We start from the raw sequence: 125,808 nt of genomic DNA, 5'->3' as shown, positions 1-125,808 counted from the left end.
GATCATTCATTAAAGGGAATATATTCTATGGATTGCACTGTGCCTGGGAAATGTTCTCTATAGTCTCAACTGATATTATCAGTGCTAGCTCAGAATATACATTGTAGTAGTAATTATCTAGCCAACCTTTTCAACTTCCAGGCTCCAGAGCATGTTGGACTATATATACAGTATATGAGACTTTTTATATCCTACAGACAAAGTAGCTGTTGTCTCTGGCAGACATTTCTTGGGAACTTTCAGAGATAAACAGTATGAATTGGTTTCAATAATAAAAAAAAGGCAAAGCCAAACATAAAAAGCAGGAAAGAACCATATTACATAATTATATTTATATAGACTTTTCTAAATCTGCATGCTGGAGAGACTGTCTGCACTACTGGAGATTATAAGGGATGTCATGTATATTCTTTCACCCACTTCAGGGCTGCTTTGATGCCTTGGGGTAGAGATCAAATTGCCCCCCACAGTGTGCCAACAGGCATACATGGGCTATTGATTGCCGCCAGTGGGCAGCGGGTCAGACTTGAGCAGAGCAGGGGGAACGAGGAGTTGTGGGAGTTGGTGACATGGAAGTAATGCAGCCACAGTATTGGACCCCAGAAATGGTGGGCCCTGAGCAAAAGCCTCTTTTGTCCTTTTATAAGGCAGCTCTGACCCATTGCCCTATATATCAATTACAGGCCTATATCTCTCCCAAACTGCTACCAACTGCACTGCATACTGCCCCATTAGCAACTTGTAGCAGGAGCAGCCGAAAAAAAGATATAACTACTATGAAGTAGGAATGTTTAGTGCTGAGATTAAGCAAAGGGAACAATTTATTCTAAATATTTAGGCATCTGACATGGGTGGGGGTTGATGTGAGTTGAATCTCTATGGTTAAATAAAGAAGCTAAACTTTCTGCTTGCTTTAGTATATACAGTACACCCTACACAAGCTACACACTCTCAAACTCTGATTGTAGGATACAACAGAAAAAAAAACAAACTGAAACACTTCAAGCTGACAGCTTGTAGCGGTGTACTACCTTTAACATACTTTGTACAATTCACCAGCATAGGAAAGTTAATGATTGCATCCAAATGGGAGGTTTTGGGCCACCCATTCTAAATTGTGTTTATCCAACAGATGGCAGCACACTATAACTCTACCTGCATCTGTCTGGGTATGTTAAATGCTACTTTCTGATTGGTGTCTATGGGTGAAAACTTGTGACTTTGATTATATCTATATTACATATAGTTCCATGGTTTTTAACATCCATGCACTCAAGGGCATGACTCTGATCAGAGTAGGCTGAATGGGCATATTGTCGTATCACTTTCCCACTTTGTCACTCTGTGCAGAGAGCACAATGCAGTCCCTTACAGGGGGGTGTATGCTGGGCTGCCTGCATTCAGTAGCACTGTATTCATAAGAACAAAGGTGCTCCCTAACATGCACTTTATTCAGATACTGTGCTGGCAGTAATTTTAAATAGGATAAGGGTTTGCACATAAGAAAGACAAGCACAGTGGTAGTATTAAAAAATAAAGTCCTTTATATAGTATACAAAAGACTTAACAGCAGTCAATTTTAATTGCAAAGTTACAAAACATACATAGATTAATAAGATAATACATACCACAAAATGAGCATAGGCAAAAGAAGACACACAAGTTAGCGGATATGATGAATTACCCCAACGTTTCGGCAAAGAGACTTTCTCAAGGGGAATCCTAACCACCACCAATCCTAACACCTATATTGTTGTTCTTTTGTATGCGAAGTGAGTGCCCTCCATTTATGTATAGTTACTAGGAAGTGCTGGCAGTCACAGAGGAGCCCTGTGTATACTGTCCCATGGCAGGAGCAGTGGCGTAACTACCTCTACAGCAAACTCTGGGGGGGGCCTAACCGCGGGGTCTGCTGTATAGTAGTTTGCTGCCCCAGCCACTGCTTAAGTTTATATTTTGCTGTCTCGCTCATTTGCACCGAGCTATGAGTGAAGTAGTGGGTGGGTGGGGGGGGCAGTGGCATACCCAGTGGCCGTGGGTCACCTGTGTTTTTGCCCAGCTGGGGTGCGGGGTGGGGGTTAGCCCCCATAGTTACACTACTGGGGGGGGTTAGGCTTGAGCGTGCATGCTGGGCCCTAACTGATCAAGGTACACTACTGGGCAGGAGGTAAGGGCAAGGTCCCCTTATGCTCACTGGCACTGGGCTCTGCACCTTGCTCTGGATTCCCAGCCTGGCGCCCACACAGACACCGGGCACAAGTGCTTTTTGAATGAGCACTAAGGGACAGGCTTTGCTTCTCTCAGAGCTCTGGCACTTCTATCCCAATTCATAGTAAATGACCCCTCTGACTTGCGGCTATGGGCAACTGCGCTGGTGCAATTTAGCACTTGAATGAATGAACTCTATCACTTTAACAAACACTGTCCTTTACAGCAAAGAAAACCCATTGCCACTTTCTGCTGAAGAACTTTCCAGAGAACTTGTATTACAGCACGGTGGCACCATTAATCTACGTTAAATAAGAATGTCCCTAAATAAAGTATGTTAATTAAAGGAGAAATCCAGCTGCTATGCCGGAGTTAGTAAAGCAATTTGTGATGTATTAAAGGAAAATTAGATGGAACTTTAGTCTTTTTTTTGTCTCGCTCAGCTGTACATGGAACCGTTGTTGGATAGCTATGGTATGGTGGGTGTCTAGTTATTATAACATGTTTCAAACATATACAAATCTATATATAAAACACAGGCCTTTTTGTGTGGCGTCCCATACTGGCTGGGATAATTTGTACATATTCTGTATACTAATCTAGGGCTGAATATACACCATGCAGCAGCATCCGGCCTTTTCATTTGTGAGTTTAACCCTGCGGTGCGCCCAGTACCGAGACACGTTCAGCCTCCAAATGAAGGAAACCCAGTTGCCTTTTCTTCCTGGGAGCGGCGGCGGCTCTTTCATTAGCCGGGAGTGAGGCAGAGCGAGAGGCCAGTATCCGACAATGAATGACAAATTGCCTCTTTGCTGGATTGCCTTTGTTATATTTATATGAAAAGGTAATTCGGCGACATCTCTGGTTTTTGCAGTTCAAGCCCCCAAAGAAAAATCATGACTTCCATCTCTCGGATCAAATTTAATCTAATCAGTTGTCGGAAGTTTACAACTAACAAAGGAATGGCTGCGGCGACGCAGGGCTGTGCTTTATCGCTAAACTTCTCCCAGACAATAGGAACTGTATTTACTCTCAAGTTTTAACCCCTTTCCCGCCGCAACCGGAGAGCTCTGGTGGCCCAAGCCTTCTCTATGGGTTTGTGGAAGATAAAAACCTGGGGAGTGACAGTTGCAGAATAGCACAATATGATATTTACAAATGAAAAGAGAAATAAAACCAGAACCCGCCCTTATCAGCCAGATGGGAGCGATAGCATGGAAGAACCATCATATTGGCCTTCAGAATTTCTCTCTTTCTGTCGAGTCTCGGAGGAAGACGCTTTAGCGGGATCTGACATTTCTTCTCAAATGTAGGAATCAATAAATCTTTGTTTCCCGGTGTCAGACTCTTTGACCTTATTGTGTAGCATTGTTAAAGGGAGAAAAAAAGGGAAAGCGAAAGCTCGAGATAGTAAAATACCAACAAGAAGAGGAGCCGCAGATGAAAAGCGAACAGTTTTGTTTGTTTGTTGGCACGGGAGCTCACCGGATCAGATTCCGGGCCCTGTGTAATAAGTCTTTGTACAGCAGCCATCATTCAATTCCCAACAAGCCGTGTCACATGATCCTGATTGACGCTCTGTATTCGGGAAGTCAGGAACGCGACTAAAACAACAATTTATTTTATTCCACTAACGTCTCAGTGTCTGTTTATTTATAATAAGTGATAGCTACAGGTATTGGAACTGTTATCCGGAAACATGTTTTCTTAGAAAGTTTTGAATTACAGGAAGGCCATCTCCATTTTAAACAAGTAATTCATATTTTTTAATATGATTTTCTTTTTCTCTGTAATAATAAAACAGTGCCTTGATCCCAACTAAGATATAATTAACCCTTACTGGAGGCAAAACAAATTAAGGAAAGACCCCTTATCCAGAAAACCCCGAACAGGAGCCTCAAACTATGACCCACGGGACAGATACTGCCCCCCAAGGTCATTTACCCGTCCCCACGTCATTAGTGTCGGCCGGCTGGGACGCAGTGGCGTGAAGCGCTGGGGCCGAGGACCACGATGAGGCAGACAGGAAGAAGCCAGGGGGTGAGGATGCAGTGGGGGGGGGCAGTGTTTGAGGACTAACTATAGTCCAGCCCCCCAGCAGTCTGAGAGACTGTGAACTGGCCCCCTGCTTAAAAAGTTTGAGAACCTATGTTCTAAATAGCAGGTCCCATACCTGTATATGGTGGTGACTTTAATAGCTCTCTATTTAACTAGCTATTTACCAGTCTGCTGCCTATTGACCTGTGCGCCAACCGTAACGGCGCGAGCAGAAAGCGAGTTCATGACCCGGTTTAAGGTACTTGCTAGAGGTCAGGAGATTCATGACTATGAGCAAACAGACACAACGGGGGAAAGCAAACAGGAATTGTCGGCTATGCAACATTTCAGGATGTTTAATTAAGTTCTCAATCGGAACCCCCTTGGCTCTTTACTTATTCATGAGCGGCTCCATGTTCAGCAGGTTTGTGCTGGGTATTTGGGGCAGGGAAGATTCATGTTATGCATATATAGGTACAGTATGCCAGATCCTGATATGTTATATACAATCCCCCCCCCCCTGCAGCTTTGTAGCAGTCTGAGGGAAAAGCCTTTCTTGTCTTGTTTGGTTCAGGCTTTACTAGGAACAAACTAGAGCAGAGATGTAAAAAAAAAATCCTCTCTACGTAAAGGGGAACTAAAGCTCCAAGAGACCTGTACTTAGTTTAATTATTTTACTTTAGAACTCCTGTGCACTTTTACATGGCCAGGCAGGGTCAGACTGGGGGGTGCAGGGCCCACTGGGGCTATCGCAGGGGAGGACTTTGGGCAGAGGCCCCTGCAGGGGCCCCCACCGCACACCCCTAACCCCCCCCCCCGGAGGGGCCTCCGCCCAAAGTCCTCCCCTGAATGCGCGTATGTGAAACGCATCAGGGGAAGAGATCGGCGGGCAGGGGAAGCGGCAACAGGGTCGGGTCTGGGCCCCCCAGGTATTTTCCTGGTCTCCTGGCGGCCCAGTCTGACCCTGTGGCCAGGAGCAGGCGCAATATACAGGGTTAAATAGAGCAACAAGTGCTGAGTGCCAAGTGCAATTTGTATCTATAATGCTGTGTTTTTTCCCATAATTACAGTTTAATTACAATAATGTTTAAGTGCACACTACGCATATGCTTCTAGTTAACCCTTTCGTAGCCTGAGTTGCATGTGCAAATTAGGATTCCGATTCTGCTCAGTTTTCGGCCAAATCTTTAACTAAGGATTCAGGGTTCGGCCAAACCCAAAAATAGTGGATTCAGTGCAACCCCAAAAACTATTGCTGAGCCAAACTGGCCTGTTTCACTTTTCTGAAAATTTTCACCAAAATGCATTGGAGCCAATGGGAAGACCTGTTTTTGTCAGAGCCAGAAAAGATGGTGCCCGGGGTTTTGCACAGGCTTCCGGCCCCTCCAATTAACACTCGCCAGATATGATGTCATTTTTCTGATTCGCCAGTTTTGATGCAAGAGATGTCAGATGTGTAGATCTTGATGCGGGGATGTTAGGGGGCTGACACGCAGGTATATTACATGTACCCTAGATGTATATTAGATGTCTTGACGTAGGGACATCTAAAGTATTGATTTTGAAACAATAACAAAAAGGCTGTTTTTTTTTCAGTAAAACAGACTTGCACATATTGCACATGATTGCACAATTTGGTGGAACTGTAGAGAAGATCTATGGAAAAAAACGGCGCTGGTGAAACATGAATTTTGACACAAAACTACTGGGTGAAAAAGTTCACTCATAGCTAATCAGAACAAACAAAGTTGCAGGGTCTCTTCTTCACCCCTTTAATACATTAGCAATTAATTTAGATGCATGCTGCCACTAAACTCTACAGTCATGGCCGGACTGGGACCCACCAGCACATTAGAACCTACCGGCCGGCAGTATTAGGACCCTGTGGAAGTGTCAGTTGCAGATTCTTGGCAGCAAAAGCAACAAGGTCAAAATAGAGAGAGAGTTCGTTTGCTAAACAACATATCTCCATCAAGTAGAACCTATTGCTCAGCTAATTCCTATCTAGCTTCCAGCTGATTTTTGGCAACTTTTCAGTTGATCTTTATTTTGTTATGTTTCTCTTCTGCTTCTTTCCAGCTAGCAGTTTAAACATGTTGTGAGGGTCACTGACCCCAGCAACCAAATAGAGCTGTTTCTTTGTAAGGCTGCAGCTTTATTGTTACTGTTACTTTGTCATACTTTCTATTCAGTCCCTCTCCTATTCATCTTCCGGTCTCTCATTCAAATAAATTGGACACCCAGATAGCTGCTGAAATTCCAAAGTGGAATTCTACAAAAAAATCAAGACAAATTGCAACTATCACCCCTATATTGCTTCCTGCAGCAGAGGTGCGGCCTGCACACCACCTGCCAGTGCTGGGCTACCTGCATTGAGAAGGAGCTCCCGATGCGGGCGGCCATGTTGGTTGGCGCACATGTGTAGAATAAGCAGATTTCCCCACTCGCTTACTATACACATGCACCTGATGTAGGAAAAATGGATGTAAATCATGGATGTAAATCACCCCAGGGGTCTTTCCCGATGCTAGTAGCCCAGTGCTGGCAGGGAGAGTTTAAAAAAAAAACAAAAAACTATTGTTTCCCCTATCCAGTGTCGGACTGGCCCATAGGGATACCAGGAAAACTCCCGGTGGTCCCAGGTGTCAGTGGGCTCTCTTGCTGCTAAAAATTTGCTGGAGTTGGACTGGTCCATCGGGATACAAAGAAAACTCCAGGTGGCCTGCTTCATGGGCATTCCCTATTCCTGTATGAGAACAGAATAATAAAGAGATTAAATGAGCAAAGGAGGAATAATAGTTTAGAGAGTGGGCCCATGGCCCAAGGTTTTCTGGTGGGCCCCTGGCATTTCAGTCCGACACTGCCCCTATCTGGAAACAATATAGGGGTGATAGGTGCCTTTTAAGAGATTGCTGTCTACCAATCATACATCCTAAAGGGTATCTAAACCTTATGGTCCTCTGAGTCTAATGTTTTCAAATTATATTAATTTTCTAATTTTTTAGGATTTTAAGCTCAGCAACTTTCCGTTAGTAACCCCCAGTCCTAACTATGAGGCTATGAGTCAAGGTCAGCGCATGTTTCTGCCAATTAGAATAAAGTAACATGAGTGGTAGAAACACAAATGGTAGAATATCAGTCAAGAACATATATATAAATACTGATTTATCAGCCAGCCAATGGGAGGGAGGTTCTGTATAAAGCTCACTATATCAGCCCCAGCCTCAAAGGTATACTGTCATTTTTATGGGGTACTTTTTATTTCTGAATTACACTGTTTACATAGAAAATAATCCACTCTAACTGGAGGAGTCCCAAGCCGGACTTGGATTTCTTACTATTGAGTGCTATTCTGATATCTACTGGGAGCTGCTATCTTGCTCCCTTTATATGGTTTGGAATTATTGAAAAGCTAATGTGTGCTGTGTGGAGTCATGTTACTTTCCCTTTAAGCATGATACAGAACACAATTCTCTCCCAACTAGTGCAGGAAAACCCCCGAAACACCTCGTTCTGGTCTGGATTTTGTGATGAGATAACTCCAAGCTTATATCATGTACAGGAGCACTAGGGGAATTGGGATCATCACAAGTGAAGCTTTGAGATGATTTCACAGAGAAAAATTTATAGAGGATCACTGAAGACCCTTCACTTTAGCTAGACTAATATTAGCTGTATAACGGTATCTCTGCAGTTCATACAGCAGGAGAGAAAGCCAGAGTACTAATGGAAAAAGTATTGCTAAACAAACCCACAGCGTAGGATCCCTGGGAAATAAATATCTGGTGACCAGTCAGAGGGAATGGAAACATGTAGAGTTCTTAGTTACGGCACCCCACCCATTTGCCTTGGTTGTTACCCAACATCTAGCCCTGTGCTGTGCAGCCAGCGCAACTGTATTCATTTAATTAAACTGCACAGTTGTGTCAGATTGTCCGGTGCAGGGCACACCAGGGGAGGGAGATCAGACAGTTGGGGGCACCATGAGGATCAGGTCTGGGTCGCCGGGGGCCTACGAGGGCCAGTTTTTTTCCTGGTGCCCCACTGGCCCAGTCCGACACTCCCACTCCTGCTCTCTACCCATTCCCTTACTTGCATGTCATTCCAACGCACACGTTAGGGTGTAGCAGAGAATGCAGGTTGCTACGGGGCATTGCCCTTACTGCCTGCCCTAAGGACGGAGTAGTTATGCCACTAAATTAGGCTTTTCTTTTATAAATCATTTTGCTGCCAACATTTCTCTCATCACATTTCATAAATGTTATTAAATACAGCACCTATAGTATTTTAATGGGATGGAGTCACAGACTCAGACAGTCAAAAATCTGAGACACCCTGTAAACAGAGAATCGCTTTTGCATTGAAGCCCCCCCACCCCTGTGTGCCATCTCTCCTTTCTTCCATTCTCTCTCTGTCTCTTTGCGCTGCATTTAGACTGAGTAATACTAATAACTCTGCCAGGGTCAGGCTGTATTTCTGCATCATTACTACTAATGTATTCTCTGCTGAGGGTCCCATAGGCCCATCATGCGTTTGTATATTACTGTGTATTAGTCAGAAATGTAACTGTACTGGAAGGAATCCAGTATCCAATATCTAGATCCAAACCAACCTTTGGTTGGCGCAGGCTAGTAGAATGCACACAGGCGTGTTCATAAATTGTTGGAGCTTATTGAGGGGAAGTATAATAATGACGGCTAAAGAAAAAACAAAACTTCCCAATCTTCTTGGCAAGGTTAAGGTACCTGCAGAGCCGTGATGATAGGGTGCACAAAATGCAACTATTCTTGTTTCTGGGCTGAAGTGACAGAGTATCAGCGGCTGAGATATTGAACGATAATGTGCTTATTCTCTCGCCTGTATAAACAATAATAAATAACAATAAATAGCTGCTACATGATGATTTTCTTGACGCCATAATGATGTAATGATATGTCCATGTCTTCTATAATCAATTCCGATACAAACAGAAAACAACACCTATGGACAGATTTATGAAAACTCATATTTGTGTAGTTTAGATGTAGTAAAGTTTTTTCAACCAAGACTAAACTCACATTTTTTTAAAAAAAGCACAAATGTTTCTTTTTTTATTAAAAAAAATCAGATCAAAAAAGTGTGGGCGCTGGAGCTACCGCCACCTCCTTCCTCCATTTTGCAATGACACGTGCTCATCATTGCATTAATTTAGACAAATCAGACATGTTGCAGTCACAGTGCAGTTGTACCAGGCACATCACCCTCTTGCGACTGCAATGACACTAGAATTCTGGGAAAGAATAATGGCAATTGCACTTTGCCCACTACACTTGCAGACATAAATGAGCCCTAATCAATTTCTCAGGAGCACCGGTTCCCATGTTATTGGGTCAGTGTCAGGGTGGCTGAGCTAATCTCTAGATGATCTCTGACTGGGGGAACTGCTCCTTTACTTCCCAGCCTGGCACAGTCAGTAGCAGGAAACAAGTTGAATGGGGATCCAATGAAAAAAATCCCCACCCACTCTCCTGCAAGCCCCACCCACTTTGCCATTTGCCAGGTCAAGCAAGATGACATCTCCCACACTGAAATGCTGCATGTTGTTTCCCTCTGGTGTCATTTCAGGGCTTCTTTAGTAAAGGAGACGAGGGGTGCTTTAGGCCTATAGACAGACAGTAGGAAAGGTTTATGCCCACAATGTCCCTGGATTCAGCTGGTCCTGCTCTGAGTGCTTCCCACGTAGCCCTGCCTGAGCGGCCCCCATTCTGTCACACAGGAATGCTGCCTTGGCTGTGCCGGAGCGGTTCCAGCTAAATGCCATATGTCACACTACAACCTGTCAGCTTTCTTTCTTTTCTACTTCCAGCTCCTGTTCTGACTAAGCAAATCGCTGCTTATTTTGGGGACAGAGATGTGTATTAAGCTCTAATAATTAGATGCCGTTGGAGTGCACTTGTCCTCAAAGTGCTTTTCTTATCAAATATTTGCTTTGTATTCATTTTGATTGTACAGAATCTGAAAAGCTACTGAGACTTGCTATTTTTGCCGTACTAATCATGACTTAGAGAAAGATTTTAGATAAAGGGGGATGTAGTGATATATGCAAGATTTTGTATGGTATAGTAACCCTAAGCAACCAAACACCAGCACTCGTCCAGCTCTCTGCTTGTCTGTCACTCAGTGTAACAGGAGCTATAGAACTGAGCAGAGGAGCATCAGGAGAGGCTTCCTGCATCAACAACTTAAAGGAGAAGGAAATAACTAGATTTTAGGATAGCTAGACCACTCTTTTTATTTTGCAGAAAAGTTTACCATACCTGAATAAACAGCCCTAGAAGCTCCCTCTGTTTGTTTAAAGGACATGTAAAGCCTACATTTGCCTACAATGTATATCAGTTGGACACATCACCCCCACCCAAATGGCATCATTTATACTGCAAATATCCTCTCTGCTTGCCAGCACCATCACATTTTCCTAAAGCAAATAGCAGCTTTCAAGAATACAGGCTCACACAGGCACAACTGTCTCTGATAAAAGTTCTGCTGTGTTTGAGCTGAGCTCAGGAGAGGAGGTTAGGAGAAAAAAATTGAAGCAGACAGCTAGAGCTGAGTTTCTATGGTAACCAGGAATGCCATCTGTTTACTGGCTGCTAGACTGGGGGGTGTGTTTAGTAATCTGATCTTAGAACAAATGAGCATGCCCACAAGCCAACAGCCAAAGCAAATTCCCCGGGGGGGGGGGCGAGTGGGTTACAGGAGGAGTAGCAAATCTAAGTGATTAAGGAGATGTTGCAGCCTTACTATTTACCTCTGGACAACCAGTGTGGCAGGTACTGAAAGATTTCAAAGAGGCTGTTCACTGATTACATTTTTGTGTGTGGGGTTTACATGTCCTTTAAGATTGCAGCTGCCATTTTAGCTCAGCCTCAGTAGCTTCTGTGCTGCAGATCTGGCTGCTGGTAGCTCAGATTATAACACAGTTGGGACGGGGAGAATGAGTAGACTTGTGCCGTGCCCTGAAGGATTTTTCTGAGAGAGGAAGTCAGATACCCTAAGAACATGTTTACACCAAAGAAGACAAGAAATCCTGTGTTTCTTTTGATAGAGGAGTCAGTGCAGCGTTTCTGTGAGTGCTTATGGCTGTATTTACATAGACCTTTCTGATAAAGCTTACTTAGTTTTTACTTTTTTAGGGTGAAGACACACAGAGCTACTAGCAGCAGCTACTTTTTCCATGGATACTAACCGCCAGACAATTATCAGTAAATGATCAGCATTGTCTATTTTAGTAGCCACAACAAGTGGCAGCTACTAGTAGCTCCGTGTGTCTTCACCCTTACTCCTTTAGGGCTCTGGCACACGAGGGAGATTAGTTGCCCGCGACAAATCTCCCATGTTGCGGCGACTAATCTCCCCGATATGACACCCCACCGGTGAAAATGTAAATTGCCGGTGGGATTGCATACGCGGCCAGACGTGTGCCAGAGCCCTAAAGCGTTTGCCATTCAGTCAAGTGATTGGCTTTTTTCAGCCAGCTGCAGGTAGAACCATGAATGCAGCAATTTGATTGGTTGCTATGGGTTTCCCTTTGAATTCATTGTGTTGCACTCTTGCGACTCACTAGTGTAACAGAAGCAGTAGAACTTTCCGGGTGGTGGTAGCTCCAGTGTCAATAGGGCCACAATTAACAGAACAGATGCAATGGAACCAGCTGAAGTGCAAGCAGCATATTTAGATGAAAGAGCCTGTAATAAATGGAGCCAACATTTGCGTCCATTTTAGTGTGCCCACCCTTACAGTTGCAAGTATATTGAGGTACATGTATCACGTTAAGGTCAGGAGACATCATATCCAGGGAGAGGGGGGAGAAACCTGCTCTTTTCCTGGTGACAGCTCATAAATTATCATGAATCTTCATTTCTAGCAATATATGGCAATGGTGTTTAAATATCTGCAAATAAGTCGCCACGTACTTTATCACACAACAGTGGCACGTGGCTTAGCATTCATATCAACCCATCATTAATCATGCGCAAAAAAGCCCAGAAATACATCTTAAGTGTGAGAGGGCACCGGTATTACAGGGAAATGGCCTCCTACGAAACAGAGAGTTTGGCTGAATGGCAGTGTTGCACCGTCCCTTTAAGTAGAATTTTTTTATCAAAAAGCCCTCAATATTGCAAACTATATAAGTTCACTATGCAACCATATAGGTGTTAGAGTAGACTGCTAAGGGCACATTTACTGGGGAATCCAAAAGAAGACACAGCAGCTCAATATTTTTCCTGTGGCAACTGTTATGAGCAGTCGTATGTAATTGTTTTTTATGTCTTCACTAGTGATGAGCGAATTTCATTGCCAGGCATAGATTCGCAGGAAAAAAACGTAGCAAAATGTTGCGCTTAATGTATTTAGGGCAAGGAAAAAAGATATTGGCTTCAATGTATTTTGTGTGAAAATAAAACAAAACGCCCATTGGCTTTAATGTGTTCCACAAATGTTTTTCTCTTTCATTAATTTTTCCACCATTTTGCAAATTTTTGGCAAAGCTAAACAGGACGGATTCGCTCATCACTACTTAGAACAGTTCAAACATCTAGCGATGAGCGAATCTGTCCCGTTTTGCTTCCCAAAAGCATTTCTGAAATGAGAAAAATTTGTGAAACACAACTTTTTTTTGCGGCCGTGGAGTCTATGGGCATTTTTTGCAGTGAAACCTGGTAAAGAATTTGGCTGATTACTATTCAACAGCAGCCCTCAGCACTAACACCAGATCCCACTGTTAACCCCCATGTGTGATTTGCTTTGGGGAATTTCACTTTGGACCATGACTTATTATAGTGCTAATAGGAAAAGCGCTGGTATGACTGGTAAAATAAAATAAAATATGAATAATGGCAAATCTTCACTTAATCTGTGAAATACCTGCCCAACGGGGTTTACTCGTTTATCTTTACACAAAGGCTTATTATTATACGTATATTATTATTACAATATGTCCTGCAGCCAGTCAGGTTCAAACTGCAGGTTCTGCCAGATATCCGCACAGCCTCACGGTACTAAAGGGAACGATGGATCCCATGCCTTTCTAACAAGAATTTCATGCATAATGGTTAGAAATTATCCACTTTCCAGGAAAGTAATCCAGCTGCCCAATATGGCGTCAGGAAGGGAATTGTATCTCATCATTTACAGTCACCCCGGGGCGCAAGTGCCAAAAGCTCGACCCAAAATACGTATCTCTCTCTGCTCATCCTCATGAATAGAGCGCTGCTGAATGCTAAATTAAAACCTTAGTGCACATACCATAAAAATGTACAAAGTGCCAAGGAAAAAGAGATTTGGAAGTTTATGTACAATTCTAATGTGCAACCCTACAGGGTCAGACTGGGGGGTGCAGGACTGCCCCACAGGACCTGCCCTCCCCTGAGTGTGCATAATTTAAACTTACCTTAAGCGCTTTTGGGGAGGGAAGCCAGTGGCTCGGGGGAGCACCCGACTGGGATTGGGTCAGGGCCGGGTCCCAGTGCCCCAGCAGCCCAGTCCGACTAACGTTTTATTTCACATTCCATGGATATAACAATTTGAAATTACTATCTTATTCCATGCAGAGAGAAACAGATAATGTCTTGATTCACTTAATGGTATTTTACCATCCATTTTGCTTTACTGCTACTAATTGTAGATTGTATTTTCATTTTCTTGTTCTGGTTATTACTATTCTGTGACACATCTAAATGTTTATGTTTAAAATTTAAATAAAAGCAATTGAAAAAGAAAGCTACATTAAAAGCAGTATTGGTTTTAATGTCGCTCGAGTCCCTTCTCCCCCAGCTCTGTTTATCTGTCTCAGGAGTCAGAGCCGGGACTGCAGAAAATATATAGCGGCCAGACAGATACTATTTCAATAGCAATTACATTTACTAACAACTTTAGGAACCACTTCAAATTTCTAATTGACGGATAATGAAAACTCTTTTTTGGATGGAGATCCCCTTTAGGATCAGAGCAGTAGAACAAGGATACGGACACTGTGTCCAATCCACTGACATAATGAGCATTTGTGCTTTAATTCTGTGATGCAGACATGATACTTCTTTGCTCCATTCATTAAAATCAAGACTCGGTATGGACGAAGAGATAAAGGATGATGGCTCTGAACTGCTGAACTGACCTACATGTCATTGCAAGGCTAATCAGTACTCACTGCCAGTGGTTTTATTATTTTTTTTTAACCCTTGCAGACAATGACAAATTCATGTTCCAAGATTTATTTTACAAAGACCACTAGACTGGTTTTCCTAGTGTCCCATGAAGCCTCAGCAGGCTGCCTCCAACCTATGCCACTCACGGGCCAAAAAAGATATTAGGAAACCTTTTAAAGGATAACTATACCCCCAGAATGAATACTGTATATACTCGAGTATAAGCCGATCTGAATATAAGCCGAGGTACCTAATTTTACCTAAGGAAATGGGAAAAACTTATTGACTCGAGTATAAGCCTAGGGTGGGAAATGCAGCCGCTACTGCTAAGTTTCAATAATCAAAATAAATACCAATAAAATTACATTAAATGAGGCATCAGTGGGGTATATGTTTTTCAATATTTATTTCAAAGAAAAACAGTAAACTAGCTCTGTAAGTGGAAAACAATATGGTATCAACAATGACACCTTAAGAGTACTACCCCCTTAGCTCAATTAGTGACCAAGCTAAAACACAAAGAGTTAAAATCCTTCAAAACTATAGTTTATATAGAATATAAAGTTCAATGTCTAGTGCAGAATGGGACAGGTAAGGATGGTAGATGGAGATGAATCTGGGTGCGGGCCAGGGCACTGGAGGGTCTGGTTGCAGGTGGCCTAATTTGCACACAAAGGACAGAGGGTGCTAGTCTGGAGGGACCCATGGCACCCGACTCGAGTATAAGCCGAGGGTGACTTTTTCAGCACATTTTGGGTGCTGAAAAACTAGGCTTATACTCGAGTATATACAGTACTTAACCAAAGGAGTAGAAGACAGAACTCTGTCCATTAATTGGCTGATATGATCTAACATGTATGTGTGCTCTTGGTTTGTTTGTTTGCACCATGAACCATATGATCCCAGGGGGGCGGCCCTTAGTACTTAAAATGGCAACTTTATATTTAGCATTTCCCAATGGCACATACTACTAAAATTGTATATTTTTATGGAAATGGTTTATTTGTATGAAGCAGGGTTTTACATATGAGCTGTTTTACACAATATATTTTTGCAGAGTATTTTTGCAAGTTGTTTGGGGGTATAGTTTTCCTTTAAAGGAGATGGAAAGGTAAAAACTAAGTAAGCTTTATCAGAAAGGTCTATGTAAATACAGCCATAAGCACTCACAGAAACGCTGCACTGTCAAAAGATACAGGATTTCTTGGCTCTTTGTTTTCCTGTGCCAGAGACATGCAGCTCTCTCCTCTCTCCTGCTCCCCCCTCCCTCAAGAATGCTAAGAACTCACTCCCCCCCTTAGGAATGTGGATCTGAGCCAATCAGCAGGAAGCTGACTCATAGTCTAACTAACTGAGCATGTACACTGGCCTTGGTCTCGGTGCAGGAGTGAGGCATTATGGGAACTTTCTTTACACAGGAGAAATATGGGGAGACTTAAGGGCACTATTGAGACAACTGAAGGTATGCCTACAGCTTGAGATTAACTCTCCTTTAACCATATGTTAATACAAAAAAAGAATATTCTAAAGCTCCATAATGTTTATATATCTTCTTACAAGATGTCAAGCAGGGGGTTATTTTTCCTGGAGGGTAAAGTAGCGCATTGCACCGAGTAATAGAGATACCAGTGGGTACCGCTAGGCCTTCTATTGTGTGATTGACATGCTGGTTCATCCCTGTGGTAGGCAGACTAGCAGCAGCCACTACATAACTAGGTAAGGAATAGGCTTTACTGCCATTTACTGGGAATATTATCTTATTTTGAAGTGAAATTTCGAATGTCTGCGCTGCTACCATGTGCTGTTCTGTAGCTGTATAAAGCAGGGCTGCCCGGCGCCACACTGCTGGGCCTGATGCTGCCCTCCTACTGACTGTTATGGCCCCCAGACTACACAAGAGTCCTATACACAGTACTGTATGATGTTAGCATTGAAACACAATTCTGCCTTTGGACATTTGATCAAATGATCAAAGAGGGAAAAATCTGAAGAATTCCTCGTTTGATCAACCCACACACAGAATTAAAGGGGTTGTTCACTTTTGAATTAACGTTTTAGTCAAGAGAATGATATCCTGACAACTTTTGCAAATGGTCTTCATTTTTTATTATCTGTAGTGTTTGAATGATTTTGATTTTTGTTTAGCAGCTTTATAGTTTGGAAAATGAGCAGCTATCTGGTTGCTAGGGTCTAATTTACCTAGTAACCAGGCACTGATTTGAATGACAGACTGGAATATGAATAGGAGAGCACCGCAATAGAAAGATAAGTAATAAAAATGACAATAACAATAACATTGTAGCCTCACAGAGCAATAGATTTTTGGCTGCCAGGGTCAGTGACCCCCATTTAAAAGCTGGAAAGAGTCAGAAGAAGAAGGTAAATAGTTTAATAGTTCAACAAGTAAAAAATGAAGACCATTTGAAAGTTGCCAGCTGACACATAAAATGTTTTCATAACCTCAAGATTCCAGTTTAAACATTCCAGGCAAATTCTAAGAGGAATCCCATGTAAGGTATCCATATAGGAAGAATCATTTACACATCACCTTGTTCTGGAGAGGAACAGTCATACTTGCCTGGGCCTGATACTGTTAACTTTGGGTCCCTAGTGATTAATAGTTATAATTTAGAGTTCAGTTTATTATTTTGGTTGTCCTTTTTTCTTTTTTGCTATCTGGGCCTGATCACAGACTCAGTACGAGGCTGATTCCCAAGTGTTTCCATTTGGGAGATACAATCCCTCCAGTATCAGGATCCCTGTTTTGCTTAGAGGGGAGGGCAATTCTTAGTAGCTTAATGCACAGAATGTCTCAATGTCCTATATATATTGGTAATGGGTGAGTGCTGAGGATCTCTTGTTGCTGTCTGTATGTATTTTGTGGTCACAACCTCATTGCACCCCCGCCTAAAGGTATAAAATTTAGTGGTTGAGCACAACTTTCCCTTTGTTGCTATAGTTTATACAGGAGCAGTGGCCAGCTCCATATTGTAGCTCCCTACCTTCCCAGCCACAGTCAGGTGATCCCAGTGGAGCCAATAAAAGGGCAATCATATGGGGGTTTTAACCATGAAAGCAAGTAATTTGCAGGTAAAACTCAGTCCCTTTGCTAAATGTATATTGAAGCAGTAGAATTCTTATTGAATAGCATAAGTCAGTGTAGGACTGGCCAGGAGGGATGACTTTGGCATAATTGGGCAGCTTATATTGCAATTCCTCCAGTACGTTCAGGGCTTCCACTCAGTAGGACCTGCCTGGAACCAATAGCTTTCCTTGAGGCGCCCAAATCAATGCAGCTGGGAGCTCTCAAGTGAAGGAGCATCAGCTCAACTACGAGGCACCCAATCACTGGCCTCTTCCCCCCGTCACAGAGAGTGAGACCCCTGACCTACAGAGGGGCCATTTTCTGCTGCATGGATCTAAGAACATGTACTTTTAACCAGAGATGAGGATACAGGGTGTAAATTCACAGGTAAATATGAAGCCTGAATAAAAAACACATCTGTGTCTTCTTGTGCCTGCCGTGCACACTGCCACAATCTATATACAGTATATATATATACAGTGGAGGAAATAATTATTTGACCCCTCACTGATTTTGTAAGTTTGTCCAATGACAAAGAAATGAAAAGTCTCAGAACAGTATCATTTCAATGGTAGGTTTATTTTAACAGTGGCAGATAGCACATCAAAAGGAAAATCGAAAAAATAACTTTAAATAAAAGATAGCAACTGATTTGCATTTCATTGAGTGAAATACGTTTTTGAACCCTCTAACAAAAAAAGACTTAATACTTAGTGGAAAAACCCTTGTTTGCAAGCACAGAGGTCAAACGTTTCTTGTAATTGATGACCAAGTTTGCGCACATTTTAGGAGGAATGTTGGTCCACTCCTCTTTGCAGATCATCTCTAAATCCCTAAGGTTTCGAGGCTGTCTCTGTGCAACTCTGAGCTTGAGCTCCCTCCATAGGTTTTCTATTGGATTAAGGTCCGGAGACTGACTAGGCCACTCCATGACTTTAATGTGCTTCTTCTTGAGCCACTCCTTTGTTGCCTTTGCTGTATGTTTTGGGTCATTGTCGTGCTGGAACACCCATCCACGACCCATTTTCAGTTTCCTGGCAGAGGGAAGGAGGTTGTCATTCAGGATTTCACGATACATGGCTCCGTCCATTTTCCCGTTAATGCGAATAAGTTGTCCTGTGCCCTTAGCAGAAAAACACCCCCAAAGCAAAATGTTTCCACCCCCATGCTTGACGGTGGGGACGGTGTTTTGGGGGTCATAGGCAGCATTTTTCTTCCTCCAAACACAGCGAGTTGAGTTAATGCCAAAGAGCTCTATTTTGGTCTCATCAGACCACAGCACCTTCTCCCAGTCACTCACAGAATCATTCAGGTGTTCATTGGCAAACTTCAGACGGGCCTGCACATGTGCCTTCTTGAGCAGGGGGACCTTGCGAGCCCTGCAGGATTTTAATCCATTGCGGTGTAATGTGTTTCCAATGGTTTTCTTGGTGACTGTGGTCCCTGCTAATTTGAGGTCATTAACTAACTCCTCCCGTGTAGTTCTAGGATGCTTTTTCACCTTTCTCAGAATCATTGACACCCCACGAGGTGAGATCTTGCGTGGAGCCCCAGAGCGAGGTCGATTGATGGTCATTTTGTGCTCCTTCCATTTTCGAACAATCGCACCAACAGTTGTCACCTTCTCTCCCAGCTTCTTGCTAATGGTTTTGTAGCCCATTCCAGCCTTGTGCAGGTCTACAATTTTGTCTCTGACATCCTTGGACAGCTCTTTGGTCTTTCCCATGTTGGAGAGTTTGGAGTCTGCTTGATTGATTGATTCTGTGGACAGGTGTCTTTTATACAGGTGACTAGTTAAGACAGGTGTCCTTAATGAGGTTGACTAATTGAGTAGAAGTGTCTAACCACTCTGTGGGAGCCAGAACTCTTAATGGTTGGTAGGGGTTCAAAAACTTATTTCACTCAATGAAATGCAAATCAGTTGCTATCTTTTATTTAAAGTTATTTTTTCGATTTTCCTTTTGATGTGCTATCTGCCACTGTTAAAATAAACCTACCATTGAAATGATACTGTTCTGAGACTTTTCATTTCTTTGTCATTGGACAAACTTACAAAATCAGTGAGGGGTCAAATAATTATTTCCTCCACTGTATATATATTGGCTGGTAGCAAAATGGGCCTCACCCCGTATAAAATAATCTCACACACAGATATATATAGGCCTAACATATATATATATAGTAATTTCCTTCTATCTCTGATTTATATTACTTCCTTACTTGATGCACCCTCTTACCTTTATAATAATTTGAGACTTTTTACCTAGCACTCGAGACTTGAGAACACTGAGCATTATTTTAAGAATCTCAATGTGCAAACAACACATAATTTTAATTTAATTAAAATGAAAAAATGAGATCTGCTTATTGATTGGACAAAATGGTAATGACATCATAGTTCAGTTTTAATATTATTATTTACATTTTATGATATCATTGTATCTTCACTTTTTTTTTTATAATTTATGGTTCTCTCTGCCTTCCAGTTTATTATTTTCTGCTCGTTAATTTTATTTGTTTCCCTTTACCTTTGGCAATAGGTTTGTTTCACAACTTCCAACTCCAGTTTCCCTCGTGCCCATTCTCTATCAACATGCTGCTCTTCCATTCTGCCTGACACTTTAATGCCCCATTCCCTTCTGCCTTATTGCCCTAATCCCTTTGCTCATAGCCCTTCTTCTCCCGCTCACACTTGTGCTTCATTCTGGCTACTTTCTCTTTTGCTTTTTTATATTTTGGTTCCCAGAGTTTCTTTAACTTTTACTATGACATTGTGTCTTGACTGTAACCTCTGATGTTAATTATTTAACCCTTTATTTATATAATGTCTGTGTGCTATGTGGGAATTCTACATTATTCCCATCAGCCCCTGCCCCAGTGGAGCTTACAGTCTAAGCCCTGTTCCATTCACACATCCTATGATCAGTTTCATCAGGAGCCAATCAACCTGCCTGTGTGTTTGTTGTATTTTGGGAGGATTCCAAAGTGTTTGTAGAAAACTAAATGTATAAATATGTATATAGTATTAAGGAAGTGCTTTTGTGTGCAAAATTGCTACCATTTAAAGAAATTCCAGAACATTCTCCATACACTTCTTCATCAAAAATATAAAATCAACCAATGTAATTACCTTTTAAACCAAATTAAGAACATTCCCTTCATATTTGCATCTATCAAAGCTGATGTATTACAGGTATGGGACCTGTTATCCAGAATGCTCGGGACCTGGGGTTTTCCGGATAAGGGATCTTTCAGTAATTTGGATCTCCATAACTTAAATCTACTAAGAGTATTTAAACATGAATATCCCCAATAGGGCTGTTCTGCCCCAATAAGGGGTAATTATATCTTAGTTGGGATCAAGTACAGGAAGTGTTTTATTATTACAGAGAAAAGGGAATCATTTAACCATTAAATAAACCTAATAGGGCTGTTCTGTCCCCAATAAGGGGTAATTATATCTTAGTTGGGATCAAGTACAGGAAGTGTTTTATTATTACAGAGAAAAGGGAATCATTTAACCATTAAATAAACCCAATAGGGCTGTTCTGCCCCCAATAAGGGGTAATTATATCTTAGTTGGGATTAAGTACAGGTACTGTTTTATTATTACAGAGAAAAGGGAATCATTTAACCATTAAATAAACCCAATAGGATTGTTCTGCCCCCAATAAGGGGTAATTATATCTTAGTTGGGATCAAGTACAAGGTACTGTTTTATTATTACAGAGAAAAGGAAATCATTTTTAAAAATTAGGATTATTTGCTTATAATGGAGTCTATGGGAGATGGCATGCAACGCCCATATTAAAGAAATAGCTGCATTTTGCAATACTTTGGTTTTCCTGCGCCACCTCAAGCAATTGCATTTCCTCTATTGTATTTAATAGTCACAAGACTCAATTTTGCCTCAAAATCATAATTAACGTATACCTGGGGTTTTTCATACTTCTCTGTAATTTGGATCACCATAACTTAAGGCTAAAAATCATATAAACATGAAATAAACCCAATAGGATAGCTTTACCACCAATAAGGATTCATTCAGCTTAGTTACCATTAAGTACAGGTATGGGATCCCTTATCCGGAAACACGTTATCCAGAAAGCTCCAAATTACGGAAAGCCTGTTTAGACATTTTAATCAAATAATTCAGAATTTTAAAACTGATTCCCTTTTCTCTGTAATAATAAAACAGTACCTGTAATTGATCCCAACTAAGATATAAATAATCCTTATTGGATGCAAAACAATCCTATTGGGTTTAATTAATGTTTTATTGATTTTTTACTAGACTACCAAATTACGGAAAGACCCCTTATCCGGAATACCCTTGGTCCTGAGCATTCTGGATAACGGGCCCTATACCTGTACAAGGTAATGTTTCATTATTACAGAGAGAAAAAAATCATTTACAAAAATTTGAATTATTTGCTGAAAAATGGACTCAATGGGACAAGGCCTTCCTGTAATTTTCAAAGCTATTTTGGCTAACGGGTTTCCAGATAAGGGATCCCATACCTGTATGCTAAAAGTGCCCGGAGACATAGGGTCAAACTAAGGGACACTGACTTCCCGCAGTATTGCATGACGAAGGATGGGATTATTTTCCAATAAAGTGTGGCTTACTCACAAGATCTACGAGTGGAAATGTGATTTATGATTGAATATATGGGAAGAAGAAAATTTGCAATAAATTTTTTTTTTTTAAAGAAAATGGGAGAAAAAAAGCAATACATGAGCAAATGAGTAATAATTCTGAATTCGCAATGTGATCAATCAAAATCTCTGTGCCTAATGACTCTGCGCCAGGGCACGTCGCGCCAGTTTTTCCGGAAGCTCTGTAAAACTTCCCCTTTGCTTCGGGCGGAGATTTGATGCACTTACGGGACACGAGCGCCATTTGTCTTGTGACAATAGTGATACAAGCAGCCCGGCCAGCCTTATTATTATTATTTCCTATTTTCCAAAAAACACTGCAAGATCCACTCAACGGAAGAGAGATTTTCTTTATCTGGAATACAAATTGGCAGCAGCGCAGACGCATGATGTTTCTCTTCCTTCCTTAGCAGAACAGTGCGTTTATACACCCCAGAGATTTACTTATTTACTTATTTTTTTTATTGGATTTACATGCTATAGTCACACAGCTCAATAAATACACGGCGAATTGGGTTTTCTAGAGGTCTCTTTTTATAGGGGGAGTTTTATGGAGCATCTTGAGCCTTATTATAGCATGAGTATTACCTACAAGCTAAATAGGAGCGCGGCAGAAAATATATTTATGGGTAAGAATCTATTAATGGGGGAAGCTCTATCAATGTGCACTCGCCTCCTCATAAAACAGTAATTAAAGTGGAAAAAATATTGTAGTAACATGACATTATTATTACATCCAAACCTGGCAGAAAACAATGTGTAATGTTTAGTAAATTAGAGATATTTTAGATTTAATTATAAGCTTCAGCAGTGTGAGTACATTTACTGTTACTTGTGTGGCTGCATCACAATCCTTTGTCACAAAACAGCAGTCCTGGCTTGCTTTATGGCTGACATTCAAGATTTCTTTCTTGCAGTAGGAATGGATCCTGCCTGAAACCTATTGTTTCCCCGGCTGTACCCGTTAGGCCGGCCAATGGAGCTTCTGTCATTCTGTGTCGGCATACTAAAAATGGATGTTAACTTTGAGAAAAGTGGAGATAAAAAATGTGGCAAAGAAAGAGAAAAGAAAACAATTGTTTATACATACGTAATTATATATAAAAGCATTATCCTTAAGGAGAAGGAAAAGTTAAATCACTGAAGGTGCAAATGTTAGGTACCCCTAGTGATTGTTATCACTTACCTGATACCTTGGGCCAGTGCTCCTGATAGCAGAAATGTGCCCCGGCTGGGGTATTTTCTTCCTTTTCTCTCTCCTTTTCACCTGCCTGAACCGTAACAAAAATAAGACAGAAGAATCTGAAGAAGACGGGGTGAGATTCTCCTACAAAATACCCTGGGCCGGTGCAGATTTAAGAGAACAGGAGCATCGACCCCGGGTATCATCTTTCCTGTACTTCTTTGTCATGTGACTATAGCAGAACTGACCAGTAGATGGCTCTGTTTCAGTTTTATCAGCATGTTTCTTTAAAATCACAAGAAAAAATATATAATATGCAAAAGTGCTCAGAAGAATGGTTTGAACAATTTCACATTCATTTGTTTTGGGGGTTTACAATTAATATAGTGTGCATAAAAGGGTAAGCAAAACATAATGGGATTATGGGATTATATCAGCATCAGCACCCCTGTTATTATGTTGATATTCAATTCTCAAGCTATTGCAGGTTACAAGTCCCAAGTTGTTATAACATTATATAGGTTCATTAATGCAGAGCCAAAACAGATGTAAGTGCTCACAAGGGGCCAGCAAATTCATTGTGCTTCAGTAGGCAGCCTGCTGTCCTATAGTGTGAGGGGCACCAAGCCCACAGTGTCAGATCTCCTGGCCAGAAATAGAATATACAGAAACATTCCTGTTGGGTTTATTTCATGTTTAAATGATCCAATTTACAAAAAAAAAAAACCCTTTCTCCATAAAACCCCCAGTCCCAAGCATTCCAGATAGAATAACCCATTAGGGCTAAAACTAGGGGTAGGCAGAAGAGGCAATGTTGGGGGGGGGGGGGGGACTGGGATCTGGATCTTCTCCCTGCCTGGATCCCATAACTGGGATTTTAACTGCTAAAATTCTTATACAGGTAAGGGATCCCTTATCCGGAAACCCGATATAATATAATTATATAATTATTGGGGGCAGAACAGCCCTATTGGGTTTATTTCATGGTTAAATGATTCCCTTTTCTCTGTAATAATAAAACAGTACCTGTACTTGATCCCAACTAAGATATAATTACCCCTTATTGGGGGCAGAACAGCCCTATTGGGTTTATTTCATGGTTAAATGATTCCCTTTTCTCTGTAATAATAAAACAGTACCTGTACTTGATCCCAACTAAGATATAATTACCCCTTATTGGGGGCAGAACAGCCCTATTGGGTTTATTTAATGGTTAAATGATTCCTTTTTCTCTGTAATAATAAAACAGTACCTGTACTTGATCCCAACTAAGATATAATTACCCCTTATTGGGGCAGAACAGCCCTATTGGGTTTATTTAATGGTTAAATGATTCCCTTTTCTCTGTAATAATAAAACAGTACCTGTACTTGATCCCAACTAAGATATAATTACCCCTTATTGGGGCAGAACAGCCCTATTGGGTTTATTTAATGGTTAAATGATTCCCTTTTCTCTGTAATAATAAAACAGTACCTGTACTTGATCTCAACTAAGATATAAATAATCCTATTGGGTTTATTTTTTATTGATTTTTTTTTAGTAGATTTAAGGTATGAAGATCCAAATTACGGAAAGATCCCTTATCCGGAATACCCCAGGTCCCTAGCATTCTGGATAACAGGTCCCATACCTGTACCGTAGTTACTAATTTAATATGCTGTGAAGTGTTTATCCTCATTACAAATGTATTTAATCTGTTATTTAAGCAATAACAAATGCTGATCAGTTGTTCTATATATTTATATCCTGTTTATTGAACATTATTTGCAAAATGGAATATGATTTATTAATATTACTGCCCCTTTAAGACTTAATATGATAAAAATAACAATTAGATAAAAACTTTCCATTGTTGGCCTTCAAACTGCAAAAATAATAAATAAAAAAAAACTGAAATATATTTTGCCCGTGCCGTACATACATCTCTGAAACATATTTTGTACAGTTCCGCGCTGCCAAGAAATTTCTCTTACAAAAACATATTTTGACCTGTCTACATTAATATTTCCTGGCTTGAGATTCTCTCTCTCTCTTTTATTTTCTTATCTAATACCTTCCCATCTGCTGAGTATACAGAGAGAAATCTGTGAAACATTTGGTCGTCTTTAATATAAGTGAGTGATATGTTTAGTTTGTCTCTTGGTTTGTGTGGGCTGATATTTATCAGAGATATAGAGCGCCGCTCTGCTTTCCAATCAATACATTCAGCTGAATATTACAGAAGCACCGCTCCTTTGTAATTAAATCAAGGTTTTAACTATAAAATGGGAAATAAATATATCAATCATTTCATAATGCCCAATACAGTAATTATAGGGCGTTTGGCTCATTAAGGGGACTCAAAATCTAGCAAGAAATGTAGAAAACTGCTCAAAAGTTCAGGAGAACAGGAGCATTTGCACTTTTTGAGCCAAGAATGATCGATATCAATGTGATGTGGCAGCTGCTTCTCTGGGAAAGGGGGGTTATTTCTACGTCTGTCATTGGGCTGTGTATAGAAATATTACGGCACAAACCAGTGGCCAGTATAGCGGCCAGTCTGAACTGTTTGACTGAGGCACAGAGACAAAGGGGTTGCCCCAAGCAAATGAACCTCGGCCTCTCTGCATTTTTTCTCCGGCAGGAGTTTCAGGAGGAGTCAGGCAGGGAATGGGTCATCTCTAAAAAAGAAATCTCAAAAAAAAAACCTTGAACCTTGAACAAAGTACAATCACAATTTACTCATCATTTTATTCTACCGACTTTCAACAAACGACTTGCTTGAAATTTGCTAGAACAATTCCCATTGACTTCTGCACCAGACTTCGAATCCACCAGTTTTTAGATGCCAAATGTTTACATTTGAGTTCTTTGCGCTTACTAAATATCCAACATTCAAGATTCAGAAATCCAAATTTGAATTTGTGAGGTTTCATGGCAAAAAACTTGAATCATAGTAAAAATCTAAATTCAGGGGTTAATAAATCAGCTGCTAAATGACTTTTCCATGGAGTACCACAAGGAATGGAACCAGGATCAATATCATGAATTCTGCATAAAGCACATTGGCCTTTAATATTCCACGGTTCCTGTTTGATTCCTTGTGGAACTATTTGGACAAGTCACTTAGTTTGATTATTTATCCGTTTAGGCCAGGGATCCCCAACCTTTTTTTACCTGTGAGCCAATTGAAATGTAAAAAGACTTGGGGAGCAACACAAGCATAAAACATGTTCCTGGGGTCAGGGGGGCACAAGGGGTACAATCATCCCGGGCCCGGACGTTTTTAACTTTAAAAGGGGCCTGGCCATGCTAAAGTTTTCTTAGTAGCTCGGACCTCCTTTAATCAGTTCCGGGCCCTGTCATTGGTGGTCAGCGGGTGATCCTATTGGTCGCGCCCCGTGCGTACATGCATGTCAGTACGCACGGGGCGCAACCTTATAAAAGGGCCTGTCTTCTTTCGGCACTCAGAAGTGCAGAGGTGTCGTCCAGGAAGGACCTCGCCGGGGGAGTCCGAAGCCACCGGCGCAGAAGAAGAAGACGCCGCTGCTGAAGAAGAAGACGCCGGAGGAGCCGTGCTGTGCTGGCTACCAATGTACTGGTAGGGGGGTTACAGCTGGCTACTAGGGGGGGCACTGCTGGCTACAAATGCATTAGGGGGGCCCTGCTGGCTACCAATACATTAGGGGGGCCCTGCTGGCTACCAATGCATTAGGGGGGTACAACTGGCTACCAATGTACTGGGGGGGGCACTGCTGGCTATCAATGTACTAGGGGGGGCCCTGCTGGCTACCAATGTCTCATGTCTGTGAGTCCTTTGTACTGGTGGGAGGGGGGCCCAGAAAATTTTGTTGTGAGGGGCCCCATGATTTCTGATGGCGGCCCTGTCTGCGGTGCCAACTAAGTACTGTTAGTGGTTACAGAAGGCTCTGTTTGGCAGTACATCTGGTTTTTATGCAAAAACTTGCCTCCAAGCCGGGAATTCAAAAATAAGCAGCTACTTTGAAGCCACTGGGAGCAACATCCAAGGTGTTGATGGACAACATGTAGCTCAATAGCCACTGGTTGGGGATCACTGCCTTAGGCCATCTGCACATTTGCACTTATGCAATGTTGGTATGTGAATGAAGGATTAAATGTCCTACCTGTATTAGACAGAGGGAGACCAGTTTAATAAAGTACTTGTATAGAACCAGAATCCCAAGCATGTTGATCATATAAGAGCATCACAAACCCAGAGCATACCAATCTATGAGGCAGACTACACGAGTGACCAAATGTCATTATACAAAGTTGTTGCTGCTCGAGCCACTCCAAGGCTCTCCTATACTTCTCTGCTCCCATAGCACAATAATGCCCGGCACTTGTTTGTCCATGTTTATTTTTTTTAGGCATTGGGTCTATCACTCACAAGGCCATAATTGGTCCTACAGAAGCAGCCCTACAGTACATCTGCAATATGCCAGTCATGATTTAGGAGACACGTGAAACCATCAAATTTGCCCTTTCCCATGATCAATATTGGTCTCATTTTGAAACAAAATGTAGATATTATTATGGCCAAATGAAAACGCCGACCCCACCAACCTAAATGCCAGTGAGTGAACTTCTGTAGTAATATCTGAGAAACATTAGAGGCTCACAATATATTGCCTTAGAGGTCCCTCCAGCATTGAAAGGTTAATTGCTTAACTGGAAGGTTAAAAATACGGTATCTGACAGAAAGATTCAGAACGCGGCGTGCAAAGTGATTGATTTCTAAATCTATACAAGATATTGTTCAATGACACATTTACCTTCTTTATTAGGCAATTTTCTCAGCTATGTTCACAACATAAATCATTTATAAAGCAAATCATTTTAAATACAGGTTCCTGCCTCCAGATTTATTAATATGTTGTATTTATTGGGAGATGTCAGACAGGAAATCTATAGAATTAAATAATGGCATATGCAAAATACCCGCTGTTAAACTGCAGCTCAATGCGATCGCTGTGTTCAAATGAAATTCTATTGGCCCCGAGCATCCATTTAGACAGGACAATTTTTTCCAAATGACTTCAACATCCAGAATAAAAAATACTTACGTGAATAACATTTTAAACTATAATTTGGTTATTTTTGTCAATTTTTTAAAAACGTATTAACTCTTGAAGATGTAAATAAGTTTATTTCTTAATTTATCATTAATTGAAAATAAATATACTGTGTTTTATTTTTGAAAGAAATAAAGATCAGAAAAATATACATGAAGTATATATAAGTGACGAATGACGTTGGTAAATGCAGAAAGAGTAAATGCCTGACTGGGAATTGCACCCATTGCCGCGACTGCTTAGGCAAATCTGCCCCTCACTCTCTGCCTTCCTGACTGTTTAACCAGTGTTTGTGTGTTTCTACCACAATTGTGCAATACACAGGTACTTTTCCTTCTTTGTAGAATTTGGCCGGAAGAAGGGGTCAAGCTGGCAGCTAGAATTGGCTGCAAGATATATATTATATATATATATATATATATAGGTATGGGACCTGTTATCCAGAATGCTCGAGACCAAGGGGATCTTTCCATAATTTGGATCTCCATAACTTAAGTCTGCTAAAAATCATTTAAATATTGAATAAACCCAATAGGATTGTTTTGCCTCCAATAAGGGGTAATTATATCTTAGTTGGGATCAAGTACAAGGTACTGTTTTATTATTACAGAGAAAAGGGAATCATTTAACCATTAAATAAACCCAATAGGGCTGTTCTGCCCCAATAAGGGGTAATTATATCTTAGTTGGGATCAAGTACAAGGTTCTGTTTTATTATTACAGAGAAAAAGGAAATCATTTTTAAAAATTAGAATTATTTGCTTATAATGGAGTCTGTGAGAGATGGCCTTTCCGTAATTTGGAACTTTCTGGATAATGGGTTTCCGGATAAGGGATTCCATGCCTGTATAATAAAATATAACAACTTACCACAGAGAGAAAGAGCTTCAGCTAGGGGAATGGATATCACCTCTTTTTGAAGAGCAGCCACTCACTGAGCAAATCTTCAGGCAGATTTCCTGATTGAAAAGTAACTATTGGAATACCACCTTACGCGTTTCATGTTCACAGACAGTGTCGGACTGGGACCCCAGGGGCCCACCAGAAAACCTTGGACCATAGGCCCACTTTCCAAACCATTTTTTCTCCTTTCCTCACCCAACCTCTTTATTCTCCTAGTCTTTTTTAGTTATACGCTAGCATCTATTCTTTCATTTATTTCTCCTCTTATTCACATACAGAAATAGGGAATGGCCATGAAACAGGCCAAATGGTCAGGAGCAGGAGGGTCTACTTACACCTGGGCCCACTGGGAGTTTTCCTGGTATCCTGGTGGGACAGCCCGACACTGTTCATTAACATTTTTCTGGTGGTATAAACTTTTCACTTATTCACTTTTCCTTGAAATGGGCCAAGCAGAAAACAATGAGGGGATTAACTTCTCCTTGAAACTGGGTAAAACAGAATACAATGAAGGGGTTAACTTTTCATTGAAACTGAGTGAAACTGAAAACAATGAGGGGATTAACTTCTCCTTGAAAATGTGTCAAGGACAGGCTGTTACTAACTATTCTAAGCCTCCATAGGACTCAATGGTACTGGACAGATTTTTGACCAATAAAGAAAAACTCACATTTTTAGAGAAACAATATCAGAAAAATCGAGAAGTGGCAAAAACACATTCGTAAATCTTGAAAATATTTAGAAACATGAAACACGTAAGGCGGTACAATAAAGTCACTTTTTAATCAAGAATTCTGCCTGAAGATGTGCTCAGTGAGTGGCTGCTCTTCAGAAACACAGTGAGTATTGGCCTGCTGCCCAGTTTGCCCAAGGTTTGATCCAATGTAATGTGAAGTACATACCAGTCATGTACTGGGAGTTTTCTAAGCCGTCACTGTTGTGTAGTTTTCTTGGTTATAATATCAGAGATGCTTTGAACTAAATATAAACCAAGTATTTTCCAGTTATACAATTTCATTTGACAACTGGGGACTGCTTTATGAGAGATGTTAGCGGATATTTAATTTCAGTTTCACGTAAGAAGCAGTATTCATCCTCTTTTTATATTTACCTTGGGGTTTGTAATTCTGTAAAAAAAAACGATCCATCTAGGCACGATGGTGCAGTTGGCAGCACTGCTGACTTCTACGTTCCTTTACTTCCAGGGCACAGGCTGCATGAGTTTGTATGCTCCTCCCATGCCTGCCTGGGATTGGTCCAGTTTCTCTAAGTCCCTCCCATAACAAAATACAGGTAAGTTAATTGGCTCTTGCTGAAATTGGTCCTAGTGTGTGTATATGTGATAAACTCCACCAGGGCAGGGACTGATGAGATAGGGAGTCTAAGGGGCAGATTTATCGACATTCTGAGTTTTTTGAAACCACAAATAAACTCCACTAAAAACACAAATGTCTCGTTATTTATAAAACGATCCTAATTAAAAAAGCGTTTCATTCTGCTGCACATGTACAAGTGGCGGGAAGACAGAAGGAAGAGGGTCGCTTGTTCCCAGATACCCCAGGATGGTGCAGTTTTCTCCTAACAGGAGCACCGACCTGGGGTATCAGGTAAGTAATTACAATCACTTAGCTAAGAAAACTCCAATTGACTTCTACATGATCTCAACAGCTTTTAGATGGGTTTTTTTTCATGGTTTTGACACATAATAAATGGCAAAACAAATTGGTTTTTTTTTTCATGAAAAATCGCAAAAAAGCACAAATCGTGAAAAAAAATATGAACATAAGTAAATGCCCCCCCTATTTGTAATGAATTTAATAAAGATTTAATGAATGATGTGTAATACAGGTGCAGAATATGCTGGTACTATATAAAAGTGTTTGTGTTAATAAAGGAGGCAGCCGCTACTATGCAGTTTATTGTACCCTTTACTATGACATTACATTACATTATGGCAAATGTGTATGCAGAATTGTTTGCAGCAAGATATATTTATTGACTAGCACTAATAGTAACGCTGATGTATCTATCCATCCTGTACTGAATGCCACTGATCTTGCTGAGATACTAATTCAGATAAATGGGCAGTAATATATACAGGTAATAATAGCACATATAATCAACAATCTTTCCTTTAAAAGAAAAATAATGACATTCTTAGCAAAACTGGCCATTTCAAGTTCTAACAATATAGGCGCTTTTAAGGGTGCCCATTATAGCACTGGGTGTGTTTGGGTCATTGTCCTGCTTGAAGCTGCTCTGGCTTTCTATAGAATTGCCCTGTATTTAGCTCCATCATTTGGCCCACAGTTCTGCTGATGATGAGCAGCATCCCCCATAATATCATGCCACCACCATGCAGATAGGGTTCCCAGGGTGATGAGCAGTGTTGGCTTTCCCCCACACACAGCATATTAGCATTATCCCTGAATCCATTATACAGAGAGCTCTGAATTACAGGAAGTCCATCTCCCATAAAGTCCATTTTAATCAAATAATTCAAAATTTAAAATATATGTCCTTTTTCTCTATAATAATAAGACAGTACCGTGTACTTGATGGTAAATAAGATAAAACTGATCCTTACTAGGTGCAAAACAATCCTTTTGGGTTTATATAATGTATAAATGATATTTTAGCTGACCCCTTTTCCAGAAAACCCCAGGTCTTGAGCATTCATGGGGGGAATTCACAAAATTTGAGAAAAATATTGAAGATAGATTTGTGGGATTTTCCACCTAATTCACAAACCTCTATCTCCACTTTTGTGACTTTGTCTTTTAAGCAGACAGTTTTCAGATTTTGTCATTTTCCCGACGTTTTCTTTATGAATCTGCCTTTAGCTCTTAGTAAATCTGTCGGTGCCATCAAACCCAGCCCCACATCTACATGAGCCTTGGAATAAGGATTTTACCAGCAGGATTTTGCATTTCATATGCCATTTCACTTTGGGGGCATTTCCTGAGGGGTAATTTTAGTTTGCCCAGGGAAACTAAACATCATTTTTTCTATATTTCTGTGTAATTCCACTTCTGTAACAAGATTTAAGGGTCTAAATAACTTATTCTCTAGCCCCTACTCATTACTGGGCAGCAGCAATCCGGCCCGGGGGGAGGGGAGCGAGTAGAGCAGGAACTGACTGCCTGTGACATCGCTAAGCCCCGCCCACCCTATGCACACTCACTGCACTTTAAGTAGCTCTGCTGAAGTCTATCAGGGCCAGGGCCCCAGCCACATACTGAAGAGTGAAGAGTCTAAACCGGAAGCGGCATAAGGTCTGGGTAGGGCACAGTTTTCCAGCAGTTATGGACATAATTGAACCCAAAGGTATTAAAATAAAAGCACTTACTTCTATTTTACATTATTTTACATGGTTTAGTGCATTGTTAAAATTTATGGTATATGTCCCCTTTAAAGGGCATGTCAACCCCAAAAATAATTTTTTTGCATAATGAAAGAAAACATAATTCTAAGCAACTTTCCAATATGAAAGAATTAAAAATTTGTAGCGTTTTAAACGTTATTTGTAAATGTAATTGCTATTGAAAGCGGCATTTGCTGAACTCCTGGTTGTTACATTTTAAACAATGTTGCAAAGGTCAGTCTCCTCCAGCGAGTCAGGTCTGTCAGGCTGCTGCCTTGTGTTACACTGTTTCACCAGTCTGAGCCCCCAGGGCAGGGAATAGAAAGGGACAGGCAAGCACTGCTTGTAATAGCAATTATATATACAAATAACTCACAAACCATTACAAACTTGTAATAAATGTATATTGCAAAGCTGCTTAGAATTTTGGTTTCTTTTATTTGGCAAAAAATTATATTTTGAGTTGCCTTGTCCTTTAAAGAGGGGGCACTGCTGCTAAAACTAAAGTTTTGCCTGGGAGGCTTTAATTTTCCTTTAAATAAAAATGAATATATTCACTCAAAATGTTATTATTGCCCCATTCATTAAGCTAAAACTAGCATAACAATGCAAATGTGAGGTAAAAACTTTTTTATATAAAACATATCAATTCAACTTTTTGTTTAATCAGTGTTTTACTTGTTTATAAAATGTCAATGAGGCTTTTTGCCCTCCCCCCCCCCCGGGGCTCACTTATCAACTTTCTCAGAGAATGTTGATAAATGGAGGATTCATTCTCCCTACTTATTAAACAGTCCCCCTAGTTATATAGGTCTTGAGCAAACAGCAGGCTTCTCAGTTAGGATACACCAACTGCCACTATGTAGCAAATAAAAAACATCCTATAAGTGGGAGGAGGTAGGATAGCCTAGGGGTAGGGAGACCGCCCTGTGACGACGGGGTTGCAGGTTCAATTCCCTCCTCCGGGGTCCGCCTCGTGACTGCCCTGGGCACGGTCACATAACCTTCCAACGTAAGGATATCAGCCTTTAGAAATAGGCTGGTGGAGCGATGTCCAGATTTTTTTTCAGTGGCTGCATTTACATTTTCCACAAATCCTCTCTTTGCATTTTCAAGGGAATTGTGCTGTCTATGGCAGCTGAGAGCAACTGTCACAGGAAAAATCCGTTTCTTATCACTGGCAATAAGAAGCCAATCGATAGGTGAGCTGAGCTGCAGCACAGGGACAATGTGCAAGTGCATTTTAGGGTTATTTTTGGGAATTTGATTAGGATATATGGAAATAATCACAGAACAGAATCTACACTGGGGAGCTGATAGGAGAGTAATGGAGATATTCCCTGAGCCGTATAATAGTGCCCAGCTGGTATGTAATACAGGAGATATCCTGTGAGTGCTATCTGTTATCCCCTGCTGGTATATGGTACAGGAGATTCACCCTACTTCTATGCATTATCAGTAACTCTTCAGCCAGAATATAGTTCAGCAGGGGGTACGCTAACCATTTAGCTGTTTTGTCTAGACAACTGCCCCAGTATTGAGTATGTTGCAGGCTACACTGATTCCCAAGCCGCCACGGCTCATGTATCTAAATGGATTACTAATGAAGTCTGAGCAGCGAATTGCCTTTGCATCTTTATACAAAATGAATAATAAAGGGGTCAGGTTCCATTTGCCAAAACACTGTCCAGTCAGGGGTCGCAACACAAACTGGGCAAATGCTAAATACATTTATTTCCATTCATTCCTAATAGTGCAGGGCAGCCCTGGGTATTGCAGGGTTAAACTGAGAGCAAATTAAACACGTTGATGGGGGAATTCACAAAAGTGGTGATATTCCGACAAAGTAAAAGTGGAGATAGATTTGTGGGATTTTCCACCTAATTCACAAACCTCTATCTCCACTTTTGTGAATTTGTCTTTTAAGCAGACGGTTTTCAGATTTTGTCATTTTCCTGACATTTTTTTTATGAATCTGTCTTTAGCTCTTAGTAAATTAGTCGGTGCCATCAAACCCAGTCCCAAATCTACATGAGCCTTGGAATAAGGATTTTACCAGCAGGATTTTGCATTTCATATGCCATTTCACTTTGGGGGCATTTCCTGAGGGGTAATTTTAGTTTGCCCAGGGAAACTATACATCATTTTTTCAGGACAATCTGGGCTTTCTAATGCTGGGAACAGGTGGGGACCAATGCTGTCAGGCAGCTCTGTAGCTCAGGACATGCTATGGGGGCACAGATAAGTTGCGGAAAGTGTCAGTGAAGTGATTAAAGAGGGGGCACTGCTGCTGCTAAAACTAATAATTTGCCTGGGAGGCTTTACTTTTCCTTTTAATAAAAATGTTTACAATATATTCACTCAAAATGTTATTATTGCCTCAGTGATTAAGCTAAAACTAGCATAGCAATGCAAATGTGAGGTAAAAACTTTTTATATATAAGATATAAATTAAACTTTTTTTAATCAGTGTTTTACTTGTTTATATAATGTTAATGAGGCTTTTTGCACCTATTGTTCTAGGGTTAGACAGAAACTTGTCCCCTAACAATAGGCTGCTAATCCCCATTAATATGTTAACGATCCCCCAATGGGGCCCCTACCTTAGGTGGGAAATGGAGACTGGGTGAAACAAAACAAAACAGAAGAGCTTAGAATTGACAGAGTTACACTGAGCTTTACTCCATTTTGAAAATGTCGGGAAAAAATGTCGTCAAAACGTCGTATAAATGACAAATTCACAAAAGTGTCTGTAAACTGTCTTTTCTTAATAGGTCCCATTCCTGTATATGTTCTCCCCCATGACATTCCTAGATAAAGGGCAGCTTTGTGGAGATACCAGGTCCATAGACAGTTTCTCTCATGTTGCCTGTGGGTCTCTCCAGCTTCCTCAAAACTGGTATTGGCCTTTTGGTTGCACCTCTAATTGCCTTGATCTCTAATGCTCTCCTTACCCAGAGTATTGGTGGGCAGCCTTTTCTAGATAATCATGGTTGGGCCATAATTATTTAATTTTTTAAAATAACAGTGCTCCGGGGGTTGTTCAAAGTTCTTCTTCATTATGTCATGATTTTTTTTATGGAATACTTTTTATTTCTAAATTACACTGTTTACATAGCAAATAATTCACTCTACCATTTAAAATTGTATTCTTGAACCAATAAATGTATTTTTTTAGCTGTAATATGGGTGTGTAGGCGCCATCTCAGTGCATTGTACCTGAGTCTGAGCTTTCAGAAGGAGCCACCCTAAATTACTGGCAGGCAGTACAGAAAGTTTTGCCTTTTTACCGACTTGCTAAAATTCAGGACAGTACCAGCAGTGCTATTAGCCCATGGAGGCAATATCAGTTTGGGAAGCTGAAAACTTTAGTTGAGGTATCAGGGAGCTGCTATCTTGCTCCCTTCCCATTGTTCTGCTGATTGGCTGCTGGGAGGGGAAGGGGGTTGATATCACTCCTACTTGCAGCTCAGCAGTAAAGTGTGACTGAAGTTTATCAGAGCACAGGTCACATGGCTGTGGCATGAAGAATATTGGCTAGCCCCATGTGAAATTCCAAAATTAAATATTAAAAAAAATCTTTCAATTTCAATGCAGGATTGTGCTGGAGAAGCTCTATTAACTGATGGGTTTTGAAAAAAAAATGTTTTCCCATGACAGTATTGCTTTAAGAAACTTGCCTGCCAACCTTACCTTTAGACCCCTGGCTGCCATTCCTCTGCCTAAAAACTGTACCTGCCCGGGGTGTTTTGCAGTGAATGCCACTCGGCTATCTTCACGGAGTTCCCAGGGATGACTTGCTGGTTCCAGACCATTCCATAGGTGCAACAGAGTAACAGGTTCTACCTAGTACTGTGCAGTGTTGTGAGAGACAGGCCAGGCCACTGGGCATATAAATGAAACCATGTACAGAAAAACAAATGAAAGCACAAACAGAAGCAGCAAATGGCTAAACGCCTGTGATAAATAATATTTATTGGATGTGATGCTCCTTTAGTAATATGTATATAACCGACAAAACACTTCCATAAATACAGTTATATTGATTCAGTCAATACTCAACAGGTTCTTAACTGGGAATTATCCGAACATTCCCATTCACCACATAGGCATGAATCAAGGCTGATCTTTACAATCTGCACAAAGCCACTGTATGAGTGATCCTTTCTTTAAAGGGATACTGTCAAGATTTTTATGGGGTACTTTTATTTCTAAATTACACTGTTTACATAGCAAATAATTCACTCTACCATTTAACATGTTTAGCTGTAATATTGGTGTGTAGGCGCCATCTCAGTGCATTGTGCCTGAGTCTGAGCTTTCAGAAGGAGCCAGTGCTACACATTAGAACTGCTTTCAGGTAACCTATTGTATCTCCTACTCCCATGTAACTGGAGGAGTCCCAAGCCAGACTTGAATTTCTTACTATTGAGTGCTATTCTGATACCTACTGGGAGCTGCTATATTTATAAAGTGGGTTGCACCTGTGAAACAAAAAGAATATACAGGTGTATACTCCTTCTATAGGAGAATGCAGAACATTAAGATTAAAGGGATAGAAAACTACACGGCTATTTTGGTATTAAAATGAAGTCATAAAGTAAAATCAGAGGGGTATATTAGTTTCTTCGAGGCCTTGAACACGTTGGCGTTGGCACAACATTGCTGCCTGGTGCAACAGTCTGACTGTATGATAGAAATGCAACTATGCAACTGCCCTAGGAATGCACGCAATACAATGGCTGATGAATAAAACTGGACCCATGTTTAAGTCCTTTCATGTTAGAGTTAAAGACATTACAGAAATTCAATACAAAAAAAACATAAATGTAATTAAAAGTGACAAGCGGAACATGGTTAATGCCAGTGAATGAATATATTTCTTATAATTCCATACAAAAATATGTAATAAGTTTCTTATGAAGGACAAAAAAGGGTTAATTACTGGTGGGGGGTGCAGTAATTATAATCACTAACCGTTGGAGCCCTGGTTGCACCAGGCTGGGGGGTTCTACTGTACTGTGAATGGGCCAGTTACAAAGCATTACCATACCGCATAAAGGCTCCTGGATATGGGAAGACGGCAGCAACCATTCAGTAGAGGTAAGTGATTATAATCACTGGGGGAGACCGAACTAATTGGCACCCTGTAGTGATTAACCCCGTGCTTGCTCTTTAAAGCAGCTACCAACACAGACAAAGCAGGTGTTAATGGCGCATTATATGTGTATTTCAGCCAGCCTTTCACTACAATGGGAAAAGGGTGCAGTTCAGCCATGTTGAACCTAATGTACCATTAAAACCTGCTGTCTGTTAATTGAGTTTCCATATTGCGCCACGCTAAAGGGGCCTTCACACAGCACCCGTATCTCAGGGTGGCAATGTAACCCTGTGTGTTCCCGAACAGCAACCCCTTTAGAGTGGGAACAGGAGCCCTTTCAAAACATTATGATAAACACAAAGCACAGCATTACATAATAATAATAATACAAAATGTAGAACCGTAAGAATTTCCTTTTTGGCCCATGGCAGGAAATAAATAGAAATAATTGGCCACATGCGCGTCCATCACTTTAACCCCTTCTGCCATCTACTTGTTCTTGGCTGCCAGAGGCTTGCGGCTGATCTTTTTGGATTTGTCGTTGTTCTTCTTGGGGGGCTCGGGGTTGGCTTGCATGTGCCTCCCATACAGGCTGAAAGCAGAACAGACACAGAGTTAGAGCAGAACCCCGGGGTCTGGGGGGGGGGGGCCAAGGCAGATATTCATTGATGATACATACATAGGGAAGAAAGATGAATACGTAAAATAGAATTAATCAAATATACAACCTAAAATGCACTGAGTTGATGTTCTTGATACAATTATCTCCTCAGTTTCTGTCACAGTGATACTAAGATTTATACAGCAGCATGCCTTGAAACGCTCCCTTTAAATTAAGTTTTAGTATGATGCAGTCGTGTTCTGCAACTGGTCTTCATTTTTGCTTTTATTTTTTTAAATTACTTAGCTTTCTGTCCAGCAACTCTACAGTTTGGTACTTCAGCAGCCATTTGGTTGCTAGGGTCCAAGTTACCCTGCCAACTAGACAGAGGTGTGAATGAGAGACTGGAATATGAATAGGAAAGGGCCTTAATAGAAAGGGATAACAATAACATTGTAACATCGCAGAGCAATACATTTTTGGCTGCCGGGGTCAGCGACCCCCATTTGAAAGCTGGAAAAGAGGCAGAAGGGGAAGGGCAATAATTCAGAAACTACAAATGAAGACCAAGTGAAAAGTTGCTAATAATTCTCTAACATACTGAAAGTTAACTTAAAGGCAAAGTTAACTCCTTGAAACAATTCATCACCAGGATACCACCTTTTATAATGAAGGAAGGTTCCCCTTACACTGTATCAGTTCTTGAAGAGTGTCCATAATAAAAAAAAAACCCCTATGATACCAATAATTAATTCTATTACAGTTTAGTAAATAATATTGTGTGCAGGGATGGGACCAGAATGCTCAGGAGCTGGGGTTTTTCGGATAAGGGATAAGGGATCTTTCTATAATTTGGATCACCATACGTTGTCTATTACAAAATAATTTAAACATTAATTAAACCCAATAGGATGATTTTTCCTCCAATAAAGATTAATTATATCTTAGTTGGGATCAAATACATGTACTGTTTTATTATTACAGAGAAAAGGGAATCATTTAACCATTAAATAAACCCAATAGGGCTGTTCTGCCCCCAATAAGGGGTAATTATATCTTAGATGGGATCAAATACAGGTACTGTTTTATTATTACAGAGAAAAAGGAAATCATTTTTAAAAATGTAAATTATTTGTTTGAAATGGAGTCTATGGGAGATGGCCTTCCTGTAATTTGGAGCTTTCTGGATAACGGATCCCATACCTGTATTACATACTGCTCATGACAGCTCACATTTAATGAGAATCTCTATGTTTAACAAGTCTAAGTAGAAACCCATTAAATAAATAGAAGGAACCGATGTGATATAAAAGTTGCTGGCAGGAGTGTCAGTTTCAGGAAGAGAATGTTGAGATTAGAAATCTATTTGCTAGAAATGCAATGCTAAAGCCATGCTAAGAGAAATAAAAGCTGTGCAGTGGCTATTGCAGAGAGAGGGCTGCGCAGAAGGGGTGAGTGACAGCCCAGGGCGGTCAGAGACAGGGAGAGGCTGTCACATCCCTCCTCAGTGACTCCTACGAGATGGATTGTGGGGGCATCGGCAGCAACATGTCAGTGCCACAATGATAAGTACTAGTGATTCCATGTGTACCGACTGTTCCGCTGGGCTGGGAATGTCACATCATCCTATGGGCTAATAATATAGGGGAATGTGAGGGAAATACACTCACTCATTGCACTATTAACATATTTATTAGAGCCAAGACTTGGCACAGGGCATGGGAAGCCGCTATGTCCTATGTCTGTCTCTTAACTCTATTGTATTAACTGAAATGTTTGATTTGATATCAAGAAAAGCCAAGCAGAAATAACCTATTCAGGAGGAACAATCTGCACTTAAAGTGGAGCCTTCCAGGGGCAGTAGCCTTCACTCCCACAAGTTCAATGAATAGGAATTGTACCAAATACTTTTTGCCTATTGTTTTAATTAGGAAATATGTATTTTTTGTTATTTCTGGCACTAACAGGGCAAAATATGAAACCGAAAGTCACATTCTACTTCTTGATCCCTGCGAGCACAATCAAAACAAATCTGTGGTCTACTGAGAAGCCCTCTGTATAAAAAATCCCCCCCCAGCTGCAGGTTGATAAGCTTTAAGATAAGGAGCAGTTTATTATATGGAGGTTTCTTTGTGGACTGCTTACTTATTTTGATTGGGCTCATAGGGATCAGGAAGTGGAATCTGACTTTACTATTAGCTTTAGATTTTGCCCTGCTTAGTGTAAGCAATTGACATTCCCTAATGATAACAATAGGCAGTAGTATTTTCAGTACAAGCCTTATTTAATATGAAAATATATGCTGTTTGCCAGTAGGGTATATACTGTATTCTTATGAGATGTAATCAATGAGGGCAATTATTAACAAGTATCTATAAAGCACCAGCATATTGTACATTGTACATGAAACATACGGATTACATACTGTACAAATACTGACTAATACATGAAGAAGAGGACGCTGTTCATTTTGGCATAATTGCAATGATAAATATGAATGCTTGCATGTACCGTGCCCCAGTTCCGTATCAGACTGTTAGATATACAGTACTTGCTTTTCTGTCTGCATGGAAGATATAAATATAAATATTACAGACAAACTGTACTTTGTGCATTGCATTCATAATCTACCCTTACACGCTTTATCCGTTACACAAGTCTAGACCATGTGTTTTGGGGTTCTGTGAAGATCTGTGCCTCTGAAGATCCCCCCTGAAGCTCCCGTCTTTTCTGCTGATTCACTGCTGTTCAATATACACTCAATACACTATACTGTACATACACAAAATAATATCCATGTTGCATTACTGATTAGTAATTAATTCAGATCTACATTAGCAGCAGCACAGAAACCAGTGCAATCTGCATCAGGATTAATTACTTATGAGCCCTGTAGCATCAGTTACTATGCCAGATGTAACCTCATATGTTAAGAATTTCCCAATGACACCTAAGCTGAGCTACTTACCTGTACCCCAGAGCAAACTGAGCATGTGCAGTGCCACTGACACTCAAACAATGTCCACAGCGGCTCCCCATCTTGTTAGGCCAACTTTGAATGCATGAATCATTACTGTTATGGGGCTGCTGAACCTCTGGGTACAGTAAGATCATTATATAAAATACAGAATTTCAATTCTTCATTTTGGAATGCTTTGTTTTTTGTGTAATAAGACTGTACATTGTACTTCCTTTCAATTAAGCTGACAAGAGAGATAATAGTAGCAGAAGAGGAGAAACAGAAGGAAGGTATGCAACCGAAGGGATGACTAGTCACATGACACAATATTAATGCCGGTGCCAAGGAGAGTGGCCCGGCTTTCTGTCTCTGGTAGCCATGTACATTATGTTGATCTTTGCTTTGTGGCATCAGTTGTAATCTACTCTGTGTTATTAACTGGACTAAAGGAAAATAAATACCAACACCAACATTTCATTTCATAATCCTTTCATGTTCATCTACTGCTGCAAATCTGTCTGTGTGCATGGATCTCTATAATTTGCCTTTTATTCCCAATCTTATTAGAACCAAAGCTCTTTGCAAGGTGGCCATTCACTGGCCAAAACTGACCAATTTTAATATAATATCATTAAGCTGGGCAACCACATCAGTCATCCCTGGTCTGGCCAGTCCTACAGTCCAACAGTCATCTGATTCTCACAGGGTTTTACCTGCAACTTGATTTCCAAGGGTAAATTCCCGCATAGTTACCCCTGCATAATAAATCAGAGCTTTACAATAAGAGAAAGTAATTGTAATCTTCTCCATCACCAGTTCGGGGGGGGGGATGGCTGTAGGAGAGAGCACAGGTGGCTGAGCGTGTGCGTCAGGCTCCCTACAATGATTTTTTATTTTTTTTTGGTGGGGGGGGGGGCTGTTGTGGCTAGGTCTAGTAACCAACTAGTCAGTCCAATAAGGTGTTTGGTTCTAAACAGCTAAGCAATAAATGCTACCTGCGGATTGGTTACTGTAGGCAGCTAGACATATAGCAAGCCCATTGTGAGCCTTTATGATGGCTGCCATTGCCGACGCCCTTACAGAGGGCACAAGATGTATTTACAAGGATATAAGGAGTATTTGACAAGAGAGAGAATGAAGAAATAATGCGTGGGGCAACCAATGGTGTACTGTGTAAAAACGTACCCCCGAGGTTAAGGAGAAATCTGCAAGGAGAATATAATTGATTCAGTTACATTAACTCATCCTTTTATTTTTTTCAAAGCAAAATAAGGAAAACAATAAAAGGGGTTAGGTTGCCTTTAATCAGGTCAACATCCTTACTGTAAATAAAGACCCAGCAATGACTGAATGGGCAGCTTTGCTTGCTGGGTGTTTAGTAACTGACAGTATTTGGAATATTCTGCTCTGTTTCATCTGTGCTATTCCCCTGAGCACAAAGAGCCAATGGCACTGAGCTTCAGTACAGGAATGCCAAACCCATCTTACATGTTATGTTTTCAGCCCTAAGCACTGCCCCCCCCAACCCCAACAGCCTGGGTATCATGCAGGTCCATTAGAACTGACTGGAATATTTAGGTCTTCACTTGATGGATGACAGACAATGACTATATTGCCTTAAATGCCAGGGAGATTAAACCCCTTTAGGCTTTCTCAGCCAGTGCATATGGGTACCGTCAGGAAACCAGGATTTCCCCAGACACCTGGGACTTTCATTTGCGGAACAGCTATAGCGGAACTACAGCCTACTGCTTAGCTTTGTTGGAAACTGTTGGGGCCCATTACGCACCAATGCAGAGCTGCGCAGGAACCAAGTTACATGAGAAGAGGAATAGTTCATTTGTGAAGCTGGGAGCTACTGGAGATGTTTCTATTCCATCACAGACAAAGGCATTAATATATATTACAATTTATCATTATAGAAACAGGTGCAAGATGAATAATTTACTCAGTTTAAATAAACACAAATGCAACTCAATGCAAAAGTATCCATCATATTATATAATAATCTACACTACTCATTTGTTATTTATCTTGCAACTCAGATTGTAAAATCTACGGGGCAGGGACCTCCTTCCTACTGTGTCTCATACCACATGGCACTTATATATATATACATATATGTATTTATTGTATTTATTTATTATATCACTCGTCCTCCCTGTGTGTAATTTTGTATTCTGTAAGACTGTACAGCGCTGTGTACCCTTGTGGCGCTTTATAAATAAAGTTATATATACATACATACATACAGCCCTACTGCCCCCCAGTGGCTGATTTCCTTCTTTGCCATATGCCAGTGGCTTGTACTTGACATTAACTCCAGGTTAATGTCAAAACAATTTTGGTTTAATGTTTAAATGTATTCCTGATGCTCTAAATTAAGGAAGGACCCCTTATCTGAAGACTCCCAGATGGCAAACATTCCACATAACTGATTTCATCCCAGTATTTATAGTGCATTTCACCTACAGTATAAAGGATCACCACCATGTAGAATTAAATGTGGCTGCATAGTAAATTGATGGGCTCTGTCTCAACACAACACTTTTTTTCTCCATATAATGAATACTGTCGTATAGCGGTTTGGAATTTATACCCCATACTTGTGATTTGCAATTTGTGACTGTTGGAGTATGTGCCAAAAGACCCAGAGAGTCCCACAGAGACAAAGGACAATCATTAGCAGTGTGCCTATCACCTAATAGCTTTGGAGCAAACTAGCAATGCACATTTATGGGATAATGTAATAGCAGGACCTAACTTACCACCAGTTCTTTTTGCAACCAATCAGAAAGAAGTTATTTGTTGGCATGCTTATATTACCCCAGTAAAGAAGTTAAGCTTTTACCCTGAAACACACAACTCTTGCCAGGGAAGCACTCACTACAGTGTTTATTATTAAGTGGCACTGACTGATGTTGATGCTTGGGATAGTCATTTGCCCTTGTTACTATGATAATGAAAATTAACCCTAACCCTGGTCTGACTGACCAATCGGGATACCAGAAAAAATCCCAGTGGGCCCCAGGTACCTCAGTCCGAAAGTGCAATGCAACCTTAAACTTGAGTGCAGAACTACATCATTGGCAGGCAAACAGTTAAACCATGTCATACCAATATTATTTATATTTACCCTATATACCCTATTCAATATGCCAACAACTCAATCAGCTACAGTGACATCAAAAAGGAATTACAGCGAGACCTCAAACTTACACTCCCCGATTTTAAGTTTTACACAGAATTTCTGTGGTCCCATGCATGGTGCATTTCCTAGATATTACACCATCCTTTCTGATCCCCTAAAAATGTAAAATGGGGGTTCTATTGCATTCATTCCTTAATATTTAATTAGGCCAAAATGTATATATATATATATATATATATATATATATATACATGGGCCAATTGTTGTATTTGTTGACTCATGTTTTTCTGGAGAGAAAATGATATAGTGGCTGTGGGGTTCATCACCAAGTGCGACAGACAATTTCCCGGACCTGCTGACAAGTGCAGATTCAGCAGTGATTAGGGCTGAATGGATCTGACTGGTTAGGCACGGCAGGGTTATTGCTAGAATAAAAATAAATATTGGAATACAGTAAGTGATTAGGCATGTCTCCCTCGCAGCGAGCGGCCTGTGCCCACAAGTGCAATATCCAGCAGAATTAGGAGGGAATCTCCGCTAGTGCACAACAGAATGAGGCTCACAGCTGAAGCACAGGGGTTATTTCTTAACAAAGCACCTGCAGTTTCTGCTTAAAAGTGAGCAACACAGGGCTGGGCTCCGCCGCTGCCCCACTGCAGGTAACAAATGAGAGCGCCGGGCTCGCTATAGCCAACTAACAATATCATGCGCGAGCGACGCTCATTAAACTTTATCTTCCTGTCGGCTCTAATGGCGCCTTTACTTAATAAAAATTCCCAGAGCAATTGCAGGAATATTAGGCCAAGTCTTTGCCTATGTATCAGGTGGTCTAAGCTGTCACCGGCAAAGCTTATAGTTCATGAGGTGCATCCTCTGGGGAGCGCAGTGAATTTAGCTTCCACATAATAAATGCAGAAGGAATCAATAACGCCAGCCCGGCACATTACTTAACCATTTAAGCAAATAGGCGATTCTTTCAAATTAAACGACGTTGTGCTTAATGCTGTAATGTACCCCCATGTGAGATTTCCAAGCATTCAGTGAAATAAAAACTCTGCAGCCAGGGGAATTTGACTTTAGGAAAGCAAAGCAGCCCACGGCCGGGATCAGAAAGGGATTTCAGTCAAAGGAACGCAGTGAAGCGAGGCGGAAAATGCAAATATAGGGGAAGCGCTAACTAATTTGTGTTTATAGGAAATTGGAGTAAATATATCAGATAGAGGATAAAATGATTCTTCGCTCATTTTGATTAATATTAATACAGGGCGGGCACATTGATTGGCTTTGTTCTGCATCTCAGGAGCCCACTCACCCTATACAGTAGCACACTAGATACTACCTTTCTAGAATACACTTTGGGGTGTATTTATTAACATTCCAAACAAATTGTTTGTCTCTAGGACTAGACATTGCAATGAAGGGAATATGAGAATTTGGAGCGATGACCACAGCAATTAGCCAATGTAGTCATTGATTCAACAGAAAAATCAAGCCTGCCCCATTGACATCTGGCCAATTGGCAAGTGCAGAGACCCTCGTTGCCCCATTACACCCAACATCAGCTCCAGTTACAGCAGTGGTGGCCTCTGTGACACAGGTCTGTAATGGGCGTCTGCATGGCCTGTAGAAAAGTCTTACTATCCCTTTAAACTATATCACCATGAATTGACATTTCTCATTCTCTGCAAGTTCTGCAGAGTAGAAAAGTAAGATAAACCCTCTACAGTGTGTCCCTTTGTAGAATATAGTTACCATCTTCAAACAAAAGTACACTGTCCCTCTCTTACTTGAAAGACAACTTGTCAGACTTGGCCTTTGTTCTTGCGGGACATGTTAGATCTTGAGCCTTAATGTGAATAAGAAATTCTAGCATGGGGCTGCTGTGCCTCGCAACATTACAGAGCAGGAACAAAGATCATTGTTAGGCCCTGACGGAAAATCTTTGGATCATAATTAGAACGTTTATAAATAATCCTAAAATCTATCCCCACCATTCAATTAGGCTTGAATGTGACCACTGGGAGAAATGTGTATCCAGAGAATGCATGTAACTCCTTCCTTACATCTAAGCACCCCCAATACACCCAATGCCCCCCTAATACACCCAATGCACCTTATACCCTAATGCACTAGACCTGGAGCAAATCTTAGCTTTTATTAAATATATATATATATACACATTTTACGCCCAAGGTGCCTTCGCACACTCCTCACAATTGTTCTTTGTCCAACCGTGATCATTTATCTTCCTTGAGACCCCAGTATATAAGTGAAGAACAAAGACCATGTAGTTTTTTATGGGCCACTGATGAACTATATGCGGTGTTTTGGGTGAAATGTAGTCTGCTGCCATGAAACAAACATCTTATTGTTTCCAACAGCATTTGAGCACAAAAAACATTACTACATAACCATTGTACATAAACTTACCCCCAGAGTTAGCCCTTTTCTCTTTAGGCTACGGTACATGGGTGAGTTTTATTCATTTATGCCGCAAGATGTAAAATCATGAAAAAGGGAGATTATATTAACATAGATGTCTGTGTGGCCTTTTATGTGATACATAGTTAGAAACTTGGCCACCCTCGTAAATGATTAATGAAATAAAAAACATGGCGGCTTGTGTCTGTTTTTTGCACCTTGCCCCATGGGTGCATGGCCAAATCATGCAGATCTTTGCTTTACAAAATAACGTGTACTTCTATGATGAATACAGGGCTAGTTGTGTTTGGCAGCACTGTATTCATGAGGAGCAGTAGGCAGTAAGAAAAGGGCTGTCTTGCAACCGCCAGCACTGAGCTCTGCACCTTCTGCTGGATTCTGAATCTGTTGTGGGGTTCAGAGGGCAGGAAGGCCCTAGGGCACAAGTACTATTTGAATGAGAATTAAGGGGAGTGATTTTTTGCTTCTTACTGTTCTAGCACTTGTCCAGGGGCCTTCTTAAACGGCCACTCGGCTGACAGTTGATATGCGACTCTTATGAATAAACATAGATATGGAGAGATGAAACTCTCTGGGCAATATAACCTCTGGCATAACTTTAGTGAACATTCACAGAAAAGGGAATCCTATGCCCAGTTATAAAAAGGTAGCATTTCCTTTCATTGTACCTATATACTAACATTTACATTCATCAAGGGCTATTTGTTCAAAAACACTCCAGCAACCCACTATTTTACGTGTTACTTTTAATGAATATAGACATATTAGATACTGCTTGAAGCCACAGGGGCATTCAGTGTCAACATGAATAGCAGGTATTATGACAGTGCCATGATTAGTTATTCTGCTAGTAAAGTTAAAATTAGCTTAACAGAGAGCTTTGCATGTTCCTCACTAATTAGAATTCTAACGTAGCATCATTCTCTGCTTTGTCTGCATAATGGCAAACTCTGGAGCAATGCGCTGTCAATTTAAGATGAACATTTGTAATTAATTTCACTTACTGTGAGATGCTGAGATTGTCCTGGAGTCAGTAAAGGGGGGACCTGCTGCTAGTTAGGGGCAAGTCCCAGGAGGGCTGTGTGACCTCTCCCTTAGTACTGCTGAGATACTTAAGCTTTGTTACTGCTGCATCCTCGAGTGGTAAGGATCCATCTATTGGCTAATTTATTGGTTAATGTTTGGTTTCTTGTTATTGGTTAATCTTTGGTTCTTGTTATTAACTTTCTATTGGGTTATTGGGTTACACGGACTATAAAGAATTACAGATACTTTTAGGGAAATGCTTTCAATTAAGGTAATAAAAATCCAGTTCCCTGTATTCTGCATAGCATATGGAACACAGTTGCTACATTCATACATGCACACACACACACACAATAATATCATGCACCTGATATAAACCATGTATATATCCCCCTGCAGTAATGCACAATGACTAAAGTTACACTGGACTTTAGCTCCAACCTTTACACCCAAGGTTATGTCCACAAGTAGTGACAGTCTACATTTTGCCTCCTAACTCCAAAATGGTATTTGGACCAGTTCCTGGATCCAGTAGATTTGTACTATGTCCAGATAATGACAGATTTAAATGGCCTGCGTACTTCATGTGCCAGCAAACACTACTTACTTCTCCCAAACAGTATTTTCACATTGGAGCACTGTAGTCCAGGTGTAAGATCAAAGGATGCACGTGTGTGTGATCTTAGGGGGGCAGGGGTCGGTGGTGCAGGATGATAAATATGGCCCCGCTCCCAAGTCATTACTGAACAAACTGAATAAAAGTAGAGACCCAACTACAGAAGCCTGTGGGACCCCACTAACAATCCCACTTCAAGTAGAGAATTTACCATTGACAACCAACCTCTGGGTGGTCTCTATCCATGTACAAACAACATTACTAATACCAACAGACCTTAGTGATGAAAGCCGTCATTTGTGGGGCACAGTATCAAACACTTCGGCAAAATCCAAGTAACCTATAAGTATTGCACCCCACTGTCCAACTTCCTACAGCTTGTAAACTTGTTTAACATGATCAGTCCTTCATGAAGTCATGCTGAGTTCTACTTATAATGCCATTCTCTAAAAAATAAGCTTGAATGTGATCCCTTACATTACTTTACATTAACTTGCCCAGTACAGAATGTCAGACTTACAGGCTATAATTGCCAGATTGAGATCAAAATCCATTTTTAAATATTAGAATTCTTCCTCCAATGTATTGGTACCATACTAGATCATCTTCTGCTATGGAAATGTTCTGAAGCAAATAGCACGTGGCATTAATGAGAAGCTGCCTGCAATGTTCTGGTCACATTCTCCCATAAGGCTGCAGCCGCTGGACAAATGAAAAGACCTTTACACGGGTGCCACATGAAAGCCTCTCATCCGAGGCCCAACGCACTACAGTTAAATACAAAGAGTGAATATGACAACTATATTGTGTGCTAGAATGTTATATAAACTAAACTGAGATGGTGCTGAAGAAAATCTGACGTTTTGCAGTAAATGTAAGTTAAAACCAGTTTCAATTTTGGCCATACATTAACTTACCCAAAAGCGAGATCCTTGGCCCGTTATTTTGTGATAGATGAACACAAGTAGCTAAGACCCAGGCATAAAATGTTATTGCTGGAGACATTTTTATCCACAGTAATCTCTCACTGACAGAGAAATATTGTCATTCAACCTCATGTGAATCACAATTACCGGATGTTGGACGATGCTAATGCCATTAAGCTATTGAATGCAAAACAGAGACCAAAACAATCACAAACGAAGCAAACAAAATCCACCAATGTCCTTGCAAAACTATACCCTTCATTTATTCACACACCCGCGCATCATTGTGGATTGGTAAGGAAATATTTATGCTACTGATTCAGCTCCTACGTTGTTGGCTGCAGAAATGCAAAAGGAGATTGCTTCACATATAACATTTCCCTTCACTGCTAGAGACGTACCAGCCACATGTATCAGGCCACTGTATATCATACATGCCAACACTGGAAGATTGTTTCCAGGGACATTTAGTTGCTGCCCATGGATCAGCCAAGGCTTGCCGTAAAGATGGAGCTTAGTAACGTATAAAATATATCATCAGACATGAATATTACAATCAGATTTTAGGTGTCACTTCAAAGAACTATACATATTGCATAAAACAGATTGTATGTAAAACCCTGCTTTATCTAAATAAACAATTTTCATGAAAATATACTTTTTAGTAGTACAGGTATGGGACCCATGATCCAGAATGCTCGGGACCAAGGGTATTCCGGATAAGGGGTCTTTCCATAATTTGGAACTCCATATCTAAAGTCTACTAAAAAATCAATAGAACATTAATTAAACACCATAGGAATGTTTTGTGTCCAATAAGGATTAATTATATCTTAGTTGGGATTAATTACAAGGTACTGTTTTTTTATTTCAGAGAAAAAGAAAATGAATTTTAAAATTCTGAATTATTTGAATAAAATGGAGTCTATGGGAGACGGGATTTCCGTAATTCAGAGCTTTCTGGATAACGGGTTTCCGGATAATGGATCCCATACCTGTATGTGCTATTGGCTAATTATAAATAGAAAATTGGCATTTTAAGTAGTAAGGGCCGCCCCCTGCGATCATAGGATTCACAGTGCACACAAACAAGCCAAGGCACACATACATGCTAGGCCCCATCAGCCAATGAATGGGCAGAGTTCTGCCTTTTGCTCCCACACTACTTCCTGTTACAGTTAGAGCTGCATTATTTCCTGTCATGTGATCTCTGACCATCACAAAATGGCGGCTCAAGGGAAAAGATGTTCAAGGGCAATATTTACTGATATATATATTCCAGTTTGGCAATATTCTTTAATAGGTCACTTAATATGATATACTGTAAACTGTTGGTTAAGTATCAGTATCTGGGGGGTATAGTTCTAGATAGATAACCCAAAGTAATTGTAAAACAATGTAACTTTGTTAGAAATGTTCATATTAGGCACAGGAAAGAGTCCAGCTCTAAACGGAAATGATTGTTTTTAGATGATTTTGTTATTTATTATGGGATTATAGAATCATTTTAAAAGAGAATTAATGAATAAGGTCTAAATCAGAACCTCCTTACTTTATGTAATAATTGTGAAATTAAGTTTTACATATAAAATATCCAGTTTTACATATAAATGCTATAGCTGGCAATACAGGACATCTAATTTAGTCTTTAGAATAAAAATGTTTGACCAGAGAAAGAGAGAGCGAGAGCGTTGTTAGGGATAATGCATTGCCGGCGGAGGCCGACAGCACGGTAAAGTAATATATACTATAGTTTTATCTTGCAGAAAAGATTTATTCCCTCTGATAAATGGCAGAAGATTTGCAACTTAGCCCTAGCGTTTCAAAGCAATGCGAGTTTAACATTTGTTAGACCTTGGGGGAAAGGTATCATGATTTACAAGTAAAGATAGTGCTTTTGTCATGTAAACATCCGGGATATTGCAAAATATGAAAAATCATGATTTATTCATAACTTCACATTTTTTTTTTACTGCCGTTCTTTTATTACCTTTCAAGGAACTGAACAGAAACTGCCACAAAAGTCCAGTTCTGCACAAATGGTATTTAAAGGAGTCTGTATTAATATAACAGGACATGTTTAACCCATCAAACATCCTACTGCTGAGAAGAGGTCACGTACTCCATTACAGATACCAAAGAACCCTCTTAATGGTTTGTTATCCAGCAAAGTACAGAAAAGGCTGTATACTGTATAGGGACTACATCTCATGTTTCATTTTATAATGCAGAAACATTTGTGCCCAAGTTATACCCTGTCTGAGATATGGAACTGGCTGCTCTATAAATCATGGTGGTTGGGGACTTCAGGTGGTGCTACTGTAATGTAAAGACTGTGTTATGTATTACTCAGGTCTCATATTGCATTTAGGGGCATATTTAATATGCTGTGTAAAAAACGGCGAGAAAATTCGCCACACATCGGCAGGCTTTGCCGTGTAAAAATGGCGTAAAAACGGCGCAATTGTTTTACGCGTTTTTTCTTCCACCGGAACTTATGGAAAATAACGGTGTAATATCCGGCGTTCAGATGGCGATCTTTTCCATTTATTTTACACAGCTTTTTACTCCATTTTTTAGGTGAATTAGTTTTACACAGCATAATAAATACGCCCCTCTGTTTACAGATCTGAAACCACACAATGTGACAAATATGCAGCCAGGGTCGGACTGGGGGGGTGCAGGGCCCACTGGGGCTGGTGCCCCCGCCGGCTGCGTCCCTCACTGAGCCTCCTTAACCCCCCCGTAGGGTCCCCCACCCAACCTCCTCCCCTAAGCGCTCATAAGTTTAACACATCAGGGGAGGAACAGTTGGCGCTGGCAAGGGCTGGGTCTGGGTCGCTGGGGCCAACTGGGATTTTTCCCGGTGTCCCAGTCTGACTCTGTATACAGTAGAAATCAAAAAGGGGGAAGACAAGGTTTCACATCACTTATCAATACAAAATTAGATTTAAGGACTCTACTGTACAGACATCCAGAATAATATAGCACAAATGGACTGAGCCCAAGTTTCTTGTTTCACTATGGGCTGAAATGGGAAATTAGCCACACACAGGGATGGCAACCAGTCTGAACTAACAAACAATTAACTGGCCAACACTAGGACAGGTGGTTGAGCAAAAGAATTTCTGTGATTTCACTGGGAAGAGTCTTTATCCAGTAAATATTTATAACCTACGGCATTGTATGAGAATGCAAAATTTTTGTGAAAAAATGCACAGTCTGCAAAGCACTGCATAAACTAATGCAATATTTAATAAAGAAATCCTGTTAAACTGTTAAATTGTCACACATTTATTACATTTTCCCAAAATGATAACCATTTGTATGACAGTTAATATGCCGTGCATGTTATTGTCTCGCTAAGCAAAAGATCCATTTATAAAGAAGAGAAAATCCTTCCTACACTTTTCTCAAATATATATATATTTATGTGTGTGCCCACGGAGAGGGGGAACTGGTCGGATGCCCATGGGGGAAAAGGCAACAGAGTGGGCAATAAATTCCAGGGCAGGGGTATCTGAATAGGGGCACAGCAAGTGTGTCATTCAACCCCAGTATACATACATACATACACCCACTCGTACCAATCTATACACTTGCATATGTAAACTATATATACCAACGTCAATACTAATTGTAGATTTTAATATCACCGTAGCCTTGGATATTCTGCGGTACTCCACTAACAACACTGGTCCAGAAAATGTTCCATTTACCACCACTCTTTGCAATCTATCCTTTAGCCAGTTCTCTATCCAAGTACAAATATGTTCTAGGCCAATATTCCTAAATGTTATCATTAACTTTCTGTGAGGTACTTTAGCAAATGCTTTAGCAAAGTCCAAGTAGATGACATCCACTGCCATTCCCGCATCAAGGTTCCTGCTCACCTTTTTTTGAAAGGCAATTAAATTAGTCTGGCAGTGATTCTAGATATACCGTACTAAATTGACATTTCTTAATACAGTTACCACTGGCTTCTCGGATGATCATCCTAGACATCCCAGAACAAAGATATGTGCCATCAGACACTCCAGTTTAGAGCCAAATACACTAATTACACCAACTGGCATTACTCAGTGGAAGTCAAACCTGTGGATTTCTTGCTAAACTATGCACCTTATGAATAATGAAACTCATGTGCAACTCCAGGAACTTTTTTCATGCTTGTGTTGCTCTCTAAACCCTTTTTTATTTGAATGTGGCTCATGGGTATAAAAGGTTGGGGATCCCTGGGTTAGGGCTATGACACATGGTGCTACTTTTTGCGGCTACAAAACACCATAGACAATACCGGAATTGTGTCTGCTAAAACACACGTAGATACAATTATCAGTGTTGTTTATTTTATAGCCGCAACAAGTATCTCTGCGTGTCATTGCCCCTAACTGCAGTGGCACAGGGGGAGATTAGTTGCCTATTCATGACTCTCCCTGACATGCCATCCCACCAGCAAGAATGCAAATTGCCGGTGGGATGGTATACATATCGAATCGGTTGCCCAAAGTTGCCTCTCAAGGAAACTTTGTGCGACTACAGAAAACCGAAGCAACATGTATACCATCCCACCGGTGATTTACATTCTTGCCGCAATAGTGAAGATTGATTGTGGGCGACTAATCTCCCCGTGTGCCACTGCCCTAAGAAAGCCAAATCCACTGCCTACTGCATTTCATGTCTGACACAATTTTCAAGCTCTTGTTCCGTGGGTGTCCCACTGGGCCCCGCCATGCAACACTGCCGGGAGTAACGCCCAATATGGCACTCACATACACTGAGCCGCTTATCTGCATGAATGCCGTTCCTGTTGGTACTCAAGACACATGAAGTAAATGAGGTTGAGAATCCCTTACAAGAAGAACCTTTTTAATGTACGAGTCTGGGACAGGCCCAAGTGAAAAGGTGTATAAAACTCACCCACTTTGCATTTAATAAAGCCAAGCAATTTCTCAGTGATAACATCCCTTTACCAGGAAAAGGTCTAATACTGAAGTTTCTTCATATGCGGTGTCAGTTTGATCTATACTGCCTAATATATCCTGCATTATAGAGGGAAGATTTATAGCAAGTTGCCTGTTATTATGCATTCCCTATCCCTCTATTTTTAGATCTTTCCTTGACTCATCTTTTTACTTCATAACAAGCAAACAACTTGATGATTCAACTATTCATACATATACCCCCATATGTAAAAGGTACTAGGTTTGCCCAGGAGCAGCAACCAATAAGATGCTTAAACAGGTGACCTGTAAACTCTAACTGCTGCTTGGTTGCTATGGGTTACTGCTCCTGGGCAAACTTAGTGCCTTTTATTACATAACCCCCTTAGATCTGTAGCTGTGAACACTTGGGCAAAGCTGTACAAATGGAGGTACACGAAGTCTAACACTCGCCCTGCCTTCCACACTAGGAAAATTGCCACTCGGTGTCTGCACTCAGTTTCGGGGCAGAGACCTGCTGGGCCCATCAATACAAAGTTGCCTATATGTGGTGGTGCTGTATTCTTGACTGCTGATTTGCATGTTGTTTAGTCCACATCAGGGCCCTGTATGGACAGGACGGCCGTGCACCCACCAACACTGTGCATAATGCTAATAAGTGCCCAACTTGGTAAACAACACACAAGTTTTGGCACATGTGCCCAGGGCCGCCATCAGTGAGGAAAGGGGGTACAGTGGTGCCGGGCCCTGTGAAATATACTTCTGTAATGGGGTCCGGCCGTGTTGCAAAAGTTACGCAAAAACTTAGGCAATTTACTTAACTGCTGCAAAAACTGCTTTGTAAACTACATACAGTAACTTGCCTAGAAACTTAAGTTAAAAGCAGAAGACAATGCAGAGAAGCTTTGCAGGGACAAACTCCACTGACCCCAATGGGGGTTACATATAAAACATATCATTGGACATGAATATTACAATGAGGTTCACCATTAAAAAAATTACCGGGAATCTGTTACACTTTTGTGCTTTACTGTGCTTTAACTTTTGTGATTTATATGTTTTCTATATACTATGTTCCCTAATTATCAGGGGTTAGTATACATCTGATCCATACATATACCCACTCATGCCAATTAGCCCTGGCCCTGCACAAAGAAGAGTAAGCAAGAATCAGGGGAGCCACTAAATGAGTACAAACAACCATGTCCGGCTTTGATTGGTAAAAATGAGCTGCGACTCGGCAAGAGACAAGTCAGTGAGGAAAACAAATGACGGGGTAAAGCGCACGGCCTTAGGTTAGCGATTTAATGTGAACTGTTAATTAATTGCCTGTTAAAGAGTTTCCAGCCTTCCCACAAAGATAATGAAATGCCTCCTTTGCTATGGAAAGCTGCCATATGATTCCATCTGCTATTAGTACTTTACAGGGGAAGCAGAAGTTTTCCTGCCTACAAGCCACAGTGAAGGGGCAGTTCAGCTTACAGCACGGCCCAGGCAGGAATATCCTATCCCTCTGCATTTATTTGCTGTTTTGTTTTTTAAATATTTACATTTTTTGTTTGACATTATTCATCTTATGACTATTACTTGCTTTCTACACAGGGCCTGGTGGGAAAGAAATAAAATGAGAGCCAATCACAGCTCTGCTGTCACACAAGCAAAAACAGGCTACGGTTCCCTATCAGGTGATTGGTTCATATCCTACAGAGGGAGCAGGAAGTACAACCGATGGGTGGGACTAGTAGGGTTTTGGGGGAATTTAAAATAATAATAATAAAAAAAAATACAGCCTAAAAAACACTTTCCTTCTATATTTAGAGAAGTATAAAGCACTGGCACATTCTTGATACAGAGGGGCATATTTTAGCACCTATGATGTTGTCTATAGCAACCAATCAGATCTTTGCTTTTGTTTTCTAACTTTTAGGAGACTGTTCAAATCTAATTGCTGGTGATGTTGGCTTACACACTAGTGATGTGCGGGCCGGCCCGATACTCACGGGACCCGCGGGTTTGGGCCGACCTCTGCACTACATTTTCGGGATGCGTGCAGGTTCGGGTCAAACCCCTCTGCTTGCTGCTTACCTTACACTGCCGGCTTCACGGTTCTGGCTCTCTAATTTATAGGCATGCACCCGCCCATGCCCCGCCCATTTTGTGGTCTATAAATAGAGAGGACTAACTGGGTCAGGTAGGGTTCAGGCTATACTATAATAAATAAGCCCCAATGTGTCTGATTTAACTGATTAATTGTAGGACCCCAATTTTGTTACTTGGGGGGGGATCATGAAGACCCAAATTAAACAACATGGGAGCCATTTTTGGTTCCTGACCCAAAGGTTAAGAATGCTTGCTGTAAAGTCTAACAGCATGTCTAGTTCTGCAGTTCCATGACATGCGTGCATGAAGAATGCCTAATAAATGGCTAATGAGCCAATCATGTTTGAGCTCCTACTCATATGTGAATACATGGAGGTAGAACCCTCTGTGCATACAGAGCTATGGCTTCATATGTAATGCCTAGTAATGGGAACAATCATACCTAATACCTTTAATATAAAGCTAGGATAGCGCTAAGATAGAATTACAAAAGATCCCCTTTTCCTATTATATTTAGGTTGTACTTTCCTGGCACCTAAAGCAAGACTCAGCATGGTACCAAGTTCAAAGGAACGGCATATGTATATATACTTAACACAATGTATTTTTGGAAATATTATAATTTCAAATCTGGATGTATGTTCTGGCAGTCATGACAGCAGGAGACAAAGATGTGTAACTGGCATAATTAAGATAAAAAAAAACCCACTAAGTTTCATAACATTCTTAGCTGCTCTCACAGAAATAAAAGTCAGAACCCATTCAAGGTATTTTTTCATGGATAATGCAGATAAATGGAGTTATGTAATAACACAAGTACATTTTACACTAAACTAGTAACATATGGCAATCAAATATTTCCTTTTAATTCTCTTCTACCATGCAGCAACTGAGCAACATTGTACTGCTGAGTGCTTGCTGCGGGATACTGGCCTGGGTCAGGCTCTGTTATAGCTACTGGCTGCTTATCTAGTCACTAGCACCCACACATTGATATGAATGTGAAGCCAAACAAATACAGGTACAGGACCCTTTTATCCAGAATTCTCGGGACCTGGGGGTTTCCTATAATTTGGATCCCTATACCAGTCTACTTAAAAAATCATTTAAACATTAAATAAACCCAATAGGATTGTTTTGCTTCAATAAGGATTCATTATAATGGACTGAGTTTCCCAAAGAAGTGCTGTGGGCATTGTGGACATGGCTGGCATAATTTGGCTTAAAGAAGTTTGAGGCCTAAACAAAATATGTCCTAATAGTAATTCACCAGGGAACACTGGGTCATGTACAGGTATAGGACCCATTATCCAGAATGCTCGGGACCCCTCGGGCCCCTTATTCCGGATAAGGGGTCTTTCCGTATTTTGGGTCTCCATACCTTAAGTCTACTAAAAAATCAATAAACCATTAATTAAACCCAATAGGATTGTTTTTTTTATTTATAACTTAGTTGGGATCAATTACAAGGTACTGTTTTATTACTACAGAGAAAAAGGAAATCAGTTTTAAAACTCTGAATTATTTGATTAAAATGGAGTCTATGGGAGACGGGCTTTCCGTAATTCCGTAATTTGGAGCTTTTTGGATAATGGGTTTCCGGATAAGGGATCCCATACCTGTATTATATAAATCAGTACAAAAAAATGTAGAAAACATATAAAAAGACAAAAGTCCAGATGGATTCTAGCAAAAACATTCTTTCACAATAAATGTGCATTAGGAGAATGCAGGGGCTCAGATAGAATGTGCATTGGAAGGTACAAGTACAAGGTACAAGTCAATCAGTTATAAGACTGCTTGGAATTGTCCCTAGCTGCATGCTGTCCCTGTGCATAGACACACTAACAACAATATTTAGCAGTCCCAATTTTTTAGGAGCGTGAAAAGCCTCCAAGCAACACTCCCACATTTATCCAGAGGATAATAAAGATCACTAATGGTCTCTGTTTCTGCCTAGGCTTGGAGCTATCGTTATGGGGCATATTAACTAATGAGTGAATTTTCCCCGTGTCTAACTCTGCCAAAGTTCATCTCAGTTTGCCAGGAGTATTTTTACAAGGCATCTCATATTTATAAACAATTGTGTGAAGTGTGGAGAATTTCTATATGAAAAATCACCAGTGTATTTTCTCTATAAAATTGTAGTGGAGGAAAACTGATGCCACAAAGAAATGAAAAATGGGGGATATAAGTACAGAGACGCAGATGAAGAGATGCCAAAGTTGCTCTTCTTTATTTTTAATGGCAGTTTGCCAGCCTGATCCAGAGGAATTTCCCTTGGCGAAAATTAAGACTTATGTTATTGAGATATTAGTGCATATTCACAGTTTGGCACTGGCGAAATTTCACTTTGCCAAAAAGATGTGAATGTTCACTAAATCGCAGAGAATATGCTCCAATGCGAAGTTAATTCGTCAAAACTTGTCATACTCTTCTCTACACTGGCAATGTTGTGGTGAATTTTTTAATATCCGTCAAAAATTGTCCAAATATTGACTTAAGTAAAATTCCCCTAAAAGAGAACCACACATTTTAGTATGATTTTTTAAAGGATAAGTAAGACTTTTTATTTTACAATCTCTAAAAAGACTCTAAACAGCCCCCCAAAATTACATACCTTTCCAAGCATCCTGCTGCAATGGAAATGAATCGGCCATAATCAGTAGTCAGCTTTGACTGACTTTCAATTTAAAGGAGAAGGAAGGCTTAGTATAGGAAAGGGGTGGAGCTTCACACTAGATAACAAAGTGACTGGTTTCTGCAGCTTGTTTCATCTTCTATCTAAGAAAGGACTAGGGTTGCTGTGACTAAAACCGGCCTAGGGTTGGGGGCGAGACGTGACGTCATTTGGGATTGGGGCTATGATGTAAGGGGCGGGGGAATGGGTGAGCTGGGGAAAGCTGGATGCGGCCAGTAAAAGGGCAAACTGGGCAGGGTTATAGATGGAGCAGGGGTGGGCCCATAGTTATAAAGGCAGTGGAGAGGGCCAGGGAAGGAAGGAACTTATAGGCCATTGCCAGTACACTTGTAATACCAGTGCCGGCCTTAGCTGGGGATTTACTGGCCTGGCAGGTCAAATACTGGCCACGTGGCAACCCTAGAAAGGGCATCAGACTCAATGTTGGTAGAAAGGTGCGCCATTTGGGGGCTGTTTTGAACCTCTTTAGGGATTTTAAAATTAAAATCTTGCTTTACTTTTAATGAAAGCCTTATTGTTGGTTGTTGAACACGTCTGACTTTACAGAAGTTTTGGCTTCGTTATTCATTAGGGTTTGTAAAAACAAAAAGCTGCCTTAATCCCCAGAAGAGAATCGTTCACAATGCATAATAAAAGCAAAAATAGTTTGTCTCGTGGTTTTTAATTTAATTCTCTTCTTTCCTTTGAAAACTCTCTAACAAAATCATAGTTGCTACGACACTCAAAACCTAAAAGATTTACTTTTTTTATGGGTGTTTTTGATTTTTCTTTTGGTTAACACAGAGAAGAACAAGTGTGTGAGGCTACATTAGATCTCATAGCATATCAATTCATTGTGCTTATTAACACCTGTCCAAAAGCATGTTACACATTTCAACAGTTCCGAGCAGATATGAACTGTAATTAGTCTAGCTGTCAGGAAGGGACTAATAATATTGGGCTGCTGCACTTTTATTGCTCTCTGCATGACAGTTTTAAGAAAGTAAATACCTTTTTTTAATCTTTAAGTGAAAAAGCTGATGGCACATTGCCTGACGAGTGCTAACCCTTTCACAGCTGGACTGGGAAATATTCCTGCTTCTCTGGCGTGTTATCCCTGTGTTTCGCAAAAACACCTTTTCAGATTATGAAGACAATGTTATCAGAAATAGAATATTATTTTAAGATTAAGAATTAATTATTACTATATTAATTGTTTCAAGAGAAGTATTCAATCAGATATTATTATTATTGCAGTTACATTGGATGTAGATCGGAGACACTAGGGGGAGGGCCCTGCTCGCAAGAGCTTCAAATGTGTCCCACACAATCCCTTTAAAGGAGAAGGTAAGGTAAAAACTAAGTAAGCTTTATCAGAAAGGTCTATGTAAATACAGCCATAAGCACTCACAGAAACGCTGCACTGAGTCCTCTATCAAAAGAATAAAATAGAATTTTTTGTCTTCTTTTTTGTAAACATGTTCTTGGGGTATCTGACTTTCTCCCTCAGAAAAATCCATAAGAATTTACTTCCCCTCCCCTAGAGCTGCAGCAGGAAGCTACAGGGACCAAGCTAAAATGGCAGCTGCAATCTTAAAGAAACAGAGCAAGCTTCTAGGGCTATTAACTCAGGTATGGTAATACTTTCTGCAGAATAAATACAGTGTTCTAGGTGGCACTAATGTGGCAAACCTATTGGCAGTAAAATGCCAAAATGACTTTCCTTCTGCTTTAAACCTATTATCCCAAAGCCCAGAAATGAGCATGTGATTTCCTATTTAAACAAACAATTGCTCATACTGTTTTTTCTCTCAGTAGCTTGTACTTGATGGTAACTGCATGAATCCATATTCCCAATCCTACTGGGTTTATTTTAGGTTTAGATGATATTTAGTACAGATTGTACTAGGGGAAGTCTTTAGCTGGGGACAATTATAGGTTTTTTAAAACAGCCTGGGAATCTGCTTCATTTGTCACTTTTCCTACTGACTTTTCTGGGAGACAATTCCTTTATTAAAAGTCTCTACTACAAACATCTTTTTTACCAGTTTTTAATTACCGACACTTCAGCAGAGGTCATTTAATAATATTAGTAACAACATTAGCAGTGCCCACATCACTATACACTTTATTTATACGTACAGTTTATATTCACAAGTCAAATGAGATGCATCACAAGATGTAGGCAAAACCCTCGGCTCAGAGTACCAGGAAAACTGTTATATGTAGTAATGTATTTTAATTAATAGTAATAAAAAAAATAAAGACCTTGCTCACACAGTAGGTGTGAATCCTCCTCTCACAATGATCCATGTCAGAGGCCCATGTTTTCTGCTACAGCTTAATTGCGATTTGGAGCAGTCCAATTAACCGTTATTGTACAGTATCACTATACAATCTGTACTTATGCCATGCCTTGTTCCAATCCCTTACATTCTACACTGCTCACTACATTATTTGGCTATGATTTATAAACCAATAAATGTTTGACGACTGGTGATGCCAATAAACAGTGTTGACTACATGAATTAATAAAGGACTGTCAGACTTTATGTATGGGAGTAAATTACTGCCATTTGTGGATTGCATATACCATGAAAAAAAAAACCAATAATAACAAAGTTTTCCATTTGTATCTCACTTTTATATTCTACATTTGAATATATTTGATGAGGCGAACGTAAAGTATTTTTGTAAAAGTTACAATCCACTTGAGATAAAACTACAGTATAAAGAGTAAGGATAAATATAATGAAAAGCAGAGGCGGGTCCAAGAAAAGCCCCTGTCTTAATAATGACCCCTGCCCACTTTGTAACTCTTTTCTCTCTTGCTCCCCATCCATCCCCTGGATACTAACTGCAACTGCTGCTCCTCTCTCCCCCACCCCCTTAGAGACTGTTAGAGGAGGGCAAGAGTAACAGGAGGCAGGAGAGGTGCATGACTAGGGTCCTGGTACCCCACCCATTGTACCCTAGATACATGCCTAACCCTAGTTTCGGCCCTGAAACAAATTCATAGCTAACATAGCATCTTTGTAAATGGATGTCTTTAGTTACAGCACATCATAACACTTGCCATAAGGATACACTTTTATCAGTAAAAAGATGGATTACTTAGGTGACTCAATTATTGGGGAAATTTAGATGCAAGGCTTACATTTTTGTTCTTTATTTGGAGCAATCCTGCGCTCTGCAGAGTCAGTAGAATCTGTACCACATACCTAGATCAATTTTCTCATTAGTTGCTGTGGGGACATCAAGTTTCAGGAGGGAAATTCTCAATGTATGAGGAAAGCTTGGCTACAAAACAAAACTATGCTGTTGATCCATTATATAGGGCTACATGTCCACCAAATTCTAAAAGAAACTGCTTAGCAACGAGAGTTCACTTTTTTGCATGATACCACTCCATACTTCTCCTTCAATTAACATTTTAGAATATTTATCTACTAATTTTTTTTACCCCTACTTTGCTACATCACTTCAGTAGGAAAGTTATGTGTCACATGATTACAAGGCTTTCAGCTACCCCACATTATATAATAATAAATGAAGTAAACTTTTTTTTCATGTCAGGAACAGTTCACATATTTCCATTATGACATTTAGCGGGTTATGTAATAAAAGGCAATAGGTTTGCCCAGAAGCAGTAACCCATAGCAACCAATCAGCATATAGCATTTACTGGTCACCTGTTTAAAAGCAAACATCTTATTAGTTGCTATTGGTTACTGCTCCTGGCCAAACTCAAAGCCTTTTATTACTTATGGCGGTTGGTGTAGTCCACCATCAAGTTACATAAACTATAATATGTATTTTAGTTGTTAAGGCCAACATGAGATGAACTTGGAATATCACAGTGTATACAACATTGCCATGGCAATGACACAAATGTAATGACTATATTAGTGTATAGGAAAACACCTAGTTCAGAAATGGGGAGAACAGTAAAGAGCCTGGTTTATGCATGTTTTGTATGCTTTACTCACATGGAACTAAGATGTCAGGATGTTTTTTTAATGTTAACTTTTTGGTACTATTCTTTTCAAGCATATTTTCCATTCAGAAGAGGGTGATTAGATTCTCAAGACTACTTACTAGATTATTGAAAGGTGCCAATGAGTAAATCCCTAGATCCTGTTAACCTGGCAAGACAATTCTGTAATAATCAAACAGAAACTTCCTTGTGCAAACAAGGGGTTGGTTGCTTGACAGTGATAAGCAACACAACCCCCATCTAGAATGCATCAGGAGCACAGCGCCTTACAGGTACAATGCCAGATCCCAGACTCAGTGCGCTCAATTTGAGCAGTTTTGGTTGGTGTAGATATAGAAATGCAAAATTGCATGGCAGAGAATTAGAAGAAAGCACTATTTTTTACATATGTGACTAAACCTTCCAAAAGATTGTAAGGTAACTTACTATGCCCTGCAATGGCTTGCTGCCTTTACTGATAATAACTTTGAAATGAAGTCTCTCTCAGATGGCTAACCTTGATTTGCTAAGGAAGAAAACTGCTAAAAGTATTTTCTTTAATTGTATAAAGCAATGCCAAACGAGTTGTCCTGCTGGTTCATACAAAACAATACAATGCAAGATATACAGAGCACCACGTGTTAAAAGCAACAGAATTCTGACTGGGTAATTTAAGAAAGTCATTTTCAATAGCTCTCTCTCCATCCAGTCTACATGAATATATGAAAGACGATACTTCCTTTCTGAATCTATCTCATCAGAAATCTTGATTGCTAGTTGACTGTCCTCTGGGAAGCAAACTTTCTAATATTTATGTAATGATTGGTGACTTTTCCATCATAATTCTGGCTCAAAGTACAAGAGAGGTCAAAAAGGAGATAGCAATCATTAGGAAGTTGTTGTTCTCTGAATATTTAGCTTGTCAACATTCTGCATTCTCACGGGCCTTTAGGACTCCCAATATGATCCAGATATCAGTCACTTAACTACTTCTCTAGAACTGTAAATCAAATTGACACGGTATAATGATGGATAATGATGAGTGCTGGACAACAGATTGACAGCAGATTTTTTTTCTCCTTGGAAACCAGAATATACAGAGTATTAGTCAGTATGAATGAGGTAGGAGAGAGGATTTATACTAGAAGTGTACCATAACATCAATTCGGAAAAATAAGAAACATCTGAAAACCTATTGCTTTTAGTAGCAGCATTTCGCTAATAATAAGTAATGAATAATTATCACCGCTTGCCTTCTTTGCTAATGGCTTAGCAATAACCTGTTTCAATTCCTTAATACAATTATATTAATTTTGTCTATACTTAAAAACATGTCATTATTAATATTATGGCTTACAGGGGTAGTTCAACTTTAATTATCTTTTAATGATATGAAACAATCTTAGGTCTTGTTCTTCATTTTTTATGTTTTATAACTTTTGATTTATTTGCTTTTCTCTTCTGACTCCTTCCTTCTTTCAAAACTATTGCTCTGTGAGGCTACAATTTTATTGTTATTCTTACTTTTTATTCCTTAACTTCCTACTCGCCCCCTCTACTGTTCATATATCAGTCACTTTCTCAAGCCTGGTTACTAAGGTGCATTGGACCCTAGCAACCAGATAACTCCTGAAAGTCCAAACTGGAGAGTTGCAGGAAAAAAAGTTAAATAATTAAAAAAAACTACCAGTAACACAAAATGAAGACCAATTGCAAATTGTCTCAGAATGGCACTTTCTACGTCATACTAAAAGTTAACTTAAAGATGAACAACCCCTTTGCATGACTTTGCATACTGCATGACTATATAAAGGTACAAGGCCAGAGGCCGATTGCTTTTATACATATCATGGAACTCCGAGGTGGCTGCTGATATCCTCAGATTTTACACAAGTTTAAGCGAGTCATGTGAAGGAAATTACATCACAGATCATCAATTATAACTGATGACATCATCCATCAATATCATTTGCAAGTTATCTTTGTTTATCTGTATTATGTATCGTTTTTAAATCATCAATTAGGATGTGGTTATATCATTTAATAATACAAGCAAAAATGCTAATTATGTAACTACATTCATATAGTACCTGCCTTATATGCTGTGATTTATAAAGCACCAACCTATTCTGCATCATTGTATAATAAATGTTTATATAAACCAGGGATCCCCAACCTTTTTCACCCGTGAGCAACATTTAAATGGAAAAAGTGTTGGGGAGCAACACAATCATGAAAAAGGTTTCTAGGAGTAGCAATAAGAGCTATAATTGGCTACTTAATAGCCCCTATATGGACTGACAGCCTACAGAAGGCAATATACTTGGTTTTTATGCAACCAAAACGTCTCCTTACCAGAAACTCAAAAATAACCACCTGCTTTGAGGCCACTGGGAGCAACATCCAAAGGGTTGGGGAGCAACATGTTGCTCATGAGCCACTGGGTGGGGAACACTGATATAAACTATACATACACATACAACCGATACAAGAGGTAAATAGGGTCCTGTCCAATGGAAAAGTTATCCTTTGTGCCAGTATTGTTTTCCACATTTGGCAGAACAGACAGGATAAGATTTTATTGCAGTCTTTACATTCAGGCATCTACACAAATCTGCAACCCGATGTACAGCTCTGACCCAAGGCACAGAAATAATTTCCAGCAAAGGCTCTTATTTCTATAGTGCAGCAAGAAAGTCTTTCCTCCAATGAACACTCAGTCTTTTTTGAAGTTAATTCATCCCCTTTTTCCCTGGTATCTTCCTCTGTGTACAGTAATCATTTTTGCAGGCAGGTTAGCAGATATATAAACATGATACTGACAAGGTTATAGGCTCTATTTATGATGGTGCAACAGTTTTCAATGAAGAATTTACCATAGGTTCCTGGAAGAAAACAAATATCTGTAATGATGAAATGTGTGCTACTTTATACCTCCGTGCTTCTAGCCGGCCTGTGCTGGATTTGTGTAAATGTACACATAAAAACACAGCTATTCTGCTAGGTATGGATGGGTCTGTTAGATGATCTTCTTGGAAACCAAACTAAAAGAGTACATTTAAAAACTATATATATATTTATTTATTTATATGGCTCTTACGTATTTCATAGCATTTAATTTTAAATATATCTCCCCAGGAAGAGTAACATAGTAAGTTAGGTTGAAACCAGAGATAGTTTATATCATATTAAATGACCTATTGAAGAATCTCACCAAACTGGAATATACATATCAGTAAATATTGCCCTTTTACATCCTTTCCCTTGAGCCACCATTTAGTGATGGGCTGTGTGCTTCCTCAGAGATCACATGACAGGAAATAATGCAGCTCTATCTGTAACAGGAAGTAGTGTGGGTGTAAAGGGGTGGGTCTAGCATGTATGTGTGCCCTTGGTTTGTTTGTGTGCACTGTGAATTGTATGATCCTAGGAGGCGGCCCTTAGAACATAAAATGGCAGTTTTCTATTTTAGGATTACCCAATGCAACATACTACTAAGAAGTATATTTTTATGAAAACGGTTTATTTCAATCAAACAGGGTTTTACATATGAGCTGTTTTATGCAAGATATTTTTATAGAGACCTACATTGTTTTGAGGGTTTAGTTTTCCTTTAACAGAAGTCTTACCTCATTCACAATATGCCCCAGTGGAGCTTACATATTCATACAGTGTGGTCAATATTATCCAGAGACAGTTAACCTGACTGTATACTTTTGAAGTGTGGGATAGAACCAAAGAACCCAAAGGAGATCTATTTAGGTATAGAGAGAACATATAGAAAAATGGCTGCTGCTCTATGGGACAGTGTTTTTTTTTATCTTTTATCTTTTTTGTATCTTTTATGAAAAGCTAAGTGCCACTTCACGTTGAGGTGGATCCAAAGTATCCACCTGATCTTTAGTATTTTTCCTAGGAATTCCTTGCACCCCCCTAAGCCAGCACATTCACTGTGCACTATAGTGAAAGCTGAAAGTTCAGATTTGTTCATAAGAATTGTCTTTTCTAATGGCATCTGATACGAACTATCTGTGCTGCTGTATCTTATATAAATAATTAGGCAGAACCGCACAGCTTTGCTGGAATGGACTTGACCAAAGCATCAGACTCGTTTGTTTTCAATCATCAGTAGAAACTTGCTGGCTGCAATGAACAGGTCACAAACCATCTAATTCTAAAATCCTATAAAACTGGAAACTAATTGCCTAGACAAGCTCTGAATCCTGAAACGTGGGCCTTCGTTCAATGAATAACTAAAGGGGCCTGAGCAGAATGTAACATTTGTTTTATAGATTTATTTATGAGGAACTGTTCATACACTACAGGGAATGGCACTGTCAGTTTAAGGATGAAATAGAACACGAGGTTTTGGCACTTTAAACAGGTTCTATACACAAGGAGCAACAGCTGCTTCAATCTAATAGGAGTGGGGAGTTCACTAAAGCCGAATGGCATTTCCAAGAGAGCCACCAAGTGCTGGCAGTATAAGGAACTCTGCACTAAAAGTTAAATATGAAAGAGACACATGTGCTCCTGTATTTGGGGTAGTACAGCAGAGGCTGCAATAGTTTGCATCAGATAAAAGACAAAATATTTTGTGCAGTCAGTTTTCCAGTTAATTCACCATAAAGTTCAACTTTTCAGACATGATGTTTAGAGATTACAATGCAGTATTGGGCATGGATAGACGGAAACGACATGGCAGCATTATCTTTATGCTTATTCACACCAAATCCACAAGAGTGTGTCCAATAAAACACAACAAATTGTGAAGCTGAGCCTCTTGTTTTTAGCAGTTCGGCCTTATTAGATCCTGTGTTGGCTGGCTAGATATCAACGGCAAACATTAGGACTACTGTGTCTAGTTTTATGCATAAATATACCTTAGTTATAGATACTTATACATTAAGATTTTTCTTTAAAAATATATAATCAATTAAAACTTGTGTACTATCTCTAAAATAATCAAGTTACTCTTCACTAACCCCCTCCTCTCAGTATCTGTCTCTTTTTCTATTTTCATGCAGGAGAAGGAGTCAGATTTGATTGACAGTTAGTTCTAATACACCCCTTTGGGGGTATTTTTTTTTTACTAGGGGCTCGTACAGACGGCCATTTGGCCCTGCATTCCCCTGTGGTGGAGTAATCCATTCTTTGTCACGGGGCTGTACTGACACAGGCACATGTAAGCGCCGAACGCAGGTGGAATGCAACATGACACGTACATACAGAATTTGTGCCAAAGCCCCACCCCGCAAAAGACATATCAGATCTGTCAATCAAAATATGCAATATCTTGTTCCGCCTCCTGCATGAAGAGAGACAGATAATGAGGGGGGGGGGGGAATAGTGAACAGTAACTTGATTTCAGAGTTTAGAGTACAGAAATTTTAAATTAATATATTTAAAAAAAAATTATAGCTCCCCTTTAAAGGGATTGCATCAAGAACTACTGGGTATACCTCCTTTAAGGGCTTGTATAAAAAACTATTGGATATACCTTATTAAAGAGCTTGTATAAAGAGCTATTATACATTAAAAGGCTTGTCCATTCTATTTAAAAGCAATGATAGTTGCCCCTCTTTGACTTGGATTTCTAATGGCCACTATCAGAGAAAGTGATTGTAACCACTATTATATTATTATTCCCCACTGGATTCATAAGCAAGATTTGGGCTCCACTAACGGATGATCAGCGATGTGTGAGACATGGCTCAGAGAATGGGCTATTCTCCCCATAATGATGAGTGTAGCTTCACATGTAGGGATATTCCCTGCACCCTGTGTGCATTTACCTTTTTTTTTTTTTTTTTAAATACATTTATGACTCCATCTGTAAACTGACATACAAGGTGGAAGCTAATACCCTGCTTATCTTGAGGGAACGGAGACAATTATGGGCAGAACCCCACCCACTTATAATCACCAGGAATGCTGGTACTATGAAGTCTCTAGGGAATGTGTAAGTTTTCTTCTCTGAATCCAAGCAGCACAGCAGCCCTGCCCACATGTACACAATGAACCATGCCAAGAATCAATGCGATGTGCACAGAATAAGCGTTGTGCTCATGTATCATCTTCTTCAGAGCTGACAATAAAAGAGGGATATTTTCTCTACCAGGTCACCGATGCATTTCTGCATTCCCGGCGTTTCCTTTTTCTCAAACAATAAGCTGAACGTTACCATTTTTGCAGATAGCAGCAATAAAAAAAAAAGAGAATACAGTTTTATTTAAGTTAATTGATCATAAATTCCTTCCTTCTGGCAACAAGAGCTGGATTGTTCTGTTTCTGATCTGATGTTCTGCACTGCTTTCACTTAAAAAAAGGGAATTTAATGGCAGAATGAATTTTCGTACTTTATCTTTCCTCATAGAAACCCATGCAATTAGAGATTTAGAGACAGCGGAGGCTTAAAATAAAAGGTACTTAAGATCTGTGTATTCAAAAAAAAGAGAACAATTTAAATGATCAGTGCTAAAAATACTGTGCCATCTTCCCCGCGGGATCCCTTCACAATCAATAAAATAGTCGCTCTCCTCCATGCTGTCAAGTGGGTCAACTTGCATCGTCTGATCTTGCTTGGATGATTCAGTTGCATCAAAGTGGTCAATTTAGCATAAGGTTACTGACTTGTGAAGGGATTACAGCAACTTCTCCTCAGCCTGGTGATTTGCTTAATGAGAAGAATGCTTCTATGACTTCTTGTGTTCACAGAAGAATGGAAAAATGGAATCCAAGAGTCACGTTAGCCGGCCCCGTATTAAGCAAGGCAAATAGGAGAAGCTTAATATTCTTTATGCACTGCTTTTCTTGCCTCGCATCATTCAGACCCAAATCGTTACGTTGTTTTGTAATAAAACATGACACGTACTATAAATTTCCCAGTCCCTGGATGTGCAGAAATAAGAAGATGTGACCCTTGTTGCCTTCTGTACTACTGACTGATCATCACGGCCGTGCATCTCTTGTGAACTTGTTATAAACATTCTCCAGACAAGCTGTCTGATGTTAGAAAAGGCTAGAATGTATTGCCCAAACATTTTGTGCTAAGAAAACAGTTATGTAAGAAATTCACACTTTTATAGAGTCTAAAAGCTATCTTGGTATTTCCCACAATGCAGGGAATGCAACGGTAAGAAATGAGGCATCGGATGCAAGTGATTATGCTCAATAAGCTTAGTAATCTAACTCTGGTAATGTTAAAGGGGAGGGGGGGGGTGAAAAAACTCTGCAAACTTGCTTAAAATGCTGCTCTGAGCACTTATGTAATGTACTTTTGTTTCATAATCTGAACCAAGAGCACTTTTCTACTGCTAAACTAGGCACTCTGGCTCAGCAGCTATTACTTAGGTCTTCTAGGAATAACTGAGGGGGATCTCCAAAGACACATTGCTTTACATACAGCTCAGTTATGTCTTCTTGGGATTTCAGAGCTGTGCTGTGCTACATAGGGAAAGCTCTGCTTCCCTTGAGCCTAGCTAGGGATTCTCAGTTTCTATCAGCATGTCCTTCACACACAAAAGCAATGAGCTCAGGACTCCTCACATCAACAAGATAAGTGCATATTATATATGATTGATTGTCTTTTATCTAATACTGGTATTTTTATAATTTTTCTTATTTTGAAGAGGAATGGGACAAATGATTAATACTAATACTATATGTTAGTGAGGGAATACTGTAAATGGGGACTGTTGAGTTGTTTTGACCAGTAGATGGTGATGTACAGCACATGTAAGTTTCTATGTGAGTCCTGTCTGTGACCCATGCAGCATACAGCACTACAGAGCCGTATTCAAGGCAGAGGATGCAGGTGTCTATGCTCTGAAATGGAACCCAGGGACTTGCAGCAATGTATATAGCATAGAAGGCAGGGCGAAGTGAAAAAAAAATTGGGAACTGGGTCCATTGCATCCTGCTTTCCACATTTTAAACAATACCTTAAGTTAAGGATATCTTTATTGCCGTATATACTCGAATATAAGCCGAGTTTTTCAGCACCCAAAATGTGCTGAAAAAGTCACCCTCAGCTTATACTCGAGTTGGGTGCAATACAAGATACAGGGTTTTTAGGACACACAAAGCGGCTGGTTCTCCTCACTGGAAGAAGCCAGCTGTTCTGTGCAAAATCCATCCACTACCGAGAGTAGAAAAGCAGATGTTCAGATCTGTCATGTGTGTTTAACTTCAAACAATCAATAATTACCTATAATTAGTACAGTACTAAGTACAGTATTTATTTGAAATATGTCTTTATACTGGTAAACAGTATTTACCAGTTTTAGCAATACTGATCAGGTATATCCATATCATGTGATCAGCATTGCTAATACAGGTGAATACTGTTAATTATTAATTACCATAATTTAAAATTACACACATACAGTACAGTACGGCATAGAAGAAAGAAAAAAAACTCACTACCACCCTAGGCTTATACTCGAGTCAATAATTTTTTCCAGTTTTTCCAATCAGGTACCTCAGCTTATATTCGGACCGGCTTATACTCGAGTATATATGGTAAGTTTTACAATATAAAAAAATCAGAAGTAGTAAATTCAGAAAATGATATACAAATCTTAGATGATACAGCTGCTTGTCAAAGTTTCCATGGGGTAGGAAGGGGGGACGGGGAGTGGTATTTGGGTTAGAGGTTCTGACACCCCCGTTTTCCAGGTCTGTTGAGTAATTGTTATTCTAGGTGGGTCCTAATGATTTCAGGTAGGTGGTGAGTCCCCAGGCCCCAGGATGGCGCCAAGCCTTCCACAGTGAATTATTTCAGGATCTATGTAGTACAGTATTTGGTGTCTAGTCTGTAAATGATTCGTTGTGTGTATAAAAGAGGAGTCTATGGTCACTGTGTTAGCCAGACAAAGAGTAGAAAGCATCTGTAATCTTACATACACCCTATGTGGGTTTACATAATGGCTCCATTTGTGGAGAATGAAACTTTCCATGTTTTGCTCTCCAACCAACCTGTAACCTGTAACTAACCAAGGAGATGAAAAAAGCAGTATGGGTATGGGATGCCTTACCCTGAAACCTGTTATTAAGAAAGTTCACAATTATGGGAAGGCCATCTCCCACAGAGACCATTTTAAGAAAATTAATAAAACAGCACCTTGTACTTGATGGTAACTAAGCTGCATGAATCCATATTGGTGGTAAAACAATCCTACTGGGTTTATTTTATGTTTAAATGATATTTAGCAGACTTAAGGTCTGGAGATCCAAATTATGGATCCAGCAAACGCCAGGTTCCAAGTATTCTGGATCAAAGACCCTATACTTGTACCTAATACACACAGAAAAATATACACACATGACTTTCCTTCCAGGCGTCTCTACTTAAAAGACGTGTTTTTATGCAATAAAACTTACTATTTGTAGGTTTCTGAGCGGATATATTCAAAGACATGAGACACTCCCACTTGGAACTGATCAGCAATTGGCGTGACCCAAGGATTGTTCTCAGCTTTAAACACCTGCTTCTGCCCTGTGAGATCCAAATTGCCTGCAAGAAACAAAAAAAAAAGCCATTTACATTTAGCCACTTGTGTGGGTAACCAGAAAACCTGACATTTTGATAAATTAAATAGTTTACATTTTTTTCCTATAGTTTTTTCTGTGAAATGTAAAGCTCCCTGGAAGGAATAAAATCAATCCATGGATGCAATTACAATGAGTCACTCCTAGTCTGTCAATGCTCTACATTTTTAAAACACAATCTAGAAATTATTTAGAAGAAAACAACCAAGTTTGGAAAAGATACAACAGACTGGGAACATATCACTTGCCAAGAATAAGCTGGAACGTTCCTTTCAGATTTCTGCATTCATCAGTTTGCTTTCTAATTGTCACCAATATTTCTACTACTGTACTTAAATGGGAAGTTCACCTTTGCACGATATTTCTTTTTCTTTGCCTATAGCCAAATAAACTGAAGGTATTACTATAGCCTAATCATACTAGAAGTGACTACAGAAGTAGGTAACATATTTAATTTATGGGAAGTCAAACAGGGGAATCCTGCAGGAAACCTGACACATTTATTCATGGAGATCAATGTCAAAGTGACTGCTCTGAGCCGTACAACACCATTTGATTTTATAGGGTCTTAAAGTTCAATAGCAAAGCAGGGAGGTTAACCACAGATGTGGAACCTATTATATAGAATGCTTGGAACTTGTGGTTTTCCAGATAAGGAGTCTTTCCAAAATTTGGATCACCATACCTTAAGTCTACCAAAAAAATCATTTAAACATTAAATAAACCCAATAGGGTTTTTTTTTTCTCTGTAATAAAACAGTACCTTGTACTTGATCCCAACTAAGATATAATGAATCCTTATTGGAGGCAAAACAACCTATTGGCTTTATGTAATGTTTAAGGAGTCTTATCAAAATTTGGATCTCCATACCTTATTTTTAGAAAATTTAAGTTATGGAGATCCAAATTACCGGTTTGGGGGCACTGGGAGCAACATCCAAGGGGTTGGTGAGCAACTTGTTGCCCCCGAGGCACTGGTTGGGGATCACTGCTACAGGTGTGCAGGTGGATTGAGGTCAGGACTTAAACTGCCTTCAGGGGCCTAAAGAAACAGGAAAGTGCCTTCCCCAAACTGTTGCCACAGGAAGCACAAAATTGTTCCTGTTATGTAACAGCCCCTGTGTTGGCAATGATAGGATTGGCTTAAATAAACAATTCCAATAATTAAAGGGCTATCCACATAGGGGGGAATTCACAAAAGTGGTGATATTGAGACAAAATAAAAGTGGAGATAGATTTGTGGGATTTTCCACCTAATTCACAAACCTCTATCTCCACTTTTGTGAATTTGTCTTTTAAGCAGACAGTTTTCAGATTTTGTCATTTTCCCAACGTTTTTTTTATGAATCTGCCTTTAGCTCTTAGTAAATTAGTCGGTGCCATCAAACCCAGCCCCAAATCTACATGAGCCTTGGAATAAGGATTTTACCAGCAGGATTTTGCATTTCATATGCCAATTCACTTTGGGGGCATTTCCTGAGGGGTAATTTTAGTTTGCACAGGGAAACTATACATCATTTTTTTCAGGACAATGTATAATTTTTTTTCTATATTTCTGTGTAATTCCACTTCTGTAACAAGATTTAAAGGTCTAAATACCTTCTTCTCTAGCCCCTACTCATTACTGGGCAGCAGCAATCCAGCCCGGGGGGGGGTGGTAGAGTAGAGCAGGAACTGACTGCCTGTGACATCGCTAAGCCCCGCCCACCCTATGCACACTCACTGCACTTTAAGTAGCTCTGCTGAAGTCTATCAGGGCCAGGGCCCCAGCCACATACTGAAGAGTGAAGAGTCTAAACCGGAAGCGGCATAAGGTCTGGGTAGGGCACAGTTTTCAAGCAGTTATGGACATAATTGAACCCAAAGATATTAAAATAAAAGCACTTACTTCTATTTTACATAGTTTAGTGCATTGTTAAAATGTATGGTATATGTCCCCTTTAAAGAGGGGGCACTGCTGCTAAAACTAAAATTTTGCCTGGGAGGCTTTAATTTTCCTTTAAATAAAAATGAATATATTCACTCAAAATGTTATTATTGCCCCATTCATTAAGCTGAAACTAGCATAACAATGCAAATGTAGGTAAAAAACTTTTTTATATAAAACATATCAATTCAACTTTTTGTTTAATCAGTGTTTTACTTGCTTATAAAATGTCAATGAGGCTTTTTACCCACCCCCCCCCGGGGCTCACTTATCAACTTTCTCAGAGAATGTTGATAAATGGAGGATTCATTCTCCCTACTTATTAAACAGTCCCCCTAGTTATATAGGTCTTGAGCAAACAGCAGGCTTCTCAGTTAGGATACACCAACTGCCACTATGTAGCAAATAAAAAACATCCTATAAGTGGGAGGAGGTAGGATAGCCTAGGGGTAGGGAGACCGCCCTGTGACGACGGGGTTGCAGGTTCAATTCCCTCCTCCGGGGTCCGCCTCGTGACTGCCCTGGGCACGGTCACATAACCTTCCAACGTAAGGATATCAGCCTTTAGAAATAGGCTGGTGGAGCGATGTCCAGATTTTTTTTCAGTGGCTGCATTTACATTTTCCACAAATCCTCTCTTTGCATTTTCAAGGGAATTGTGCTGTCTATGGCAGCTGAAAGCAACTGTCACAGGAAAAATCCGTTTCTTATCACTGGCAATAAGAAGCCAATCGATAGGTGAGCTGAGCTGCAGCACAGGGACAATGTGCAAGTGCATTTTAGGGTTATTTTTGGGAATTTGATTAGGATATACAGTGGTGTGAAAAACTATTTGCCCCCTTCCTGATTTCTTATTCTTTTGCATGTTTGTCACACAAAATGTTTCTGATCATCAAACACATTTAACTATTAGTCAAAGATAACACAAGAAAATACAAAATGCAGTTTTTAAATGAGGGTTTTTATTATTTAGGGAGAAAAAAAATCCAAACCTACATGGCCCTGTGTGAAAAAGTAATTGCCCCCTGAACCTAATAACTGGTTGGGCCACCCTTAGCAGCAATAACTGCAATAAAGCGTTTGCGATAACTTGCAACAAGTCTTTTACAGCGCTCTGGAGGAATTTTGGCCCACTCATCTTTGCAGAATTGTTGTAATTCAGCTTTATTTAAGGTTTTTCTAGCATGAACTGCCTTTTTAAGCTCATGCCACAACATCTCAATAGGATTCAGGTCAGGACTTTGACTAGGCCACTCCAAAGTCTTCATTTTGTTTTTCTTCAGCCATTCAGATGGATTTGCTGGTGTGTTTTGGGTCATTGTCCTGCTGCAGCACCCAAGATCGCTTTAGCTTGAGTTGACGAACAGATGGCCGGACATTCTCCTTCAGGATTTTTTGGTAGACAGTAGAATTCATGGTTACATCTATCACAGCAAGCCTTCCAGGTCCTGAAGCAGCAAAACAACCCCAGACTATCACACTAGCACCACCATATTTTACTGTTGGTATGATGTTCTTTTTCTGAAATGCTGTGTTACTTTTACGCCAGATGAAACGGGACACGCACCTTCCAAAAAGTTCAACTTTTGTCTCGTCGGTCCACAAGATATTTTCTCAAAAGTCTTGCCAATCATTGAGATGTTTTTTAGCAAAATTGAGACAAGCTTTAATGTTCTTTTTGCTTAAAAGTGGTTTGCGCCTTGGAAATCTGCCATGCAGGCCATTTTTGCCCAGTCTCTTTCTTATGGTGGAGTCGTGAACACTGACCTTAATTGAGGCAAGTGAGGCCTGCAGTTCTTTAGATGTTGTCCTGGGGTCTTTTGTGGCCTCTCGGATGAGTTGTCTCTGCGCTCTTGGGGTAATTTTGGTCGGCCGGCCATTCCTGGGAAGGTTCACCACTGTTCCATGTTTTTGCCATTTGTGGATAATGGCTCTCACTGTGGTTCGCTGGAGTCCCAAAGCTTTAGAAATGGCTTTATAACCTTTACCAGACTGATAGATCTCAATTACTTTTGTTCTCATTTGTTCCTCAATTTCTTTGGATCTTGGCATGATGTCTAGCTTTTGAGGTGCTTTTGGTCTACTTCTCTGTGTCAGGTAGCTCCTATTTAAGTGATTTCTTGATTGAAACAGGTGTGGCAGTAGTCAGGCCTGGGGGTGACTACAGAAATTGAACTCAGGTGTGATAAACCACAGTTAAGTTATTTTTTAACAAGGGGGGCAATCACTTTTTCACACAGGGCCATGTAGATTTGGAGTTTTTTTTCTCCCTTAATAACGTAAACCTTCATTTAAAAACTGCATTTTGTGTTCAATTATGTTATCTTTGACTAATAGTTAATGGTTTTTGATGAGCAGAAACATTTAAGTGTGACAAACATGCAAAAGAATAAGAAATCAGGAAGGGGGCAAATAGTTTTTCACACCACTGTATGGAAATAATCATAGAACAGAATCTACACTGGGGAGGTGATAGGAGAGTAATGGAGATATTCCCTGAGCCGTATAATAGTGCCCAGATGGTATGTAATACAGGCGATATCCTGTGAGCGCTATCTGTTATCCCCTGCTGGTATATGGTACAGGAGATTCACCCTACTTCTATGCATTATCAGTAACTCTTCAGCCAGAATATAGTTCAGCAGGGGGTACGCTAACCATTTAGCTGTTTTGTCTAGACAACTGCCCCAGTATTGAGTATGTTGCAGGCTACACTGATTCCCAAGCAGCCACGGCTCATGTATCTAAATGGATTACTAATGAACTCTGAGCAGCGAATTGCCTTTGCATCTTTATACAAAATGAATAATAAAGTGGTCAGGTTCCATTTGCCAAAACACTGTCCAGTCAGGGGTCGCAACACAAACTGGGCAAATGTTAAATACATTTATTTCCATTAATTCCTAATAGTGCCGGGCAGCCCTGGGTATTGCAGGGTTAAACGGAGAGCAAATTAAACACATTGATGGGGGGAATTCACAAAATTTGAGAAAAATATTGAAGATAGATTTGTGGGATTTTCCACTTAATTCACAAACCTCTATCTCCACTTTTGTGAATTTGTCTTTTAAGCAGACAGTTTTCAGAGTTTGTCATTTTCCCTATGTTTTTTTTATGAATTTGCCTTTAGCTCTTAGTAAATTAGTCGGTGCCATCAAACCCAGCCCCAAATCTACATGAGCCTTGGAATAAGGATTTTACCAGCAGGATTTTGCATTTCATATGCCATTTCACTTTGGGGGCATTTCCTGAGGGGTAATTTTAGTTTGCACAGGGAAACTATACATCATTTTTTTCTATATTTCTGTGTAATTCCACTTCTGTAACAAGATTTAAGAGTCTAAATACCTTATTCTCTAGCCCCTACTCATTACTGGGCAGCAGCAATCCGGCACGGGGGGAGGGGAGCGAGTAGAGCAGGAACTGACTGCCTGTGACATCGCTAAGCCCCGCCCACTCTATGCATATTCACTGCACTTTAAGTAGCTCTGCTGAAGTCTATCAGGGCCAGGGCCCCAGCCACATACTGAAGAGTGAAGAGTCTAAACCGGAAGCGGCATAAGGTCTGGGTAGAGCACAGTTTTCAAGCAGTTATGGACATAATTGAACCCAAAGGTATTAAAATAAAAGCACTTACTTCTATTTTACATTATTTTACATGGTTTAGTGCATTGTTAAAATTTATGGTATATGTCCCCTTTAAAGGGCATGTCAACCCCAAAAATAATTTTTTGCATAATGAAAGAAAACATAATTCTAAGCAACTTTCCAATATGAAATAATTAAAAATTTGTAGCGCTTTAAACGTTATTTGTAAGTGTAATTGCTATTGAAAGCGGCATTTGCTGAACTCCTGGTTGTTACATTTTAAACAATGTTGCAAAGGTCAGTCTCCTCCAGCGAGTCAGGTCTGTCAGGCTGCTGCCTTGTGTTACACTGTTTCACCAGTCTGAGCCCCCAGGGCAGGGAATAGAAAGGGACAGGCAAGCACTGCTTGTAATAGCAATTATATATACAAATAACTCACAAACCATTACAAACTTGTAATAAATGTATATTGCAAAGCTGCTTAGAATTTTGGTTTCTTTTATTAGGCAAAAAATTATATTTTGAGTTGCCTTGTCCTTTAAAGAGGGGGCACTGCTGCTAAAACTAAAATTTTGCCTGGGAGGCTTTAATTTTCCTTTAAATAAAAATGAATATATTCACTCAAAATGTTATTATTGCCCCATTCATTAAGCTAAAACTAGCATAACAATGCAAATGTGAGGGAAACATTTTTTTTTTATATAAAACATATCAATTCAACTTTTTGTTTAATCAGTGTTTTACTTGCTTATAAAATGTCAATGAGGCTTTTTGCCCTCCCCCCCCCCCCCCGGGGCTCACTTATCAACTTTCTCAGAGAATGTTGATAAATGGAGGATTCATTCTCCCTACTTATTAAACAGTCCCCCTAGTTATATAGGTCTTGAGCAAACAGCAGGCTTCTCAGTTAGGATACACCAACTGCCACTATGTAGCAAATAAAAAACATCCTATAAGTGGGAGGAGGTAGGATAGCCTAGGGGTAGGGAGACCGCCCTGTGACGACGGGGTTGCAGGTTCAATTCCCTCCTCCGGGGTCCGCCTCGTGACTGCCCTGGGCACGGTCACATAACCTTCCAACGTAAGGATATCAGCCTTTAGAAATAGGCTGGTGGAGCGATGTCCAGATTTTTTTTCAGTGGCTGCATTTACATTTTCCACAAATCCTCTCTTTGCATTTTTAAGGGAATTGTGCTGTCTATGGCAGCTGAAAGCAACTGTCACAGGAAAAATCCGTTTCTTATTACTGGCAATAAGAAGCCAATTGATAGGTGAGCTGAGCTGCAGCACAGGGACAATGTGCAAGTGCATTTTAGGGTTATTTTTGGGAATTTGATTAGGATATACAGTGGTGTGAAAAACTATTTGCCCCCTTCCTGATTTCTTATTCTTTTGCATGTTTGTCACACAAAATGTTTCTGATCATCAAACACATTTAACTATTAGTAATTAATTTGATTAGGATATATGGAAATAATCATAGAACAGAATCTACACTGGGGAGCTGATAGGAGAGTAATGGAGATATTCCCTGAGCCGTATAAAAGTGCCCAGATGGTATGTAATACAGGCGATATCCTGTGAGCGCTATCTGTTATCCCCTGCTGGTATATGGTACAGGAGATTCACCCTACTTCTATGCATTATCAGTAACTCTTCAGCCAGAATATAGTTCAGCAGGGGGTACGCTAACCATTTAGCTGTTTTGTCTAGACAACTGCCCCAGTATTGAGTATGTTGCAGGCTACACTGATTCCCAAGCAGCCACGGCTCATGTATCTAAATGGATTACTAATGAACTCTGAGCAGCGAATTGCCTTTGCATCTTTATACAAAATGAACATTAAAGTGGTCAGGTTCCATTTGCCAAAACACTGTCCAGTCAGGGGTCGCAACACAAACTGGGCAAATGTTAAATACATTTATTCCCATTCATTCCTAATAGTGCAGGGCAGCCCTGGGTATTGCAGGGTTAAACTGAGAGCAAATTAAACACATTGATGGGGGGAATTCACAAAATTTGAGAAAAATATTGAAGATAGATTTGTGGGATTTTCCACTTAATTCACAAACCTCTATCTCCACTTTTGTGAATTTGTATTTTAAGCAGACAGTTTTCAGAGTTTGTCATTTTCCCTATGTTTTTTTTATGAATTTGCATTTAGCTCTTAGTAAATTTGTCGGTGCCATCAAACCCAGCCCCAAATCTACATGAGCCTTGGAATAAGGATTTTACCAGCAGGATTTTGCATTTCATATGCCATTTCACTTTGGGGGCATTTCCTGAGGGGTAATTTTAGTTTGCACAGGGAAACTATACATCATCTTTTTCAGGACAATCTATCATTTTTTTTCTATATTTCTGTGTAATTCCACTTCTGTAACAAGATTTAAGGGTCTAAATACCTTCTTCTCTAGCCCCTACTCATTACTGGGCAGCAGCAATCCGGCCCCCACCCCAACATGCCCGGTGAATAGAGCTCCAACTAGGGGATTAGGGACCACTTTTTATCCAGTGCCCTGTTGGGGGCCGGTCCAACCCTGTACCCCAATATCCCAGTTTGGGTGCCAGTGTGCATGTGCTGTTGCCTGATCCCCAAGATGGCTGCTGGGAACAGGTTGGGGCCAATGCTGTCAGGCAGCTCTGTAGTTCAGGACATGCTATGGGGGCACAGATAAGTTGCGGAAAGTGTCAGTGAAGTGATTAAAGAGGGGGCACTGCTGCTGCTAAAACTAAAAATTTTCCTGGGAGGCTTTACTTTTCCTTTTAATAAAAATGTTTACAATATATTCACTCAAAATGTTATTATTGCCTCATTGATTAAGCTAAAATTTGCATAATTATGTAAATGTGAGGTAAAAACTTTTTATATATATAAATAATATATATTATAAAAGTAAAAACTTTTTAGGTATAAATTTAACTTTTTTTAATCAGTGTTTTACTTGTTTATATAATGTTAATGAGGCTTTTTGCACCTATTGTTCTAGGGTTAGACAGAAACTTGTCCCCTAACAATAGTCTGCTAATCCCCATTAATATGTTAATGATCCCCCAATGGGGCCCCTACCTTAGGTTTGAAATGGAGACTGGGTGAAACAAAACAAAACAGCTTAGAATTGATCTAACAGTTACACTTACTCCATTTTGAAAATGTCGTTAAAATGTCGTATAAATGTCGTTTAAATGACAAATTCACAAAAGTGTCTGTAAAATGTCTTTCTTTCAGCAAAAACGGAAAAGTGGTGGTTGAGTTGGAATTTAGGCGGATTTCTGTTTGTGAATCTGGAGAAAGTGTTTTCCGCCAGTTTTTCCACCACTTTTACTCCTAAAAAGGGCTACCTCCACTTTTTGTGAATTCCCCCCATAGTATTGGCCATATAGCTGCCATCTGCTTAATGAGAATTCAATATTTGAAATCCACAATGTTCTTTAGCCACTGTTTGCCAGCCTCGTTCATCACGGATTCTGAGCTGCTCATATTAACTGCACATGGATGTACTATGTCCTGACTGATATTAAATGTGAATTCATGCTAACACAGTACAAAATCAGTGAAATTGACAATCTCAGCCGCAAAGCAAAAGTGATAGGAATTATCCTTTCAGCTATCATGCAATACATGTTTTTATCACTCCTTTCTAGTGATGTACATTCCCACAATGAGGTTAGTGAGTATTTCTAGTCAATGTCTATATTTACACACTTAAGAATGAATACAGCTGCAGGGATTTGATTAGCTACAGAAGGGGACTTAATCCAAAGCACTGTGACAATTTATGAGATTAATAGGGGCTTCTCATCAAAGGGATATGCATCACTCAGCAGAACCAAATGAAACACAATCATTGGCAGCGTATGCCCAGCTCAGAGAAATCACTCTCGCAGAAGTGGAAAGAAATCAACTCTCAATAAGTGATTTTTAGCAGCAGACTGGTAACAGGCAACAGATGTGCATTAATAAATGTGTCTTCCCACGCATGATACAAATGTCACTGCGCTGCAGGTACCATGGCGTCTGTTACAGCACTCGCAGAAGGGAGCGAGCGCACACCTGATTCACTCGTTTTTTTACAGGAATCAGAAAGACGGTTTTGCCACCCTTGACTAAACATTTTAGGTAAACATCTTAAACATGAATTCAGATATAATTTTTATAAAGCCAGATGGTGCAGGTATGGGATCTGTTATCTGGAAACCAGTTATCCAGAAAACTCCAAAATACGTAAAGGCCATCGCCCATAGACCCCGTTTTAATCACATTTTTAAAAATAATGTCCTTTTCTCTTTAATAATAAAACTGCACCTTGTACTTAATCCCAACTAAGATATAATTAATCCTTATTGGAGCCAAAACAATCCTATTGGGTTTCATTGTTGTTTAAATAGTTTTTTAGTAGACTAATAGGCTTATTTATCAGTTTTCGAGTTTGCGAATCTGAGTTTGTTTTTCTAAATCGAATAAACTTGCATATCGAATGGTCTCTTATTCATTAATAAGGAAAACTTGTTTGAATAAAAACCTCAAATATCTAAAATTTTTTGAGAATATGAGTAGTGATGAGCGAATCTGTCCCATTTTGCTTCGCCATAAAATTCGCGAAACGGCAAGAAAATTTGTGATTTCTTTTTGTTGGCCGCGTCTATTTTTTTGTCGCCCTCTCTTTTTTGACGCGATCGTGGGCAATTTGACACGACCGCGGGCAACCCAATGCACTTTTTCTGACGCCGACCAATTTGACGTGCGACAAAAAAAAATTCTGCACAACAAATTTTTCCACAACTAAGTTTCATTGAAGTTTCGCAAAACAATTCGCCAATGGCAAAATGCGGAAATTCGCTGCGAATCCATGCCTGGCGAAACAATTCGCTCATCACTAATTATGAGCTCTACAAACTTGAGTTTTAGAATATGGCTTGACTTTGCCTATGACAACCCCCATTGAAACACTCAAGCTTTGACATGGAGAATTTTTACATTTGAGATTTTGTGTTACTAAATACCAGAGTTTTCGAACCATAACTTGAATTTAAATTTTTTAAGTACAAAACAACTCGAATCAAGAAAAAAAATTGTACAATGTACGTTGTTCAATGGTTTCTTAACAAACTTCCAATTTAAAATGCAATTAAATGAATTAGCCTGTAATAGCTGGTAACTTATAGGGCAATGTATATTCATAATATTGTGGCCGTACCCTCATTTGCAAAATATAAGGATATAATAAGTCAACAAAGAGTTCCATGGTCATATAGAGGTACGAGGCTGAAGGACGATCACTTTTAAACAGGTCATGGAACACCAAGGTGACTTCTAAAATCCTTATTTCTTACAATGGGGGTACATTACTATTTAGTGAGGGATGTGACAGAAATGACATCACTAAACACCATTTATAAGGATATAATTTACAGGCTCTTGTGTATTATATCCTGATAATAATAATAATAATAAGAAACATATCACTACATACTATTTAAATGACTAAACTCCACTTATTGAGGTAAATGTTAGTGACACAAACAATTTCCCACAGCAAACATTCAATACTGGGGCAATGCACTAAACTCCTAGTGGGTAGGAAGGTAAATGCAGAGACAATCAGCACAACAAATCCATCTACAGGGTGAATAGTTTTTCTACTAGAATGGTAAGGCACAAAGGTCCCACTGCAACATTAACTGTGACCCCCCGGGAGTCCTAACAGAATGAGAAGTATTGTGCTAATATGTTTGGGTTATTGCATGATCTTTCTTTCCCAATCTTCTAACCAGTATCCATTGATCAGTACGCTCAATGAGCAGAATACAGATATGTTAAGAAAAAACAAATAAGCCATAGTATTTATAAAGAAACCCCCGACAGGGGAGAGTATTCTGTACAATTCATATAGCTATACTGTACAGACATAGAATAGAAATACCTGTGCAGACACTCTCCCTTTCAAGTCAGGTTCCCTTAATACTAAAACTAAAAATCAATATAGAACAGGCTGCTATCCCTGGCCTATTATGGCAGAATTATTCTAACACAACAGTTAGACATTAAGAATATTAATAACAATAGGGAATTTTTAACAAACTTTGCTTTTTTCTCTTAATCGGTACGTATACAAAAGCAGAACTTATTGAGAGACAGATCATTTAACCCTCTACTTTGGATATACAGGTATGGGACCCCTTATCCAGAAAGCTTCTAATTATGGGAAGGCCATCTCCTATAGACACTTGTAGATTGTAAGCTCTTTTGGGCAGGGCTCTCTTCCCCTTTTGTATCGGTTATTGAATGCTTTATATGTTACTCTGTATGTCCAATGTATGAAACCCACTTATTGTACAGCGCTGTGGAATAAGTTGGCGTTTTATAAATAAATGTTAATAATAATAATAATAATAATAATTTTAATCAACTTATTTCAGTTTTTAAAATAGATTTTTTTTCCTCTGTAATAATTATCCAGTAATAAAAAGGCACTTTAATTTGCCTAGGAGCAGTAACCCATAGAAACCAATAAGATGTTGGCTTTTAAATCAGGTGACTAGTAAATGCTTCCTGCTGATTGGTCGCTATGGGTTACTGTTCCTGGGCAAACTTATGGGTATGTTTACTAAGAATGGAAATGAATATCACTGGTGATATTGCCTACAAAACGTGGTTTCTTACGATATTATTCCAAAAACTGTAGGTCCCCAGCATTCTGGATAACAGGTCCTTATACTTGCATTTGTGGGAGCAACTCTCATGCCTCCAACAGAACAGCACTATTTTTTATCCCCACTAATGTGGGTAGAATGCAGCTCCCACAAGTAATTTGGCAGATCCTACTTAAATGGTATGTATAAATATTATATATATGGCCAGCCAGGAGTCTAACCTGTTTAAGGAGCAACAGCATAATGTCCAACTCTGCTTCTAAAAGTTGATGCAAAATATATTGTATAAAGATAATCTGTTAAATACATCAGTTAATTGGAATACAGTATTACTTAAAACCACTGACAATAATGGCTTTGACAATCCGTCATGATCCAAAGTGACAGGTTAAAGTAAAATATTAAAGTCTTTGCACATCGGCGGCAGAAAACTACAAATCCCACCATCCTCAGTCAGCCAATAACATCCCCTGGTTCTACTGAGCAGTATGAATAACGCATTTCACCCTCTAGCACTAAATGCTCTACGCCTCAGTGGTTCTGCTTGAAACCATCTGCTTTATTAGTGAGTTCGGAAGCAGGGATCAGGCAGTGTGCGGCCAGATTAAGCACAGCGACAGGGAGCCCAATAAGTTGAAAGCCCGTTAGTATTAAATGAAGCTAGCTGGATACTGCTCACTATTCAGCGCCAATGGCAGGAGCGCCGGAGAGACACTGCTCTGTGATTAGCAGTCACCTCTTGGGCAGCGCTGCCATAAACATATAAATCACTCACAGTCTTGTTGTGCAATTGCAAATTGGATTTTGCGTTTATTGCTCAGCACAGAAAAAGTCTTTCTTTCCAAAGTCATATGAAGTGTTCTGCCTCAGAGCAAACACAATCTGTATTACAGACAGGAATGATCAATTAAAGATTTGCACACAAAGGAATGTAATTGCTCAACTTTATACTGGTCAGCGCATGACTGCCAACCCCCCAGGTAAAGGGACACATTCTGCCGCTTCTCCTAAACACTAACATAAGGTTTGTTTATATGTCTAATCCTCTATAAACATATATATATACTGTAGGGTTGCCACCTCTCCTGCCTTGGAACACCAGGCAGGGAGGCGTGTCATGACATCCTGGGGGTGGGACTATGGCATGGCGATTGGCCAATTGCCATATCAATCTTCGTGATTCCTGCCCGGTTTTCCAAACTGGGAAAACCGGACAGGTAGTTTTGACCCGGACAGCCCTACAGAAAACTAGGCTGTATGGGTCAAAACTGGACAGGTGGCAACCCTAATCTACAGGCATGAAATCCATTACATGGAATCCAGAAAGTTGCCAATATACGGCAAGCCCATCTCCCACTGATTCCATCTCAACCAAATAATTCCAATCTTTAAAAATTATTTCCTTTTTCTCTGTAATAATAAAACAGTACCTTGTACTTGATCCCAACTAAGATATAATTAATCCTTATTGGAGGCAAAGCAATCCTATTGGGTTTAATTAATGTTTAAATGATTTTTCTGTAGACTTAAGGTATGAAGATCCAAATTATGGAAAGATCCCTTATCTGGAAAACCCTAGGTCCCGAGCAGTCTGGATAGCAGGTCCCATACCTTAATAGACATACCTAAAGCGTCAAGAGACAAATAATCCTGCAGGCTTATATTCATAGGAGCAGAGATGTCCAAGAGAAATAAAAAATATTTTAAATATTCAGGACAAATAACTTATGTTACCCCCCCCATGCTAAGTTCATAAATTGTTTTATCCAATATTAAAATCACAATACATGTAGATTTAGTTTACATAGATACACACTGACTTGGTAGTCTGGCTTACAACCTCAAGGTGCATGGAGTTGTTATTATTCTCTGTTTATATAGCAAAACTCTATAGCCACAAAAATCACGTGACCCTTTAAAAATCAAAAAACATTTTTTTAAGAAATTCAAATTTATAATTTTTTTATTATTGTGATTTTCTCCAACTGCAACCAAAATGTAAATTTGAATAGATTTGTCCCTTACAGACTAAGGCCCCTGTTGCGCACGCGCTCATACTCACAGGTTAATTTTATCAGCAGCTAATTATCCTGGCTCTATGTATTTATGGAGTGTGGGAGGAAACCAGTGTCCACAGAGAAATCCCACGCACACACAGAAAGAACATACAAACTCCTTAAAGGGATTCTGTCAAGATTTTCTTGAAGTAGTTCTTAATCCCCACATAAAGCAATACATATATTTATTTTTAGTTGTAATATTGGTGTGTAGGATCACACATATCAGTACATTGTGCCTGAGCTTTCAGAAGGAGCCAGCGCTACACACTGAACCTGTTTTGACAGTTATTGTTTCTCTATTCAATGTTGTTGGGAAGAGTTGTGGGGTCCTGGTTCTGTATCTCCTGCTTGCTTGCTATTCTCATATCTACCAGTAGGTGGCACATGGGACCATTTATAGCAATGCCAACAATTTCTAAATTTGTTTTGCTCACTACAATGCTAAAATGTATACTCAGCCTCTGGGTATCCTGTTTTTTTTGAAGGGCAAGGGCAATCTAAGATGTCAGGAATCATTGCCCCTCACTGTAATCAATGGGTTATGGCACAAGGGGAGATTTGGTGTCCGTGTTTTTGCGGGCAATAAAACATATCAAATTGAATAATGGCCACAAAAAGCAGGAGAAGTTAATTTTGGCAGTTAAGCGTTTAAAGAAATTCTCAAGGTATTCATCCAGGGTATTCTTGGATTTGTTGCCTGCAAATAGTGCCATCATCCTAAGGCTGATTTTTCCACAGAGCGGTTCAGTCGCCTGTGATAATCGCGCAGCCATCGCATTGCTTCGGTATTCCGAAATCACGCAAAGTTTCTTTCCGAAGCTGCGGGGGGGGCACCATTCTAATTTGCAGTGCTGCAGTACAGAGAGACTGAAGTTAATCAGTGCACAAGTTACATCGCTGAGGGCATCTGGGGAACTCAGAAAATAACAAACCTTATGTCAAATTTAAAAAATGAATATAAAAAAAATCTGTTTGCTTATTTGCAAAATGGATTTTAGCGCAAGATTGTGCTGGAGGAACGCCATTAACTGATATTTTGAAAACTAAAAAAACATGTTTTTCCATAACTGTATTCCTTTAAATACTGTCCTATTCCTTTGAATCCCTGGACTCCCAAATTTGGAACTGATCCCAACCTGAGCATCTACGAAGAGTATGTTGCTAAGACTGATCAAAGGCCATTAAAAGAACTTCAATATTGATGGTCAGATCCAATGACAACAAACCTTTCAATTCTTCAGCACACAAACATTTATTGTGTCTAGCTAACCGGGGCTGCAACAATTTAACCTTTACGCAGAAATGTGTTATTTATAAAAAAAAAAAAAAATAAACACAAGGACACAATAGATGCCCAAAAGATCAAATTTATAAATTAAGTATATTATTTGTACTTCAATTTATTTCTTTTATATTTCTATATCTCTAGCATATTATTTAGAAATTGCTCATTCAAACTAGATCCTACCCGACAGTGCTTACAGTGTTACTTCCCTATCACATAAAAAACGAATGAATCCAAGGTTTTGGAGTGCTCCAAAGAATCCCACACTTGACATAGATACCCAAACCCAATATCCCACTGCTGCAAGGATACAAGTCTAGACACTGCCTCCTTAGACCAAGGACATGTGCAAACCTGATGTGCTAATCTGCTTGTATAGGTCAGCATTACTATCAGAGACACTGTTCACTGAAACAGACTCTGCGGGGAGGGATAGTTACCCTTTAATTAGTCTGATGTGTGTAAATGTTTTTAAAGGGGAAGGTTTTATTGCAATGAATTAAAATGTACATTTTAGTATTATTGCTTTATCTGTCACTGAGGGGGAGAATAAGAGAGAATTCCACTGTGGCCTATATAGAGAGTCTTTTTGTACATATGTGCAAACTTGGCAGCGGCCAGTTGTAATATTGTCATTAATTAAAATTTAAGATCAAATTTTTCCATTATTAAAGAAAATCATGGCAAAAAATGTGATCTTGAATGTATTAAAGTTTCAGACTTTAAAACTTAAGAAGGTAAAACCGGTCTGTCGAGAATTCTATAGGAGTCAATGGGAAGAATAACTTCAGCACTCATTTTGAATTTTTTTTTAAAGACATTCGAACTTTGGCAGAACATGAATGGGACAATTATTATTTCCATCCCATGATTACCCCATGGGAGTTTTCCCTAAATAAACCAAATAAAGCCAAACAGGAATTTCCATTTATTATCATTAAGACTATATGCAGTACTTTTCATGTTAGTGACCATTTGAGTAAAATACAGCTTAGCTTCAATTTTATTTACTGTTATTTTCACTTATTCTTTGCAGAAACTTTCCCTCCAGTTTAATTAAGCTGAAGCACAACTCTGTTGCCAAGCAGCTTTTTTTGTAGTCACATTTAATTTACTGTGCATATTAAATAATCTGGGGAATTCCTTTATTCTCATCACCTTCCAGCCTGTGTGTTCCCCTTCACAGCAATCACCTTAGCAGTAATGTCAATCACCCATTCCATAGGTTTCACAATAACAGTTCTGTCACTAAAAGAGGTGTTGAGAAATATTTAATGCCACATAACATACCCAGAATAACTTCACTTGTGGTTATGTAATAAGGGGGTGGAAATGATTATGGAGAGAAAGTTTAGGACATTATCAAATACATCAGAATACCCAAGGCTATTGTGATACTAATATCTACAGTTAGTATTAGTGGTTGTATATATAGTTTATGTATGTGAGTGTATAGATTGGTAGGTGTGGGGTTGTGTGTGCTGGGTTTACTTGGATGGGTTGAACTTGATGGACTCTGGTCTTTTTTCAACCCTATGTAACTATGTAACATAAATTAGAGTCAATTAGTGGTCCAAATGTACTTTTTAATAGGGACCATATACTATAGTCCTTACATTTATATGTATCTTAGTTGTAGAACGTTGAAAATGTGCAGTAATGTGTTTATTTTTGTAATCATTAGAGATTTAATGGCGCTAAAATGGACAAAGGCCTTTAGGGCGGTGGCACACACTAAGATTAGTCGCCCGTGACAAATCTCCTCGAAATGACATCCCACCGGCGAGAATGTAAATCACCGGTGGGATGGCATATGTGTGCCATCCCACCGGCGATTTACATTCTCGCCGGTGGGATGTCATATCGGGGAGATTAGTCGCCCGTGACAAGGGAGATTTGTCTCGCTGCGACTAATCTCAGCATGTGCCACAACCCTTAGGCAATGATGGCAAACACCAACATTTACTTCAGCCACTGCTTTTCAACACAGCAAGGTTAAACATGTGGCCCCTTGTCGCCTTACCCCAGGCACCTACAGCTTTTATGCAAGACTACACAAAATGTTTTCAGGGCCCAGAGGATAATTATATGCCCCTACTTGGTGTGTAGGTGAAGAAAAAGACCTGTCCTGTACAGAGCAAAATCTGTATCTTAAAGGGATACTGTCATGATTTTTATGGGGTACTTTTTATTTCTAAATTACACTGTTTACATAGCAAATAATTCACTCTACCATTTAAAATTGTATTCTTGAACCAACAAAGGTATTTTTTTAGCTGTAATATTGGTGTGTAGGCGCCATCTCAGTGCATTGTGCCTGAGCTTTCAGAAGGAGCCAGCGCTACACATTGCAACTGCTTTCAGGTAACCTATTGTTTCTCCTACTCCCATGTAACTGGAGGAGTCCCAAGCTGGACTTGGATTTCTTACTATTGAGTACTATTCTGATACCTACTGGGAGCTGGTATCTTGCTCCCTTCCCATTGTTCTGCAGCTGGAAGGGGGGGGAAATCACTCCAACTTACAGCGCAGCAGTAACGTGTGAACTTCAAGGAAAGGGAAGGGACCTTTGCCATTGACTTCTGCATGAACTTGGCAAATTTAATCTAATTGAATCTTGTCAAAGTTGCAGCGTGTTTTCTCTGCGACTTTTTCTGAAACAAATTCGAACCAAGTTTAAAATTAAAAATTGATATAGATAGTAAATGAGCCCCTTAATGCTGTATAATGATTTAGAGTAGAGCTGGGCGGTATGACCAAAAATTTATATAACGGTATTTTTCAAAATTATATTGGTGTCACGATATTTGACGGTATTTTTTTTTTCCATGCATGATTAGGTGTTAACCCCATTTCCTAATAAATTAGAGAATAATTACTGCAGTATTGAAAATCAGAGTCAGGCAAGCGAAGGATCGGCAACAGAAAGTCATAAGGTAAATCAGGCAGGCCTAGTTTCCCAGGCAAGGCCGCAGACAACATAGCACAGGAGGAGGCGTTTGATAGCTTTAAATACCCCCCACGCATGCGCAGAACCGGCGCCGTCAGCGCGTCACAGACGTGCACCCTTTGACACGTACGTGTGCTGTGACGCACGCGCACCTGGACGCGCGTGCGCAACGTCCCGCGGACAACGGGACGTGCGTGCGCACGCAAGGAGGCGCGCGAGACCGGCCCGCACGGGTGAGTACCCTGACACCCCGGTATTGCGGTATCTGAAAAATGAAAATAGTTTAAAAAAAAAAAAAACACCGGTATTCGGTATTAAACGGAATATCGCCCAGGCCTAATTTAGAGGTCTTTAGAAGTCCCTAGACCACATGGCATGCATGTATACAAGTCACAAAACTGTTATGTCTAACACCCTGTGGTGTATAACATTTTCAAGAAAATTCATTTTTTTTTTTATAATACATGGGTGGAAAACAATTTGCTCAGTTGTGGGGAGTATACTTCTCATCATGATGGCTGACTTTACCTTTCCCACCAACAGATAGTTTGACAATAAATCGTCCTGTCTTCCATTATGGCAGGGACACAAAGGCCGCAGTATGAAGCAATCTTTGTCCCAAAAGGCTAAAGCAACAGATTAGCCAGTTTGGCTCAGTGACTGCATATCAGCATGAAGACAAAAAAAGGAAAGGAGGCTTTCACTTGAGCAGCCTTATGGTAATTAAAGGAACAAAACACCAACCAAAAACTATCAAAGTAATTAAATTTAATGTACTGCTGCCCTGCACTGGTAAAAGCTGTTTGCTTCAGAAACCCTACTATAGTTTATATAAATAAGCTGCTGTGTAGCCATGGGGGCAGCCATTCACACTGGAAAAAAGGCACAGGTTACATAGCAGGTAACTGATAAGCTATGTGGAGTTTTACAGTGTTTATCTTTTATCTGCTTTGTAGCCTGTGACATTTAGCCCTATATCCATTTGAATGGCTAGCCCAATGGTTACAGAGCAACTTATTTATATAAACTATAATAGTGTTTCTGAAGCAAACACACCAGTTGTACCAGTGCATGAAAAACAGCACATTATATTTCAATTACTTTGATATTTTTATCTTTTGGTGTTACTGTTCCTTTAAGCAAGTCACTACGTAACTGAAATGTTACAACTCAGTAAATATGAACCTTTTTTTGTGAATTCCTCCATTACCTTTGCCCATCTGAGCAGCTTTAAGTTTTAGTCTGCATCAGCCAAACATGATAGCAGCGCCAATACATATATCTAGGAATCATAATATTTAGCAGAGAAATGTTGCATGTACACAGTAACCCCGCCTTCATCCCTTCCTATATGTTAAACAGAGAGCAAAATGAAATGTATATATAAATGTCAGAAAATAAATATTAAACCAGAGCTTTAGCTGATCCAGGCAGGATAATCACACAAATAACCCACTGATAGAACGCAGACACAAGGAAAGGGAGATTTCACTTCCGATGTGTTAAAACTTGGTGACTTCCAAGGCACATCCTGTAAGTAAAGGATTTATTAACTTAATTAAGGGAGGCTGTGCAACTGACACATTAAAGTCATTTTGAATTTCAACCTAAGTACCTGAAATCCAGTTTTATTAGAGGTTAAGGAAGGGATCAAGCAGAACATGCTTTGCGCAACCTGAAGCGGCGAGCATATGTAAAATTGCAAGTGACAAGTTCGTCAGTTTCAAATTTTGGTTTTTACTCTTGAGCTTTGAATTTTTATTGCTTCAGAGCTGGAAGTTAAGGCTCAGTAATGAGAATGCTGAATATAACAACACTAAAAGAAGGGAACAATCGCAGCTCAATATAAAGCACGCACTCACTGTTTCATCACCAGTATTCTTTGAGCTATTGTTAAATAGCATCTAAATAAGGGTTTCTCATCTTTTCTCAAATGAAAACACAATCAGTGTCAGAAGACAGAGAAAAGGACCTTGTTTTAATTACTTTCAACTGTAAGGGCTGTGGCACACGGGGAGATTAGTCGCCTGTGACAAATCTCCCTTGTCGCGGGCAAATAATCCCACCGGCGAGAATGTAAATCCCTGGTGGGATGGCATACGCAGAGCCTGCGATTTGCCCAAATCACAGAAGTTGCCATCCCACCAGCGATTTACATTTTCGCCGGTGGGATGTCATATTGGGGAAATTAGTCGCCCACAACAAGGGGGATTTGTCGCTGGCGACTAATCTCCCCGTGTGCCACAGCCCTAAGAAGAAATTTGAAGACAAAAAGGAACACCAAGAGCCCCAATAGTGTAATATGTTTTTACAAGGAGTAATGGTAGAATAAACAAATAAATACTCACAAGCCAGGGTTACCAATAGGCAACCACTGTATAGGCAGGTGGGGAGATTGTCCTGACCCCACTCAGGAATAAGAAGTCGCTCTCTGTAGAAGGAAGAAAAATGGGGATGACACCCCTCCACTCGGGGTGGACTCGGTATAGTGATAAGACAAAACAGAGGCGCCAAAAGGATAAAATTAGCTAAAAACACTTAAAAACCCAATGGGTAATTCAGAGGAGGTAGTAGTAAGCTTACCTCCTCCAGGCAGACACCAACAAAAGTGGTAATTTTCAGTAATAGTTTATTCACAACAATATTGCTAGCTTACCTCCTCCAGGCAGACACCAACAAAAGTGGTAATTTTCAGTAATAGTTTATTCACAACAATATTGCTATTGCAATATTGTTGTGAATAAACTATTACTGAAAATTACCACTTTTGTTGGTGTCTGCCTGGAGGAGGTAAGCTTACTACTACCTCCTCTGAATTACCCATTGGGTTTTTAAGTGTTTTTAGCTAATTTTATCCTTTTGGCGCCTCTGTTTTGTCTTATCACTAAGAAGAAATTTGACTGAATTGTGGTGGTCAATCCCATATGTAATTTACGATTCAGATTCGGTTTGGTATTCGGACGAATCCTTTACGGAGGATAAAAGGTTAGGCCAAATCTGAAAACAGTGGATTTGGTGCATCCCTAGTTGTTTTAATCACACTATAACTACAAGGAAATAGGACATTGTACCTAAAACATGCATAGTGGAAGAAATAAAGTTGATTTTTAGAAATTTCCTAAAACCCACCAACATTGGCAGAGCTTTTCAGTTTTGGAGTAGAGAGACATATTTTCATAAAAATATACTTTTTATTTAGCAAGTGCCATTGGGAAATCCTAAATTAAAAATTGCCATTTTAAGAACTAAGGGCCGCCCCCTGGGATCATACGATTCACGGTGCACACAAACAAACCACCCTTCTTCCTGTTACAGTCAGAGCTGCATTATTTCCTGTCAGCTGATCTCTGCGGGAGCACACAACCAATCACTAAATGGTGGCTCAAGGGAGAAGATGTAAAAAGGCAATATTTACTGATATATATATATATATTCCAGTTTGGTAAGATTCTGTTGGTTAAGTATTCATTCTGGTGATATAGTTTTCCTTTTTAACACCGACAAAAACAAGAAACCAATAACAATGTGGTAAGGAAGATGCAATAAAACCACTAACAATGTCATAACAACTCATTTACTACGCTCAACATCATGGAGGCAGACCATGGCAATACAGAAGCGGGGCTATGACGTGGCACTTGTGATTGGCCAATCAACGCCTCAATCTTAGAGAATCCTGCCCGGTTTTCCAAACAGGGAAAGCCAGGCAGGTAATTTTGACCTGGATAGCCCTACTGAAAACCAGGCTGTCCAGGTTTAAACCGGACAGGTCGCAACCCAATTTGTACACACTTTTAACACAAGGTGTTTTTATTCGGCTTGAATGCAGCTGTCAACTGCCCCTTTAAAAGAATTAGAGAAAACACAAACATAGTATATAGTTGCTTCCAATTAATTAAATTAGGATAATATAAACGTCAACAACTACACCAATATTTCAAGCAAAGGCACAAGAGCAGAACCAAAGGATGTACACTCAGTAAACAACTTTGCAAAAGTATTCAAGATCACTGCAAAGGTCATCAGAATCATTAGAGAGCCTTGAAGGTATTTTATAATACATTATTCTTCTAACACAATAAAAGAGGAAAGATTAAAACCTAAAGACCAGGCCCCAGTGATCAAATGAATGCAGAATGGTGTCATCATTTAACTTCTGTGATCAACAATCTGTCACAACTAAGGAACTGCAGCCGGGTATTACAGCAGCCTATTGATGTGATGGACTCGTGAGCTCACAGTTCCAGATACATGATCAATTGCGGATTACTCTGGTAAGAGCTAGCGAGCACTGTAGTTAGGCTTGCCGCTGAATTTCTTAACCCTTTAGTCGGCAATGCTTATTAGCAGACATGTATGAATAGGGAAATTTGTATTTCTTCATGCAAAATTATGTAATTTTATAGAATAAAATAAAAGTATTAATTTAGGAATAGTTTGTATTTATGCATGTTTATTACATACAGGTGCTTCCATGGCAGGTATATCACAATATGGGCAGGCTAGGCAAGTTCTTGTTAGGCTCAGCTCTGATTCCATGCAGTTTGCCTTCAGGAACAGAACCAGTAAAGGTGGTGTTTGTAGAAATTGAACCAGTAAAGGTTACAGTAGATAGTGATATTCTTAGACAATTGGTGTTTTTGTTTTATTATTTGTGGTCTTTGAATGATTTAGCTTTTTGTTCAGCAGCTCTCTAGTTTGGAATTTCAGCAGCTGTCTGGTTGCTAGGGTCCAGTTTAACCTAACAACCAGGCAATGATTTGAAAGAGAGACAGGAATATGAATAGAGGATAACCTGAATAAAAAGCCAAGTAATAAAAGCAATAAAAAATTCCCTCACAGAGCAGTAGTTTTTGGCTGCAGGGGTCAGTGACCCCCATTTGAAAAGTGAAAAGAGTCAGAAGAGAAAGGCAAATAATTAAATCTATAAGACCAATTGAAAAAGGATAGGCCATTCTATAACATACAAAAAGTTATTTGGAAGATGAATCACTTCTTTAAAATTTAGTATGATGCAGAGAGTGATATTGAGAAAATTTCCATTTGTTCTTCATTATTTATTATTTGCGTTTTTTGTTAAAACCTCCAGTTTGGAATTTCAGCACCTATCTGGTTACCAGGGTCTAAATTACCTTACCAACCAGGCAGTGGCTTGAATGAGAAACTGAAATATGAACAGGAGAGGGCCTAAAAAAAAGATAAGTAATAAAACGTAACCTTAACAATAGTTTTTTTTTTTTTTTTGCTGTCAGGGTCAGTAACCCCTCATTCAAAAGTAGGAAGAGTCTGAAGAAGGCAAATAATTCAAAAACTATACAAAATAAAAAATGAAGACTAAATGAAACGTTGCTAAGAACTGTTATTCTATAACTTACAAGAAGTTACCTTAAATGTGAACTACCCCTTTAAAGGAAAAGGAAAGGTGAAAACTAAGTAAGCTTTATCAGAAAGCACTCACAGAAATGCTGTACTGAGTCCTCTATCAAAAGAAACGCAGGATTTCTTGTCTCCTCTTATGTAAACATGTTCTTAGGGTATCGGACTTCCTCTCTTGGAAAAATCCCTCATTCCCGGGGCCGGAGTCCGCCCATTTCTCTCCTCTCCTGCTATCCCAAGAATTCATGAAACTCACTCGCCCCCCCTTACAAATGTGTAATCTGAGCTATAACAGCTAGAGCTGTAGCAGAAAGCTACTTAAAATGGCATCTGCTATCTTAAACAAACAGAGAAAGATTCTGGGGCTGTTTACTCAGGTATGGTAATGATTTCTGCAGAATAAATATATTGTCCTAGGTGGCACTAATGTGGCTATTCTATTTATTGGCAGTAAAATGCGAAAATGACTTTCCTTCTCCTTTAACAAGGTAAGGGGCAGTAACTCTGCACACAAAAGAAATAAGGAAAAAATTGGTGGCATTCTGCAAATATTTTACATTAAATGGGTTGGCCTGTCAGGGTACTCAGGGTATCGTGCAGCAGCAAGGCCCCTTTGGGCCCCACTGGGCAGTTCCCACGAGCATTTTTATTTCAACCACAGAGCTATGTCATATTAATAGCATTTAGAACATTTTCATATCTAATGGTTGGTCTAGGTTGGATGTCAACTTCTTTGGTGAGTCCCAAAAGGCCAAGTAAATCACTGGCCATAACACACTTAAGCTGGCTGTACATTATAACATTTGCTCACTTGGCAAGATTGCAAAACAAATGGATCTTTCCCCGATATGCTCACCTAAGGTGGGTGATATTGAGCTTATTAGATCGTTTAGCCCTAGGGCCAAATGATCGAATTACAACCTCTACAGGAGTGGTGCAAAGCGAGGACCACATCAATGAGCCAATGCGGTCCCCGATCCAACTAAAAAATCAAGCCTGCCCGATTTTCTGCCAAATATTGGTTGGGTAGGGCCATCCAGGGTCCCCATACACAGGCAGATAATCTGCCGAATCCACCCATGTATGGCGCCTTTAGTCAGCTAAAAATAAGGCACTTTTGTGTAAAACATAGCAGCCTGGGCTACTTTTGTCATCAAGTCTGCAGTCTGTCAGGTTTTCCCAAAGACCAACATGATTCTTGGGACAGTGCTGGGTGAAGAGGAGTCACTGTCTGACACCAGTAATGGGAAGCCAGGCTGGAGAAATCCCAGTGTCGTTAGACAACTTCTTTACTTTTCTTCTACTTTCCTTTTTATTTCTCCTTTCTTTTTATAAATTAGCTCAATATATCAGCTATTGAATATTTAAACAGATGTCTCATTCAAGAATACAAGCTGTGTCAATTGGGAAGCAAACCAGAAAGTCACGCTGACATTTAAACATGTCAGTAATACAAGACATGAGGACATCCTAAAATGTATCTCCACCTTTGTTTTTCTATATGAAAATAAATAAAAACAGTTTTGCAAAAAATGTGAGCCAGGTAGCATTTCACAAGCATTCGGACAGGTGACATTTATAATCTGGATCACATCACAATCCAATTAAATTGTTTATCAATGTATGAGATGTTTTGTAGCAACAGAAGAGAGCATCTTTCCTTTAAACACCTACTTAAATCAGCATCAGGGCAGACTCGAAAATCTACTGATTTAGATAAATGCAGTGTCCAAAGCTGCTGAAAACATCACATATCCCTCAAATGGTTGGATTCGGCTAAACAACAAAAACTTTCACTATCAAAAACATTTTGTAAGATTTTTTTTGGGTTTAAGGGGAAATATTAGTGTCCAAAGTATTTCTGATTATCATGCTAAAACAGTTTTGCAGTTGCATTTCACTAGGAAAGTGCTTCTTTAAAATCTGCCCTGTTCAAGCATGTGAAGTAGGTGGGGGCATGAAATAAATGGCCTCCTTCTTGTCTCAAACAATTTGTCTTCTCTTTTCAAATTATTTCCAAACTCTTTCACTCAAAGGAGTTTCCCTTTCCCTTTATGCCAAAGTCAGACAACTGCTAAGTAGCTTATGAGTGGCAGTTGTTTATAGAGCTCCTGAGTGGAAGTTTATAGAGCTCTGTGAGCCCTGTACTGGGCAGCATATTCTACCTTGCTTTGCTCGTGCCAAGGCGTTGGGTCATGTTTGCATACTAGCTTCTGTGCCAAGCTGTTGCTTGGTTTGGAAGAAACAGGAATATATTTGTTCAAAATCTCACTTGTTTTCATTTTGACCCATGTGTCATCTTTATATCTTTGTGTCGGACTGGTATACCCAAATCCTGGGCCCACCATCCGGCTGCCGCAGCATTTAATTTCCCTACCCCTGCCTTCTGCTCCTCACCACACTCCCCTTCCCCTGCTTACTGGCCAACATCAATCACAGTGAAACATTTAAAGATGGCTGTGTGTCCCTCAGTGGAAAAGAGAACTGTCTTTAATTTTGTTGGCTTCCCCAAAGAGAGACACAAGTGAACACATGGCACAGCCATGTTTCTGCCGGCTATGGATACCATGATCAGCACTGTCTACTGCGCTTGTGGTTCTGGTGTTTCCCAGTCATACTAGGGCTCATTTATAAAGCATGAGCGAAGTGCCCTAATCAAATGCAAATCTCCATATTTGTTAACCTTAATGCAGCATTTATTGCCAGAGCTAGAAAGCTGTATTATCTGCTACAGCTGGTGTGCAATACAGGTGTAATTTAGAGTCTGCTTTTCATGAATCTATCAAAAGCTGCAGCATGCATCCAGCGGGGATAGACAAATGTCAAGTATTTTTCCCCAGTGGGCAAGCTGTACTATGGCGTTTGAATAGTTACAAATAACAGGAAAGGACTTCACCGATCTGTGGTTAAAGTATTGGCATGTATCCTTGGGTAATTAGACTGCATTCCTAGGGATCGTGAGGCAGTAAAAGCATCAACTGTTCGAGTCCCAGATCCATATGTAAATGTATATGACTTATTTATCAATGCAAATGCTGTTGCTATTGACTTCAGTCTTGTATAGTTCCACAAAATATATGAACCGCTGTACACAAACATACAGTGTGCGCAGTACAACTTCTAATCAAGTTTGGCGCCGGCAGATATGGAATATTAAGCAAGTTGCTGTTCGGGGCCAAGTTAACAAATATGTTAATAAGACTAAGAAGTAATGATATACAGACATAGTGTGCCCTCTATTTCCAATAAAGGCATCTGACAAATCCTCAGAGTGGGTACCTCCACTCCATCTTCCAGTGATAGCAAACGAATATGTCTAGCTCAAGCCCACAATCCATCATTTCTACATCATTCCAGTGTCAGAAGTGGTGTTTAGGCTTCATCAATAACCCTGTTTAAGGATGACACATATGCAGAGTTCAATTGATTAACTTTACTTATGAGCAATTGCTATTTGTTTTTTTCCATTGTGTTATGGATTAGACTATAAACTGTTCCCAGTAATTACGAATGGCCCTCTACTTTGACATTGAAGCACAATTACGCTACTCTGTACTAAAGTGTCTGCGGATAATATGGCAGGGGCAATTACATACTAATAAACCCATTATGGTGCTTTTTGAGCCAAACACCAATTGTTTAATCCATTAGGAAATAAAGGAATGATGTTTTATCTTGTAGATCTACAATGAAGAAGCAACACAATCGTCCTAGCTGCATTCTAGGTTTCCCAGAATGCAGAAGTAGACGTCCCTGTACCAATGGTGTATGATATATAACGACCATAAAAGAGACACTTAAAGAAAAGTAAAGAAAGTTGAAGTAAGTTTAAAGGAGAAGGAAAGACATTTTGGCATTTTACTGCTGATAGATTCACCACTTAAGTGCAAGCTAGAACACTATATTTATTCTGCAGAAAGCTTTACCATACCTGAGTAAACAGCCCTAGAAGCTCCCTCTGTTTATTTAAGATAGCAACTGCCATTTTAGCTTGGTCTCCGTAGCTTCCATGTTGCAGCTCTATGGGCTGGTAGCTCAGATTACATATTGCTAAAGGAGAAGGGAAGTGAGTTTTATAAATTCTTATGGGAGGGGGAGAAGGAGAGGGGAGAGACCTGCGCAGACTCTGGCCCCAGGAATGAAGGATTTTTTCTGATAGAGGAAGTCTGACACAGAAGAACATATTTACAAAAAAGGAGACAAGAAATCCTGTTTCTTTTCATAGAGGACTTTTTGTGAGTGCTTATGGCTGTATTTACATAGACCTGATAAAGCTTACTTAGGTTTTAGCTTTCCTTCTCCTTTAAGTAACCAACTGTTTACCTATTACAGAGCTTTTCAGTGCTGCAATAACCACTTCACTCTTTGGTAACAAGGTACACAAGTCCCAAAAGGTCTTAAATGCTTACAAAAGATATTTCCACAACCCAAAAGGAGAATAGGACCAAGTCTGTGTTTGGGGAATGCCCAGAAGTGGTAAGGAGAAAAAAAAAAAGAATAAGAATGAAAATTAATAGGCTACAGAGTACATTTTCCTCTGGCTATCTGTGCTGCAACTTTATGGTAACCAGAGGTCATCTCTGTCCTCTCAATTCCACTCTATACCCGCCAAGGGAGTTTCAATACATGAGAATTTAAAATGGGTTTTCTTTATAGTGTAGAAAAGACTGAACATTTTGATGCTGTTGCAATTGCAAGGGAAAAAAAAACTCATTTAGTTTAAATCTGATCTCTCATGTGTCTTTTCCAGAAAAAATTATTTGAGGGAATAAACAGCTTGTACTAAATAGTCATTTTTTCCACCTGTCAATTTTCTCCTCTCAGTTTTCCCTGTAGCACTTTAGAAAGATACATCAAAGTGAACATCACTTCCTAGGGAAATTCATTGTGCTGGAATGTCACGGATTCTTAGATGGACCGTAAGCAGAGATATAGACATGGATAAACAGACAGCAGATAGACAGACAGACGGGAGGGAAAGAGACCAGACTTTGCCACAATACGTCACTCATAGACATGAATATAATAAACCTACAAAGCACAATATAGCAATAAAGGAAGATACTGGCATATCATCTATTGGTGCCACAAATGCAAGAGTGTGGAGTCCCTATAAGGACAATATTGCATGTCAGCGCGCTGGCTAGGCTGAAGCACACAAGATTGATCGTGCTAATTGCATCTGCCACTTTGTTTGAGCTCCCTGTTTCAATCTTGACTTCTCGTCAGACACTATTCTGGTTGTTAAACGGTGGGAATACGGAAAGCGACAGCTATAGTCATTCTTTGGTGATTTATATCGCTGGCTGAAACTTGGTTGTAGCGGTGCCTCATGATTTATACTTCCCTATGACTTTTCTTTTCTGGGTAGAACATTCCACAGGATTCAGAATGTATGTGCTCATTTGGGTCACCCTAACCATCTTGCAGCCCTAAGAGATGCCAGCATTTACACGTGGCTCTTACAGAAGTATAACATATGTGATGTGTCTTGAAAGTGACAGACATTTTTTGTGGGATAGATGAATTATTGGTCTTCTGTAAGGAAAAATTACACCATAAACAGGATTGGCAAGACAGAATCTCACACACAGTCTATAGACATCTGCAGTAATATATTCTAAGAGTTTCTCACTTTGCAAAGCCATTTATGCATGTATTTGCAAGGGTACATTAGTAAAGCCTTACACATTACAATTCTTCCATTTTGGGGATAAATGAACATGTAAAACCAGAATTTAATAGAATGAGTACCATATACAATATTAAAGGGGTTGTTCACCTTTAAATTAACTTTCAGTATGATATAGAAAGTACTAATGAGACAGTTTGCAACTGGTTTATTTATTAAATATTCTAATTAACAAGAAGAAAATATGAACAAAAGTGAGAAGAAGACAAGAAACAGAGAAAAGGGAGAGTGAGAAGACAGGAGAAAAGCAAGAAAAGAGAGGAGGTGGTCTTCACTTCTGTATTATTTGTGATTTTTTAATTATTTAGCATTTTGTTCAGCAGTTTGGAATTTCAGCAGTTGCTAGGGCCCAATCTAACCTAGCAACCAGGCAGTGGTTTGAAAGAGAGACAGGAATATAAGGAAGGCATAAATAGGATAGAATAGTTTTTTGTCTGCTGGGGTCAGTGACCCCTATTTAAAAGTTGGAAAAAATTAAAATAATAATTAAAAATAAAAACAAATGAAGACCAATTGAAAAATTGCCAAGAATAGGCTGTTTAATAACAGACAGAAAGTTAACCTGAAGGTGAACCACCTATTTAATTTATTTGTCTTTACATGCATGGCAGAGCTGAATGCCACTCCAGCCACAAAGACCAACTGCATGGTAGGGGACAAAGGCAGAGGCTACCTGGAAGGTACAAAGGGGTTGGAGAAGGAGAGGCCTGTGACTTTCATATTAGGGTTGATATTCATAGCCAAGGTTACAGTGGGTAATGCCCTGTGACTAAAACATAGGTGTGAATGCCCATTCTGGAAATATGTGTATCCTGTACACTGGGGCCTTGAAGATTTGAGAAAACTGTTTCCCCTTTGTATGAACATACAAAAAGAAACTTAGGGTTAGAAAAATAAAAGTTTTATTCCAAAAAATATGCCTGGATGCATATGCCTTGCATAAACTCTTTGCTCAGTCACCCTCAGCGGCTGTGTATATTCCCCACCAACACTCAATAACGCACACTTTTCATGCCCTGGGGGTCAGTCAGCAAATGCAAAAACATCCAAGGGGGTGAACAGAATACACTCTGAAAGAGTTCCTGTGTATAAAGCCTCATAAGTTAATACAAAACATCTGAATACAATGGAGTTTCAGAATAATAAAAACAGTCACCTGTGAACCTTCTATGTTAAAGAGGTGGTTTACCTTCAGGTTAACTTTCAGTATGTTGCAGAATGGCCAGTTCTAAGTAACTTTTTAGTTGGTCTTCATTATTTATTTGTTTATAGATTTGGAAACAATTGCCTTCTTCTTACTCTTTCCAGCTACAACTGGGGGTCACTGACCCCAACAGTCAAAAAACTATTGCCCTTTTAGGCAACAATTGTATTGTTAATGTTATCTTTATTATGTTATTAGTTATCTTTCTATTCAGGGCCTCTTCTATTTATATTCCAGTGTCTCTTTCAAACCAACTGATTGCTATGGTAGTTTGGACCCTAGCAACTGGCTGATAGCTGCTGAAATTACAAACTGGAGAGTAAAATAATTAGGAAAACCACAAATAATAAAAAAAAAAAAATGAAGACCAATCTCAAGTATAACTTTCTACATCATACTAAAAGTTAATTAAAAGGTAAACAAACCCTATAATGCTCTATAGCTAAGCCATTGGCCCAAGACAACATATCTGTGTAATATAACATAAAGAAAAGTTGGATGTGCATATTATGCTTAAGAAACAGAACAATAAAACAGATATCTGAAGTCAGTCCCAAAGTAAGGGAAACTTTGGGGCAGATTTATGAAATATTGATGTGGAGAATCCTGAAGAATTCCCAGCCCTTTGACATTTTCCCTATTGTAGAAAACTTTCTCAGTAGTCTGGAATTTTTTAACAGGTAGACATATTTATCAGAATCAACACCTATGCCTGTGCCTCAGGAAGCGGGCTGCTGGATGTGATAACCATTGAGAGAAAGACATTTCTGTGCATAAAGATTTTAAAATTCAGTTCTTATTTAATGCACTGGATACAAATGGATCAAAACCTTACCAAGTTCAGGGGGCAGGACTGTTAGCCTATTTCCTTGTATATGTAGCTCTTTAAGCTGGGTGAGATCCCCTATTTCCTTAGGCAATGATATCAGGTCATTATCCCGAAGACTGATCTAGAAAGGGAAACAAAAACACAAAAGTTGCCATGGCATTAAATGGGAAATAAAGCGCGACTCAGCTATTATTCCGTCGCTCTCTTTCAGAATTCCAATTTATTTACACAAATGTGCTGATAGACAAGCAGCCGTGCTGGGTCAGTAGCTTGTGCTGAAAAATAAAGCACACTACTTCTTAAATTGACTAGACTCCAGTCTTACAAGGGCTGCGAAAGTGAATTGATTTTCCAGGAATTTAGATAAATTACTTACTATCTGCAACTTCGTGAGCTTCCCGATATCTGGCGGCAGGATTTCAAAATCGTTGTCACTTAGATAGAGTGCGCGCAGGGTGGCTGCAAATTAAACAGCAATATATAAACAGGGCGGTGTGTAGCCCCAACCACTTCAGCGGTGATCAATAAAAAGCAGTCAGCTCTGATTAATAACCCCGACGTGGTGAAAAGCCTTTGACACATCCAGGGCTCACAATAATAACAGGCAGGTCAGGCGCAGATTTAGTGGCTTATGGCACGGCTTGTCCGTACAGGAAAACATTTATATCCAAAGGCCTGACACAATTAACAGTTTCTTCTGCTGCGAACGGTGCCCTTTATTTTGTGGCTGTCACGTAGAGGGTTTCCTTTACCGGCGGTGCTGTACTTTTATAGACTGATCTAAATATTACTGTCGTAAAGAAGTCACTGTCTGTTTCATACAGGTATGGGATCCATTATCCAGAAATCCCTTATTCAGAAAGTTCTGAATTACAGGAAGGCCATCTACAATAAACTTCATTATAAGCAAATAATTCTAATTTTTAAAAATAATTTTCCCTTTCTCTGTAATAATAAAACAGTACCTTGTACTTGATCCCAACTAAGGTATAATTAATCCTTATTGGAGGCAAAATAATCTATTGGGTTTAATTAATTTTTAAATAATTTATTATAGACTTAAGGTATCCAAATTACGGAAAGATCCCTAATCCAGAAAACCCCAGGAAAACCGCAGGACCCCAGGAACATTCTGGATATAAGGTCCTATGCCTGTACCAGGTATTTACTAGTGAATTTAACATAAAATCCTATATATTTTTAGAACAATATTTTTCCATGTGGGATTATAGAGTACTCGTGGGATGTGTCAGTAATCTATTTCTATTAAACACGCGAGTATAGCAAGCTGTACATTTGTTCTGTGTAATTAACTGTAAAAATCCCCACTAAATGAGCTGCTCCCATAATGTGTGCATTATTATCGTATAGCAGTAGTACTGTGGACCATAGAGGTTTTATGCTTGCATCTGCTCTTCTTTAGCGCTTTATTTTACCAGCTCTCTTATCTGGAAACCTGTTATCCAGAAAGCTCTGAATTATGGAAAGGCCATCTCCCATAGAGTCCACTATAATCAAAAAATTCACATTTTTAAAAATGATTTAAATTTTTTCTGTAATAATTAAACAGTACCTCTTACTTGGAGGCATCTCAGCTGAATGAATTCATATTGGTGGAAAGACAGTCCTATTGGTTCTGTTTTATGTTTAAATATTTATTAACAGCCTTAAGGTATGGAGATCTAAATTATGGAAAGATCCCTTATACAGAAAAGCACAGATCCCAAGCAGTCAAGATAATAGTTTGTATACCCATACTTCAGCATATACACAGGATTAAATGTCTTACAGGCTACAGTGCTATTTCTTACTTAGATAAAAGAAATTTCCGGGCAGGGAGTTCTCATTCATGTTGTTGTAGGTCAGGTCAAGGACTTCCAAAGCAGGCAAGGAGCCAAACCCACGTGGTAAACTGTTTAACCTGTTCATACTGACCAGCACAAACACAGGATTAGATATGTTTAAAACATAAGATTTAAATAAATAAAAATATACATAAGATTTCAAAATAGCAGACAATTAGGGGGTGATAAATAAAGGACGCTATGTTTGCCCATGTGCAGTAGCTATAGCAGCCAATCAGTAGGTAGCATTTACTGGTCACCTGTTTCAAAGCAAACATCTTATTGGTTGCTACGGGTTACTGCACCTGGGCAAACATAGTGCCCTTTATTGCACATGGGGCTTAGTCTCTATTTCTGACAATCCACCTGGAGGGTATATTGTATCATTCAAGGAACAAGAGCGGAGCCCTCTTGTGGGTGCATGTAAATGGAGAATAAACGCAACACAAATTGTAATTTACGGAGCATCTCTTTTTCTGCATATACCAACTTGTGCTTTTGTGACGTATCTTTGGTGCTATGAATCTAAGTAGAAAAATATACGTTACGTATTCCAGTCATTACATCCCCAATCTTAAGAACCCTCGCTTTCGTGTGCCCTAATTGAACGGTGTCTGAAATCATTAGTCTATGACTGCTGACAAAGTGAGCGGTCCCCAGAGTGTGTCGGAAAGCCCTCTGCTTAAATGAACACTTCAATATACAACTCAATGCCAAAACCAATAAAGCCCAGTGCGTTAGAAACGCTTGCTGGCGTGCTATTTCAGGCATGCTGAAAAGGTATAATACAGAAAACACTAAATGGCTAATAAAAATGAGAGGCAGTAGCTAGCTTTATAGCAAAGTAAGTAGCCTCAGTTTCACAATAATGACTAGGATTTACTTCAAGGTATTTTAAATATTTTATTTTTCCTGTTTGCATGGGTTTTTCCCATGTTACGTTATACTCTGCCAAAATGCTGGGTAGGTAGATAAAATGTGTTTAGGCTGAGCAACATCAGTGCAGTAAAAAAACAAAACAAAAACAAACAAACAGATAATACTGCTAAAAATTGTTCTTTGCATTTAAGCAGGAGAAAGGAAAGGAAAAATTACTGGGGGTGTTCCAAGTTGTTTAGAACACCCCCAGCAATTTTATTTGCTTACCGACTACACTGGGCTGGCCATCAACCTCTTTAAAAATTGCACTACTGCAGAGTAATGTTTGCTGAGTGCCACCATTTTTTTCCAGCATGGCCAGAACTCATGGTAGGCAGAAGAGGCATGTGTCTAGGAACAGAGTGGGGGCGCCGGGCATGTACCATTTGGTGAACGCGCCAACCAAGGTGAGAGAAGAGGACCAGGCGGGTGTGGGGTGCTCTTGCCTTGGGTGGCCCCAATTCAACCCTGAGACTGTTTTCCAGACTTCCAGGAGTCCCTTGTTGGAACTGAGCAAGTGCATGTGCAATACAGACATTTCCCCTTGATTTCTGTACTGGGCATGTGCTCTTCTAGTATTGGGGGACATCTGGCTGGACCCCACATTCTATTTGAAATAGAAGAAGAGTGCAAGGCCAGGGTAGCAGGTAAAAACTTGGCCAGACACAGTACCCAGAGAAGAGAGAAAGCCTGTGATGAGTAAAGCAACATACCCAAGATTGAGGTGTTTGAGCTTCTGAAGGCTGCTGATCTGGGTTGGCAATTCTTCAATCTGATTATTGAAAAAGTTGAGCACTTCCAAATTTTTTAAATCGGCAATGTTTGGTGGAACAGCTAAAAGCAGATAAAGAGAAAAGAAGAATTCATTATAATTATCACAATGCAATACTGTAATATAGCCTTTTTATAGCAATATTACAACAGAAATCAACAAGGAGACAATTTACAGCAATGAAGCTTAGAGGCAAGGAAAGGTGAACTTGACAGTGGTCCTATTACTTTAGACAAGAGAAATACGATTATAACATTGCTTTACAAACAAAAAAATGAAACCTAATTTAAAGGGGATGTAAACCCATATCAGATATTACCAAATAAAAAAAAATTGTAAATCTAAGCAATTACACAATAAGCATTCATTACATATTTTCCATGGTTTTAGAGTGATTTGTAAACATAGCTGCTCTGGTGTCCTTTTCTATTCTCTGCCCTGTTGTTTCTGACATTTGAAACAATGTAGCAGAAGCCGGCTGATTAACAAACCCGTCAGGGCTGACTTTTTTCTCGTCATTGTTTACAAGACCAGAGCACAGAGATAAAAAAAAAAAATGCTTTCAAAGGCAAAATATATTTACAAATAACTTTAAAACCAATAAATATTTGTGATGAATATTTATTGAAAGGTTTCTTAAAATTACATTCTCTTTGATTATTAGAATTCATTTGGGTTTAGGTCCCCTTTTAGCTTTTAAACTATAGTTATAAATATACAGTGAAAAGCGAGAGCCTTAAATAAACCAACATATCACTTTTAAAACAGCTTGTTTCCTTTTAGAGCAATGGCACATAAATGTACACTTTCAATGAAGAGCATTAGGATGTGTAGCTAATCTCTGATTGCTATTAGTTACTGCCCAGTGTTCATACATGAGACCGGTTTAAAAACAAAATAGATTCCATCCATTCATTTTATTGTTTATGAAAAACTAGAAATGGCCTGAGACCACCGCTTATTAGCTGCACTTTTATCAGCTGGAGCCCCCTAAAACCGGAAACCCAAGCAAACGAAAACCCTCTCATATGAGCACACTATTATTCCCCGAGTGCATAAAACTATGATCAATAGGTCTGAAAGGCTACATGAGATTAGCAACAGATCAATGGATAGTTATTATCTGACAATATTAAAAAGCTGCCTAACAGCACAGTTTGAATGGACCTGGGCAGATGAATGATTCCTTTGGCCTTCAGGGATTTCAATGTAGTGTGAAGGTTCAGCTTTAACTGTTGCAGATTAAAAATAAATACAAAGTAAGGATTGAGGCTGTAAGAGGGAAAATGTCTTTGCTGTGATGTGAAAACAACCCTGTAAATGTGGGGGTCAATTCGACTGCTTGCACCACCATAAAGCTCACAGGACTTGTAACAGATTATTGACAGATTTGAAAACAGCACACAAATATATGGTTTAGTACCATTTACAGATATGGGATCCCTAACCTGGAAACCTGTTATCCGGAAAGTTCTGAATTACAGAAAGGCCGTCTCTCATAGATTCCATTATAAGCAAATAATTCTAATTTTTAAAAATGATTTTCCTTTTTCTCTGCAATTATAAAACAGTACCTTGTACTTGATCCCAACTAAGATATAATTAATTCTTATTGGAGGCAAAACAATCCTATTGGGTTTATTCAATATTTAAATGATTTTTAGTAGACTTAAGTTATGGAGATCTAAATTACGGAAAGATCCCTTATCTGAAAGACTCCAGGTCCCGAGCATTCTGGATAACTGGTCCCATACCTGTACTGACAATTATTGACAAGCACCATAACAGGTAAGATACCAATAGTAACCAGGGCTGCCATAGGCGCCCTTTTTACTGTTGTACCCCCCAAAGGTTTCTGTTAGGACTTAAAATGCCCCAGTTTTAAATTAACTTTTTTCACAGGGGTACTCCAGTCTGGGGGCTGTGTAGCCCCAAAGAGCAATAGTTTTTTTTGGCTTCTGGAGTCAGTGACCCCCTTTTGAAAGCAAAAACAAAAAGGCAAATCATTAAAAAAAACTATAAGAAATAAAAAATGAAGTCCAACTGAAAAGTTGCTAAGAATTGCCAATTTATACTAAACATACTTAAGTTAACTTAAAGGTGTACCGCCCATTGCCAAGTGTTTTCTGCTATTGTAATTGTTGTACATTTAAGGTCTTTTGGCAGGATGAGAGTTTATTTCATTCTTTGTTCTAAAATCAATCCATCAAGTTAAAAATGTGAATTATAATAATCTCATCCAGGAAGATCTTAAACCTATGTTTATTTTTTTTAAATGTAACATCTGCTCAGAAAGCTGTGACACTTGGCCAAGAACACTAGCGACTATGTGATCTTGCCAACACTCCCCGCTCTCTGAGGAGTCTTATAGAAAACAAGTACTGCTGGATCTGTTCAGCCCAAACAACCTGCCGAACTGCTCAAAGATATTCTCTTATACCTTAAAAGTGATCTGCTTTTCATGCAAGTCCTAAAACTAGATAAAAAGAACCAATTAAAAAAAATAAATATATAAAATACATTATACCTGCTTATTTATTTATTGAGGAAAATGATCCAAAGTTACATTTTTTTATGTGAAAAGTATGTGACCCTTTAGGATTCTCAGTTCATTTGAAGGGGAAATTAGAGTCAGGGAATGATAATCAGGTGTGTGGGAAGCCCTGCCTCATATAAACAACAGAAATATGGCCATCACTAGCCAAGTCTGACCTTAAAGGGGAAACAGAAATGCCTATACCTATCACTGTAATATGTTCCTTCAAAAAAGTATGAATAAATACTATTTTTTATATGCTGAAATCCAGTTGCAAAACAATTCTTTTCTTTCTGTGTCCTGGCAGGGGAGGAGGGGCTAAAACACTGATGTCACAAATTGTAACAACTTCTCCACAGCTTACAGTCAGCATACAGGAACTACATAACCCACAATGCATTGCACTGTGATGTTCCTTATCTTATTGACATCATGTGTGCAGGGAATTGTGGGACTGCAGGCTGAAGGAAGGCTGAGGACAGTCGACTACTGTTACTTTTTTTTTTTTTAGTCTCAAAGTAGTCAGCCAGATCAGCAGGAGAACAGGGGGCCGGGCTTAGGGAACTGTTCCAGCTGTATATTACAAAGTTGCTTAAAAATTATGTTTACATTTTAAAAAGCTTAAGTTGTGTTTGGGTGGAGTTCTGATTAACAATACAGGTTTGTAACAGTGACTGGCATGGCTTGAACAAAGATTCCCGAGGACCCCTTAAAAACAGTTATTGATACTCACCAGGCTGGAAAATGTTACAAAATGATTTCTAAACAGTTTAGATTCCACCAGTCCACTATCAGGCAAATCTTGTACAAATGGAGGCAATTCAACACTACTGTTACCCTCCACATAAGGATTCAACCAACAAACATCTCACCAAAAGAAACGTGTAATGCTCCAGGTCCCAAAGAACTAAAGTTCTATCTTGAATTGGCAAAGGTCAGCCTTCATAAGAATACCAAACACAATGGTGAGCATGTTCTATCTAAAAAAATACAAAGTGCTAAAGACCACGAGGATAGGTCAGACGGCTAATGAATTAAAATTCCGCATGGATGAGACCAAAATATATAATGCACTAGCACATTCTAGGTTGTCAAGCAATATGCCTCCAAAATGTCTAGCGGTCAGTTCAGTGTCCAATAAAGCATGTCTGTTCCACAGAGTCCTCAACTGTGCTTTTTTTAATTTTACCACTAATGCAGAAATGGTGACAAATCTGTCCCCGCCATTTTTTGGTCAAAAGGAATGCTTGTTTGGTGCCTCCCCCAGACCCCTGGCCTGCTTCCTGACTATTGGACAATCTGACTACACCTTCTGTCCAACCTTTTCTTATCTTTCTCCTTAACACTGGAATCAAAGGTCAATTTTTACTGTCCAGGTGAGTAAAATACACGCCAGGTAGAAACCCTATGCTTAGGGCTTGACCATAAGTGAAGAAGCTCTAGGTAAAGCTAGAGGGGAACCAGCCAGTATGGAGCAAGTCCCTATGATAAAGTAGTGTGGCAGGGAATCCTACCTGTGTAGGGACTATAGCAAAACGCAGGATGAGAAGATGAGAAGAAGTGATTAGGATGGCAAGACTATGCAACAACTACATGAGATGAAAGGGGATTTATTACCTTCTCAAAATTGATACACTAAAAAGCTCTACCAGGCGATTAAGTCACGGGGCATCTCGTCTCTAGAAAATGATGGGTTTAAAATTTATTATAGCTGAAAGTTAGTGTTTAAACCTTATAGCTTGTAATACTGCTGCTCTGATTTGCAGAGATGCTCTGTAATATTTGCCAGCAATCTCTTTTTCAGGACCACCAATATCAATATTTTTAAAGAGTGTGTCCCCTTTAACCAAGAGCCAATAAAACAGAAACCTAACAGACCCTTGTGTTCATCCACAAACCCCTAGACCTCCCGTGCAATCAAATTTCATGGGAAGTGCAATAAACATGAAAAGAGAATGTGATTTATATACTCTATGAAGTTGTGCATGCAGGAGAATAGCAGCCAACAATATTAAATGGAGGGCATAAAGCAGCAGTAAACAAACACTAAATCAGCCGCAAAGTAAAATCCCTCCTAATTTCTTAAACCTTATATTTGTGATATGAAAAATAATAACATTCTTGATTGAATCTGTGCACTACAACAGAAATTGGGAAGGAGCCCTCCATCCCATAAACACATAGTAAATCTGGACAAATGACCGTTGTAAGATCTCCTGCTCTTAAGGTTACAAAAACAATGATCTGTGGTGATTCAAATATTTTTCCCTTGGGAGGCAGAAATTTATATCAGAGGCTCTGCAACAAAATTCATATAGTAAAAAAAAAAAAAAAAAAAAAAGGCACAAAGCCTGGAATTTTTCAGCAAGGAGAGAGCTATCCTACCAAGGAGAAATCAAACTGACAGAAAGTGCCGCTGCACAGCAATTAAAAGTAAAATGTTGAAACTCACTTGGCTTGTGCATGTCACCCACATATAAATATAACTCCATACATTAGAAAGGAAATTAATAATCTATATTATATCAAATATAGAACCTTTTTCCAGATTAGATGATGGCTCGGTTGCCATGCCTATTTTCTAACCATAATAGAACACATTTGCCAGATGCCTTGTCACATTCTAAATAGGAAGATAGAAAAACAGAGAACTAGGGAATTCTTTTCAAACTCAAATTGGGAAAAAAACAGCACAAAAAGTTCTAATACTTTCTGATTTCATAAATACTCTTAGGAGGCAATGAACAAAACTTTAACCAAGGTTACAAATATATGTAAACAAAGAACATTTCCCTGAAATATATGGGTATGGTTTTTAGACCTCCTTTGGTCTACTACACAGGGCAGGTGTTATACTGGGAGTGGGATAAAGAGTGAAGACTGTACTACAAGTATGGGATCTGTTATGGAATGTTTGGGAACTTAGGTTTTCTGGATAAGGGATCTTTTTATAATTTGGATCTTAACCTTTAGTAGACCTTAAGTCTACTAAAAAATCATTTAAACATGTTTTGCATACAGTATGGAATAATTATATCTTAGTTGAGATAAAGTACAAGGCACTGCTTTATTATTACAGAGAATACAGAGAATTTCATTCAAACTCAGTCTATGGGAGATGGCCTTCCCATAATTCTGAACTTACAGGTTTCTGGATAATGGCTCCCTTACCTGTACTGTTTTATTATTACAGAAAAGAAATGTTTTAAGATTTTGAATTATTTGCTTAATATGGGAGATGGCCTTCCGGATATTTGGAGCTTTCTGGATAATGGGTTTTTGGAAACGGATCTCGTACCGGTTTTAATAATACTGTTGCACAAACAGACAATTAAAGTTGTCACTTGTGGCTAGAAAGAATTTGTTCTCAGATCATATAGGTACTATGTTAACGCTTAACTTAAAAGATGAATATTCTGCATAATGTTTCCACCTAGTATAATAATAAAGAGTGAAAAAGAGTAATAACACAGAATTGGGTAATGCTGCTATTATCAATAACAGGGGCCATCAAGGGGGTCAGTCAAGCAGATTAAACAGCTTAACGGGATGGTGTAAGTTGGACATTAGTGGCAACAATGGCATGTAGGGAATACCTGAACTAATGAGCAACAGGCACAGGCACTAAAGCTGGCCATACATTATAAGATTTGCTTGTTGAGCGGATCTTTCTCCATATGCCTGCCTAAGGTGGGAATTATGTGGTGCTCACTCCAACGGCCTGTATCCCCGTCAGATCACCAAGACAGGGATATGGGCTATTGAAGTGAGGACCACATCAAGAAGCTGTTGCAGTCCTCGATCCAACAGAAAAATCAAACCTGCCCAATTGACATCTGGCCCTATACATGGGCTGATACTCTGCAGAAGAGGCAATAAGCAATAAACAAGGGCAGCAGGGACAGCACACTAGAAATAAGGGCCAGGCAAAGATACATAAGAGGTTACTAGAAATATATATAGATGGGTAGACCAAGCAAAATTAAAAAAAAGAGCAGACAAGGAGAAATATACCATGGATAGCATCTAAAAAAAGTTTACAAGTATAATAAAGGGAAGTTTGTCCTATCGCATAACAATAACCTAGTATCACTGAATCCCTTACATTTTCTTATAGCTGTACTTTGCCCTATATTAAACAGCTGGGTGGAGCATGAGCTGGTGTAGATGGAGAGAAAAGCTCTCAGCAACACTGACGCAATCCTTATTATCCCTAATAGCTATTATAATTGCAGTGCTGACACAGAAACAGTCCTGCTCCAAGATGGCAACTAAATGAGAATTAGCCTTTCTGACACTTAGAGATACACAGGATCATTCCCACCATAACGCAACAGAAAGACACAAATGCTGTGTGCCCAAACCTGAGAGCAGTCTTTAGATAAGTGCTAACTAGTCTAAAGCACAACATTATAGCATTAGGAGACAAATTATCTAGACTAGAGAATACATGGAAGGGAACTATTTTGTTCTCATAATGAATCAGTAGACTCAAATAAAAGCTTTTAAAAAATGAGGGCAAATGTTACAGGAAAAAATTGTAGGAAAAATGATATGCAACTTAGGGGCATCTATGAAAAGCTCAATACAGCACCAACTTTATGTGCTACCCAGAAAAAAATGGGCTGTCAGTAGAGCAAACAGAACATAAAAAACAGACTTCCTAAGATATAATAATAATTACATCCAACAAGCAGCCATCCTCCCAATAATGCTGACCCCAGTTTGGTGACTTTGGTTAGTTTATTTTTCTAACATAAAAGTGTCACGCTCTTTACTTTTGGTTCTCTGTGTAGGTAGAAGGAACTACAACAGCTATGTCAAAGAGAGATCAAATGCTTAAGAGGTCGAAACAGTAAACGTAAAATTCAAAAGTCAAGGGTTTCAATTAATAACACTTACAGGCATTACTAGGGTGGCAGGCTTAGGAGAACACACAGTCCTACAGACCATGTCAGTTGGTTTTATAAACTACTAAACAATGGATCCAACACCCACAGTCCAACATTAACCAAAAGAGAGAATATCAATCAACAAATGGAAGGCATTATGTCCTTTATTCCATGTGGCGGATGAGGCCGTTATGCCGTTTTTATGTAGCAAGACTACCTGTATTGGTTGAACTATATTCCTGTCTTAAACATCACTGCTTGGATCAAAAATGGACTTAAATCTTGACCAGTTATTCAAAAAAGGGACAAGGAAACCCTGCTTAGAACTACAGATGCTGTGTATGAACATTAGTTTCTTCAGCAGAGACATTACGACACATTCACTGATCTATTCGCAGTGTGCAAAGTGCAATCTGAGCGTAATCGCAATGTTTTTCCCCCACAATGCAGGCTTTTTTCCCAGAATTTTGGCATCATTGCAAACGTAAACAGTAATTCTCTAGGGGCAACTGCACTGCACCTACCACATCTGTCTATGATTTGCAAAATGAACACAACTGTGCACTCACAACACTGTAAAACGGGCTCAGTTGCTCTAAATAATTTTTAAGTCAGCCTAGCATCATTTCCAGTGTTCGGCAGAAAAAAGGAAGGTAGAAAAAAAAAGTTATTATGGGATCTGTTATCCGGAAACCCATTATCCAGAAAGCTCCTAATTATGGAAACGCCACCTCCCATAGACTCCATTTTAAGAGATAAGTAATCAAACATTTAAATACATGGGTGTGCTGTATGCGAAGGTTAATAAAGCAGCATTTACAAACATTGTTAGCCTGATTTTACAAAAACTCTGCACTGATAAATATTAAATAATAATCCTATATTCATCTCTAGATTCCAGTGGTGAGGCAATGATATCGGAATTTGCAGTATTAGACCCCAATGTTAGATGCAGGTTACTTAAACTGTTTATGTTTGCCTTTCAATTTTTATTTTTTTTTTCCCCATTATATAACTGTTCTTTCTGAGCTATAAAATGAAAGCACAAGATTTTATTGGAGTGGCTTTCTAGGGACAGTTATCGTAAATGTATCTCTGGATAAGACCGGTGCCTTGGGTGCATTTAAGCTTGCAAACGCGCTGCTATAAAGCATTTACATAAACTTGCTTATTTACATGAGCACCTTTCCTTTTATAGGCCGGCCGATTGGACAGTTACATTATACAACGTACTGGGCTTGTGCTTCAACACTGAACTCTACTGGAAGAAATAGGTAATGTACAGCCAATTTATTGTGCTGAACAGACAGTGACACCGTGGGGCTGGGGACATACAGATGTACCAATTCCGAGAGTTCATTCACTAAGCAGCTGGCGCAAATTCATCTAAATCCAAATTCAGGGGAATCTTCCTTCCAAATGCAGGACTGTTGGGCAGTTATATCAAAGGATGGGGGAAAAAAATCCCTTCTTTTCTCATTTTATCACCAATGAAAAATTCAGGTTGTCTGGAAAGGTTTTCATACTTATCATTCTTTCCTAACATACAGGTATAGGACCTGTTATCCAGAATGCTTGGGACCTGGGGCTCCTATCTTTAGTCTACTAAAAAAAAAAATGCAAACAGTAATTAAACCCAATAGGATTGTTTTGGCTCCAATAAAGATTAATTATATCTTAGTGGGATCAAGTACAAGGTACTGTTTTATTATTACAGAGAAAAACAAAACCATTTTTAAAAATGTGAATTATTTAATTAAAATGGAGTCTATGGGAGATGGCCTTTCCATAATTCGGAACTTTCTGGATAATGGGCTTCCGTATAAGGGGTCCGATACCTGTACAAAAGTTAGTTTAAAGTTGAGCCACCCCTTCAATTTTATAGCCCAAAAACTTCAAAGTCAGCTGAGGTAAAAAGTTTCTACTATACGGAAAATGTATCACAATTTATCACTATGGAAAAAAAAATCTGCAACTTAGTAACATTTTGTCACATCTTTTCATGGAGCAAAGAAGAGAGAATGATAAATAGGGGACCACTGGGACAATGACAGTTCGACATTTCTAAACTATTTGTTGCCCCTACACAATTTAGGAATAAGTGGTAACAGTTATAGCTACAGGAAAAAGTTCTGATAATTTCCTGAAAATCATTATCCAGAAAGCATCAAATTAGCAAATAATTAATATTTTTTTTTATTTCCTTTTTAAATGTTAATACAACAGTACCTTGTATTGGACCCTAACTGAGATATAATTAATCCTTATTGGAAGCAAAACAATCCTATTGGGTTTATTTAATGTTTAAATTATTTTAAGTACACTTAAGATATGAAGATACAAAGTATAGAAAGATCCCTTATCTGGAAAACCCCAGCTCCTCAGCATTATGAATAATAAGTCCCATACCTGTATTAATGGTCGTGTCCTATATCTGAACCAAACCAACTATAAGCTATGCCAGCCTACATCTAACCAGCCAGAACTAAACTGCCCACCAAATCTGGGCCTTACCACCTAAGCAAAACTACATGTACCTCAGCATTGCCAGATTGATGTAAATCTATCCAGACAGAAAAGCCACTTTGTTGTTTCTACCCGGTGTTGCAATGGGGGGACAGCGCCAGAAGCCACAGGGGACTTTATTGTCTCACTTAAGAGCACCTGATTTGGTCTATGAGCAGATGCAATGCAAAATGATCATCCATTGTGTCTTTATACAATAAAGAGTCAGAATACTGGCCAGTTACCAATCACATCATTTACTTTACAGGTCCATAGCACATTGGTCCTTGTCTTATTCAGGCTTCCCTAGGTAAGAACTTTACAGTCTTCACTGAGGCACAAACTCAACACGAATGTGCCCTTCAATATTCAAAAAAACAAAAACTATGGCAACAGAACCAAAAACATTTCTATGGATGCATCAAATCCAGTAGTTAGCCTCTAATTCAAGCACTGACTACGAACCCTTAATGTCATGTGACTTTAAAGCTCTGGACAACTGCATATCACAATTTTTTGTTTTTTTCAAAATTTCACAATTGTAAATATCGCAAAAAGGCAAGTCTTTTGTGCAGGATTCAGTATTTGGCTAAACCCACATATAACCAAGTTGGTGCAGAACCCCTAAACATTTTTGCCAACAGAGAAGAAGAAGTGGGGGGAAGCATACTCAGCATAACACCTATTTACAGATTTTACTAAATTAACCTTATTGAGAAAATTATGGATCAATTTGAACAATTCTTGCATCAACCAGAGCTACATAAAATCCCACAGGTAATACATGTAGCAGCATCTTGCTACCAAAACTATAGAGGTCATTTTCAAAGCACCATGCAGTATGCACATGCAAAAAGGCTGCAATCAGCCATTTTTTGTACACTGCATGGTTTCTTAGGACGTCCATAAAAGCTTGCTGTGTATGGGGCCCTTTGAGGGGCCCCTCGACAGACAACTGCCCAAATATTGGCCAGATGTTCCTGTTGGGGCGAGGAACATTGTACTGCTTTGTGATCTGATCATGTGAACCAAGCCATCAGCCTGATACTGCCAACCTTTAAGGGGCATATTGGTAAAAGATCCAGTAACTTAGTAATCTGTATGTGTATAGCCAGCTTAACCTGTACTGCTGCAGGCCTCTGAATCAAGCGCCACCTAACAAAAGGGGCAAACTAGGCACGTGGGCATCGCCCCATCTACCCCTCTAATTAGCATGACATTCACATACACAAGACCTCAGGATGCTGGATTTTAGATCTGGTGTTTGGTGCAAAAAACAGCAATTCTCATGCTGCATTAGTGGCTGCATTGCTCCCTGCTCATATACAGTGCAGGAATATGCAAGTAAATAAATATCACATACGGGTAGTACAGGAACAGCACAGGCCCATGCCTTTTGCTTGCATATTTAACACCAGACAACTGGACATATTTATGCAAGATCTAGAAAAATCAGTGACAAAAGCATTAATTCAAATGCCACAAAAATAGCAAAAGATGCTAATTTGACCTTAGAAAAACATTTCGGCGGCCTCTGCCAGAGTGTTTCAAGTGTCATCTGTGAAGACAGTTAATTAATATAGTTTAGTGGATTAGGTCAAAAATGTCTAAAACTCATGAAATATGAACCTGGGCATTTCAGAGCAGGCCAAATGGCAGTTTAATTTAATTTCTCTTGACAGGTATCGAACAATGAGTGGTAATAAGGGCCGGTTCCACCAAGGCAGAGGCTTCAGTGTCAGTGGACTACAAGCAGCACAGGCTAACAGCAGCTTCCCCTACTAATAAGTCTAATGATGGGAATGATGAGCCGTCTCTGGCTCTCTGTAGAGCACTGTGTAACAGGTCAGCACTATAGAAATAAAGGCTAATAATAATAATAATAATGAGGCAATTAAGCTACAACAGGATAAAGAGTGCGAGGCTGCTGAACACAATGGACAAATCACCAGAAGACATTGGTTATCAATCATCACCCTAAAACTGAACAGTAAATTTCAGTCTCCCTAATGCGCTTACACTTAAATTACAGAAAAAAATCGAAATATCTGGGCTTAAGCATCACATGCCTTTGGGCGTTAGAATTTAGGTCATGCAGTATATAGGTACTACCTATACTACTATAAAGTACTACCTCAAAATTTAAGTAGCGCCCTCCGATCAAAAACTGTGTTCTTTAAAATGCTTCAAAACATTGACAAAAACCCCCTAAACTCAGGTTTCCTTCCCATAACTTTTGCTGTTTTGCAAACACATGAAGAGAGGATCTGTACACGTTCTGTTTGGAACACTTGCCTAGCCCTCTTAAAGCTGACCATGAAACCCTGCTCTACCAATGAGCCCCAATATAAGCCAAATCAGTCTGTAGTTGGGATCTCATCAGCAGGTACCATGGCTGTGTCTTAAAACCCAGAGGGCAAGCTTTAAAGGGGTGGTTCACCTTTTATTTAACTTTTAGTATATTACAGAATGAACAATTCTAAGCAACTTGTTATTTGGTCTTCATTATTTATTTCTTATTGTTTTTTTTTTCAATTATTAGCCTTCACCTTCCAACTCTTTGTAGCTTTCAAATGGGGGTCACGGACCCCAACAGTCAAAAACTTTTGCTCTGTGAGGTTACAGTTTTATTGTTATTGTTACTTTTTTTTACTTTTTTTCCATTCAGTCCCTCTCCTATTCATATATTAGACTCTCATTCAAACCACCCCCTGGTTGCTAAGGTTATTTGGACCCTAGCAACCAGATAACTGTTATAACTCCAAACTGGAGAGTTGCTTAACAATTATTGAAATAATTAAAAAAAATTAAGACCAATTGCAAATTGTCTTGGATTATTACTCTTTACATCATATTAAAAAATGAATTTAAAGGCAAACAACCCCTTTAACCTAATGGATATTCCATTTACTCATTGCCCTAGTGAATATAGTTCTTCTCACAATTCTTTATACACTGGAAAACGGATGCAGTTGTTGGCTAATGCTGGGCCCCTATGTGATCCAGTCCAGGTGCCAACTCATTAGATCTGCTCGATTTTGTATAGACAAAGCCCATCGAACTGCCTGACCCCTGTGCTACGTGTATACTTCTACAGGGTGGTTTCGAGTTTTGTGACCCAACCAGGACAATATCTGGGACCTTAACTGAAGGAACACAAAGAATGTAACAAAAAAGGTACTTACTTGTGAGCTTGTTATGGCTTAGAATTAACTGCGTGATGTGAGATAAGGTGACTGTTAAAAGAGAAAAAAGGTCAGTCAGTGCATTGCCATGATGGACACCTGCTTTTCTCATCTCCATGTAGCATTATCAGTCTATAAATATGTGATAAGTATTGACATTGGTGTGGGGTCTGTCATACCGCTTCCTCTGATGTGGAACAATAAAACCTTATTAACAGATTTTCAAGGAAACATAGACATCAGTTTAATGAAGACTGGAAGTCAACCATGCAAAATATTCATAGTTTTCTAAATAATATCATGGCCAATTTAAAATGTTTAACTGCCCCATGAAAGATTAAATTATAAAAAAGGAGACAACAAAAGCTCACCAGTAATTGCGTGGGGTTCAGTTAAACATGCCCCAGACCTACAGCATAAGGGTGGGGATTCATAACCCATGAAAAATACTTAGAATTATTTTAATAGCATATGTTTTGGAGGATGTGTCATCAAAATATGTATTTTGTACAGTTTACCAGTAATGTGTTGTACCTTTCACTAGGTGCCAAAAAATGATAAATACTGCACCTTTAATTGGGCACCGCAAGGGATTAGAACTGAAACCTTTTACTGGGTTCTAGAAAGGACCATGCACTGTTATTTTCACTTTGCAGTAAATGCCAGAAGGGACCAGCTATAGGGACAGGTCAGAGTCATCTATGTCGCCACCAGACAGGCTGAAGAGCCATATCATTTACTGTATGTAAACACTTTTGGGCAGCCCTAATGTCATCATTTTATTCTAATGGCTGCCAGGTGACCTATGAGTTAACAGAACGGTCAGTGGATGCCACAGAGGATTCACTCATTAACTGTTGAGTCAGAACTAATGGGTATACATTGTAGTTTTCATTGAATTCCACAGCAGGGGTATGCATTGCAACTTTTAGTGGATGACAGAAGGGGTATGCATTGCAACTTTTAGTGGATGCAGAAGGGGTATGCATTGCAACTTTTAGTGGATGCAGAAGGGGTATGCATTGCAACTTTTAGTGGATGACAGAAGGGGTATGCATTGCAACTTTTAGTGGATGACAGAAGGGGTATGCATTGCAACTTTTAGTGGATGACAGAAGGGGTATGCATTGCAACTTTTAGTGGATGACAGAAGGGGTATGCATTGCAAATTTTAGTGGATGACAGAAGGGGTATGCATTGCAAATTTTAGTGGATGACAGAAGGGGTATGCATTGCAACTTTTAGTGGATGACAGAAGGGGTATGCATTGCAACTTTTAGTGGATGACAGAAGGGGTATGCATTGCAACTTTTAGTGAATGCCAAAAGGGACATACATTCTGACTTTAGCAGGTACCAAAAGGGGTATGCAATGCAAGTTTCAGTGGTTGCCACTGGGGTTATTTATTTTTGGTGCCACAAGAGTAACACATTGTAACTTTTAGTGGATGTCAGGATTGCACCTTTCAGTGGGTGCTATATGGCTATTCAATGAGTGCCAGATGGGCATGCATTGCAGGTGTAAGTGCAATATGGCTATTCGGTGAGTGCCAGACGGGCATGCATTGCAGGTGTAAGTGCCATATGGCTATTCGGTGAGTGCCAGACGGGCATGCATTGCAGGTGTAAGTGCCATATGGCTATTCGGTGAGTGCCAGACGGGCATGCATTGCAGGTGTAAGTGCCATATGGCTATTCGGTGAGTGCCAGACGGGCATGCATTGCAGGTGTAAGTGCCATATGGCTATTCGGTGAGTGCCAGACGGGCATGCATTGCAGGTGTAAGTGCCACATGGCTATTCGGTGAGTGCCAGACGGGAATGCATTGCAGGTGTAAGTGCCATATGGCTATTCGGTGAGTGCCAGACGGGCATGCATTGCAGGTGTAAGTGCCATATGGCTATTCGGTGAGTGCCAGACGGGCATGCATTGCAGGTGTAAGTGCCATATGGCTATTCGGTGAGTGCCAGACGGGCATGCATTGCAGGTGTAAGTGCCATATGGCTATTCGGTGAGTGCCAGACGGGCATGCATTGCAGGTGTAAGTGCCATATGGCTATTCGGTGAGTGCCAGACGGGCATGCATTGCAGGTGTAAGTGCCATATGGCTATTCAGTGAGTGCCAGACGGGAAGGGAAGGTAGTGGAGCCACTTACAGAGGCCCGGCACATCCAGCATGTTAGCGATCCCCCTGTCGCACATATCAATGTCAGGCACATTCTTCTCCCTGCTCTCCTCCACTATCTTCTTCAGGGACTTGGACATGATGAACCCTGCATGGGAATAAAGAGAATCACTGAGCCACCCCGCACCCCTATTCCCTCCCCAGAGCGCCCCTATTCACTCCCCAGAGTGCCCCTATTCACTCCCCTATTCACTAACTTGTCAGTGTGTATGTATACATTACAGGGAGGCACTGCCACTGCTGCCCCAGTGCCGGGAGGGTAGAGTTCTTACCCAGGCAGAAGTATCCCCGGATGTTGGGAAGTCTCTCACACACACCTATAAGTAGTTCTGGGCGCTCCCCGGTCCCGCTCGGTTCGCTCCCCCCTCACACACAGCCCACACACCCCACTCACCCCACAGGAAGCCGCCCGGGGCTGTAAAATAACTCACCCTCCAAATAAGGCGAATTCCACCCCAGACGCTGGTTCCTTCTCCGGAATGCACAGGGCAGAACCAATCAGCAAACAGGGCGCCGCCCCTTTCCTCCACAGGCAGCCAATCGGGAGCAAGCCCTTTGCCAGCCACCTTCCTGTATAGAGGATGTACTGTAACAGGCGGACGGAGTGGGCTGGGAGTCCGGGCGGTGCTGTTACAGAGTTGCCTCTTGGCCGGGAATCTAACGCCTGCGGCTCCTTGTTTTACTCTCGGCTGCGTCTTCTGCTGTGGGAATGTCCGTGTGGGCTGCAAGTCGCGCATAGGCAAAACTTGGGGATTTGCATTCAGTAAAATCACCTCCAGCAGGCGGATTACTTGTTATTTTAATGGTGCATTTTATATCTGGGCGTTATTGGTTACATCTCTAATTGGCACATAGCAAATAAGTGGGTGTGGGGAGGGAGCCATTGCTATACTGTGAGGCCTGGCTGCCCCTGTACAAGCTGTGACTCCGCCCAACCAGGGGAAGTGTGCAGCTTATTGGCCAGTTATGGGCCCAGACTGGCAGACAGATATTGGAGGCTGATATAAGGCTGATATTGGAGGCTGATATAAGGCTGATATTGGAGGCTGATATAAGGCTGATATTGGAGGCTGATATAAGGCTGATATAAGGCTACTGCTACTTAGGCAGGGAAAGCATTGGGCCCATGATTATTCTGCTTATAATGTAAATTTTATTTTATTATGTAAAATCTGGCGCTCCCAGGAAACTTCTCCATTTATATACACAGATTTTACACCATTTGTCTCTGAGTTTCATTTCACACAGCATAATAACTAGGCCCATTAGCTGTATGGGGCAGGGACCTTCTGTGTCTCTAACCACATGGGCTTAATCTGTGTATATTTATTGTATTTATTATAATATTCGTGTACTTTTCTACAGTGTAAGATTGTACAGTGCTGTGTATCCTTGTAGCTCTTTCTAATTACAGTTACACACACGTCCATGGCATCTTTCTTTGTTCATTTAGGTGAAAACCAGAATAGCGGGAAGCGGAGTTGCGACTGGTCTTTACTTTCCCATCTGCCAGTGCTCCATGCCCTCAGCTATACGGCCTGTGTGCTGTATCGCCAGATTAAGTGCAATCCAACAGGGTCACATGATCGTTTAATACTTAACCCAAGTTGGCACGCATGACCAGTTAGTCGGCAGTATGACTGAGTTCTGCCAAGCTGCTTGGCCAAATCAGGGCATGTGTGGGCAGTTTCAGGGGCTTGTGGGGTTTATTCAGTCACTAAGGTGATTTATACAGTGGAAGTGACATTTTAGTGGCTGTGAAGCCCAGTCCTCCGCTATAGAGCCAGCAATGTGTCTCTGTACAGTACCCAGGGCTCCAAGTGATCTGAACTTATTTCTCACTTAAGCAACTATTTATTGCTCTTGGTGGCATGGCATAGTACAGGTAGTGCTTAAAAACATGCATTTTGGGGAAGTATGTGACTGTTACTGGACAGGACCCGGCACTTGATGACGATTCCCTTTGACTTTAAATGGGGACAAATTATAGCGTATTGTCTCCCCTCTCATGGGGCAAGAAAATGCTTGAAATAGACCATTTCCCTTACACTTCTCAGCCAGTAATTGAGAGGTTCCCAAACTGTAAGGCATAGCCCTCCTACTACTGGGTGGGGCCCTAGACAGAAGGCCCAGTAGGGTCAGAGATAATTTTCACTTCCTGCCTGGGATACTCTTGTTTATTGCTACCTCCTATTATGCTTCTGGGGCCCTGAGCAAAGGTAGCACTGCAAAAACACCAACAAGTTGGGCAGCCTCTGTATATATTGCCTCTGTACAAATCTTAAAACAAACCTCAAAACCCATGAATGTAAAATGACTTTTCTAAGCACTTTTGCAATTTATAATTTTTTTGTTCTAGTTTTCAAAATATGAGTAGTTTTTTACTGTTAAATATAATGAACTTTAAACAACATCGCCCCCTGCTGCTCATTTTGCTGAACTGGCTAGAGTCTGCAGAGATGGACGTTGGTTAGAAAAGTCTTGCATTGTCGCTCTGATTAGAACTGACTATTCACTAACTTCATATTCTGAAGCCAAGTGCACAAGAAGCGGGGGAGCTGCCCCAGTTTTTGCCACAATTGTATCATTAGTGCTTCTTAAAGGAGACATGCCCCATATTGTGTAAAAAAAA

General features: G+C 39.7%; 1 protein-coding gene across 5 annotated transcripts; it reads right to left on the bottom strand.

The window, feature by feature from the left end:
• Positions 1 to 36,645: 36,645 nt before the first annotated feature.
• rsu1 (Ras suppressor protein 1) lies at positions 36,646 to 124,037 on the bottom strand. Of its 5 annotated transcripts, none has more exons than XM_012964632.2 (9): positions 123,571 to 124,037; positions 123,148 to 123,264; positions 120,993 to 121,043; positions 107,816 to 107,936; positions 106,152 to 106,270; positions 104,717 to 104,799; positions 104,347 to 104,461; positions 72,607 to 72,739; positions 36,646 to 38,394 (listed from the first exon to the last, which is right to left on the bottom strand). In XM_012964632.2, the coding sequence occupies exons 1-9, from the start codon at positions 123,911 to 123,913 to the stop codon at positions 38,292 to 38,294; spliced, it is 1,185 nt and encodes a 394-aa protein (XP_012820086.2). In that variant the 5' UTR covers positions 123,914 to 124,037; the 3' UTR covers positions 36,646 to 38,291.
• Positions 124,038 to 125,808: the final 1,771 nt, after the last annotated feature.

The sequence above is a fragment of the Xenopus tropicalis genome, chromosome 6 (assembly GCF_000004195.4).
Source record: "Xenopus tropicalis strain Nigerian chromosome 6, UCB_Xtro_10.0, whole genome shotgun sequence".
Lineage (NCBI taxonomy): Eukaryota > Metazoa > Chordata > Amphibia > Anura > Pipidae > Xenopus > Xenopus tropicalis.
Note: the sequence above shows the minus strand (reverse complement) of the source record. Positions and strands in the feature narration are given on the sequence as shown.

Coding starts and splice junctions, on each gene's coding strand:
- rsu1 (XM_012964632.2), bottom strand. CDS start 123,913: ATGCGCGACTTGCAGCCCACACGGACATTCCCACAGCAGAAGACGCAG. Junction 123,265..123,570: donor CCCGGGCGGCTTCCTGTGGG/GTGAGTGGGGTG, acceptor ATTCCCATGCAG/GGTTCATCATGTCCAAGTCC. Junction 38,395..72,606: donor CGCTCAGAAACCTACAAATA/GTAAGTTTTATT, acceptor TTCTGCTTTCAG/CCTGTATGGGAGGCACATGC.